Below are 144,179 nucleotides of genomic sequence, written 5' to 3' on the forward strand. Positions count from 1 at the left end.
AACCACACAGCCCATTTAGACAAGGCCAGGGATATAAGAATAGCACTGTCTTCTGACCAGGTTTTGTGCTGTGAGTCCCTGAGCTGTGTAACACTAGAGGAGAAGAGACGAGAGACAGACAGTTCTTTAATGAGCTGTCACATCACTGCTGTGTCCATGGTTCTCCTACAAATCACCTTTGAGTGTAAATGGCTTGTGAGAAGAGCTTGTAATCATCGTCATTGTAATGCCCTTCGACTCCGAGCCATGGCATTCTATTCTCAACTGTCTTTTTCTCTTTTATTTCCCCTTTGTTGTTGTCTCGGTATAATGGATCAATAAAGTTTTATTTGTTGTCTCTGTATAATGGAGCAATGAAGTTTTGTTGTTGTCTCTGTATAATGGATAAATAAAGTTTTGTTGTCTCTGTATAATGGAGCAATGAAGTTTTGTTGTTGTCTCTGTATAATGGATAAATAAAGTTTTGTTGTCTCTGTATAATGGATCAATAAAGTTTGTTGTGTTGTATCATTATAGGTGTGAGCATCTCAGCCAACCAGGATGTGGAGACAGACATGGAGACCTTCCAGATGGAGATTGATAAGGAGAGCAAGAAGTGCATGTTTAGGACCAACGGCGGTAACTACTGGACACTGGTCTCCCACGGAGGGATCCAGTCCACAGCCACGGAGGTGTAAGTAGATCTATTTTATACTCACTAGTTTGTCATGAGAATGCACACCACAGAGTTGGCAACAGACGGCTTCCCAATTCATTCTTTTGGACATTCTTGCTAACATGCTAACATTATCTGTTGGACATTCAGATGTTGTTTTGCCAGAACAAGCACACCTGATTGAACTTGTCAACGAATAAACCAAATGAATTTAATCTTATTGAGCTTGTTCTGGAATAGAACAAATATGTGCCACAGTTTAGGGTGCCTGAAGAACGGATAGGGAAACACCTCTACTAAAACAGATCTGCTACCAGAGGATATGAACAGTTTTATGTAATGTCGCATATGAGCGCATAAATCAAAACACTTTGGTTTAAACAATTATACTAGATTTAAACAACCTTCCATTAAATTATTTTCAACTTAACCCCCCCTCTTTTCATTCTTCTCTTTCATCCCCTTATCCGGACAACCACAGGGAGGCCAACACAATGTTTGACATTGAGTGGCTCGGCCGCAGTGTAGCACTGAAGGCAAGCAATGGGAAGTACGTGTGCACCAAAAAGAATGGGCAGCTTTCAGCCATCAGCGATTCCGTAGGTAAGTGCTTCGAGATCCAAATCTCTGATGTGATTCAGTTAGCATAGAGATCACGTTGAATGTGTCACATGGAATGTGCTCAACACGACTGAGGGACGAATGAGCACGTCATGTGTAAAGAGAATTGGCATGTGATCAGAGGACAAAAGAGAAGAAGAATAGAAGATCAATGGTGATCAAAGGACAGGGATGGACTGGGACCAGACATCAGCCCAGGAATTTCTCACATTGGCCCATTTTTTTCCCTTTAGGGCCCCATTACAAAAAAGGACTTAGGAAAATTGCAATTGGCTCAGAACAAGGCAGGACGGCTGGACCTTGGATGTACACAGAGCTAATTTTAATAATATGCATGTCAATCTCTCCTGGCTCAAAGTGGAGGAGAGATTGATGTCATCACTACTTTTATTTATGAGAGGTATTGACATGTTGAATGCACCGAGCTGTCTGTCTAAACTACTGGCACACAGCTCGGACACCCATGCATACCCCACAAGACATGGCACAAGAGGACTCTTCACAGTCCCCAAGTTCAGAACAGGCTATGGGAGGCAAACAGTACTACATAGAGCCATGACTGCATGGAACTCTATTCCACATCAAGTAACTGACGCAAGCAGTAAAATTAGATTTCAAAAACAGATTAAAAAACACCTTATGGAACAGCGGGGACTGTGAAGCAACACAAACATTGGCACAGACACACACACGCACACACACGATAACATACGCACTATACATACACATGGATTTAGTACTGTAGATATGTGGTAGTGGTGGAGTAGGGGCCTGAGGGCACACAATGTCTTGTGAAATCTGTGAATGTATTGTAATGTTTTAAAATTGTATAAACTGCCTTAGTTTTGCTGGACCCCAGGAAGAGGAGCTGCTGCTTTGGCAGCAGCTAATGGGGATCCATAATAAATACAAATAAAAAATACTAGCTCAAAAAATATAATTCTGACAGGTCCACTGGGCTAAAATCCAGAGTCCCATCTGGCATTTGGCCCTACTGCCCTATGGCCTTACTGCCCTATGTCCTTACCGCCCTATGTCCGCCCTATGTCTCTACCCCTTTGTCTCTACCGCCCTATGTCTGCTCTATAGCCCTATGTTTCTGCTGCCCTTCGTCCCACCCGCCCTACAGTGAGGGGAAAAAGTATTTGATCCCCTGCTGATTTTGTACTTTTGCCCACTGACAAAGAAATGATCAGTCTATAATTTTAATGGTAGGTTTATTTGAACAGTGAGAGACAGAATAACAACAAAAATCCAGAAAAACGCATGACAAAAATGTTATGAATTGATTTGAATTTTAATGAGGGAAATAAGTATTTGACCCCCTCTCAATCAGAAAGATTTCTGTCTCCCAGGTGTCTTTTATACAGGTAACGAGCTGAGATTAGGAGCACACTTAAAGGGAATGCTCCTAATCTCCGTTTGTTACCTGTATAAAAGACACCTGTCCACAGAAGCAATCAGTCAATCAGATTCCAAACTCTCCACCATGGCCAAGACCAAAGAGCTCTCCAAGGATGTCAGGGACAAGATTGTAGACCTACACAAGGCTGGAATGGGCTACAAGACCATCACCAAGCAGCTTGGTAAGAAGGTGACAACAGTTGGTGCGATTATTCGCAAATGGAAAAAACACAAAAGAACTGTCAATCTCCCTCGGCCTGGGGCTCCATGCAAGATCTCACCTCGTGGAGTTGCAATGATCATGAGAACGGTGAGGAATCAGCCCAGAACTACACTGGAGGATCTTGTCAATGATCTCAAGGCAGCTGGGACCATAGTCACCAAGAAAACAATTGGTAACACACTACGCCGTGAAGGACTGAAATCCTGCAGCGCCCGCAAGGTCCCCCTGCTCAAGAAAGCACATATACATGCCCGTCTGAAGTTTGCCAATGAACATCTGAATGATTCAGAGGACAACTGAGTGAAAGTGTTGTGGTCAGATGAGACCAAAATGGAGCTCTTTGGCATCAACTCAACTCGCCGTGTTTGAAGGAGGAGGAATGCTGCCTATGACCCCAAGAACACCATCCCCACCATCAGACATGGAGGTGGAAACATTATGCTTTGGGGGTGTGTTTCTGCTAAGGGGATAGGACAACTTCACCGCATCAATGGGACAATGGACAGGGCCATGTACCGTCAAATCTTGGGTGAGAACCTCCTTCCCTCAGCCAGGGCATTGAAAATGGGTCGTGGATGGGTATTCCAGCATGACAATGACCCAAAACACACCGCCAAGGCAACAAAGGAGTGGCTCAAGAAGAAGGACATTAAGGTCCTGGAGTGGCCTAGCCAGTCTCCAGACCTTAAACCCATAGAAAATCTGTGGAGGGAGCTGAAGGTTCGAGTTGCCAAACCTCAGCCTCGAAACCTTAATGACTTGGAGAAGATCTGCAAAGAAGAGTGGGACAAAATCCCTCCTGAGATGTGTGCAAACCTGGTGGCCAACTACAAGAAACGTCTGACCTCTGTGATTGCCAACAAGGGTTTTGCCACCAAGTACTAAGTCATGTTTTGCAGAGGGGTCAAATACTTATTTCCCTCATTAAAATGCAAATCAATTTATAACATTTTTGACATGTGTTTTTCTGGATTTTTTTGTTGTTATTCTGTCTCTCACTGTTCAAATAAACCTACCATTAAAATTATAGACTGATCATTTCTTTGTCAGTGCAAATGTACAAAATCAGCAGGGGATCAAATACTTTTTTTCCCTCACTGTATGTCTCTACCGCCCTATGTCTCTACCACCCCATGTCTCTACCCCTTTATGTCTCTACCGCCCTATGTCTCTACCCCTTTATATCTCTACCGCCCTATGTCCGCTCTATAGCCCTATGTCCCACCCGCCCTATGTCCCACCCGCCCTATGGCTCTACCGCCCTACCCCTTTTTCTCTACCCTCTATATCCGCCCTATAGCCCTATGTCCGCCCTATAGCCCTATGTTTCTACCACCCTATGTCTCTACCGCCCTATGGCCCTACCGCCCTATGTCCCTACCGTACTATGGCCATACCGTACTATGGCCAGTCCGTTTCTGTCAAAAGAATGTGTTATTAAAGCCTAACCTGGCCGTGACCCCACTGTCAGGGGGAGTTGGGGTATGCAAAAACCTAATTTCCCACTGGGCAAAAAACGGCTGAATCAACGTTGTTTGCATTTCATTTCAACAAACAAATTCATGGTGATGACGTTGAATCATCATGGAAAACTGATTGGATTTGCAAAAAGTCATCAACGTAAATGTATTTTGTCATTTTTTTCTCAACTTTTAAACTAAATTCAATGTCATGGTGACATTTTTTGTTGATTTCAAGTTGAATTCATGTTAGTCAACCAAATGTAAATCAAAAATAGATGTTGAACTGACGTCTGTGCCCAGTGGGTTCCAATTCACACATGCGTATTAACACACTTGTAGATGTGTGAAATAGGACAAATATAAGCACCCACCAAATTATTATTAATTTTGTCATTATTATTTCTTGTTATTATTATTATTATTTATTATTATTATTGTCCTTATGATAGTTATTATTATTGTCATTATTATGTATTATTATTGTTATTATTTTATTATTGTTATTTTATTGTCATTATTGTTATTGTCATTATTAATTTTATTGTCATTATTATTATTGTCATTATTGTTATTCTACCTTCCTGTCGTTGTGTTGCAGGTGATGATGAGCTCTTCCTGATGAAGCTTATTAATCGGCCCATGTTGATCCTGCGAGGGGAGAATGGTTTTGTGTGTCATCACAAGAGCTCCAACACGCTGGATGCCAACCGATCCGTCTATGACATCTTCTCACTGCTCTTCAGCGATGGCGCCTACCACATAAAAAGTCAGTGTGTGTGTGTGTGTGCTTGCATGGATGCATGTTTGCAATTGTGTGCATGTCTACATGTACCATGTATGTGTAAATGTTCTATCTGCATGTGTTCTACTGTCTTAGAGTAAAATGCGGCATAGTTCTATCAGTATTATTGTGTTCTACTGTCTTAGAGTAAAAGGTGGTATAGTGCTATCAGTATTACTACAAAGTACACCAAACCAAGTATGTCACTCTTTATCTCTAACTAACAATAACGTTGTCCACTCAGGCGTGGGTGGAAAGTTCTGGTATGTCTCCTGCAGCGGCCTGGTGTGCTCAGACGGAGACAAGCCTGAGGACTTCTTCCTGGAGTTCCTGGAGCACGGGCGGGTGGGCATCAAGGGCAAGAACGGCAAGTACCTGCGCGGGGACAGCGGCACGCTGAAAGGCGACGCTGCAACCGTGGACCCCTCCTGTCTCTGGGAGTACTAACCTGACGCGACCTCCGACGACCCCTGAAGCCCGTGGAGGGGTGGAGGGAGAAGGAGAGAGGGAGGACCTGGTTCCCACCTGGGTTCACAGCTTAACCAACAACGATACAGTACACAGACTGACTCGGGAACATTTTCACTACTCTCTTTTCTACTTTAGCTGCAAAGGAGAGGCCGCTCCCACTTCTTTGTTTTGGCAAAAAGTGAAAATGTATAGAAAGTTATTTCTTTGTGTTTATTTTATTATATTTTATTTGTTTTCCAAAAAAAGCATTGGTTACCTAAATGTAGTTTTTTTCCAAGTGACATTGCCAACATCAACAACAGCGAATACTTAATGAAATCTATTAATTTTGGTCACTCACACAGCCTATACAAAAAAACATCTGATATTGTATACCGGTACTTAAATTATTATCTGGATGCCTGAATAAAGGCAGCTTTTCACGTCAATATGTCTTTGTTGTGATGTTTACTGTTGTCTTTAACAACAGTGTATCAGTACAATGATTGCCCAACACTGCTCCCAAACATACTCACTGCTTCCAAAGAGGACATGAATCAGCTTCCAAAATGCCCAAATTAATGGTGTAGAATACCAGACCCAGAGTAGCCCAAATGGCCCTGTTTGAGTAGCCCAAATGGCCCTGTTTGAGTAGCCCAGAGTAGTCCAAATGGCCCTGTTTGAGTAGCCCAGAGTAGTCCAAATGGCCCTGTTCGAGTAGCCCAAATGGCCCTGTTCGAGTAGCCCAGAGTAGCCCAAATGGCCCTGTTGGAATCATCTTACAATGCAATACGATCCTTCTTCCCTTCCTTGAAGTAATCACTGATTTGACATGACTGATGTAAGCAACCATGCATGTCAGATCAGTGATTACTTGGAGGATGTATTTAAAGAGTAGTCTAGCAGGGCCAATGTCTGGTCCCGCTACAGATTATATAGCTAATTTGAATTAATTATAACAAAGACAGGAAAACATCAGTTGTCCACTATGTGGGAGCATTCAGTAGTATCACAGTACTAGAAAGTTGTAAGATATCAACATGAGGGAAAAGCAAGAGATCAACATTGTTTGCGAGGGGAGCGTACTATAAGGGCCATTTGAAATGTTCTAATCCCGTCAAATTCAACTCTGGACCTCGAAGCCAGTTCCACTGCATTTTTTTCATTGTTCGCCTCTAATCAGGGACTGATTTAGACCTGGGACACCAGGTTTGTGCAATGAATTATCAGGTAGAACAGAAAAGCAGCAGGCTCCGGACCTCGTAGGGTTAGAGTTGACTACACCTGTTCTAACCCTTTCTGACTCTATGTGTGGGTAACTGTATGGGCTGTACTCTATCATGTCAGTCTACAAGTCTGCAGTCACAAGACGATAAAACTAGCGGGAAAAACTGTGTTTCAGGGAATCCGTTTGACCAAGGCAAAGCACAAAATCATAATTATTTAGGATGCTATTTAGATCAGTGATTCTGGCAGACTGACTGCAATGTTGTTAAACTCAAACACGCACGACATTATCAAGTGCTGCTCTGATTTCCTGCCTTGGGACTTTAAAAAAATATTTCATGGTGCACCCATTGAGTTGCAAAGAGGGCCCACCCCCATTTGCCGTTTTACCATCTGTGACAGCATGGATAGCGCCACTGAGGGCTATCTCCATTTTAAAGTGGTCAATTTCTTCTTCTACAAGTGTATCGGTGGTGCGTAGACAAACTGAAAAGGTGCATACCACCTACTAAAGTGCAGTGTGTGTCACGCCCTGACCATAGAGAGCCCTTGGTTCTCTATGGTGTAATATGCCAGGGTGTGACTAGGGGGTGATCTAGTATGTCTATTTCTATGTTGGTGCTAATATGGTTCCCAATTAGAGGCAGCTGTTTATCATTGCCTCTGAGTGGGGAACATATTTATGTACCTGTGTTTTGTGGGATATTGATTGATTGTTTTGTGTTTGTGCATGTGCACCACGTAGTCATGTTTCGGTGTTCGTTTATTGATTTATTTGCTTTTGCTTAAAGTTTCACTTTGTAATAAATATGTGGAACTCAACATCCGCTGCGCCTTGGTCCGCTCATTTCCAAGACCGTGACCGAATATCCCACCAAACCAGGACCAAGCAGCGTGTTCACCAGGTAAAGGAGTTTTGGACATGGGAAGAAGTGATGGGTGGATGCGAAACCCTTCCTTGGCGGCAGATGGAAGGTAATAATGGAGGACAGCGACGACGCCAGGGTTCACGGCCACAGAAAGTCCAAGGACAACCCCAAGATTTTTTTCGGGGGGGGCACAAGGGGTGGCTGGTCGAGCCGAGGAGAGTGCCAGAGCCCGAATGGCAAACTCTGGAGGAGCGTGTTGTCAGACCACGGCCACAGAAACCACAAGATTTTTTGGGGGGGGGCACATGGAGCTGAGCCGCGGGAAGAGCTAGAGACTGTCAGGGAGGCAATGAAGAAGTTGGAAGAGAGAAAGAGATGAGAGAGATGTTGTGCAAGTGTGTTCTGCTCAACATTCGACCAGAAGATCCGGTTAGCAGTCTGGTGAAACCTGTGTCGGCTCCACGCATCTGGCCTCCAGGGCGCCTCCCCAGTCCGGTACGTCCTGTGCCTGCTCCTCACACTCGCCCTGAAGTGCGTGTCCCCAGTCCGGTACGTCCTGTGCCTGCTCCTCGCACTAGCCCTGAAGTGCGTGTGCCCAGTCCGGTACGTCCTGTGCCTGCTCCTCGCACTCGTCCTGAAGTGTGTGTCACCAGTCCGGTGCCCCCTGTACCGACTCCACGCACTAGGCCTCCAGTGCGCATTCACAGTCCAGAGCTTCCGGCGATGTTTCCCAGTCCGGAGCTTCCGGCGACGTTTCCCAGTCCGGAGCTTCCGGCGACGTTTCCCAGTCCGGAACCTCCCGCGACGGTCCACGGTCCGGAACCTCCCGCGACGGTCCACGGTCCGGAACCTCCCGCGACGGTCCACGGTCCGGAACCTCCCGCGACGGTCCACGGTCCGGAACCTCCCGCGACGGTCCACGGTCCGGAACCTCCTGCGACGGTCCATGGTCCGGAACCTCCAGCGACGGTCAACGTTGTCCAGTCCAGCTCCAAGGCCGTAGCCTTCCTCTGCGCCGATGCCCAGCCAGGCACGGCGTCCAGCCTTGCTCCATGGCCAGAGCCTTCTTCTGCGCCGGTGCTCAATCCAGGCGCGGCGTCCAGTCCAGCTCCAGGGCGGGAGCCTTCCTCTGCGCCGGTGCCCAGTCCAGGCACGGCGTCCAGTCCAGCTCCAAGGCCAGAGCCTTCCTCTGCGCTGGTGCCCAGTCCAGGCACGGCGTCCAACCCAGCTCCATGGCCGAAGTCTTCATTTGTGCCGATGCCCAGTCCAGGCACGGCGTTCAGCCCGGCGTGATGGCCGGATCCGTCTGGGCGGGGGCTATGACCTGCACCGGAGCCGGCACCGACACTAATCACCCCCCTACACTCCCCATTAGGTTTCAGGTTTTGCGGCCAGAGTCCGCACCTTTGGGGGGGGTACTGTCACGCCCTGACCATAGAGAGCCCTTGGTTCTCTATGGTGTAGTAGGTCAGGATGTGACTAGGGGGTGATCTAGTATGTCTATTTCTATGTTGGTGCTAATGTGGTTCCCAATTAGAGGCAGCTGTTTATCGTTGCCTCTGATTGGGGAACATTTTTACGTAGCTATTTCCCCACCTGTGTTTTGTGGGATATTGATTGATTGTTTTGTGTTTGTGCATGTGCACCACGTAGTCACGTTTTGTTGTTCGTTTATTGATTTATTTGATTTTGCTTAAAGTTTCACTTTGTAATAAATATGTGGAACTCAACATCCGCTGCACCTTGGTCCGCTCATTTCCAAGACCGTGACAGTGTGTATAGTCTAAACAGGAATAATGCCAAGGTTAGTGATGTTTGCTGAGGAGTATCATTCATTGGCTGATTCCTCCTGCTGCCCTGGATGGAATTCTGTTATCTCCCTTAACCCATTGGAAGTCCCACCCATTTGACTACTTAAAGATTGTTAAAACCTTCAGTGGTGCTACCCATGCTAAACTGGCTTTGTGGCAAGTGTGCCCTCTATCCGTCTCTATGGATGCCCTCAAGTGTGCCCTCTCTCCCATCCTATACCCTCTCCGTCAGCCTCTGTCCTGCAATCAACTCGCCCCAAAGTCTTCCAAATCTACCATTGAGGTACCACATCTGCAACAGTTTACAGTCTGAACCAATGAAGACCAACGGTTCTGTGACGTGTGAGTTGGTGATCAACTGTCTCCAAAGCATACAGCCCTATCAGCTGAAGAGGAGCCACGGATCTAGTTTTAAACACACAACAACAATGATGTAATGTCGGTCAAGAATATTTATTTTTGTCTGTAAAAGTGTTTACGATAATAAAAATCAACAAAGCCCATATACGTTGTTTGTTTAGCTGCTTTAACTGTACAACTCCACAGTCTAGTGACTGACAGACCAGCTGATGTTGTCAGAGTAACCACACCTTCTTAGTGTTGTCGGGCCATAGTGTCTATTGAACTATGACTCATGCTCTCTAATCCAGTCTATCAGTTAGTGTTGATCACCTGAAAAGTGATGCAGCACTTGTTATAAGCCAAAGACTGCAGGTAATTAGGGTAGGATTTACAACTAGGACTAACTGATCCACACTAGCAGCACAGTCCATCCAGTAGGTAGTAGTAGTAGTAGTGTATCACTCCAGCAGCACAGTCCATCCAGTAGGTAGTAGTAGTGTCACACTCTAGCAGCACAGTCCATCCAGTAGGTAGTAGTAGTGTGTCACACTCTAGCAGCACAGTCCATCCAGTAGGATGTAGTAGTGTGTCACACTCTAGCAGCACAGTCCATCCAGTAGGTAGTAGTAGTAGTGTCACACTCTAGCAGCACAGTCCATCCAGTAGGATGTAGTAGTGTGTCACACTCTAGCAGCACAGTCCATCCAGTAGGTAGTAGTAGTGTCACACTCTAGCAGCACAGTCCATCCAGTAGGTAGTAGTAGTAGTGTCACACTCTAGCAGCACAGTCCATCCAGTAGGTAGTAGTAGTAGTGTATCACTCTAGCAGCACAGTCCATCCAGTAGGTAGTAATAGTGTCACACTCTAGCAGCACAGTCCATCCAGTAGGTAGTAGTAGTAGTGTCACACTCTAGCAGCACAGTCCATCCAGTAGGTAGTAGTAGTAGTAGTGTCACACTCTAGCAGCACGGTCCATCCAGTAGGTAGTAGTAGTAGTGTCACACTCTAGCAGCACAGTCCATCCAGTAGGTAGTAGTAGTGTCACACTATAGCAGCACAGTCCATCCAGTAGGTAGTAGTAGTGTCACACTGTATCAGCACAGTCCATCAAGTAGGTAGTAGTAGTAGTGTCACACTCTAGCAGCACAGTCCATCCAGTAGGTAGTAGTAGTAGTGTGTCACTCTAGCAGCACAGTCCATCCAGTAGGTAGTAGTAGTGTAACACTATAGCAGCACAGTCCATCCAGTAGGTAGTAGTAGTAGTGTCACACTATAGCAGCACAGTCCATCCAGTAGGTAGTAGTAGAGTCACACTATAGCAGCACAGTCCATCCAGTAGGTAGTAGTAGTGTCACACTATAGCAGCACAGTCCATCCAGTAGGTAGTAGTAGTAGTGTCACACTATAGCAGCACAGTCCATCCAGTAGGTAGTAGTAGTGTCACACTATAGCAGCACAGTCCATCCAGTAGGTAGTAGTAGTGTCACACTCTAGCAGCACAGTCCATCCAGTAGGTAGTAGTAGTGTCACACTATAGCAGCACAGTCCATCCAGTAGGTAGTAGTAGTAGTGTCACACTCTAGCAGCACAGTCCATCCAGTAGGTAGTAGTAGTGTCACACTATAGCAGCACAGTCCATCCAGTAGGTAGTAGTAGTAGTGTTACACTATAACAGCACAGTCCATCCAGTAGGTAGTAGTAGTGTCACACTCTAGCAGCACAGTCCATGCAGTAGGAAGTAGTAGTGTGTCACACTCTAGCAGCACAGTCCCTCCAGAAGGTAGTAGTAGTGTCACACTCTAGCAGCACAGTCCATCCAGTAGGTAGTAGTAGTAGTGTATCACTCTAGCAGCACAGTCCATCCAGTAGGTAGTAGTAGTGTGTCACACTCTAGCAGCACAGTCCATCCAGTAGGATGTAGTAGTGTGTCACACTCTAGCAGCACAGTCCATCCAGTTGGTAGTAGTAGTGTGTCACACTCTAGCAGCACAGTCCATCCAGTAGGATGTAGTAGTGTGTCACACTCTAGCAGCACAGTCCATCCAGTAGGTAGTAGTAGTAGTGTCACACTCTAGCAGCACAGTCCATCCAGTAGGATGTAGTAGTGTGTCACACTCTAGCAGCACAGTCCATCCAGTAGGTAGTAGTAGTGTCACACTCTAGCAGCACAGTCCATCCAGTAGGTAGTAATAGTGTCACACTCTAGCAGCACAGTCCATCCAGTAGGTAGTAGTAGTGTCACACTCTAGCAGCACAGTCCATCCAGTAGGTAGTAGTAGTAGTGTCACACTCTAGCAGCACAGTCCATCCAGTAGGTAGTAGTAGTAGTGTATCACTCTAGCAGCACAGTCCATCCAGTAGGTAGTAATAGTGTCACACTCTAGCAGCACAGTCCATCCAGTAGGTAGTAGTAGTAGTGTCACACTCTAGCAGCACAGTCCATCCAGTAGGTAGTAGTAGTAGTGTATCACTCTAGCAGCACAGTCCATCCAGTAGGTAGTAATAGTGTCACACTCTAGCAGCACAGTCCATCCAGTAGGTAGTAGTAGTAGTGTCACACTCTAGCAGCACAGTCCATCCAGTAGGTAGTAGTAGTAGTAGTGTCACACTCTAGCAGCACGGTCCATCCAGTAGGTAGTAGTAGTGTCACACTATAGCAGCACAGTCCATCCAGTAGGTAGTAGTAGTAGTGTTACACTATAGCAGCATAGTCCATCCAGTAGGTAGTAGTAGTGTGTCACACTCTAGCAGCACAGTCCATCCAGAAGATAGTAGTAGTGTCACACTCTAGCAGCACAGTCCATCCAGTAGGTAGTAGTAGTGTCACACTCTAGCAGCACAGTCCATCCAGTAGGTAGTAGTAGTAGTGTATCACTCTAGCAGCACAGTCCATCCAGTAGGTACTAGTAGTGTATCACTCTAGCAGCACAGTCCATCCAGTAGGTAGTAGTAGTGTGTCACACTCTAGCAGAACAGTCCATCCAGTAGGATGTAGTAGTGTGTCACACTCTAGCAGCACAGTCCATCCAGTTGGTAGTAGTAATGTGTCACACTCTAGCAGCACAGTCCATCCAGTAGGATGTAGTAGTGTGTCACACTCTAGCAGCACAGTCCATCCAGTAGGTAGTAGTAGTAGTGTCACATTCTAGCAGCACAGTCCATCCAGTAGGATGTAGTAGTGTGTCACACTCTAGCAGCACAGTCCATCCAGTAGGTAGTAGTAGTGTCACACTCTAGCAGCACAGTCCATCCAGTAGGTAGTAGTAGTGTCACACTCTAGCAGCACAGTCCATCCAGTAGGTAGTAGTAGTGTCACACTCTAGCAGCACAGTCCATCCAGTAGGTAGTAGTAGTAGTGTCACACTCTAGCAGCACAGTCCATCCAGTAGGTAGTAGTAGTAGTGTATCACTCTAGCAGCACAGTCCATCCAGTAGGTAGTAGTAGTGTCACACTCTAGCAGCACAGTCCATCCAGTAGGTAGTAGTAGTAGTGTCACACTCTAGCAGCACAGTCCATAGTAGTGTCACACTCTAGCAGCACAGTCCATTCCGGTAGGTAGTAGTAGTGTATCACTCTAGCAGCACAGTCCATCCAGTAGGTACTAGTAGTAGTGTCACACTATAGCAGCACAGTCCATCCAGTAGGTAGTAGTAGTGTCACACTGTATCAGCACAGTCCATCCAGTAGGTAGTAGTAGTAGTAGTGTCACACTCTAGCAGCACCGTCCATCCAGTAGGTAGTAGTAGTGTCACACTATAGCAGCACAGTCCATCCAGTAGGTAGTAGTAGTAGTGTTACACTATAGCAGCATAGTCCATCCAGTAGGTAGTAGTAGAGTCACACTCTAGCAGCACAGTCCATCCAGTAGGTAGTAGTAGTGTGTCACACTCTAGCAGCACAGTCCATCCAGAAGATAGTAGTAGTGTCACACTCTAGCAGCACAGTCCATCCAGTAGGTAGTAGTAGTGTCACACTCTAGCAGCACAGTCCATCCAGTAGGTAGTAGTAGTAGTGTCATCACTCTAGCAGCACAGTCCATCCAGTAGGTACTAGTAGTGTCATCACTCTAGCAGCACAGTCCATCCAGTAGGTAGTAGTAGTGTGTCACACTCTAGCAGCACAGTCCATCCAGTAGGATGTAGTAGTGTGTCACACTCTAGCAGCACAGTCCATCCAGTTGGTAGTAGTAGTGTGTCACACTCTAGCAGCACAGTCCATCCAGTAGGATGTAGTAGTGTGTCACACTCTAGCAGCACAGTCCATCCAGTAGGTAGTAGTAGTAGTGTCACACTCTAGCAGCACAGTCCATCCAGTAGGATGTAGTAGTGTGTCACACTCTAGCAGCACAGTCCATCCAGTAGGTAGTAGTAGTGTCACACTCTAGCAGCACAGTCCATCCAGTAGGTAGTAATAGTGTCACACTCTAGCAGCACAGTCCATCCAGTAGGTAGTAGTAGTGTAACACTCTAGCAGCACAGTCCATCCAGTAGGTAGTAGTAGTAGTGTCACACTCTAGCAGCACAGTCCATCCAGTAGGTAGTAGTAGTAGTGTATCACTCTAGCAGCACAGTCCATCCAGTAGGTAGTAATAGTGTCACACTCTAGCAGCACAGTCCATCCAGTAGGTAGTAGTAGTAGTGTCACACTCTAGCAGCACAGTCCATTCCGGTAGGTAGTAGTAGTGTATCACTCTAGCAGCACAGTCCATCCAGTAGGTACTAGTAGTAGTGTCACACTATAGCAGCACAGTCCATCCAGTAGGTAGTAGTTGTGTCACACTGTATCAGCACAGTCCATCCAGTAGGTAGTAGTAGTAGTAGTGTCACACTCTAGCAGCACCGTCCATCCAGTAGGTAGTAGTAGTGTCACACTATAGCAGCACAGTCCATCCAGTAGGTAGTAGTAGTAGTGTTACACTATAGCAGCATAGTCCATCCAGTAGGTAGTAGTAGTGTGTCACACTCTAGCAGCACAGTCCATCCAGAAGATAGTAGTAGTGTCACACTCTAGCAGCACAGTCCATCCAGTAGGTAGTAGTAGTGTCACACTCTAGCAGCACAGTCCATCCAGTAGGTAGTAGTAGTAGTGTATCACTCTAGCAGCACAGTCCATCCAGTAGGTACTAGTAGTGTATCACTCTAGCAGCACAGTCCATCCAGTAGGTAGTAGTAGTGTGTCACACTCTAGCAGAACAGTCCATCCAGTAGGATGTAGTAGTGTGTCACACTCTAGCAGCACAGTCCATCCAGTTGGTAGTAGTAGTGTGTCACACTCTAGCAGCACAGTCCATCCAGTAGGATGTAGTAGTGTGTCACACTCTAGCAGCACAGTCCATCCAGTAGGTAGTAGTAGTAGTGTCACACTCTAGCAGCACAGTCCATCCAGTAGGATGTAGTAGTGTGTCACACTCTAGCAGCACAGTCCATCCAGTAGGTAGTAGTAGTGTCACACTCTAGCAGCACAGTCCATCCAGTAGGTAGTAATAGTGACACACTCTAGCAGCACAGTCCATCCAGTAGGTAGTAGTAGTGTCACACTCTAGCAGCACAGTCCATCCAGTAGGTAGTAGTAGTAGTGTCACACTCTAGCAGCACAGTCCATCCAGTAGGTAGTAGTAGTAGTGAATCACTCTAGCAGCACAGTCCATCCAGTAGGTAGTAATAGTGTCACACTCTAGCAGCACAGTCCATCCAGTAGGTAGTAGTAGTGTCACACTCTAGCAGCACAGTCCATCCAGTAGGTAGTATTAGTAGTGTCACACTCTAGCAGCACAGTCCATTCCGGTAGGTAGTAGTAGTGTATCACTCTAGCAGCACAGTCCATCCAGTAGGTACTAGTAGTAGTGTCACACTATAGCAGCACAGTCCATCCAGTAGGTAGTAGTAGTGTCACACTGTATCAGCACAGTCCATCCAGTAGGTAGTAGTAGTAGTAGTGTCACACTCTAGCAGCACCGTCCATCCAGTAGGTAGTAGTAGTGTCACACTATAGCAGCACAGTCCATCCAGTAGGTAGTAGTAGTAGTGTTACACTATAGCAGCATAGTCCATCCAGTAGGTAGTAGTAGAGTCACACTCTAGCAGCACAGTCCATCCAGTAGGTAGTAGTAGTGTGTCACACTCTAGCAGCACAGTCCATCCAGAAGATAGTAGTAGTGTCACACTCTAGCAGCACAGTCCATCCAGTAGGTAGTAGTAGTGTCACACTCTAGCAGCACAGTCCATCCAGTAGGTAGTAGTAGTAGTGTATCACTCTAGCAGCACAGTCCATCCAGTAGGTACTAGTAGTGTATCACTCTAGCAGCACAGTCCATCCAGTAGGTAGTAGTAGTGTGTCACACTCTAGCAGCACAGTCCATCCAGTAGGATGTAGTAGTGTGTCACACTCTAGCAGCACAGTCCATCCAGTTGGTAGTAGTAGTGTGTCACACTCTAGCAGCACAGTCCATCCAGTAGTATGTAGTAGTGTGTCACACTCTAGCAGCACAGTCCATCCAGTAGGTAGTAGTAGTAGTGTCACACTCTAGCAGCACAGTCCATCCAGTAGGATGTAGTAGTGTGTCACACTCTAGCAGCACAGTCCATGCAGTAGGTAGTAGTAGTGTCACACTCTAGCAGCACAGTCCATCCAGTAGGTAGTAATAGTGTCACACTCTAGCAGCGCAGTCCATCCAGTAGGTAGTAGTAGTGTCACACTCTAGCAGCACAGTCCATCCAGTAGGTAGTAGTAGTAGTGTCACACTCTAGCAGCACAAATCATCCAGTAGGTAGTAGTAGTAGTGTATCACTCTAGCAGCACAGTCCATCCAGTAGGTAGTAATAGTGTCACACTCTAGCAGCACAGTCCATCCAGTAGGTAGAAGTAGTGTCACACTCTAGCAGCACAGTCCATCCAGTAGGTAGTAGTAGTAGTGTCACACTCGAGCAGCACAGTCCATCCAGTAGGTAGTAGTAGTGTATCACTCTAGCAGCAAAGTCCATCCAGTAGGTACTAGTAGGAGTGTCACACTATAGCAGCACAGTCCATCCAGTAGGTAGTAGTAGTGTCACACTGTATCAGCACAGTCCATCCAGTAGGTAGTAGTAGTAGTAGTGTCACACTCTAGCAGCACAGTCCATCCAGTAGGTAGTAGTAGTAGTGTCACACTCTAGCAGCACAGTCCATCCAGTAGGTAGTAGTAGTGTCACACTATAGCAGCACAGTCCATCCAGTAGGTAGTAGTAGTGTCACACTGTATCAGCACAGTCCATCCAGTAGGTAGTAGTAGTAGTGTCACACTCTAGCAGCACAGTCCATCCAGTAGGTAGTAGTAGTGTCACACTCTAGCAGCACAGTCCATTCCGTTAGGTAGTAGTAGTGTCACACTCTAGCAGCACAGTCCATCCAGTAGGTACTAGTAGTAGTGTCACACTCTGGCAGCACAGTCCATCCAGTAGGTAGTAGTAATAGTGTGTCACACTCTAGCAGCACAGTCCATCCAGTAGGTAGTAGTAGTGTATCACTCTAGTAGCACAGTCCATCCAGTAGCTAGTAGTAGTGTATCACTCTAGCAGCACAGTCCATCCAGTAGGTAGTAGTAGTGTATCACTCTAGTAGCACAGTCCATCCAGTAGGTAGTAGTAGTGTATCACTCTAGCAGCACAGTCCATCCAGTAGGTGGTGGTAGTGTCAAACTCTAGCAGCACAGTCCATCCAGTAGGTAGTAGTAGTACTGTCATACTCTAGCAGCACAGTCCATCCAGTAGGTAGTAGTAGTAGTGTGTCACACTCTAGCAGCACAGTCCTTCCAGTAGGTAGTAGTAGTGTCACACTCTAGCAGCACAGTCCATCCAGTAGGTAGTAGTAGTGTCACACTATAGCAGCACAGTCCATCCAGGAGGTTGTTGTAGTAGTATGTCACACTCTAGCAGCACAGTCCATCCAGTAGGTAGTAATAGTGTCACACTCTAGCAGCACGGTCCATCCAGTAGGTAGTAGTAGTGTATCACTCTAGCAGCACAGTCCATCCAGTAGGAAGTAGTAGTGGTGTCACACTCCTGCAGCACAGTCCATCCAGTAGGTAGTAGTAGTGTGTCACACTATAGCAGCACAGTCCATCCAGTAGGTAGTAGTAGTGTGTCACACTCTAGCAGCACAGTCCATCCAGTAGGATGTAGTAGTACTGTATCACTCTAGCAGCACAGTCCATCCAGTAGGATGTAGTAGTAGTGTATCACTCTAGCAGCACAGTCCATCCAGTAGGTACTAGTAGTGTCACACTGTAGCAGCACAGTCCATCCAGTAGGTTGTAGTAGTAGTGTGTCACACTCTAGCACATTCCATCCAGTAGGTAGTAGTAGTAGTGTCACACTCTAGCAGCACAGTCCATCCTGTAGGTAGTAGTAGTGTCACACTCTAGCAGCACAGTCCATCCAGTAGGTTTTAGTAGTAGTAGTGTCACACTCTAGCAGCACAGTCCATCCAGTAGGTAGCAGTAGTGGTGTCACACTCTAGCAGCACAGTCCATCCAGTAGGATGTAGTAGTACTGTATCACTCTAGCAGCACAGTCCATCCAGTAGGATGTAGTAGTAGTGTATCACTCTAGCAGCACAGTCCATCCAGTAGGTACTAGTAGTGTCACATTGTAGCAGCACAGTCCATCCGGTAGGTTGTAGTAGTAGTGTGTCACACTCTAGCACATTCCATCCAGTAGGTAGTAGTAGTGTCACACTCTAGCAGCACAGTCCATCCTGTAGTAGTAGTAGTGTCACACATAGCAGCACAGTCCATCCGTAGGTAGTAATAGTGTCACACTATAGCAGCACAGTCCATCCAGTAGGTTTTAGTAGTAGTAGTGTCACACTCTAGCAGCACAGTCCATCCAGTAGGTAGCAGTAGTGGTGTCACACTCTAGCAGCACAGTCCATCCAGTAGGTAGCAGTAGTGGTGTCACACTCTAGCAGCACAGTCCATCCAGTAGGTACTAGTAGTAGTGTCACACTGTAGCAGCACAGTCCATCCAGTAGGTAGCAGTAGTGGTGTCACACTCTAGCAGCACAGTCCATTCAGTAGGTAGTAGTAGTGTCACACTCTAGCAACACAGTCCATCCAGTCGTTAGTAGTAGTAGTGTCACACACTAGCAGCACAGTCCAGGGGGGGTGTAGCACAAGAACCGTCGGTGACGGTGGCCACCCTCCCTTCCCTCCCTTTAGTTTGGGATAATTTTTTTGTTTTGGGGTTTATTTTTTGGTTTGAGATGCATCTGGGGTCTGCACCTTTGGGGGGGGGGGGGGTAAAGGGGTTATTTGTTATTGTAAGTTTGGTCAGGACGTGTCAGGACGTGTTTGTTTTATGTGTTTCGTTTTTTGTTGTTGTTAATGTTCTATGTTAGTCTATTTCTATGTCTGTGTCTAGTTATTCTATTTCTATGTTTAGTTTTTTGGGTTGACCTTCAATTGGAGGCAGCTGTTCCTCGTTGCCTCTAATTGAAGGTCCTATTTAGTAGGGGTGTTTTTCCATGGGTTTTTGTGGGTAGTTGTTCCATGTGTAGCTGTATGTCTCACAGGACTGTTTTTCCGTCGTTGTTTTGATTGAGTGTTTTGTTTCGTTTTCTTCTCAATAAACAAGAAGATGAACATATACATTCCCACTCCGCCTTGTTACCATCTTTACGACGTACGTGACAGTGAGTTGGACCATTTTCCTGTCCTGCTAAGCATTCAAAATGTAACGAGTACTTTTCGGTGTCAGAGAAAATGTAAAAAGTACATTATTTTATTTAGGAATGTAGTGAAGTAAAAGTTGTCAAAAATATAAATAGTAAAGTACAGATACCCCAAAAAACTACTTAAGTAGTACTTTAAAGTAGTTTTACTGAAATACTTTACACCACTGATCTGCAGGCTTGGTTTAAAGTGTCACCGGAGGCACATCTGTCCAGCACGTTCTAGAAGCTCACACTAATGAGTCCAGTTGATTGTGTTTTTAAGGAGAGTGGATTTCCAATATATTTCAACAGATTTAACAACTCAGAGGCTTTGTGGTTAGTGTCCGCCCTGAGATTGGAAGGTTGGTGGTTTGATTTGATACTCAGCATTAAGGAGATGAATTGCGGATAAGGCCTTGCGACAGACGAGCATCCTGGGGGTTGTACATCAAGCTGCATCAACCTACAGAAACAGGTAACAGGCTGCTGCACTAGGGCCATTCTGGCTCAGAGAAGGCTTACTTCTTTCTCCTTAGACAGATATGATTTACAGGGGGATATAGATGAGAATGGAAGGCACAGTAGAAAAAGGTAGACAGGGATTGAACCCTGGTTCATTTTGTGTCAAGAGTGTTATCATTTGACATGGCTCTGCACCAGTTGGTTGTTAATGTAGTTTGAATTGGCTATACACTCTTAGAGAAAGAGGTGGAACCTAAAAGGGTTCTTTGGCTGTCCCCATAGGACCCTCTAACTCAACTCTGGACCTCAAAGCCAGTTCCACAGCTTTTTTTTTATTGTTGCCCTCTAATCAGGGACTGATTTACACCTGGGACAACAGGTGGGTGCAATTAATTACCAGATAGAACAGAAAACCAGCAGGCTCCAGACCTCGTAGGTTAAGAGTTGAATACCCTTGCCATAGGAGAACCCTTTGAAGAACTATTTTTGGTTCCATGTAGAACCCTTTACACAGAGCGGTCTACATGGAACCCAAAATAGTTTTACCTGGAACCAAAGGGGGTTCTACCTGGAACCAAAAAGGGTTGTCCTATGGGGACAGCCGAATGAACCCTTTTGGAATCCTTTATTCTAAGAATGTACTAGTTCATCAAACAAGGCTGTACTGGTACATCTACACTGCTGCGACAGAACTGACCACTGTAGGAGCTATTGAAGTTTCTTCATCCATTATCTGTAGACCAATTGAAATCAACAGGGACTTGTAGTAACACTTGATGTTAAAGCCTAAAGGGTATAATGCATTGTAAGACTTGCCATGGGCACATATGATCCCCTTACAATCATCTCATAATAAATCCTGACTGAATACCTTCCATTTTGAGTCAGTTGACACAAAGGAAGACAAAACATTATTATAAGCCTTGTTATAATGCTCATTCATGTTAATACCATGTTATAAAGCACTATATCTGCAGGCTATATTTAAATTGTTACCAGACTTGCTACTCTTATTTAGTTATTTTTTAAACCTAACATGGCTGTTTGGTTGAGGTTTGTCTTTGAGAGTCACACACCATGTAATTCCTTTTTGATCATGGCCCTGAGCTCTACAATCTCCATTAAACAGAATGTTTCTGCAGATTAGGGTTTTGACCACGCTTCTGTGATCATCAAATGGAACACATTCTGACACTGAAAGTTAATTAAAAATTGTAAGTGAAACATCCTATTGACCTTCTTATTCTTTATGTAGTACTTTAGTATCTATAAATCCAATGCACAGTTGAAGTCAGAGGTTTACATACACCTTAGCCAAATACATTTAAACTCCGTTTTTCACAATTCCTGCCATTTAATCCTAGTAAAAATCCCTGTTTTAGGTCAGTTAGGATCACCACTTCATTTTAAGAATGTGAAATGTCAGAATAATAGTAGAGAGAATGATTTATTTCAGTTTTTATTTCATTCATCACATTCCCAGTGGGTCAGAAGTTTACATACACTTAATTAGTATTTGGTAGCATTGCCTTTAAATTGTTTAACGCGGGTCAAACGTTTCGGGTAGCCTTCCACAAGCTTCTCACAATAAGTTGGGTGAATTTTGGCCCATTCCTCCTGACTGATCTGGTGTAACTGAGTCAGGTTTGTAGGTCTCCTTGCTCACACACGCTTTTTCAGTTCTGCCCACAAATTTTCTATAGGATTGAGGTCAGGGCTTTGTGATGGCCACTCCAATACCTTGACATTGTTGTCCTTAAGCCATTTTGCCACAACTTCGGAAGTATGCATGGGGTCATTGTCCATTTGGAAGACCCAGTTGCGACCAAGCTTGAACTTCCTGACTGATGTCTTGAGATGTTGCTTCAATATATCCACATAATTTTCCTCCCTCATGATGCCATCTATTTTGTGAAGTGCACCAGTCCCTCCTGCAGCAAAGCACCCCCACAACATGATGCTGCCTCCCCCGTGCTTCACGGTTGGGATGGTGTTCTTCGGCTTGCAAGCGTCTCCATTTTTCCTCCAAACATAACGATGGTCATTATGGCCAAACAGTTCTATTTTTGTTTCATCAGACCAGAGGACATTTCTCCAAAAATAATGATCTTTGTCCCCATGTGCAGTTGCAAACCGTAGTCTGGCTTTTTTATGGTGGTTTTGGAGCAGTGGCTTCTTCCTTGCTGAATGGCTTTTCAGGTTATGTCGATATAGGACTCGTTTAACTGTGGATATAGATACTTTTGTACCTGTTTCCTCCAGCATCTTCACAAGGTCCTTTGCTGTTGTTCTGGGATTGAATTTGCACTTTTCGCACCAAAGTACGTTCATCTCTAGGAGACAGAACGCGTCACCTTCCTGAGCGGTATGACGTCTGCGTGGTCCCATGGTGTTTATACTTGCGTACTATTGTCTGTACAGATGAATGTGGTACCTTCAGGTGTTTGGAAATTGCTCCCAAGGAAGAACCAGACTTGTGGGGGTCTACAATTTTATTTCTGAGGTCTAGGCTGATTTCTTTTGATTTTCCCATGATGTCAAGCAAAGAGGCACTGAGTTTGAAGGTAGGCCTTGAAATACATCCACAGGTACACCCCCAATTGACTCAAATGATGTAAATTAGCCTATCAGAAGCTTCTAAAGCCATGGCATCATTTTCTGGAATTTTCCAAGCTGTTTAAAGGCACAGTAAACTTCTGACCCACTGGAATTGTGATACAGTGAATTATAAGGGAAATAATATGTCTGTAAACAATTGTTGGAAAGATTACTTGTGTCATGCACAAAGTAGATGTCCTAACCGACTTGCCAAAACTATAGTTTCTTAACAAGAAATTTGTGGAGTGGTTGAAAAACGAGTTTTAATAACTCCAACCTAAGTGTATGTAAACTTCCGACTTCAACTGTATGTATAAAGCCCTTTTTACATCAGCAGATGTCACAAAGTGCTTATACAGAAACCCAGCCTAAAACCCCCCATCTGGGTGGTAGCTTGACTAGGAAACGTGTTGTCATCTCCCCAATCTAGTGCATAGGCTTTTGCTCAGTGGGCTACAGCCTTGACATGCACAAGAGCCTCATGCAACCCAGGGATCACTCCATGTCAATTAGGGACATGAGGACATGAGAGGGTGCTGAATACAATTTAATCCAATACAATAATTGTGGACCCAGCTGGTTGTTGAAGTAGCCTACTACTAATACAACATTCCTCCATTCCAGGTAACCTGACTGATTTCTTGACTGGCCATTCTAAGAAATTGTCACAATATTATTAAAAGTTCCGAAATGGAGCTCTTCATTCATTAAGTGTTTAGTGTAATGGATCAGCTGTTCCAAAATAGGCTCACTACTGAAATACAACATATATTAGCATTGCCACTCCGCATCAAAAACGTTATAAGACAATTGAGTAGGACTGGGCTGCAGCGTCATAGCCAATGCTACAAGTACCCGGTTAGGTGTAACCCATTGCTTAAATTGAGTACATATTAAGCTAATAGTTTACTAGATTTCAGTTGAGCAAGTAGTTTATCAATACTGCACCTTCCTTTGTTCTATTGGGTTTCCCATTGACAGTCCCGCCCTCTGATTGACAGCTCTCAGATGAGAACCTTCTGTTTAACCTGCTCGAGATGGACAAAATAAGTGCGTTTTGAGTCATCATCAGCATCTGAACAGAAAGTTTCCATTTTGAGTTTGAAGCTAGAAAAGTTTCTCAAAGTAAAGTATTTCTCTATTGTGATTTATCTTCATATTGCTACTAAAGCCGGCTATTTTCTATAAAAATGATTTCCTGGTGTCCTGCTCATTTTACTTATAGGGCCTAATGTTTACTCTCACTACTCCTACGAACTAGCGTTGGTGTACTTACCCAGGAGTGAGGAGTGGGTTACATAAGCAGCGGACCCTCTCAATAGTGTCTAATAATACATCGGTCCGCTACTCTCTCTCCCGTTATTTACTATTTCAAAGCGCAGTTGTCTTTTATGATTCGTTCCATTATATTTGACAATATCACAACAGAACCCTCTTGACCAGATGTTGCCGAGGATAATTTGACAAGTCAGCACTAGATGGCGGGAGAAGAATGGAGAGCATGTTGGAGAGCTTTGCGTATTTATCCATCTCGGGTGCCCGGTCCAGAACGTTGTGTGATACGGATTTCTTTGTGACCATGACGTTCATTTGAATTGCTCACGGATTTGTTTTTAACCAAGTTTAAAAGACAATGAAGTACGGAATGGTTGTTATCACGGCTGGCTTTTCAGGTTTACTCAGCTTCAGCTTTCTTGCAGTGGCTATTGGCAGCGACTATTGGTACATCATCGATGTGAACAAGGCGAACCAGTCGGACTTGGAGGACCTGAGTTCGCATTCCGGTCTCTGGAGGATCCGTGAAGGTATGTCCACGTAATTATTATAATTTTTTAAGCACCCCAAATTAAATGCCATAGCCTAGCACACTTTGATATTGCGGTTCAATATTGCGCTGTGTTTTCTGGTAGCTTGTCATATAACTTCAAATACATATGCCTAATTTAAACAATGGAGGCCACCTGTTTCAACACCCGTGTCAGCCTGCTTCCACGACCCACTGGCCACAGACGTCCGTTCAACGTCTAATTTTAATGTATATTTGGTTGAGTTGTCAACTAACGTGAATTCAACGTGACCTCAACCAAAAATGTCCTTTAGGTTAAAAGTTGGATGAAAAAAATAAGAAATTCCCATAAATGAATTACTTTTTGCAAATCCAATCATTTTTCAATGTTGATTCAACCTCATCCGATTTTTGCTTTCTTTACTTTATATTAGATTACATTTAATTAAATTCAACTACAAAAACTGAATCGAGTTTCACCTTCAAAATGCTACCCCTTTCAGAATGGACCCAATACTGGTCCATAGCCATCTCTGTTGTATGCCAGCTAATCTCTTCCCCACCCGAGACTCATTTGCATGCACAGGACATTGCAATAAACAGGTGCACTTTAGAAGCATTTTTCCCACATCTGTTTTATTGCACTCCTGCTTATTTACATTTTGCATATACATTATTATTATTGTTATTATTATTAATAATATTATTATGATTGTTATTAATATTATCATTATTATTGTTATTATTATTAATCATGTTATTATTTATTATTATTATTATTATTAATAATAATAATAATAATAGTATTATTGTTATTGTTATTGTTATTATAAAAAATATTAATATTATTATTATTATTATTCACATAGCTCACCTGTATCTTTCTGGCTGTTTTTTTAACTGCATCTCTGTCAGCCTAGAGCATATTTCCTGTTGCAGACAGCGTGTGTTCCAAATCACACCCTATTCCCTATTCCCATAGAGCTCCGGTCAAAAGTAGTGCACTACATAGGAAATAAGATGCTATTTGGGATGCAGACATAGGGGAGCGACACATTAAGCAGGGAGCGCCTGCAGTGTCTGTTAGTGTATCAAGGCAAGTGCTACACCACACTACTGCAGTACAGTGTGTCAACAGTATCACTGCTATAGATTTGTTGATTTATGGACTGTAAAGATTTCTGTCTGAGAGCTCAGCGGTGAAGCAGCTGTTGATGTTAGGCACACACTTAGTAACCGGATATTAGCAACCATATAGGTCTTATACAGCCATAGGTGTGTTGTGTCATAGGCCTACCTTTTGACTGGTATTTTAACATTGTCATGTATGTCTACCAGTCTGAGCGGTCCAATATAATATGCAATATCTGCCATTTAGCAGAAGCTTTTATCCAAAGCGACGTACAGCCATGCATGCCATTTTACGTATCATCTACCAGTCTGAAAGGTCAGCACATATCTTCTGTTTGCTCTTTTTACAGGGAAAAATGCCACCTCTTGGCCAATCCAGTCCTTCTTTGTGGATACCTCCAACAAAACTGAGATAGAGAAGCACCTTATCAGTGAGTATATGGCCTCTGCTATGTGGCTTCCGACGCCTTCTACATGAAGACTATATTTGAGTCCCAAATGGCACCCTATTCCCTACATAGTGCATAACGTTTAACCAGAGTCCCATGAGCCCTGGTAAAAAGTAGCAGTATTGGAAAAATGAACCAATTGTCATACTTGAGTAAAAGTAAAGATACCTTAATGGAAAATAACTCAAGTTAAAGTATAAATGACAAAAAAAATCTTATTTTAAGCAAACCAGGCAGCACCATTTTCTTGTTATTTTGATATTTACAGATAGCCAGGGGTACACACCAACACTCAGACATCATTTACAGATAGCCAGGGGTACACACCAACACTCAGACATCATTTACAGATAGCCAGGGGTACACACCAACACTCAGACATCATTTACAGATAGCCAGGGGTACACACCAACACTCAGACATCATTTACAGATAGCCAGGGGTACACACCAACACTCAGACATCATTTACAAATGACGCATGTGTGTTTAGTGAGTCTGCCAGATCAGATGCTGTAGGGATGACTCATGATAAGTGTGTGAATTTGACCATTTTGCTGTTCTGCTAAGTATTGAAAATGTAACGGGTACTTTTGGTTGTCAGGGAAAATGTATGGAGTAAAAAGTAAATTATTTTCTTTTGGAATGTAGTGGAGTAAAAATAATCAAAAATATAAATAGTAAAGTACAGATGCCCCAAAAAACGATTTAAGTAGTAATTAAAGTATTTTTACTTAAGTACTTTAAACCATTGAAAAGTAGTGCACTATATGCCATTTAGGGCACAGGTGTAGTTAGTTCTAGCTCTGTCACACCCACATACAACAGCACAGGTTGTTGAGTCTGTACGATGGGATCAGTGTTTACCAAGTGAATCAACATCATTGCACTCCACTTTGACAATACAATATAGACCCCATAAAATGAAAAGGTTCATTACTAAACATGTACAGTTGAAGTTTGAAGTTTACATACACCTTAGCCAAATACATTTAAACTCAGTTTTTCACAATTCCTGACATTTAATCCTAGTAAAAATTCCCTGTCTTAGGTCAGTTAGGATCACCACTTTATTTTAAGAATGTGAAATGTCAGAATGATATTAGAGAGAATGCTTAATTTCAGCTTTTATTTCTTTCATCACATTCCCAGTGGGTCAGAAGTTTACATACACTCAATTAGTATTTGGTAGCATTGCCTTTAAATTGTTTAACTTGGGTCAAATGTTTTGGGTAGCCTTCCACAAGCTTCCCACAATATGTTGGGTGAATTTTGGCCCATTCCTCCTGACAGAGCTGATGTAACTGAATCAGGTTTGTAGGCCTCCTTGCTCGCACACGCTTTTTCAGTTCTGCCCACAAATGCTCTATATGATTGAGGTCAGGGCTTTGTGATGGCCACTCCAATACCTTGACTTTGTTGTCCTTAAGCCATTTTGCCACAACTTCGGAAGTATGCTTGGGGTCATTGTCCATCTGGAAGACCCATTTGCGACCAAGCTTGAACTTCCTGACTGATGTCTTGAGATGTTGCTTCAATATATCCACATCATTTTCCTCCCTCATGATGCCATCTATTTTGTGAAGTGCACCAGTCCCTCCTGCAGCAAAGCACCCCCACAAAATGATGCTGCCACCCCCGTACATCATGGTTGGGATGGTGTTCTTTGGCTCGCAGGCCTCCCCCTTTTTCCTCCAAACATAATGATGGTCATTATGGCCAAACAGTTTAATTTTTGTTTCATCAGACCAGAGGACATTTCTCCAAAAAGTACGATCTTTGTCCCCATGTGCATTTGAAAACCGTGGTCTGGCTTTTTTATGGTGGTTTTGGAGCAGTGTCTTCTTCCTTGCTGAGCGGCCGTTCAGGTTATGTCGATATAGAACTCGTTTTACTGTGGATTTAGATACTTTTGTACCTGTTTCCTCCAGCATCTTCACAAGGTCCTTAGCTGTTATTCTGGGATTGATATGCACTTTTTGCACCAAAGTAAGTTCATCTCTAGGAGACAGAACGCGTCTCCTTCCTGAGCGGTATGACGTCTGCGTGGTCCCATGGTGTTTATACTTGCGTAGTATTGTTTGTACAGATGTTTGGAAATTGCTCCCAAGGATGAACCAGACTTGTGGAGGTCTACAATTGTATTTCTGTTTAAAGGCACAGTCAACTTAGTGTATGTAAACTTCTGACCCACTGGAATTGTGATACAGTGAATTATAAGTGAAATAATCTGTCTGTTGTTGGAAAAATTACTTGCGTCATGCACAAAGTAGATGTCCTAACCGACCTGCCAAATTTCTTGTTAACAAGAAATTTGTGGAGTGGTTGAAAAACGAGTTTTAATGACCCCAACCTAAGTGTATGTAAACTTCCCACTTCAACTGTAGATGGGCTTTTGTTGGCCTGTAGTGGATACTTGACTTAATTAAGGACAAGTAGCATTTCAGGACGACGGTGGTAAAACAGACCCAGCTGACAAAGAAATGGTTTATTTTTTTATGGATCTTTTGGATTTACAGTGTATTCGGAAAATATTCAGATCCGTTAACTTTTTCCACATTTTGTTACATTACAGCCTTATTCTAAAATGTATTAAATCGTTTTTTCCCTTATCAATCTACACACAATACCCCATAATGACGAAGATTTTTTTTTTCTTCAAAAGTATAAAAATAAATCAAATGAAATATCACATTTACAAAAGCATTAAGACCCTTTACTCAGTGCTTTGTTGAAGCACCTTTGGCAGCGATTACAGTCTCAAGTCTTCTTGGGTATGACGCTATAAGCTTGGCATGGGGAGTTTCTCCCATTCTTCTCTGCAGATCCTCTGAAGTTCTGTCAGGTTGGATGGGGAGTGTTGCTGCACGGCTAGTTTCTGGTCTCTCCAGAGATGTTTGACCGGGTTCAAGTCCGGATTCTGGCTGGGCCACTCGATGACATTCAGAGAGTTTTCATTAAGGATCTCTCTGTACTTTGCTCTGTTCATCTTTCCCTCGATCCTGACTAGTCTCTCAGTCCCTGCCGCTGAAAGAAATCCCCACAGCATGATGCTACCACCACCATGCTTCACCGTAGGTATGGTGCCAGGTTTTCTCCAGACATGACGATTGGTATTCAGGCCAAAGGGTTCAATCATGGTTTCATCTGACCAGAGAATCTTGTTTCTCATGGTCTGAGAGTCCTTTAGGTGCCTTCTGGCAAACTCCAAGCAGGCTGTCATTTGCCTTTTACTGAGGAGTGGCTTCCGTGTGGCCACTCTACCATAAAGGCCTCATTGGTGGAGTGCTGCAGAGATGGTTGTCCTTCTGGAAGGTTCTCCCATCTCCACAGAGGAACTCTGGAGCTCTGTCAGAGCAACCATCGGGTTCTTGGTCACCTCCCTGACCAAGGCCCTTCTCCCCCGATTGCTCAGTTTGTCCGGGTGGCCAGCTCTAGGAAGAGTCTTGGTGGTTCAAAACTTCTTCCATTTAAGAATGATGGAGGCCACTGTGTTCTTGTGGACCTTCAATGCTGCAGAAATTTTTTGGTACCCTTCCCCAGATCTGTGCCTCGACACAATCCTGTCTCGGAGCTCTACAGACAATTCTTCGACCGCATTACTTGGTTTTTGCTCTGACCTGCACTGTCAACTGTGGGACCTTATATAGACTCGTGTGTGCCTTTCCAAATCTTGTCCAGTCAATTGAATTTAACACAGGTGGACTCCAATCAAGTTGTAGAAACATCTCAAGGATGATCAATGGAACAGAATGCAGCTGAGCTCAATTTGAGTCTCATAGCAAAGGGTCTGAATACTTATGTAAATAATACATTTGCAACCATTTCTGAAAACCTGTTTTCTTATTGTCATTATGGGGATTTGTGTGTAGATTTATGATGGGAAACAAATCATTTAATCCATTTTAGAATAAAACTGTAACTGTAACGTAATAAAATGTGGAAAAAGTCAAGAGGTCTGAATGCCCCCTCCCACACACACACCTAAGCACACAGTGATGTTTCTAGGCATAAGCGACATAAGTGGCCACTAGGGGGCCCACAACCCGATTTAGTAAGTCAGCCTGGGTCTCAACGTAATGTTGAGAGTTACAGTGGATTTAAAAAGTCTACACACCCCTGTTAAAATGCCAGGTTTTTGTGATGTAAAATAATGAGACAAAGATAAATCATGTCAGAACTGTTTTCACCTTTAATGTGACCTATAACGTGAACAATTCAATTGAAAAACAAACTGAAATCTTTGAGGGGGGGAAAATTAAAAACTCACAATAACCTGGTTGCATAAGTGTGCACACCCTTAAACTAATACTTTGTTGAAGCACCTTTTGATTTTATTACAGCACTCAGTCTTTTTGGGTAGGAGTCTATTAGCATGGCACTTCTTGATGTGGCAATATTTGCCCACTCTTTTTTGCAAAGCGCTCCAAATCTGTCAGATTGCGAGGACATCTCCTGTGCACAGCCCTCTTCAGATCACCCCAGAGATGTTCAATTGGATTAAGGTCTGGGCTCTGGCTGGGCCATTCCAAAACGTTCATCTTCTTCTGGTGAAGCCATGCTTTCGTGGATTTGGATGTGTGCTTTGGGTCGTTGTCGTGCTAAAAGGTGAACTTCCTCTTCATCTTCAGCTTTCAGAAGGTTTTGTGCCAAAATTGCCTGGTATTTGGACCTGTTCATAATTCCCTCCACCCTGACTAAGGCCCCGGTTCCAGCTGAAGAAAAAAAGCCTCAAAGCATGATGCTGCCACCACCATGCTTCACTGTGGGTATGGTGTTCTTTGGGTGATGTGCAGTGTTGTTTTTGCGCCAAACATACCTTTTGGAATTATGGCCAAAAAGTTCAACCTTGGTTTCATCAGACCATAACACATTTTCCCACGTGCTTTTGGGGGACTTGATGTTTATTTTTGCAAACTTCAGCCGGGCTTGGATGTTTTTCATTGTAAGAAAAGGCTTCCGTCTTGCCACCCTACCCCATAGCCCATTCATATGAAGAATACGGGAGATTGTTGTCACATGTACATTTTACATTTACGTCATTTAGCAGACGCTCTTATCCAGAGCGACTTACAAATTGGTGCATTCACCTTATGATATCCAGTGGAACAACCACTTTACAATAGTACATCTATATATATTTTTTTTTTTGGGGGGGGGGGGTTAGAAGGATTACTATATCCTATCCCAGGTATTCCTTAAAGAGGTGGGGTTTCAGGTGTCTCCGGAAGGTGGTGATTGACTCCGCTGTCCTGGCATCGTGAGGGAGCTTGTTCCACCATTGGGGTGCCAGAGCAGCGAACAGTTTTGACTGGGCTGAGCGGGAACTGTGCTTCCGCAGCGGTAGGGGGGCCAGCAGGCCAGAGGTGGATGAACGCAATGCCCTTGTTTGGGTGTAGGGCCTGATCAGAGCCTGAAGGTACGGAGGTGCCGTTCCCCTCACAGCTCCGTAGGCAAGCACCATGGTCTTGTAGCAGATGCGAGCTTCAACTGGAAGCCAGTGGAGTGTGCGGAGGAGCGGGGTGACGTGAGAGAACTTGGGAAGGTTGAACACCAGACGGGCTGCGGTAGCACACAGCCAGTACTTGTCAGAAATTCCTGCAGTTCCTTTAATGTTGCTGTAGGCCTCTTGGAAGCCTCCCTGACCAGTTTTCTTCTCGTCTTTTCATACATTTTAGAGGGACGTCCAGTTCTTGGTAATGTCTCTGTAGTGCCATATTTTCTCCACTTGATGATGACTGTCTTCACTGTGTTCCATGGTATATGTAATGCTTTGGAAATTATTTTGTACCCTTCTCCTGACTGATATCTTTCAACAATGAGATCCCTCTGATGCTTTGGAAGCTCTCTGTGGACCATGGCGTTTGCTCTGAGATGCAACTAAGAAAATGTCAGGAAAATCCTACTAGAACAGCTGAACTTTATTTGTGATTAATCAGAGTCACTTTAAATGATGGCAGGTGTGTAATGACTTCTATTTAACATGAGTTTGAATGTGATTGGTTAATTCTGAACACAGCCACATCCCCAGTTATAAGAGGGTGTGCACACTTATGCAACAAGGTTATTGGAAGTTTTTTATTTTTCATTTCCCCCCCCATTTCAGTTTGTTTTTCAATTGAATTGTTCACGTTATAGGTCACATTAACAGTAGAAAAAGTTCTGACATGATTTATCTTTGTCTCATTCTTTTACATCACAAAAACCTGGCATTTTAACAGGGGTGTGTAGACTTTTTATATCCATTGTAGAATAGTATAATACAATTTAGAAGTTTCTTAGTGCATCTGCACTTTTTCTCTTGTTATGTCAGTCACTGACAATCACTTAATTAGCCCATGTGAGCTAACATTTCTCTACGCAAAATGTGTAGAATTGCAGGACATTAACTTCAAAGCTGCAAATCATTCTCTCTGCCACCAAGAGGGGGGGCATTACTTACTGCTTATGGTCCCCGAAACGCTAGAAACGGACCAGCTCACACACACACACACACACACACACACCATGCGGAAATGTTTTTGTGAGAGGACAATGTACAGTGATATGTATTTCTCCAGCTCACAGTAACCCTGCATTGCATTCTGGGTCTCCCTGCAGACTCCCACAAGGTCATAGTCATCCTGCTGCCTCTCAGTCTGTTGCTGGTGGTGTTGGGAGGGATCTGTGGTCTGGTCAGCTCTCTGGCCAGGAATCCCAGCCTGCTGGCTGGCTCTGCCTCCTACTTCCTCTTCTGCAGTAAGTCATTTCTGGAGCATCCCCTGGTGTTCAGGCCTGGATTGTGTTCATTAGGCACTAATTGGACGAGAACGGACTGAAATGGCAACTACATGGACTTGTCCAATGAGAAACACTCTTTAAATGTTTTGATAGATTTCTTTTAATTCTGTTGTGTGCCCTAATGAACACGACCCTGGTTTTCAGACAAGGGTTAAAATAGTATTTCTGTTTGATTGAGCTTTCCCAGCACAATGGAAACAATAGAATAGTCCAAAAGTGCCAACTCTACCCACCTGCATTTAGTAAAACTAAATGCATGCTCTTCAACCGATTGCTGCCTGCACCTGCCCGCCCGTCCAGCATCACTACTCTGGACGGTTCTGACTTAGAATATGTGGACAACTACAAATACCTAGGTGTCTGGTTAGACTGTAAACTCTCCTTCCAGACTCACATCAAACATCTCCAATCCAAAGTTAAATCTAGAATTGGCTTCCTATTTCACAACAAAGCATCTTTCACTCATGCTGCCAAACATACCCTCGTAAAACTGACCGTCCTACCGATCCTCGACTTCGGCGACGTCATTTACAAAATAGCCTCCAATACCCTACTCAACAAATTGGATGCAGTCTATCATAGTGCCATCCGTTTTGTCACCAAAGCCCCATATACTACCCACCACTGCGACCTGTACACTCTCGTTGGCTGGCCATCGCTTCATACTCGTCGCCAAACCCACTGGCTCCAGGTCATCTACAAGACCCTGCTAGGTAAAGTTCCCCCTTATCTCAGCTCGCTGGTCACCATAGCAGCACCCACCCGTAGCACGCGCTCCAGCAGGTATGTCTCTCTGGTCACCTCCAAAGCCAATTCCTCCTTCGGCCGCCTCTCCTTCCAGTTCTCTGCTGCCAATGACTGGAACGAACTACAAAAATCTCTAAAACTGGAAGCACTTATCTCCCTCACTAGCTTTAAGCACCAGCTGTCAGAGCGGCTCACAGATTACTGCACCTGTACATAGCCCATCTATAATTTAGCCCAAACAACTACCTCTTGCCCTACTGTATTTATTTATTTTGCTCCTTTGCACCCCATTATTTCTATTTGTACTTTGCACTTTCTTCCACTGCAAATCTACCATTCCAGTGTTTTACTTGCTATATTGTATTTACTTCGCCACCATGGCATTTTTTGCCTTTACCTCCCTTATCTCACCTCGTTTGCTCACATTGTACATAGACTTATTTTTGTACTGTATTATTGACTTTTACTCCATGTGTAACTCTGTGTTGTTGTATGTGTCAAACTGCTTTGCTTTATCTTGGCCAGGTCGCAATTGTAAATGAGAACTTGTTCTTGTCACAAGATTCGTAGTGGAGAGAAGACCAAGGCGCAGCGGGAATGTGGATACTCATGTTTATTGATACAAAAAACAAGTAAAGTATCCACTGGAAAACCAAAAAAAACAATACTCACAAAGGCAACAGTGTGGCAGGCTAAAACAAACGCAGTGCACACAAACAACTACCCACAATCCCAAAGAAAAACACACCCTTCTATATAGGATTCCCAATCAAAGGCAACTCAACACACCTGCCTTCAATTGGGAGTCCCATCCCCAACACAAACCCTTAACATACTAACAACCAGTCACATCCTGACCACAACTGATACAATACCTCCCTCTGCTGGTCAGGACGTGACAGTTCTCAACTTGCCTACCTGGTAAAATAAAGGTGAAATAAAACATAAATAAATAAAAAGGTGAACCTTTCTAAAGAAAACAATATGAACCCATGTTTTCATGCTGTTCTGGAGCTTGTGGCAGTGAAATTGTTATTTTATATTGATTCTATGTTGTACTGATATGAATGTCTTGTTCAATTGCTTTAGGCTGAAATTGTACGGTGCATGATACTGAAAGGTTAAAGACCAGTGGGCCTTTTCTAGCTGTCAGTGTGTGTGGGTGTGTGGGAGGATTTGAGTACAAACATTCTCATACTGTTGTCTTTATTCAATTGAAGGTTACTTTCAGCTTTCAAATAAACTCAGTTTTCTCTCTGAAACAGGCTTAAATAACCACATTCAAGGATTTTTAGAGATGACAGCAAATATGTCTTGAAAGGTTGAGATATTGCACTGAATACTTTCAGTCAGGGTCGGTTTAATGCAGGGGCTTCCCGGGGCTGACGCCCCTGAGCCCAAGCCCGTAGATCCAGCCACAGGAGATTAAAATACACCAGAGAGCATCATTTAGCCACAGCAGATGAATAGTCCCCCCCCCCCCCCAAAAAAAAACAAACAACAACTGTGGATTAAGCGACTGCCTTTTAAAAGGCAACTAATCCTTTTGAGGCATCAATTTGAGTCAGAAACAGTTATTCTAGTGTCATAATGGACTGCAAAGTGTAAATAGAATAATTTTGGTCGTAAAGTCAGTTTTGTCTACAACAGAGTGTGTAACATCTGTGCATCACACTGGGTAAATGAAGGTTGGGTTTTGATTTGACTATGTCCTTTTGCCCACTAACATGTGGTGAACAGCTGTGATGATTGCTCTCTATCCAATAGCATTGACAGTGAGACAGGCCTGCCCAGAAGCTCTGACTTTTTACATAAGACAACACATTGTGCATTTTGTTACTTGAGAAATACTGCACCAAATACCTTAGTTAGATGTAAAATTGTGCAACTACAACATCCTTGGCCAAAAAGTCAACATCTATTACAGATTTCTTGAGTTATTTTAGATTCATTCTTGGGACTTTGAGGAAGGGAAATAGGCTTCCACATCTACAGTGTCTCATGGGGGACAAACATCAATAACCAAATGTAAAATCGGTCAGGGAACTGAAATCTTGTTTATCGAATGAGCAACAGAAAAAACATGTACCAATCTACGTGTTCAGTGGCTCTTTAAGTTTTATCACAAACACATACAGGTAACTGCTAAAATAAAGGAAACACCAACATAAAGTGTCTTAATAGGGTGTCGTGCCACCACATGCTCCCAAAAGAGCTTCAATGCGCCTTGGCACAGATTCTACAAGTGGACCTAAACCAGCACCCCAGGGGCACTACAGTAAGGAACTGAACCCCTAACCTGCCCCAGGGGCACTGCAGCAAGACACTGGACCACTAACCTGCCCCAGGGGCACTGCAGTAAGACACTGAACCCCTAACCTGCCCCAGGGGCACTACAGCAAGTCACTGAACCCCTAATGTGCCCCAGGGACACTGCAGCAAGACACTGAACCCCTAACCTGGCCCAGGGGCACTGCAGCAAGACACTGAACCCCTAACCTGCCCCAGGGGCACTGCAGCAAGACACTGAACCCCTAACCTGCCCCAGGGGCACTGCAGCAAGACACTGAACCCCTAACCTGCCACAGGGACACTGCAGCAAGACACTGAACCCCTAACCTGCCACAGGGACACTGCAGCAAAACACTGAACCCCTAACCTGCCCCAGGGGCACTACAGCAAGACACTGAACCCCTAACCTGCCCCAGGGACACTGCAGCAAGACACTGAACCCCTAACCTGTCCCAGGGGCACTGCAGCAAGACACTGAACCCCTAACCTGCCCCAGGGGCACTGCAGCAAGACACTGAACCCCTAACCTGCCCCAGGGGCACTGCAGCAAGACACTGAACCCCTAACCTGCCCCAGGGACACTGCAGCAAGACACTGAACCCCTAATCTGCCCCAGGGACACTGCAGCAAGACACTGAACCCCTAACCTGCCCCAGGGACACTGCAGCAAGACACTGAACGCCTAACCTGCCCCAGGGGCACTGCAGCAAGACACTGAATGCCTAACCTGCCCCAGGGACACTGAACCCCTAACCTGCCCCAGGGGCACTGCAGCAAGACACTGAACCCCTAACCTGCCCCAGGGACACTGCAGCAAGACACTGAACCCCTAACCTGCCCCAGGGACTCTGCAGCAAGACACTGAACCCCTAACCTGCCCCAGGGACACTGCAGCAAGACACTGAACGCCTAACCTGCCCCAGGGGCACTGCAGCAAGACACTGAATGCCTAACCTGCCCCAAGGGCACTGCAGCAAGACACTGAACCCCTAACCTGCCCCAGGGGCACTGCAGCAAGACACTGAATGCCTAACCTGCCCCAAGGGCACTGCAGCAAGACACTGAACCCCTAACCCGCCTGTCCCAGGGGGACAGGGCTGCTCAACTCCGGTCCCGGAGGTCCAAAACACTTCTGTTTCTTGTTTCTACCTGGTAGTTATTAATTGCACTCACCTGGTTTCCCAGGTCTGAACCAGTACCTGATTAACAGGAGGGGATGAAAAACAGGAGTATTTTGTCCCTCCAGGACCAACATTGAACAGCCCTGCTCTAGGGGAATAAAACAGCCTTGAACGGCCCTGCTCTAGGGGAATAAAACAGCCTTGAACAGCCCTGCTCTAGTTGTCAATAACACCTTTTCTGGAAATATAGATGCCTTTGCTGGGAAGGCATGAGTTCCTGTCTAGCCCCTGAAAAAGAGCGTAGTTTCGCAATCTCACACAAAGAAGACATCTTTCATTCATCAGTTTTTTTTCTTTCTTGCAGCAGCAGAATAAACATGGCATTATGAGAGTGTCAGGTCTCGTCATGTCTAACCCTTACATTTTTATCCCTCCAAAAAAACTGCTCTTGGTCTACCTAATGGAGATAGGAACACCTTACGTGTTGCTCACTTGACAAGAAAAAAGCTTTCCTTGTGAATAGCTTCTGATGACAGCACTCAGCACCTCCAGACAGAATAAAATATGAGATCTAATCCAGCTGAGAGTGAGTGAAGTGCTGTGATGAATAAGCAAAATATACACACATTTCAAATTGGCCCCACAGTGAAATAAAATAAAAGCATGAATATTTCTACAACACTTTCTGTGAGGCACACATACTGTATATAAAGCATTATAAGTAGGCTAGTATATTATTTAGTTTTTACTTCTTTACCTAAAAAATATTCCTTGTTTGTTGGGGAAAGAAGGAGCCATGTTATTTATGTTCTTTATCCCAATGCAGGTTTGATTAATCCTCAACCAAGAACGCACATAAAGATAGTATTATGGCATTTCTATATTATTATTGTAGTAGTTTTATTACCTTACATGTAACTTACCTATAGAGTACTTGACTTTGTATCTACTCCCCCAATACCAGTTCTACCTACTTGGGTGATGCCCCGTCAGCTGTTGGCCCAGAAAGCCCACCACTCAGCAGTAGTCCAGAGTAGGATGGTACAGTCCTACTCCAAGCCTCTACCATCACCGTGCACTTCTACCATCACCGCACACCTCTTCCATCACCGCACACCTCTGCCATCACCGCACACCTCTGCCATCACCGTACACCACTTCCATCACCGTACACCTCTTCCATCACCGCACACCTCTGCCATCACCGTACACCTCTGCCATCACCGCACACCTCTGCCATCACCGCACACCTCTGCCATCACCGCACACCTCTTCCATCACCGCACACTTCTGCCATCACCGCACACCTCTGCCATCACCGCACACCTCTTCCATCACCGCACACCTCTGCCATCACCGCACACCTCTGCCATCACCGCACACCTCTTCCATCACCGTACACCTCTGCCATCACCGTACACCTCTTCCATCACCGCACACCTCTTCCATCACCGCACACCTCTGCCATCACCGCACACCTCTGCCATCTCCACTGTCTCCGCTTTTTGACTTCTCAACCTCAACCACTGGCATTTCAAACTCAAAACAACCAACCAACTGACTGCCAGCTTTGCAGTCTTTAAACGCCATTGTGGGTTATGATAATTAAGATCAACGTTATACTAATTATTAAAACAATATGTTTATACTGTATATACACACAGAGAGAGAGAGAGAGAGAGAGAGAGAGAGTACAGCCTAGACTTCTAGATAAGAAGATGAGAGTTAATTTGCGATTGCCAACTTATGAGAAACGCTAACATAGAGCAGCCAACTGTGGCAGCTGTCAAGAACAGATGTATCTTACTGAAAAAAACACGCCTTTCCTCCCACTGACACTACAACAGATCATTCACTTTCTGAATCCACATTCTGATCAAATCTTATTGTGTTACACAGCTGATATCATTGCTGGTATACAGCTACATTGTCTTGGTTCTGATCAGGAGGAGTGCTAAACAGCAAAACAGCATTTAAATGGATCATTTCAATATTTGATGGAGCATTGATCAGAGGGTGGAGTGATTGCTGATCATGGTATTTGGGGGAAAATACCCTGTGGTAATGGCAAGGAATCAGCCACTTGGCTGTTTTGGCCTGATTGAACCAGGCTATCAGAGTCTTCTGGGATGTTTTGACCTGATTGAACCAGGATATCAGAGTCTTCTGGGCTGTTTTGACCTGATTGAGCCAGGATATTAGTCTTCTGGGCTGTTTTGACCTGATGGAACCAGGATATTATAGGCTACTTGGTGGTTTTGACCTGATTGAACCAGGATATTAGAGTCTACTTGGCTGTTTTGACCTGATTGAACCAGGATATTAGAGTCTTCTGGGCTGTTTTGACCTGATTGAACCAGGATATTAGAGTCTTCTGGGCTGTTTTGACCTGATTGAACCAGGATATCAGAGTCTTCTGGGCTGTTTTGACCTGATTGAACCAGGATATCAGAGTCTTCTGGGATGTTTTGACCTGATTGAACCAGGATATCAGAGTCTTCTGGGCTGTTTTGACCTGATTGAACCAGGATATCAGTCTTCTGGGCTGTTTTGACCTGATTGAACCAGGATATCAGAGTCTTCTGGGCTGTTTTGACCTGATTGAGCCAGGATATTAGTCTTCTGGGCTGTTTTGGCCTGATTGAACCAGGATATTATAGTCTACTTGGCTGTTTTGACCTGATTGAACCAGGATATAGAGTCTTCTGGGCTGTTTTGATCTGATTGAACCAGGATATTAGAGTCTTCTGGGCTGTTTTGACCTGATTGAACCAGGATATTAGAGTCTACTTGGTGGTTTTGACCTGATTGAACCAGGATATTATAGTCTACTTGGCTGTTTTGACCTGATTGAACCAGGATATCAGAGTCTTCTGGGCTGTTTTGATCTGATTGAACCAGGATATTAGAGTCTTCTGGGCTGTTTTGACCTGATTGAACCAGGATATCAGAGTCTACTTGGTGGTTTTGACCTGATTGAACCAGGATATTAGAGTCTACTTGGCTGTTTTGACCTGATTGAACCAGGATATTAGAGTCTTCTGGGCTGTTTTGACCTGATTGAACCAGGATATTAGAGTCTACTTGGTGGTTTTGACCTGATTGAACCAGGATATTAGAGTCTACTTGGCTGTTTTGACCTGATTGAACCAGGATATTAGAGTCTTCTGGGCTGTTTTGATCTGATTGAACCAGGATATTAGAGTCTACTTGGCTGTTTTGACCTGATTGAACCAGGATATTAGAGTCTTCTGGGCTGTTTTGACCTGATTGAACCAGGATATTAGAGTCTACTTGGTGGTTTTGACCTGATTGAACCAGGATATTAGAGTCTACTTGGCTGTTTTGACCTGATTGAACCAGGATATTAGAGTCTTCTGGGCTGTTTTGATCTGATTGAACCAGGATATTAGAGTCTTCTGGGCTGTTTTGACCTGATTGAACCAGGATATTAGAGTCTTCTGGGCTGTTTTGACCTGATTGAACCAGGATATCAGAGTCTACTTGGTGGTTTTGACCTGATTGAACCAGGATATTAGAGTCTACTTGGCTGTTTTGACCTGATTGAACCAGGATATTAGAGTCTTCTGGGCTGTTTTGACCTGATTGAACCAGGATATTAGAGTCTACTTGGTGGTTTTGACCTGATTGAACCAGGATATTAGAGTCTACTTGGCTGTTTTGACCTGATTGAACCAGGATATCAGAGTCTTCTGGGCTGTTTGACCTGATTGAACCAGGATATCAGAGTCTTCTGGGCTGTTTTGACCTGATTGAGCCAGGATATTAGTCTTCTGGGCTGTTTTGACCTGATGGAACCAGGATATTATAGGCTACTTGGTGGTTTTGACCTGATTGAACCAGGATATTAGAGTCTACTTGGCTGTTTTGACCTGATTGAACCAGGATATTAGAGTCTTCTGGGCTGTTTTGACCTGATTGAACCAGGATATTAGAGTCTTCTGGGCTGTTTTGACCTGATTGAACCAGGATATCAGAGTCTTCTGGGCTGTTTTGACCTGATTGAACCAGGATATCAGAGTCTTCTGGGATGTTTTGACCTGATTGAACCAGGATATCAGAGTCTTCTGGGCTGTTTTGACCTGATTGAACCAGGATATCAGTCTTCTGGGCTGTTTTGACCTGATTGAACCAGGATATCAGAGTCTTCTGGGCTGTTTTGATCTGATTGAACCAGGATATTAGTAGAGTCTTCTGGGCTGTTTTGATCTGATTGAACCAGGATATTAGAGTCTTCTGGGCTGTTTTGACCTGATTGAACCAGGATATTAGAGTCTACTTGGTGGTTTTGACCTGATTGAACCAGGATATTATAGTCTACTTGGCTGTTTTGACCTGATTGAACCAGGATATCAGAGTCTTCTGGGCTGTTTTGATCTGATTGAACCAGGATATTAGAGTCTTCTGGGCTGTTTTGACCTGATTGAACCAGGATATCAGAGTCTACTTGGTGGTTTTGACCTGATTGAACCAGGATATTAGAGTCTACTTGGCTGTTTTGACCTGATTGAACCAGGATATTAGAGTCTTCTGGGCTGTTTTGACCTGATTGAACCAGGATATTAGAGTCTACTTGGTGGTTTTGACCTGATTGAACCAGGATATTAGAGTCTACTTGGCTGTTTTGACCTGATTGAACCAGGATATTAGAGTCTTCTGGGCTGTTTTGATCTGATTGAACCAGGATATTAGAGTCTACTTGGCTGTTTTGACCTGATTGAACCAGGATATTAGAGTCTTCTGGGCTGTTTTGACCTGATTGAACCAGGATATTAGGGTCTACTTGGTGGTTTTGACCTGATTGAACCAGGATATTAGAGTCTACTTGGCTGTTTTGACCTGATTGAACCAGGATATTAGAGTCTTCTGGGCTGTTTTGATCTGATTGAACCAGGATATTAGAGTCTTCTGGGCTGTTTTGACCTGATTGAACCAGGATATTAGAGTCTTCTGGGCTGTTTTGACCTGATTGAACCAGGATATCAGAGTCTACTTGGTGGTTTTGACCTGATTGAACCAGGATATTAGAGTCTACTTGGCTGTTTTGACCTGATTGAACCAGGATATTAGAGTCTTCTGGGCTGTTTTGACCTGATTGAACCAGGATATTAGAGTCTACTTGGTGGTTTTGACCTGATTGAACCAGGATATTAGAGTCTACTTGGCTGTTTTGACCTGATTGAACCAGGATATCAGAGTCTTCTGGGCTGTTTGACCTGATTGAACCAGGATATCAGAGTCTTCTGGGCTGTTTTGACCTGATTGAGCCAGGATATTAGTCTTCTGGGCTGTTTTGACCTGATGGAACCAGGATATTATAGGCTACTTGGTGGTTTTGACCTGATTGAACCAGGATATTAGAGTCTACTTGGCTGTTTTGACCTGATTGAACCAGGATATTAGAGTCTTCTGGGCTGTTTTGACCTGATTGAACCAGGATATTAGAGTCTTGTGGGCTGTTTTGACCTGATTGAACCAGGATATCAGAGTCTTCTGGGCTGTTTTGACCTGATTGAACCAGGATATCAGAGTCTTCTGGGATGTTTTGACCTGATTGAACCAGGATATCAGAGTCTTCTGGGCTGTTTTGACCTGATTGAACCAGGATATCAGTCTTCTGGGCTGTTTTGACCTGATTGAACCAGGATATCAGAGTCTTCTGGGCTGTTTTGACCTGATTGAGCCAGGATATTAGTCTTCTGGGCTGTTTTGGCCTGATTGAACCAGGATATTAGAGACTACTTGGTGGTTTTGACCTGATTGAACCAGGATATTATAGTCTACTTGGCTGTTTTGACCTGATTGAACCAGGATATTAGAGTCTTCTGGGCTGTTTTGATCTGATTGAACCAGGATATTAGAGTCTTCTGGGCTGTTTTGACCTGATTGAACCAGGATATTAGAGTCTACTTGGTGGTTTTGACCTGATTGAACCAGGATATTAGAGTCTACTTGGCTGTTTTGACCTGATTGAACCAGGATATCAGAGTCTTCTGGGCTGTTTTGATCTGATTGAACCAGGATATTAGAGTATTCTGGGCTGTTTTGACCTGATTGAACCAGGATATTAGAGTCTACTTGGTGGTTTTGACCTGATTGAACCAGGATATTAGAGTCTACTTGGCTGTTTTGACCTGATTGAACCAGGATATTAGAGTCTACTTGGCTGTTTTGGCCTGATTGAACCAGGCTATCAGAGTCTTCTGGGATGTTTTGACCTGATTGAACCAGGATATCAGAGTCTTCTGGGCTGTTTTGACCTGATTGAGCCAGGATATTAGTCTTCTGGGCTGTTTTGACCTGATGGAACCAGGATATTATAGGCTACTTGGTGGTTTTGACCTGATTGAACCAGGATATTAGAGTCTACTTGGCTGTTTTGACCTGATTGAACCAGGATATTAGAGTCTTCTGGGCTGTTTTGACCTGATTGAACCAGGATATTAGAGTCTTCTGGGCTGTTTTGACCTGATTGAACCAGGATATCAGAGTCTTCTGGGCTGTTTTGACCTGATTGAACCAGGATATCAGAGTCTTCTGGGATGTTTTGACCTGATTGAACCAGGATATCAGAGTCTTCTGGGCTGTTTTGACCTGATTGAACCAGGATATCAGTCTTCTGGGCTGTTTTGACCTGATTGAACCAGGATATCAGAGTCTTCTGGGCTGTTTTGACCTGATTGAGCCAGGATATTAGTCTTCTGGGCTGTTTTGGCCTGATTGAACCAGGATATTATAGTCTACTTGGCTGTTTTGACCTGATTGAACCAGGATATTAGAGTCTTCTGGGCTGTTTTGATCTGATTGAACCAGGATATTAGAGTCTTCTGGGCTGTTTTGACCTGATTGAAGCAGGATATTAGAGTCTACTTGGTGGTTTTGACCTGATTGAACCAGGATATTAGAGTCTACTTGGCTGTTTTGACCTGATTGAACCAGGATATAAGAGTCTTCTGGGCTGTTTTGATCTGATTGAACCAGGATATTAGAGTCTTCTGGGCTGTTTTGACCTGATTGAACCAGGATATTAGAGTCTACTTGGTGGTTTTGACCTGATTGAACCAGGATATTAGAGTCTACTTGGCTGTTTTGACCTGATTGAACCAGGATATCAGAGTCTTCTGGGCTGTTTGACCTGATTGAACCAGGATATCAGAGTCTTCTGGGCTGTTTTGACCTGATTGAGCCAGGATATTAGTCTTCTGGGCTGTTTTGACCTGATGGAACCAGGATATTATAGGCTACTTGGTGGTTTTGACCTGATTGAAACAGGATATTAGAGTCTACTTGGCTGTTTTGACCTGATTGAACCAGGATATCAGAGTCTTCTGGGCTGTTTTGACCTGATTGAACCAGGATATCAGTCTTCTGGGCTTTTTTGACCTGATTGAACCAGGATATCAGAGTCTTCTGGGCTGTTTTGACCTGATTGAGCCAGGATATTAGTCTTCTGGGCTGTTTTGGCCTGATTGAACCAGGATATTATAGTCTACTTGGCTGTTTTGACCTGATTGAACCAGGATATTAGAGTCTTCTGGGCTGTTTTGATCTGATTGAACCAGGATATTAGAGTCTTCTGGGCTGTTTTGACCTGATTGAACCAGGATATTAGAGTATTCTGGGCTGTTTTGACCTGATTGAACCAGGATATTAGAGTCTACTTGGTGGTTTTGACCTGATTGAACCAGGATATTAGAGTCTACTTGGCTGTTTTGACCTGATTGAACCAGGATATTAGAGTCTACTTGGCTGTTTTGGCCTGATTGAACCAGGCTATCAGAGTCTTCTGGGATGTTTTGACCTGATTGAACCAGGATATCAGAGTCTTCTGGGCTGTTTTGACCTGATTGAGCCAGGATATTAGTCTTCTGGGCTGTTTTGACCTGATGGAACCAGGATATTATAGGCTACTTGGTGGTTTTGACCTGATTGAACCAGGATATTAGAGTCTACTTGGCTGTTTTGACCTGATTGAACCAGGATATTAGAGTCTTCTGGGCTGTTTTGACCTGATTGAACCAGGATATTAGAGTCTTCTGGGCTGTTTTGACCTGATTGAACCAGGATATCAGAGTCTTCTGGGCTGTTTTGACCTGATTGAACCAGGATATCAGAGTCTTCTGGGATGTTTTGACCTGATTGAACCAGGATATCAGAGTCTTCTGGGCTGTTTTGACCTGATTGAACCAGGATATCAGTCTTCTGGGCTGTTTTGACCTGATTGAACCAGGATATCAGAGTCTTCTGGGCTGTTTTGACCTGATTGAGCCAGGATATTAGTCTTCTGGGCTGTTTTGGCCTGATTGAACCAGGATATTAGAGTCTACTTGGCTGTTTTGACCTGATTGAACCAGGATATTAGAGTCTTCTGGGCTGTTTTGATCTGATTGAACCAGGATATTAGAGTCTTCTGGGCTGTTTTGACCTGATTGAAGCAGGATATTAGAGTCTACTTGGTGGTTTTGACCTGATTGAACCAGGATATTAGAGTCTACTTGGCTGTTTTGACCTGATTGAACCAGGATATAAGAGTCTTCTGGGCTGTTTTGATCTGATTGAACCAGGATATTAGAGTCTTCTGGGCTGTTTTGACCTGATTGAACCAGGATATTAGAGTCTACTTGGTGGTTTTGACCTGATTGAACCAGGATATTAGAGTCTACTTGGCTGTTTTGACCTGATTGAACCAGGATATCAGAGTCTTCTGGGCTGTTTGACCTGATTGAACCAGGATATCAGAGTCTTCTGGGCTGTTTTGACCTGATTGAGCCAGGATATTAGTCTTCTGGGCTGTTTTGACCTGATGGAACCAGGATATTATAGGCTACTTGGTGGTTTTGACCTGATTGAAACAGGATATTAGAGTCTACTTGGCTGTTTTGACCTGATTGAACCAGGATATCAGAGTCTTCTGGGCTGTTTTGACCTGATTGAACCAGGATATCAGTCTTCTGGGCTGTTTTGACCTGATTGAACCAGGATATCAGAGTCTTCTGGGCTGTTTTGACCTGATTGAGCCAGGATATTAGTCTTCTGGGCTGTTTTGGCCTGATTGAACCAGGATATTATAGTCTACTTGGCTGTTTTGACCTGATTGAACCAGGATATTAGAGTCTTCTGGGCTGTTTTGATCTGATTGAACCAGGATATTAGAGTCTTCTGGGCTGTTTTGACCTGATTGAACCAGGATATTAGAGTCTACTTGGTGGTTTTGACCTGATTGAACCAGGATATTATAGTCTACTTGGCTGTTTTGACCTGATTGAACCAGGATATCAGTCTTCTGGGCTGTTTTGATCTGATTGAACCAGGATATTAGAGTCTTCTGGGCTGTTTTGACCTGATTGAACCAGGATATCAGAGTCTACTTGGTGGTTTTGACCTGATTGAACCAGGATATTAGAGTCTACTTGGCTGTTTTGACCTGATTGAACCAGGATATTAGAGTCTTCTGGGCTGTTTTGACCTGATTGAACCAGGATATTAGAGTCTACTTGGTGGTTTTGACCTGATTGAACCAGGATATTAGAGTCTACTTGGCTGTTTTGACCTGATTGAACCAGGATATCAGAGTCTTCTGGGCTGTTTGACCTGATTGAACCAGGATATCAGAGTCTTCTGGGCTGTTTTGACCTGATTGAGCCAGGATATTAGTCTTCTGGGCTGTTTTGACCTGATGGAACCAGGATATTATAGGCTACTTGGTGGTTTTGACCTGATTGAAACAGGATATTAGAGTCTACTTGGCTGTTTTGACCTGATTGAACCAGGATATCAGAGTCTTCTGGGCTGTTTTGACCTGATTGAACCAGGATATCAGTCTTCTGGGCTTTTTTGACCTGATTGAACCAGGATATCAGAGTCTTCTGGGCTGTTTTGACCTGATTGAGCCAGGATATTAGTCTTCTGGGCTGTTTTGGCCTGATTGAACCAGGATATTATAGTCTACTTGGCTGTTTTGACCTGATTGAACCAGGATATTAGAGTCTTCTGGGCTGTTTTGATCTGATTGAACCAGGATATTAGAGTCTTCTGGGCTGTTTTGACCTGATTGAACCAGGATATTAGAGTATTCTGGGCTGTTTTGACCTGATTGAACCAGGATATTAGAGTCTACTTGGTGGTTTTGACCTGATTGAACCAGGATATTAGAGTCTACTTGGCTGTTTTGACCTGATTGAACCAGGATATTAGAGTCTACTTGGCTGTTTTGGCCTGATTGAACCAGGCTATCAGAGTCTTCTGGGATGTTTGACCTGATTGAACCAGGATATCAGAGTCTTCTGGGCTGTTTTGACCTGATTGAGCCAGGATATTAGTCTTCTGGGCTGTTTTGACCTGATGGAACCAGGATATTATAGGCTACTTGGTGGTTTTGACCTGATTGAACCAGGATATTAGAGTCTACTTGGCTGTTTTGACCTGATTGAACCAGGATATTAGAGTCTTCTGGGCTGTTTTGACCTGATTGAACCAGGATATTAGAGTCTTCTGGGCTGTTTTGACCTGATTGAACCAGGATATCAGAGTCTTCTGGGCTGTTTTGACCTGATTGAACCAGGATATCAGAGTCTTCTGGGATGTTTTGACCTGATTGAACCAGGATATCAGTCTTCTGGGCTGTTTTGACCTGATTGAACCAGGATATCAGAGTCTTCTGGGCTGTTTTGACCTGATTGAGCCAGGATATTAGTCTTCTGGGCTGTTTTGGCCTGATTGAACCAGGATATTAGAGTCTACTTGGCTGTTTTGACCTGATTGAACCAGGATATTAGAGTCTTCTGGGCTGTTTTGATCTGATTGAACCAGGATATTAGAGTCTTCTGGGCTGTTTTGACCTGATTGAACCAGGATATTAGAGTCTACTTGGTGGTTTTGACCTGATTGAACCAGGATATTAGAGTCTACTTGGCTGTTTTGACCTGATTGAACCAGGATATCAGAGTCTTCTGGGCTGTTTTGATCTGATTGAACCAGGATATTAGAGTATTCTGGGCTGTTTTGACCTGATTGAACCAGGATATTAGAGTCTACTTGGTGGTTTTGACCTGATTGAACCAGGATATTAGAGTCTACTTGGCTGTTTTGACCTGATTGAACCAGGATATCAGAGTCTTCTGGGATGTTTTGACCTGATTGAACCAGGATATCAGAGTCTTCTGGGCTGTTTTGACCTGATTGAGCCAGGATATTAGTCTTCTGGGCTGTTTTGACCTGATGGAACCAGGATATTATAGGCTACTTGGTGGTTTTGACCTGATTGAACCAGGATATTAGAGTCTACTTGGCTGTTTTGACCTGATTGAACCAGGATATTAGAGTCTTCTGGGCTGTTTTGACCTGATTGAACCAGGATATTAGAGTCTTCTGGGCTGTTTTGACCTGATTGAACCAGGATATCAGAGTCTTCTGGGCTGTTTTGACCTGATTGAACCAGGATATCAGAGTCTTCTGGGATGTTTTGACCTGATTGAACCAGGATATCAGAGTCTTCTGGGCTGTTTTGACCTGATTGAACCAGGATATCAGTCTTCTGGGCTGTTTTGACCTGATTGAACCAGGATATCAGAGTCTTCTGGGCTGTTTTGACCTGATTGAGCCAGGATATTAGTCTTCTGGGCTGTTTTGGCCTGATTGAACCAGGATATTATAGTCTACTTGGCTGTTTTGACCTGATTGAACCAGGATATTAGAGTCTTCTGGGCTGTTTTGATCTGATTGAACCAGGATATTAGAGTCTTCTGGGCTGTTTTGACCTGATTGAAGCAGGATATTAGAGTCTACTTGGTGGTTTTGACCTGATTGAACCAGGATATTAGAGTCTACTTGGCTGTTTTGACCTGATTGAACCAGGATATAAGAGTCTTCTGGGCTGTTTTGATCTGATTGAACCAGGATATTAGAGTCTTCTGGGCTGTTTTGACCTGATTGAACCAGGATATTAGAGTCTACTTGGTGGTTTTGACCTGATTGAACCAGGATATTAGAGTCTACTTGGCTGTTTTGACCTGATTGAACCAGGATATCAGAGTCTTCTGGGCTGTTTGACCTGATTGAACCAGGATATCAGAGTCTTCTGGGCTGTTTTGACCTGATTGAGCCAGGATATTAGTCTTCTGGGCTGTTTTGACCTGATGGAACCAGGATATTATAGGCTACTTGGTGGTTTTGACCTGATTGAAACAGGATATTAGAGTCTACTTGGCTGTTTTGACCTGATTGAACCAGGATATCAGAGTCTTCTGGGCTGTTTTGACCTGATTGAACCAGGATATCAGTCTTCTGGGCTTTTTTGACCTGATTGAACCAGGATATCAGAGTCTTCTGGGCTGTTTTGACCTGATTGAGCCAGGATATTAGTCTTCTGGGCTGTTTTGGCCTGATTGAACCAGGATATTATAGTCTACTTGGCTGTTTTGACCTGATTGAACCAGGATATTAGAGTCTTCTGGGCTGTTTTGATCTGATTGAACCAGGATATTAGAGTCTTCTGGGCTGTTTTGACCTGATTGAACCAGGATATTAGAGTATTCTGGGCTGTTTTGACCTGATTGAACCAGGATATTAGAGTCTACTTGGTGGTTTTGACCTGATTGAACCAGGATATTAGAGTCTACTTGGCTGTTTTGACCTGATTGAACCAGGATATTAGAGTCTACTTGGCTGTTTTGGCCTGATTGAACCAGGCTATCAGAGTCTTCTGGGATGTTTTGACCTGATTGAACCAGGATATCAGAGTCTTCTGGGCTGTTTTGACCTGATTGAGCCAGGATATTAGTCTTCTGGGCTGTTTTGACCTGATGGAACCAGGATATTATAGGCTACTTGGTGGTTTTGACCTGATTGAACCAGGATATTAGAGTCTACTTGGCTGTTTTGACCTGATTGAACCAGGATATTAGAGTCTTCTGGGCTGTTTTGACCTGATTGAACCAGGATATTAGAGTCTTCTGGGCTGTTTTGACCTGATTGAACCAGGATATCAGAGTCTTCTGGGCTGTTTTGACCTGATTGAACCAGGATATCAGAGTCTTCTGGGATGTTTTGACCTGATTGAACCAGGATATCAGAGTCTTCTGGGCTGTTTTGACCTGATTGAACCAGGATATCAGTCTTCTGGGCTGTTTTGACCTGATTGAACCAGGATATCAGAGTCTTCTGGGCTGTTTTGACCTGATTGAGCCAGGATATTAGTCTTCTGGGCTGTTTTGGCCTGATTGAACCAGGATATTAGAGTCTACTTGGCTGTTTTGACCTGATTGAACCAGGATATTAGAGTCTTCTGGGCTGTTTTGATCTGATTGAACCAGGATATTAGAGTCTTCTGGGCTGTTTTGACCTGATTGAAGCAGGATATTAGAGTCTACTTGGTGGTTTTGACCTGATTGAACCAGGATATTAGAGTCTACTTGGCTGTTTTGACCTGATTGAACCAGGATATAAGAGTCTTCTGGGCTGTTTTGATCTGATTGAACCAGGATATTAGAGTCTTCTGGGCTGTTTTGACCTGATTGAACCAGGATATTAGAGTCTACTTGGTGGTTTTGACCTGATTGAACCAGGATATTAGAGTCTACTTGGCTGTTTTGACCTGATTGAACCAGGATATCAGAGTCTTCTGGGCTGTTTGACCTGATTGAACCAGGATATCAGAGTCTTCTGGGCTGTTTTGACCTGATTGAGCCAGGATATTAGTCTTCTGGGCTGTTTTGACCTGATGGAACCAGGATATTATAGGCTACTTGGTGGTTTTGACCTGATTGAAACAGGATATTAGAGTCTACTTGGCTGTTTTGACCTGATTGAACCAGGATATCAGAGTCTTCTGGGCTGTTTTGACCTGATTGAACCAGGATATCAGTCTTCTGGGCTGTTTTGACCTGATTGAACCAGGATATCAGAGTCTTCTGGGCTGTTTTGACCTGATTGAGCCAGGATATTAGTCTTCTGGGCTGTTTTGGCCTGATTGAACCAGGATATTATAGTCTACTTGGCTGTTTTGACCTGATTGAACCAGGATATTAGAGTCTTCTGGGCTGTTTTGATCTGATTGAACCAGGATATTAGAGTCTTCTGGGCTGTTTTGACCTGATTGAACCAGGATATTAGAGTCTACTTGGTGGTTTTGACCTGATTGAACCAGGATATTATAGTCTACTTGGCTGTTTTGACCTGATTGAACCAGGATATCAGTCTTCTGGGCTGTTTTGATCTGATTGAACCAGGATATTAGAGTCTTCTGGGCTGTTTTGACCTGATTGAACCAGGATATCAGAGTCTACTTGGTGGTTTTGACCTGATTGAACCAGGATATTAGAGTCTACTTGGCTGTTTTGACCTGATTGAACCAGGATATTAGAGTCTTCTGGGCTGTTTTGACCTGATTGAACCAGGATATTAGAGTCTACTTGGTGGTTTTGACCTGATTGAACCAGGATATTAGAGTCTACTTGGCTGTTTTGACCTGATTGAACCAGGATATCAGAGTCTTCTGGGCTGTTTGACCTGATTGAACCAGGATATCAGAGTCTTCTGGGCTGTTTTGACCTGATTGAGCCAGGATATTAGTCTTCTGGGCTGTTTTGACCTGATGGAACCAGGATATTATAGGCTACTTGGTGGTTTTGACCTGATTGAACCAGGATATTAGAGTCTACTTGGCTGTTTTGACCTGATTGAACCAGGATATTAGAGTCTTCTGGGCTGTTTTGACCTGATTGAACCAGGATATTAGAGTCTTCTGGGCTGTTTTGACCTGATTGAACCAGGATATCAGAGTCTTCTGGGCTGTTTTGACCTGATTGAACCAGGATATCAGAGTCTTCTGGGATGTTTTGACCTGATTGAACCAGGATATCAGAGTCTTCTGGGCTGTTTTGACCTGATTGAACCAGGATATCAGTCTTCTGGGCTGTTTTGACCTGATTGAACCAGGATATCAGAGTCTTCTGGGCTGTTTTGACCTGATTGAGCCAGGATATTAGTCTTCTGGGCTGTTTTGGCCTGATTGAACCAGGATATTAGAGACTACTTGGTGGTTTTGACCTGATTGAACCAGGATATTATAGTCTACTTGGCTGTTTTGACCTGATTGAACCAGGATATTAGAGTCTTCTGGGCTGTTTTGACCTGATTGAACCAGGATATTAGAGTCTACTTGGTGGTTTTGACCTGATTGAACCAGGATATTAGAGTCTACTTGGCTGTTTTGACCTGATTGAACCAGGATATCAGAGTCTTCTGGGCTGTTTTGATCTGATTGAACCAGGATATTAGAGTATTCTGGGCTGTTTTGACCTGATTGAACCAGGATATTAGAGTCTACTTGGTGGTTTTGACCTGATTGAACCAGGATATTAGAGTCTACTTGGCCGATTTGACCTGATTGAACCAGGATATTAGAGTCTACTTGGCTGTTTTGACCTGATTGAACCAGGATATCAGAGTCTTCTGGGCTGTTTGACCTTATTGAACCAGGATATCAGAGTCTTCTGGGCTGTTTTGACCTGATTGAGCCAGGATATTAGTCTTCTGGGCTGTTTTGACCTGATGGAACCAGGATATTAGAGGCTACTTGGTGGTTTTGACCTGATTGAACCAGGATATTAGAGTCTACTTGGCTGTTTTGACCTGATTGAACCAGGATATTAGATTCTTCTGGGCTGTTTTGACCTGATTGAACCAGGATATTAGAGTCTTCTGGGCTGTTTTGACCTGATTGAACCAGGATATCAGAGTCTTCTGGGCTGTTTTGACCTGATTGAACCAGGATATCAGAGTCTTCTGGGATGTTTTGACCTGATTGAACCAGGATATCAGAGTCTTCTGGGCTGTTTTGACCTGATTGAACCAGGATATCAGTCTTCTGGGCTGTTTTGACCTGATTGAACCAGGATATCAGAGTCTTCTGGGCTGTTTTGACCTGATTGAGCCAGGATATTAGTCTTCTGGTCTGTTTTGGCCTGATTGAACCAGGATATTATAGTCTACTTGGCTGTTTTGACCTGATTGAACCAGGATATTAGAGTCTTCTGGGCTGTTTTGATCTGATTGAACCAGGATATTAGAGTCTTCTGGGCTGTTTTGACCTGATTGAACCAGGATATTAGAGTCTACTTGGTGGTTTTGACCTGATTGAACCAGGATATTATAGTCTACTTGGCTGTTTTGACCTGATTGAACCAGGATATCAGAGTCTTCTGGGCTGTTTTGATCTGATTGAACCAGGATATTAGAGTCTTCTGGGCTGTTTTGACCTGATTGAACCAGGATATTAGAGTCTACTTGGTGGTTTTGACCTGATTGAACCAGGATATTAGAGTCTACTTGGCTGTTTTGACCTGATTGAACCAGGATATCAGAGTCTTCTGGGCTGTTTGACCTGATTGAACCAGGATATCAGAGTCTTCTGGGCTGTTTTGACCTGATTGAGCCAGGATATTAGTCTTCTGGGCTGTTTTGACCTGATGGAACCAGGATATTATAGGCTACTTGGTGGTTTTGACCTGATTGAACCAGGATATTAGAGTCTACTTGGCTGTTTTGACCTGATTGAACCAGGATATTAGAGTCTTCTGGGCTGTTTTGACCTGATTGAACCAGGATATTAGAGTCTTCTGGGCTGTTTTGACCTGATTGAACCAGGATATCAGAGTCTTCTGGGCTGTTTTGACCTGATTGAACCAGGATATCAGAGTCTTCTGGGATGTTTTGACCTGATTGAACCAGGATATCAGAGTCTTCTGGGCTGTTTTGACCTGATTGAACCAGGATATCAGTCTTCTGGGCTGTTTTGACCTGATTGAACCAGGATATCAGAGTCTTCTGGGCTGTTTTGACCTGATTGAGCCAGGATATTAGTCTTCTGGGCTGTTTTGGCCTGATTGAACCAGGATATTAGAGACTACTTGGTGGTTTTGACCTGATTGAACCAGGATATTATAGTCTACTTGGCTGTTTTGACCTGATTGAACCATGATATTAGAGTCTTCTGGGCTGTTTTGATCTGATTGAACCAGGATATTAGAGTCTTCTGGGCTGTTTTGACCTGATTGAACCAGGATATTAGAGTCTACTTGGTGGTTTTGACCTGATTGAACCAGGATATTAGAGTCTACTTGGCTGTTTTGACCTGATTGAACCAGGATATCAGAGTCTTCTGGGCTGTTTTGATCTGATTGAACCAGGATATTAGAGTCTTCTGGGCTGTTTTGACCTGATTGAACCAGGATATTAGAGTCTACTTGGTGGTTTTGACCTGATTGAACCAGGATATTAGAGTCTACTTGGCTGTTTTGACCTGATTGAACCAGGATATTAGAGTCTACTTGGCTGTTTTGACCTGATTGAACCAGGATATCAGAGTCTTCTGGGCTGTTTGACCTGATTGAACCAGGATATCAGAGTCTTCTGGGCTGTTTTGACCTGATTGAGCCAGGATATTAGTCTTCTGGGCTGTTTTGACCTGATGGAACCAGGATATTAGAGGCTACTTGGTGGTTTTGACCTGATTGAACCAGGATATTAGAGTCTACTTGGCTGTTTTGACCTGATTGAACCAGGATATTAGAGTCTTCTGGGCTGTTTTGACCTGATTGAACCAGGATATTAGAGTCTTCTGGGCTGTTTTGACCTGATTGAACCAGGATATCAGAGTCTTCTGGGCTGTTTTGACCTGATTGAACCAGGATATCAGAGTCTTCTGGGATGTTTTGACCTGATTGAACCAGGATATCAGAGTCTTCTGGGCTGTTTTGACCTGATTGAACCAGGATATCAGTCTTCTGGGCTGTTTTGACCTGATTGAACCAGGATATCAGAGTCTTCTGGGCTGTTTTGACCTGATTGAGCCAGGATATTAGTCTTCTGGTCTGTTTTGGCCTGATTGAACCAGGATATTAGAGACTACTTGGTGGTTTTGACCTGATTGAACCAGGATATTATAGTCTACTTGGCTGTTTTGACCTGATTGAACCAGGATATTAGAGTCTTCTGGGCTGTTTTGATCTGATTGAACCAGGATATTAGAGTCTTCTGGGCTGTTTTGACCTGATTGAACCAGGATATTAGAGTCTACTTGGTGGTTTTGACCTGATTGAACCAGGATATTAGAGTCTACTTGGCTGTTTTGACCTGATTGAACCAGGATATTAGAGTCTTCTGGGCTGTTTTGACCTGATTGAACCAGGATATTAGAGTCTACTTGGTGGTTTTGACCTGATTGAACCAGGATATCAGTCTACTTGGTGGTTTTGGCCTGATTGAACCAGGATATTAGAGTCTACTTAGTGGTTTTGACCTGATTGAACCAGGATATTAGAGTCTACTTGGTGGTTTTGACCTGATTGAACCAGGATATTAGAGTCTACTTGGTGGTTTTGACCTGATTGAACCAGGATATCAGAGTCTACTTGGTGGTTTTGACCTGATTGAACCAGGATATCAAAGTCTACTTGGTGGTTTTGGCCTGATTGAACCAGGATATTAGAGTCTACTTGGTGGTTTTGACCTGATTGAACCAGGATATTAGAGTCTACTTGGTGGTTTTGACTTGATTGAACCAGGATATTACAGTCTGCTTGGTGGTTTTGGCATGATTGAACCAGGATATCAGAGGCTACTTGGCTGTTTTGGCATGATTGAAACAGGATATCAGAGTCTACTTGGCTATTTTGGCATGATTGAACCAGGCTATCAGAGGCTACTTGGCTGTTTTGGCCTGATTGCAGCAGGATATCAGATTCTTCTGGGCTGTTTTGACCTGATTGAACCAGGATATCTGAGTCTTCTGGGATGCTTTGACCTGATTGAACCAGGATATTAGAGTCTTCTGGGCTGTTTTGACCTGATTGAACCAGGATATTAGAGTCTACTTGGTGGTTTTGACCTGATTGAACCAGGATATTAGAGTCTACTTGGCTGTGTTGACCTGATTGAACCAGGATATCAGAGTCTACTTGTTTGTTTTGACCTGATTGAACCAGGATATTAGAGTCTACTTGGTGGTTTTCGCATGATTGAACCAGGATATCAGAGGCTACTTGGCTGTTTTGGCATGATTGAACCAGGATATCAGAGTCTTCTGGGCTGTTTTGACCTGATTGAACCAGGATATTATAGACTACTTGGTGGTTTTGACCTGATTGAACCAGGATATTAGAGTCTACTTGGCTGTTTTGACCTGATTGAACCAGGATATCAGAGTCTACTTGGATGTTTTGACCTGATTGAACCAGGATATTAGAGTCTACTTGGTGGTTTTGGCCTGATTGAACCAGGATATTAGAGGCTACTTGTCTGTTTTTGCCTGATTGAACCAGGATATTAGAGACTACTTGGTGGTTTTGACTTGATTGAACCAGGATATTACAGTCTGCTTGGTGGTTTTGGCATGATTGAACCAGGATATCAGAGGCTACTTGGCTGTTTTGGCATGATTGAAACAGGATATCAGAGTCTACTTGGCTATTTTGGCATGATTGAACCAGGCTATCAGAGGCTACTTGGCTGTTTTGGCCTGATTGCAGCAGGATATCAGATTCTTCTGGGCTGTTTTGACCTGATTGAACCAGGATATCTGAGTCTTCTGGGATGCTTTGACCTGATTGAACCAGGATATTAGAGTCTTCTGGGCTGTTTTGACCTGATTGAACCAGGATATTAGAGTCTACTTGGTGGTTTTGACCTGATTGAACCAGGATATTAGAGTCTACTTGGCTGTTTTGACCTGATTGAACCAGGATATCAAAGTCTACTTGGATGTTTTGACCTGATTGAACCAGGATATTAGAGTCTACTTGGTGGTTTTGGCCTGATTGAACCAGGATATTAGAGGCTACTTGTCTGTTTTTGCCTGATTGAACCAGGATATTAGAGTCTACTTGGTGCTTTTGACTTGATTGAACCAGGATATTACAGTCTGCTTGGTGGTTTTGGCATGATTGAACCAGGATATCAGTCTACTTGGTGGTTTTGGCCTGATTGAACCAGGATATTAGAGTCTACTTAGTGGTTTTGACCTGATTGAACCAGGATATTAGAGTCTACTTGGTGGTTTTGACCTGATTGAACCAGGATATTAGAGTCTACTTGGTGGTTTTGACCTGATTGAACCAGGATATCAGAGTCTACTTGGTGGTTTTGACCTGATTGAACCAGGATATCAAAGTCTACTTGGTGGTTTTGGCCTGATTGAACCAGGATATTAGAGTCTACTTGGTGGTTTTGACCTGATTGAACCAGGATATTAGAGTCTACTTGGTGGTTTTGACTTGATTGAACCAGGATATTACAGTCTGCTTGGTGGTTTTGGCATGATTGAACCAGGATATCAGAGGCTACTTGGCTGTTTTGGCATGATTGAAACAGGATATCAGAGTCTACTTGGCTATTTTGGCATGATTGAACCAGGCTATCAGAGGCTACTTGGCTGTTTTGGCCTGATTGCAGCAGGATATCAGATTCTTCTGGGCTGTTTTGACCTGATTGAACCAGGATATCTGAGTCTTCTGGGATGCTTTGACCTGATTGAACCAGGATATTAGAGTCTTCTGGGCTGTTTTGACCTGATTGAACCAGGATATTAGAGTCTACTTGGTGGTTTTGACCTGATTGAACCAGGATATTAGAGTCTACTTGGCTGTGTTGACCTGATTGAACCAGGATATCAGAGTCTACTTGTTTGTTTTGACCTGATTGAACCAGGATATTAGAGTCTACTTGGTGGTTTTCGCATGATTGAACCAGGATATCAGAGGCTACTTGGCTGTTTTGGCATGATTGAACCAGGATATCAGAGTCTTCTGGGCTGTTTTGACCTGATTGAACCAGGATATTATAGACTACTTGGTGGTTTTGACCTGATTGAACCAGGATATTAGAGTCTACTTGGCTGTTTTGACCTGATTGAACCAGGATATCAGAGTCTACTTGGATGTTTTGACCTGATTGAACCAGGATATTAGAGTCTACTTGGTGGTTTTGGCCTGATTGAACCAGGATATTAGAGGCTACTTGTCTGTTTTTGCCTGATTGAACCAGGATATTAGAGACTACTTGGTGGTTTTGACTTGATTGAACCAGGATATTACAGTCTGCTTGGTGGTTTTGGCATGATTGAACCAGGATATCAGAGGCTACTTGGCTGTTTTGGCATGATTGAAACAGGATATCAGAGTCTACTTGGCTATTTTGGCATGATTGAACCAGGCTATCAGAGGCTACTTGGCTGTTTTGGCCTGATTGCAGCAGGATATCAGATTCTTCTGGGCTGTTTTGACCTGATTGAACCAGGATATCTGAGTCTTCTGGGATGCTTTGACCTGATTGAACCAGGATATTAGAGTCTTCTGGGCTGTTTTGACCTGATTGAACCAGGATATTAGAGTCTACTTGGTGGTTTTGACCTGATTGAACCAGGATATTAGAGTCTACTTGGCTGTTTTGACCTGATTGAACCAGGATATCAGAGTCTACTTGTTTGTTTTGACCTGATTGAACCAGGATATTAGAGTCTACTTGGTGGTTTTCGCATGATTGAACCAGGATATCAGAGGCTACTTGGCTGTTTTGGCATGATTGAACCAGGATATTATAGACTACTTGGTGGTTTTGACCTGATTGAACCAGGATATTAGAGTCTACTTGGCTGTTTTGACCTGATTGAACCAGGATATCAGAGTCTACTTGGATGTTTTGACCTGATTGAACCAGGATATTAGAGTCTACTTGGTGGTTTTGGCCTGATTGAACCAGGATATTAGAGGCTACTTGTCTGTTTTTGCCTGATTGAACCAGGATATTAGAGTCTACTTGGTGCTTTTGACTTGATTGAACCAGGATATTACAGTCTGCTTGGTGGTTTTGGCATGATTGAACCAGGATATCAGAGGCTACTTGGCTGTTTTGGCATGATTGAAACAGGATATCAGAGTCTACTTGGCTATTTTGGCATGATTGAACCAGGCTATCAGAGCCTACTTGGCTGTTTTGACCTGATTGAACCAGGATATTAGAGTCTTCTGGGCTGTTTTGACCTGATTGAACCAGGATATTAGAGTCTACTTGGTGGTTTTGACCTGATTGAACCAGGATATCAAAGTCTACTTGGTGGTTTTGGCCTGATTGAACCAGGATATTAGAGTCTACTTAGTGGTTTTGACCTGATTGAACCAGGATATTAGAGTCTACTTGGTGGTTTTGACCTGATTGAACCAGGATATCAGTCTTCTGGGCTGTTTTGACCTGATTGAACCAGGATATCAGAGTCTTCTGGGCTGTTTTGACCTGATTGAGCCAGGATATTAGTCTTCTGGTCTGTTTTGGCCTGATTGAACCAGGATATTAGAGACTACTTTGTGGTTTTGACCTGATTGAACCAGGATATTATCGTCTACTTGGCTGTTTTGACCTGATTGAACCAGGATATTAGAGTCTTCTGGGCTGTTTTGACCTGATTGAACCAGGATATTAGAGTCTACTTGGTGGTTTTGACCTGATTGAACCAGGATATTAGAGTCTACTTGGCTGTTTTGACCTGATTGAACCAGGATATTAGAGTCTTCTGGGCTGTTTTGACCTGATTGAACCAGGATATTAGAGTCTACTTGGTGGTTTTGACCTGATTGAACCAGGATATCAAAGTCTACTTGGTGGTTTTGGCCTGATTGAACCAGGATATTAGAGTCTACTTAGTGGTTTTGACCTGATTGAACCAGGATATTAGAGTCTACTTGGTGGTTTTGACCTGATTGAACCAGGATATTAGAGTCTACTTGGTGGTTTTGACCTGATTGAACCAGGATATCAGAGTCTTCTGGGCTGTTTTGACCTGATTGAACCAGGATATCAGAGTCTTCTGGGCTGTTTTGACCTGATTGAACCAGGATATCAGTCTTCTGGGCTGTTTTGACCTGATTGAACCAGGATATCAGAGTCTTCTGGGCTGTTTTGACCTGATTGAGCCAGGATATTAGTCTTCTGGGCTGTTTTGGCCTGATTGAACCAGGATATTAGAGACTACTTGGTGGTTTTGACCTGATTGAACCAGGATATTATAGTCTACTTGGCTGTTTTGACCTGATTGAACCATGATATTAGAGTCTTCTGGGCTGTTTTGATCTGATTGAACCAGGATATTAGAGTCTTCTGGGCTGTTTTGACCTGATTGAACCAGGATATTAGAGTCTACTTGGTGGTTTTGACCTGATTGAACCAGGATATTAGGGTCTACTTGGCTGTTTTGACCTGATTGAACCAGGATATCAGAGTCTTCTGGGCTGTTTTGATCTGATTGAACCAGGATATTAGAGTCTTCTGGGCTGTTTTGACCTGATTGAACCAGGATATTAGAGTCTACTTGGTGGTTTTGACCTGATTGAACCAGGATATTAGAGTCTACTTGGCTGTTTTGACCTGATTGAACCAGGATATTAGAGTCTACTTGGCTGTTTTGACCTGATTGAACCAGGATATCAGAGTCTTCTGGGCTGTTTGACCTGATTGAACCAGGATATCAGAGTCTTCTGGGCTGTTTTGACCTGATTGAGCCAGGATATTAGTCTTCTGGGCTGTTTTGACCTGATGGAACCAGGATATTAGAGGCTACTTGGTGGTTTTGACCTGATTGAACCAGGATATTAGAGTCTACTTGGCTGTTTTGACCTGATTGAACCAGGATATTAGAGTCTTCTGGGCTGTTTTGACCTGATTGAACCAGGATATTAGAGTCTTCTGGGCTGTTTTGACCTGATTGAACCAGGATATCAGAGTCTTCTGGGCTGTTTTGACCTGATTGAACCAGGATATCAGAGTCTTCTGGGATGTTTTGACCTGATTGAACCAGGATATCAGAGTCTTCTGGGCTGTTTTGACCTGATTGAACCAGGATATCAGTCTTCTGGGCTGTTTTGACCTGATTGAACCAGGATATCAGAGTCTTCTGGGCTGTTTTGACCTGATTGAGCCAGGATATTAGTCTTCTGGTCTGTTTTGGCCTGATTGAACCAGGATATTAGAGACTACTTGGTGGTTTTGACCTGATTGAACCAGGATATTATAGTCTACTTGGCTGTTTTGACCTGATTGAACCAGGATATTAGAGTCTTCTGGGCTGTTTTGATCTGATTGAACCAGGATATTAGAGTCTTCTGGGCTGTTTTGACCTGATTGAACCAGGATATTAGAGTCTACTTGGTGGTTTTGACCTGATTGAACCAGGATATTAGAGTCTACTTGGCTGTTTTGACCTGATTGAACCAGGATATTAGAGTCTTCTGGGCTGTTTTGACCTGATTGAACCAGGATATTAGAGTCTACTTGGTGGTTTTGACCTGATTGAACCAGGATATCAGTCTACTTGGTGGTTTTGGCCTGATTGAACCAGGATATTAGAGTCTACTTAGTGGTTTTGACCTGATTGAACCAGGATATTAGAGTCTACTTGGTGGTTTTGACCTGATTGAACCAGGATATTAGAGTCTACTTGGTGGTTTTGACCTGATTGAACCAGGATATCAGAGTCTACTTGGTGGTTTTGACCTGATTGAACCAGGATATCAAAGTCTACTTGGTGGTTTTGGCCTGATTGAACCAGGATATTAGAGTCTACTTGGTGGTTTTGACCTGATTGAACCAGGATATTAGAGTCTACTTGGTGGTTTTGACTTGATTGAACCAGGATATTACAGTCTGCTTGGTGGTTTTGGCATGATTGAACCGGGATATCAGAGGCTACTTGGCTGTTTTGGCATGATTGAAACAGGATATCAGAGTCTACTTGGCTATTTTGGCATGATTGAACCAGGCTATCAGAGGCTACTTGGCTGTTTTGGCCTGATTGCAGCAGGATATCAGATTCTTCTGGGCTGTTTTGACCTGATTGAACCAGGATATCTGAGTCTTCTGGGATGCTTTGACCTGATTGAACCAGGATATTAGAGTCTTCTGGGCTGTTTTGACCTGATTGAACCAGGATATTAGAGTCTACTTGGTGGTTTTGACCTGATTGAACCAGGATATTAGAGTCTACTTGGCTGTGTTGACCTGATTGAACCAGGATATCAGAGTCTACTTGTTTGTTTTGACCTGATTGAACCAGGATATTAGAGTCTACTTGGTGGTTTTCGCATGATTGAACCAGGATATCAGAGGCTACTTGGCTGTTTTGGCATGATTGAACCAGGATATCAGAGTCTTCTGGGCTGTTTTGACCTGATTGAACCAGGATATTATAGACTACTTGGTGGTTTTGACCTGATTGAACCAGGATATTAGAGTCTACTTGGCTGTTTTGACCTGATTGAACCAGGATATCAGAGTCTACTTGGATGTTTTGACCTGATTGAACCAGGATATTAGAGTCTACTTGGTGGTTTTGGCCTGATTGAACCAGGATATTAGAGGCTACTTGTCTGTTTTTGCCTGATTGAACCAGGATATTAGAGACTACTTGGTGGTTTTGACTTGATTGAACCAGGATATTACAGTCTGCTTGGCTGGTTTTGGCATGATTGAACCAGGATATCAGAGGCTACTTGGCTGTTTTGGCATGATTGAAACAGGATATCAGAGTCTACTTGGCTATTTTGGCATGATTGAACCAGGCTATCAGAGGCTACTTGGCTGTTCTGGCCTGATTGCAGCAGGATATCAGATTCTTCTGGGCTGTTTTGACCTGATTGAACCAGGATATCTGAGTCTTCTGGGATGCTTTGACCTGATTGAACCAGGATATTAGAGTCTTCTGGGCTGTTTTGACCTGATTGAACCACGATATTAGAGTCTACTTGGTGGTTTTGACCTGATTGAACCAGGATATTAGAGTCTACTTGGCTGTTTTGACCTGATTGAACCAGGATATCAGAGTCTTCTGGGCTGTTTTGACCTGATTGAGCCAGGATATTAGTCTTCTGGGCTGTTTTGACCTGATGGAACCAGGATATTAGAGGCTACTTGGTGGTTTTGACCTGATTGAACCAGGATATTAGAGTCTACTTGGCTGTTTTGACCTGATTGAACCAGGATATTAGAGTCTTCTGGGCTGTTTTGACCTGATTGAACCAGGATATTAGAGTCTTCTGGGCTGTTTTGACCTGATTGAACCAGGATATCAGAGTCTTCTGGGCTGTTTTGACCTGATTGAACCAGGATATCAGAGTCTTCTGGGATGTTTTGACCTGATTGAACCAGGATATCAGAGTCTTCTGGGCTGTTTTGACCTGATTGAACCAGGATATCAGTCTTCTGGGCTGTTTTGACCTGATTGAACCAGGATATCAGAGTCTTCTGGGCTGTTTTGACCTGATTGAGCCAGGATATTAGTCTTCTGGTCTGTTTTGGCCTGATTGAACCAGGATATTAGAGACTACTTGGTGGTTTTGACCTGATTGAACCAGGATATTATTGTCTACTTGGCTGTTTTGACCTGATTGAACCAGGATATTAGAGTCTTCTGGGCTGTTTTGATCTGATTGAACCAGGATATTAGAGTCTTCTGGGCTGTTTTGACCTGATTGAACCAGGATATTAGAGTCTACTTGGTGGTTTTGACCTGATTGAACCAGGATATTAGAGTCTACTTGGCTGTTTTGACCTGATTGAACCAGGATATTAGAGTCTTCTGGGCTGTTTTGACCTGATTGAACCAGGATATTAGAATCTACTTGGTGGTTTTGACCTGATTGAACCAGGATATCAGTCTACTTGGTGGTTTTGGCCTGATTGAACCAGGATATTAGAGTCTACTTAGTGGTTTTGACCTGATTGAACCAGGATATTAGAGTCTACTTGGTGGTTTTGACCTGATTGAACCAGGATATTAGAGTCTACTTGGTGGTTTTGACCTGATTGAACCAGGATATCAGAGTCTACTTGGTGGTTTTGACCTGATTGAACCAGGATATCAAAGTCTACTTGGTGGTTTTGGCCTGATTGAACCAGGATATTAGAGTCTACTTGGTTCTTTTGACCTGATTGAACCAGGATATTAGAGTCTACTTGGTGGTTTTGACTTGATTGAACCAGGATATTACAGTCTGCTTGGTGGTTTTGGCATGATTGAACCAGGATATCAGAGGCTACTTGGCTGTTTTGGCATGATTGAAACAGGATATCAGAGTCTACTTGGCTATTTTGGCATGATTGAACCAGGCTATCAGAGGCTACTTGGCTGTTTTGGCCTGATTGCAGCAGGATATCAGATTCTTCTGGGCTGTTTTGACCTGATTGAACCAGGATATCTGAGTCTTCTGGGATGCTTTGACCTGATTGAACCAGGATATTAGAGTCTTCTGGGCTGTTTTGACCTGATTGAACCAGGATATTAGAGTCTACTTGGTGGTTTTGACCTGATTGAACCAGGATATTAGAGTCTACTTGGCTGTGTTGACCTGATTGAACCAGGATATCAGAGTCTACTTGTTTGTTTTGACCTGATTGAACCAGGATATTAGAGTCTACTTGGTGGTTTTCGCATGATTGAACCAGGATATCAGAGGCTACTTGGCTGTTTTGGCATGATTGAACCAGGATATCAGAGTCTTCTGGGCTGTTTTGACCTGATTGAACCAGGATATTATAGACTACTTGGTGGTTTTGACCTGATTGAACCAGGATATTAGAGTCTACTTGGCTGTTTTGACCTGATTGAACCAGGATATCAGAGTCTACTTGGATGTTTTGACCTGATTGAACCAGGATATTAGAGTCTACTTGGTGGTTTTGGCCTGATTGAACCAGGATATTAGAGGCTACTTGTCTGTTTTTGCCTGATTGAACCAGGATATTAGAGACTACTTGGTGGTTTTGACTTGATTGAACCAGGATATTACAGTCTGCTTGGTGGTTTTGGCATGATTGAACCAGGATATCAGAGGCTACTTGGCTGTTTTGGCATGATTGAAACAGGATATCAGAGTCTACTTGGCTATTTTGGCATGATTGAACCAGGCTATCAGAGGCTACTTGGCTGTTTTGGCCTGATTGCAGCAGGATATCAGATTCTTCTGGGCTGTTTTGACCTGATTGAACCAGGATATCTGAGTCTTCTGGGATGCTTTGACCTGATTGAACCAGGATATTAGAGTCTTCTGGGCTGTTTTGACCTGATTGAACCACGATATTAGAGTCTACTTGGTGGTTTTGACCTGATTGAACCAGGATATTAGAGTCTACTTGGCTGTTTTGACCTGATTGAACCAGGATATCAGAGTCTACTTGTTTGTTTTGACCTGATTGAACCAGGATATTAGAGTCTACTTGGTGGTTTTCGCATGATTGAACCAGGATATCAGAGGCTACTTGGCTGTTTTGGCATGATTGAACCAGGATATTATAGACTACTTGGTGGTTTTGACCTGATTGAACCAGGATATTAGAGACTACTTGGCTGTTTTGACCTGATTGAACCAGGATATCAGAGTCTACTTGGATGTTTTGACCTGATTGAACCAGGATATTAGAGTCTACTTGGTGGTTTTGGCCTGATTGAACCAGGATATTAGAGGCTACTTGTCTGTTTTTGCCTGATTGAACCAGGATATTAGAGTCTACTTGGTGCTTTTGACTTGATTGAACCAGGATATTACAGTCTGCTTGGTGGTTTTGGCATGATTGAACCAGGATATCAGAGGCTACTTGGCTGTTTTGGCATGATTGAAACAGGATATCAGAGTCTACTTGGCTATTTTGGCATGATTGAACCAGGCTATCAGAGCCTACTTGGCTGTTTTGACCTGATTGAACCAGGATATTAGAGTCTTCTGGGCTGTTTTGACCTGATTGAACCAGGATATTAGAGTCTACTTGGTGGTTTTGACCTGATTGAACCAGGATATCAAAGTCTACTTGGTGGTTTTGGCCTGATTGAACAAGGATATTAGAGTCTACTTAGTGGTTTTGACCTGATTGAACCAGGATATTAGAGTCTACTTGGTGGTTTTGACCTGATTGAACCAGGATATCAGTCTTCTGGGCTGTTTTGACCTGATTGAACCAGGATATCAGAGTCTTCTGGGCTGTTTTGACCTGATTGAGCCAGGATATTAGTCTTCTGGTCTGTTTTGGCCTGATTGAACCAGGATATTAGAGACTACTTTGTGGTTTTGACCTGATTGAACCAGGATATTATAGTCTACTTGGCTGTTTTGACCTGATTGAACCAGGATATTAGAGTCTTCTGGGCTGTTTTGATCTGATTGAACCAGGATATTAGAGTCTTCTGGGCTGTTTTGACCTGATTGAACCAGGATATTAGAGTCTACTTGGTGGTTTTGACCTGATTGAACCAGGATATTAGAGTCTACTTGGCTGTTTTGACCTGATTGAACCAGGATATTAGAGTCTTCTGGGCTGTTTTGACCTGATTGAACCAGGATATTAGAGTCTACTTGGTGGTTTTGACCTGATTGAACCAGGATATCAAAGTCTACTTGGTGGTTTTGGCCTGATTGAACCAGGATATTAGAGTCTACTTAGTGGTTTTGACCTGATTGAACCAGGATATTAGAGTCTACTTGGTGGTTTTGACCTGATTGAACCAGGATATTAGAGTCTACTTGGTGGTTTTGACCTGATTGAACCAGGATATCAGAGTCTACTTGGTGGTTTTGACCTGATTGAACCAGGATATCAAAGTCTACTTGGTGGTTTTGGCCTGATTGAACCAGGATATTAGAGTCTACTTGGTGGTTTTGACCTGATTGAACCAGGATATTAGAGTCTACTTGGTGGTTTTGACTTGATTGAACCAGGATATTACAGTCTGCTTGGTGGTTTTGGCATGATTGAACCAGGATATCAGAGGCTACTTGGCTGTTTTGGCATGATTGAAACAGGATATCAGAGTCTACTTGGCTATTTTGGCATGATTGAACCAGGCTATCAGAGGCTACTTGGCTGTTTTGGCCTGATTGCAGCAGGATATCAGATTCTTCTGGGCTGTTTTGACCTGATTGAACCAGGATATCTGAGTCTTCTGGGATGCTTTGACCTGATTGAACCCGGATATTAGAGTCTTCTGGGCTGTTTTGACCTGATTGAACCAGGATATTAGAGTCTACTTGGTGGTTTTGACCTGATTGAACCAGGATATTAGAGTCTACTTGGCTGTTTTGACCTGATTGAACCAGGATATCAGAGTCTACTTGTTTGTTTTGACCTGATTGAACCAGGATATTAGAGTCTACTTGGTGGTTTTCGCATGATTGAACCAGGATATCAGAGGCTACTTGGCTGTTTTGGCATGATTGAACCAGGATATCAGAGTCTTCTGGGCTGTTTTGACCTGATTGAACCAGGATATTATAGACTACTTGGTGGTTTTGACCTGATTGAACCAGGATATTAGACTCTACTTGGCTGTTTTGACCTGATTGAACCAGGATATCAGAGTCTACTTGGATGTTTTGACCTGATTGAACCAGGATATTAGAGTCTACTTGGTGGTTTTGGCCTGATTGAACCAGGATATTAGAGGCTACTTGTCTGTTTTTGCCTGATTGAACCAGGATATTAGAGACTACTTGGTGGTTTTGACTTGATTGAACCAGGATATTACAGTCTGCTTGGTGGTTTTGGCATGATTGAACCAGGATATCAGAGGCTACTTGGCTGTTTTGGCATGATTGAAACAGGATATCAGAGTCTACTTGGCTATTTTGACCTGATTGAACCAGGATATCTGAGTCTTCTGGGATGCTTTGACCTGATTGAACCAGGATATTAGAGTCTTCTGGGCTGTTTTGACCTGATTGAACCAGGATATTAGAGTCTACTTGGTGGTTTTGACCTGATTGAACCAGGATATTAGAGTCTACTTGGCTGTTTTGACCTGATTGAACCAGGATATCAGAGTCTACTTGTTTGTTTTGACCTGATTGAACCAGGATATTAGAGTCTACTTGGTGGTTTTCGCATGATTGAACCAGGATATCAGAGGCTACTTGGCTGTTTTGGCATGATTGAACCAGGATATCAGAGTCTTCTGGGCTGTTTTGACCTGATTGAACCAGGATATTATAGACTACTTGGTGGTTTTGACCTGATTGAACCAGGATATTAGAGTCTACTTGGCTGTTTTGACCTGATTGAACCAGGATATCAGAGTCTACTTGGATGTTTTGACCTGATTGAACCAGGATATTAGAGTCTACTTGGTGGTTTTGGCCTGAGTGAACCAGGATATTAGAGGCTACTTGTCTGTTTTTGCCTGATTGAACCAGGATATTAGAGTCTACTTGGTGGTTTTGACTTGATTGAACCAGGATATTACAGTCTGCTTGGTGGTTTTGGCATGATTGAACCAGGATATCAGAGGCTACTTGGCTGTTTTGGCATGATTGAAACAGGATATCAGAGTCTACTTGGCTATTTTGGCATGATTGAACCAGGCTATCAGAGTCTACTTGGCTGTTTTGACCTGATTGAACCAGGATATTAGAGTCTTCTGGGCTGTTTTGACCTGATTGAACCAGGATATTAGAGTCTACTTGGTGGTTTTGACCTGATTGAACCAGGATATCAAAGTCTACTTGGTGGTTTTGGCCTGATTGAACCAGGATATTAGAGTCTACTTAGTGGTTTTGACCTGATTGAACCAGGATATTATAATCTACTTGGTGGTTTTGACCTGATTGAACCAGGATATTATAGTCTACTTGGTGGTTTTGACCTGATTGAACCAGGATATCAGAGTCTACTTGGTGGTTTTGACCTGATTGAACCAGGATATCAAAGTCTACTTGGTGGTTTTGGCCTGATTGAACCAGGATATTAGAGTCTACTTGGTGGTTTTGACCTGATTGAACCAGGATATTAGAGTCTACTTGGTGGTTTTGACTTGATTGAACCAGGATATTACAGTCTGCTTGGTGGTTTTGGCATGATTGAACCAGGATATCAGAGGCTACTTGGCTGTTTTGGCATGATTGAAACAGGATATCAGAGTCTACTTGGCTATTTTGGCATGATTGAACCAGGCTATCAGAGGCTACTTGGCTGTTTTGGCCTGATTGCAGCAGGATATCAGAGTCTTCTGAGCTGTTTTGACCTGATTGAACCAGGATATTAGAGTCTACTTGGTGGTTTTGACCTGATTGAACCAGGATATTAGAGTCTACTTGGCTGTTTTGACCTGATTGAACCAGGATATCAGAGTCTACTTGTTTGTTTTGACCTGATTGAACCAGGATATTAGAGTCTACTTGGTGGTTTTGGCATGATTGAACCAGTATATCAGAGGCTACTTGGCTGTTTTGGCATGATTGAACCAGGATATCAGAGTCTTCTGGGCTGTTTTGACCTGATTGAACCAGGATATTAGAGTCTACTTGGTGGTTTTGACCTGATTGAACCAGGATATTAGAGTCTACTTGGCTGTTTTGACCTGATTGAACCAGGATATCAGAGTCTACTTGGATGTTTTGACCTGATTGAACCAGGATATTAGAGTGTACTTGGTGGTTTTGGCCTGATTGAACCAGGATATTAGAGGCTACTTGTCTGTTTTTGCCTGATTGAACCAGGATATTAGAGTCTACTTGGCTGTTTTGACCTGATTGAACCAGGATATTAGAGTGTACTTGGTGGTTTTGGCCTGATTGAACCAGGATACTAGAGTCTACTTGGTGGTTTTGGCCTGATTGAACCAGGATATTAGAGCCTACTTGGTGGCTTTCCACACAGTTGATAAGCAACCTTGTTTTTATGTCTGCTTTTCCGATATTTGTTTTCCTGTGCTATTACTTAGTCTGGGCCTGTTTGAACTAGGCCTTCAGAGTTCTACTGGGCTATGCTATTACTTAGTCTGGGCCTGTTTGAACTAGGCCTTCGGAGTTCTACTGGGCTATGGTATCACTTAGTCTGGGCCTGTTTGAACTAGGCCTTCGGAGTTCTACTGGGCTGTGCTATTACTTAGTCTGGGCCTGTTTGAACTAGGCCTTCGGAGTTCTACTGGGCTATGGTATTACTTGGTCTGGGCCTGTTTGAACTAGGCCTTCGGAGTTCTACTGGGCTATGGTATCACTTAGTCTGGGCCTGTTTGAACTAGGCCTTCAGAGTTCTACTGGGCTATGGTATTACTTAGTCTGGGCCTGTTTGAACTAGGCCTTCGGAGTTCTACTGGGCTATGGTATCACTTAGTCTGGGCCTGTTTGAACTAGGCCTTCAGAGTTCTACTGGGCTATGGTATCACTTAGTCTGGGCCTGTTTGAACTAGGCCTTCGGAGTTATACTGGGCTATGGTATCACTTAGTCTGGGCCTGTTTGAACTAGGCCTTTGGAGTTCTACTGGGCTATGCTATTACTTAGTCTGGGCCTGTTTGAACTAGGCCTTCCGAGTGCTACTTATTTTTCACTCTGGTCTTCAGGCAGCAGGCTGGTTTGAATGAATGTTGTGATGAAAACACAAAGCACTATATTTTCCAGTATTTTTCTCCTACCCGTCCAATATTACAGACAGTACAGAGATCCATCTGTTCTGTTTTTGTACTGGATGTGCACACCTTGTACTTGAGACAAAGATAGACTCACTCAAACAAAACACACGCACACACAAAAACTCACACAGACACACACCTCATACACACACAGACTCCTGTACTCACACACATGCGTACGCCCATACTCACAAACACACGCACATACACACACTCACAGACACACACACACACACACACACACACACACACACACACACACAGACAAGGCTGCTGTCCCATGTACTGCTACACTGTTTATTAATACACTGGATTCTCAACAGAGCTCACTGTAATATATCTGCTGCTGTACATATCATTATTCATATATATTTTTGTGTATATACTCATAGATTACGTTTGGATTAACGATAGTGTTATTTGGGTTGTTAACTAGATTAGTCCTAACATTCATGATTTATTACTTAGATTAGTCCTAACATTCAGAATTTAACTAGATTAGTCCTAACATTCATCATTAACTAGATTAGTCCTAACATTCATGATTTATTACTTAGATTAGTCCTAACATTCATAATTTAACTAGATTAGTCCTAACATTCATCATTAACTAGATTAATCCTAACATTCATAATTTAACTAGATTAGTCCTAACATTCATCATTAACTAGATTTGTCCTAACATTCATGATTTTTACTTAGATTAGTCCTAACATTCATAATTTAACTAGATTAGTCCTAACATTCATGATTTAACTAGATTAGTCCTAACATTCATCATTTAACTAGATTAGTCCTAACATTCATCATTAACTAGATTAGTCCTAACATTCATAATTTAACTAGATTAGTCCTAACATTCATCATTAACTAGATTAGTCCTAACATTCATAATTTAACTAGATTAGTCCTAACATTCATAATTTAACTAGATTAGTCCTAACATTCATCATTTAACTAGATTAGTCCTAATATTCATAATTTAACTAGATTAGTCCTAACATTCATGATTTAACTAGATTAGTCCTAACATTCATGATTTAACTAGATTAGTCCTAACATTCATAATTTAACTAGATTAGTCCTAACATTCATGATTTAACTAGATTAGTCCTAACATTCATGATTTAACTAGATTAGTCCTAACATTCATCATTTAACTAGATTAGTCCTAATATTCATAATTTAACTAGATTAGTCCTAACATTCATGATTTAACTAGATTAGTCCTAACATTCATGATTTAACTACATTAGTCCTAACATTCATCATTTAACTAGATTAGTCCTAACATTCATCATTTAACTAGATTAGTCCTAACATTCATCATTTCACTAGATTAGTCCTAACATTCATCATTAACTAGATTAGTCCTAACATTCATGATTTAACTAGATTAGTCCTAACATTCATGATTTCTTGTTCCCAGTGTTTTATTATTATTTGTGTACTTGTTTGACATTTTTGCTCCTCTGTTAGGAGCCAGTAAAACAAGGATTTCATTAGAACCACTATAACATCTGATAAACTGTGTACGACAACAATTGATTTGATCCTAGAATATAACATTCGATAGGTCTACATTGGTGTCACAGACATAACGATGCTGACTGTTGTCAATCCAAATTCCAATGCATGACACCATACCTTGCCAAGGCATGTTTTTTTTGTCCTGCTTAATTCAATGATATCAGCAAGCTAAATTAGAAGGGCTTATTCTATCTACAGGATCCATATTCGAACTACTGAGATAGTTTGAACTACTGACATAGTTTGGGCTAGCAGGTTCATAAAAATGCTGCAAGCTAAGACACATGATCATGGACAATGCCACCCACCCACTCTACAGCAGGGTATGAAGCACAGGAGCAGCTTCAGTAGCAGGTTCATCCTGCCCAGAAGCTCCACAGAGAGGTTTAGACGATCATTCTTACCCACAGCCATGAGGCTTTTCAATGATTAACTGATTTACGATGTCTTCTTATTATTCATGTTGTTGGTGCTTGTTTCCCCAGAGGAGGATAAACAACAACATTTCGTAACTCCTTGAATTGGATTGTATCTTTTATGGCTACTAAGGTGCAGGTGCCTTCATATCTGTCTTAATGTGTGTTTTTGATCATATGTTTGTCATTGTTATGTATTGATGATGTTGACTGGTAAAACAATTTCCCAAATAGGGAGCAATACAGTACTACTCTACTCTCACAACTGAGGGAGTTTGGTCAGACAACTGAGGGAGTTTGGTCTGACAACTGAGGGAGTTTGGTCTGACAACTGAGGGAGTTTGGTCTGTCAACTGAGGGAGTTTGGTCTGACAACTGAGGGAGTTTGGTCTGTCAACTGAGGGAGTTTGGTCTGACAACTGAGGGAGTTTGGTCTGTCAACTGAGGGAGTTTGGTCTGACAACTGAGGGAGTTTGGTCTGACAACTGAGGGAGTTTGGTCAGACAACTGAGGGAGTTTGGTCTAACAACTGAGGGAGTTTGGTCTGACAACTGAGGGAGTTTGGTCTGACAACTGAGGGAGTTTGGTCTAACAACTGAGGGAGTTTGGACAGACAACTGAGGGAGTTTGGACAGACAACTGACAATGTCCTAATATAGATGCCATGAATGGGATGGATGTTTATGTCTTCTACGTGGTAGGAGGTATAGCTCTATTCAATCAGATTCACTTTAGCATTAAGACAATCCCTGGAGCCTTGTTTACAAGTTCCAACACTGGAATGTGAGATGTAATCTACACCTCAGTTAGGATGAGAAAAATCCTCATTATTTCATTGATTTGACTTTAACATTATTTCTATATAGACTACCCTTTCTCCTTCTCAACTTTTAATTTGACAGCTCCAACGGAGTTCTATCTTCGACACCAGTCTATAAGGAACATAGACCATTGACAAATGTCCCCCACCTCACTCTGAGGAACAGTTTCCTTGAGAAGTCTGGCAGGTTCCGTAATTATTGCTGTAGGCTAGCTTGTCCATAGTTCAGCTGGAGAGCAGCCAGCAGTAGTAAACCAGTAAACACAAAATCCGTCACATAATTTATAAGATTAGCTGAATGCCACAAACCTAAAGGAATATAATTTAATCCTGGTTCAAGTGGAACATCATACTTGTGGATGAAGCATGCAAACTAAAAAGGAAGATGTTTACTCTGGGATAGTAATAACTGTTGAAATCCTCCTCCTTATATTGGGATGATAATTTCCTCTAAAGCACCCATTCCAATTACAGCTTTGTAAAATGGAATCTATATCTTTGTATCTAGGTAACTCTTGGGTCACACCTGGACATTATTATAGGTAGCTAAGAGTACGGCGGCTATAAGAACACCCCTGAAAAGCCCTACCAGCCTACCATTAAATGGAGGTAAGCAGCTGGTTAATGGGATGAAAGGAACACTGCATCACCACCACAGTAGCTAATGGCTCTGCCTAAGTAACAGAGTTTGAAATGTGGTGGTTGGAGCCATCCATTTGGTATCCCCGGGTGGCTCAAACCGTTGGAACGAATCAAGGGGAAGTGGTACTCGCTATGAAAGCAATGTGACATCCGTAACACCTGCACTGGGCCTATTTTAAGGCTGTCAATGTGGAGAAGGTGAATGAAGAGTATCCATGCAAAAGGAAATAGATTAAATAGGTTTAATTGAGCTTGAGGACCGAGCTTTCTGAAAATTCCTACATTTGGCTTTAGAGTGGGAAGTAATGACAAGCTAGAGAAAGGCAGGGTCATAATATAATATACTGCTCAAAAAAATAAAGGGAACACTTAAACAACACATCCTAGATCTGAATGAAAGAAATAATCTTATTAAATACTTTTTTCTTTACATAGTTGAATGTGCTGACAACAATATCACACAAAAATAATAAATGGAAATCCAATTTATCAACCCATGGAGGTCTGGATTTCGACTCACACTCAAAATTAAAGTGGAAAACCACACTACAGGCTGATCCAACTTTGATGTAATGTCCTTAAAACAAGTCAAAATGAGGCTCAGTAGTGTGTGTGGCCTCCACGTGCCTGTATGACCTCCCTACAATGCCTGGGCATGCTCCTGATGAGGTGGCGGATGGTCTCCTGAGGGATCTCCTCCCAGACCTGGACTAAAGCATCCGCCAACTCCTGGACAGTCTGTGGTGCAACGTGGCGTTGGTGGATGGAGCGAGACATGATGTCCCAGATGTGCTCAATTGGATTCAGGTCTGGGGAACGGGCAGGCCAGTCCATAGCATCAATGCCTTCCTCTTGCAGGAACTGCTGACACACTCCAGCCACATGAGGTCTAGCATTGTCTTGCATTATGAGGAACCCAGGGCCAACCGCACCAGCATATGGTCTCACAAGGGGTCTGAGGATCTCATCTCGGTACCTAATGGCAGTCAGGCTACCTCTGGCGAGCACATGGAGGGCTGTGCGGCCCCCCAAAGAAATGCCACCCCACACCATGACTGACCCACCACCAAACCGGTCATGCTGGAGGATGTTGCAGGCAGCAGAACGTTCTCCACGGCGTCTCCAGACTCTGTCACGTCTGTCACGTGCTCAGTGTGAACCTGCTTTCATCTGTGAAGAGCACAGGGCGCCAGTGGCGAATTTGCCAATCTTGGTGTTCTCTGGCAAATGCCAAACGTCCTGCACGGTGTTGGGCTGTAAGCACAACCTCCACCTGTGGACGTCGGGCCCTCATACCACCCTCATGGAGTCTGTTTCTGACCATTTGAGCAGACACATGTACATTTGTGGCCTGCTGGAGGTCATTTTGCAGGGCTCTGGCAGTGCTTCTCCTGCTCCTCCTTGCACAAAGGCGGAGGTAGCGGTCCTGCTGCTGGGTTGTTGCCCTCCTACGGCCTCCTCCACGTCTCCTGATGTACTGGCCTGTCTCCTGGCAGCGCCTCCATGCTCTGGACACTACGCTGACAGTCACAGCAAACCTTCTTGCCACAGCTCGCATTGATGTGCCATCCTGGATGAGCTGCACTACCTGAGCCACTTGTGTGGGTTGTAGACTCCGTCTCATGGTACCACTAGAGTGAAAGCACCGCCAGCATTCAAAAGTGACCAAAACATCAGCCAGGAAGCATAGGAACTGAGAAGTGGTCTGTGGTCCCCACCTGCAGAACCACTCCTTTATTGGGGGTGTCTTGCTAATTGCCTATAATTTCCAACTGTTGTCTATTCCATTTGCACAACAGCATGTGAAATTTATTGTCAATCAGTGTTGCTTCCTAAGTGGACAGTTTGATTTCACAGAAGTGTGATTGACTTGGAGTTACATTGTGTTGTTTAAGTGTTCCCTTTATTTTTTTGAGCAGTGTATATAATATATTAATATAATAATATGACAATATATGCCATTTAGCAGACACTTTTATCCAAAGCGACTTACAGTCATGCGTGGATACATTTTACGTACAGTATGGTAAATGTGTCCCAATTTGAAGCGGGTACTGTATTCCAAGACTATAAAACACAGAGGCTGTTCACTCATAGTGTACCTCTCTCCTTCTGTTTGTTCCTCTGAGATTCGGTAGCTGTTTTTATTTTTTATCACTAAAACAATTATAATCCCCTTTGAAACCAGTAACAACAATCCACAGCTGAAATAGAAGCTACAGAGGCACTTAATGTGACACATTAGTCTTCATTTGCAGGCCTAACGTGTTGTTATTGTCCATGCAGGAGTCTACCTGCAGGGGAAAACTGGTTGCCCATTGTGGATATACATGTGGATTTGTTTTTCAGTGTACATCAATCAACATTTGTTTTCCTGCTTGTGGCTACGGTGTCCACCACAACAACCTCCCGTCCTCCAGAGGGAGAGGCTGTTCAGTATGAGCACCACGTACTGTAGTTATCTCCGTCCTGTTTACCGTAGTAATAGCCCTACCATCTCCTGAGCCCACACCTGTGCTCACATCTGACTTTACTCAAATTCTCATTATGCCAGTCTCCCAACAGACCCTAAAACAGTCTGGCTCAGTGGGAAGCTAGGGTGCATATTAGAACAGAGGACACTGGACATTAGAAGTGATCTAGAGCCAGATCTGTTCGAGAGTTAGTTCTAGAGCTAGATCTGTTCTAGAGCCAGATATGTTTTAGAGTCCGTTCTAGAGCTGGATCTATTCTAGTCAGATCTGTTTTAGAGTCAGTTCTAGAGCTAGATCTGTTCTAGAGACAGATATGTTTTAGAGTCAGTTCTAGAGCTAGATCTGTTCTAGAGCCAGATATGTTTTAGAGTCAGTTCTAGAGCTGGATCTATTCTAGTCAGATCTGTTCTAGAGTCAGTTCTAGAGCTAGATCTGTTCTAGAGTCAGATATGTTTTAGAGTCAGTTCTAGAGCTAGATCTGTTCTAGAGCCAGATATGTTTTAGAGTCAGTTCTAGAGCTGGATCTATTCTAGTCAGATCTGTTCTAGAGTCAGTTCTAGAGCTAGATCTGTTCTAGAGACAGATATGTTTTAGAGTCAGTTCTAGAGCTAGATCTGTTCTAGAGCCAGATATGTTTTAGAGTCAGTTCTAGAGCTGGATCTATTCTAGTCAGATCTGTTCTAGAGTCAGTTCTAGAGCTAGATCTGTTCTAGAGACAGATACGTTTTAGAGTCAGTTCTAGAGCTAGATTTGTTCTAGAGCCAGATATGTCTCTGTTCTAATATCCACACTAGCTTCCCACTTAGTATTCATAGTTCATGAACTATGACGCAATGTATTGGGCATCCATTGTAAGTGTTGTGCTAGTATGGACGTGAGAACATCACCCTCAGGACATGGAGTTGTTGCTTTTCTCAGTCACAAATGATTATTACCATAGGTCCTGGTCATTGGCTAACATGCCCAAACACATACATTACAAGACATTGTTTCCAATCAATCAGATCTTTGGTCTTGTATGTTTTTGTGTCTGTCCAGTCTCTCATGGGAACGTTTGTGACAAACTTTTGAGGTGTGCTACAAATACTCTTACCCACAATGAAACAGTGTCTAAAACCCACAAACACTCTTACCCACAATGAAACGGTGTCTAAAACCCACAAACACTCTTACCCACAAGGAAATTATATTTAAAAAAATCTTCAAGATCTGTCAAATTGGTTGTTGATCATTGCTAGACAACCATTTTCATTTTATTTTTTCATTTTCATTTTCAAGCTTCAATGCCATACAACTCTCCTTCCGTGGCCTCCAAGTGCTCTTAAATGCAAGTAAAACTAAATGCATGCTCTTCAACCGATTGCTGCCCGCAACCTGCCCGCCCGTCCAGCATCACTACTCTGGACGGGTCTGACTTAGAATATGTGGACAACTACAAATACCTAGGTGTCTGGTTAGACTGTAAACTCTCCTTCCAGACTCGCATTAAACATCTCCAATCCAAAATTAAATCTAGAATCAGCTTCCTATTTCGCAACAAAGCATCCTTCACTCATGCTGCCAAACATACCCTCGTAAAACGGACCATCCTACCGATCCTCGACTTCGGCAATGTCATTTACAAAATAACCTCCAACACTCTACTCAACAAATTGGATGCAGTCTATCACAGTGCCATCCGTTTTGTCACCAAAGCCCCATATACTACCCACCACTGCGACCTGTATGCTCTTGTTGGCTGGCCCTCGCTTCATACTCATCGCCAAACCCATTGGCTCCAGGTCATCTACAAGTCTCTGCTAGGTAAAGCCCCACCTTATCTCAGGTCACTGGTCACCATAGCAGCACCCACCCCTAGCACGCGCTCCAGCAGGCATATCTCACTGGTCACCCCCAAAGCCAATTCTTCCTTTGGCCGCCTCTCCTTCCAGTTCTCTGCTGCCAATGACTGGAATCTCTGAAGCTGGAGACTCTTACCTCCCTCACTAGCTTTAAGCACCAGCTGTCAGAGCAACTCACAGATCACTGCACCTGTACATAGCTCATCTGTAAATAGCCCATCCAATCTACCTCATCCCCATACTGTATTTATTTATTTATCTTGCTCCTTTGCACCCTAGTATCTCTACTTGCACATTCATCTTCTGCACATCCTACCATTCCAGTGTTTAATAGCTATATTGTAATTACTTCGCCACCATGGCCTATTTATTGCCTTACCTCTCTTATCCTACCTCATTTGCACATGCTGTATATAGATTTTTCTACTATATTATTGATTGTATGTTTGTTTATTCCATGTGAAACTCTGTGTTGTTGTATGTGTCGAACTGCTTTGCTTTATCTTGGCCAGGTCGCAGTTGCAAATGAGAACTTGTTCTCAACTAGCCTACCTGGTTAAATAAAGGTGACTTTTTTTTTTTTAAGATATGAGTCAAAACTGTAACTCGGCCACATGAACATGAACATTCACTATCTTCTTGGTAAGCAACTCCAGTGTAGATTTCTCCTCACGTTTTAGGTTATTGTTCTGCTGAAAGGGGTATTCATCTCCCAGTGTGGTGGAAAGCAGACTTGACCAGGTTTTCCTCTAGGATTGTTCCTGCACTTAGCTCCATCCTGTTTCTTTTTATCCTGAAAAACTCCCCAGTCCTAAGCAATTACAAGCATACCCATAACATGATGCAACCACCACTATGCTTTAAAATATGGAGAGTGGTACTCAGTAATGTGTTGTATTGGATTTGTCCCAAACATAGCACTTTGCATTCAGGACAAAAAGTTAATTGCTTGGGCACATTTTTTGCAGCATTTACTTTAGTGCCTTGTATTTATTCTGTACATGCTTCCGTCTTTTCACTCTGTCAATTAGGTTAGTATTGTGAAGTAACTACAATGTTGTTGATCAATTCTCAGTTTTCTCCTATCACAGCCATTAAACTATGCAACTGTTTTAATGTCACCATTGGCCTCATGGTGAAATCCCAGAACGGTTTCCTTCCTCTCTGGCAACTGAGTTAGGAAGGAAGCCTGTATCTTTGTAATGACTGAGTGCATTGATACACCATCCAAAGTGTATTTTTTATCCATCTACCAATAGGTGTCCTAGTTTGCTAGGGATTGGAAAATCTCTGTGGTCTTTGTAGTTGAAGCTGTGTTTGAAATTCATGTTAAACACCCTTATTGCACACAGAGTGAGTCCATGGAACTTATTATGTGACTTCTAAAGAACATTTTTACTTCAGAACGTATTTAGGCTTGCCATAACAAAGGGGTTGAATACTTATTGACTGAATACATTTAAGCTTTTCATTTTTAATTAATTGGTAAACATGTAGAAAAACATATTTCCATTTTGAAATTATGGGGTATTGTGTGTAGGCCAGTGAGCAAAAATCTCAAATTAATCAATTTTAAATTCAGGCTGCAACATAACAAAATTTGGAAACAGTAAAAGGGTGTAAATACTTTCTGAAGGCACTGTAAATATACATTTAACATTACCCCCAGGACAGTGAGGACACTTCACATAATGACTTTCCCAGAATCAAAGAAAAAGAAGCACTCGGATCTCTGCAATGACCCTTGAGGTTTATTACGGATAAACAGACAGGCTTACATCTGTTAGGGACACACAGGCAAGCTCATGTTTCTGTGTGTCAGACTTCTCCCTCAGGGCCATGACATTCTCTTGTGACTGACAAGTATATCTATTTGACAAGTATATCTAAGTATATCTAATGTTTTTCGTAATCTGAAGAGTTTGAATCTTGAGAAGTGTCATGTCTAAATCTAAATCTAATTACGCTTCAATAAAATAGAAAGATTACTTTATCCTATCCCAGGTATTCCTTAAAGAGGTGGGGTTTCAGGGGTTTCAGGTGTCTCCGGAAGGTGGTGATTGACTCCGCTGTCCTGGTGTCATGAGGGAGCTTGTTCCACCATTGGAGTGCCAGAGCAGCGAACAGTTTTGACTGGGCTGAGCACGAACTGAGCTTCTGCAGAGGTAGGGGGGCCAGCAGGCCAGAGGTGGATGAACGCAGTGCCCTTGTTTGGGTGTAGGGACGGATCAGAGTCTGAAGGTACGGAGGTGCCGTTCCCCTCACAGCTCCGTAGGCAAGCACCATGGTCTTGTAGCAGATGCGAGCTTCAACTGGAAGCCAGTGGAGTGTGCGGAGGAGCGGGGTGAACCTGAGAGAACAAGGGAAGGTTGAACACCAGACGGGCTGCGGCGTTCTGGATGAGTTGTAGGGGTTTAATGGCACAGGCAGGGAGCCCAGCCAACAGCGAGTTGCAGTAATCCAGACGGGAGATGACAAGTGCCTGGATTAGGACCTGCGCCGCTTCCTGTGTAAGGCAGGGTCGTACTCTGCGAATGTTGTAGAGCATGAACCTACAGGATCGGGTCACCGCCTTGATGTTAGCGGAGAACGACAGGGTGTTGTCCAGGGTCACGCCAAGGCTCTTAGCGCTCTGGGAGGAGGACACAATGGAGTCAACCGTGATGGCGAGATCATGGAGGAAGAGCAGCTCCGTCTTGCCGAGGTTCAGCTTGAGGTGGTGATCCATCATCCACACTGATATGTCTGCCAGACATGCAGAGATGCGATTCGCCACCTGGTTATCAGAAGGGGGAAAGGAGAAGATTAATTGTGTGTCGTCTGCGTAGCAATGATAGGAGAGACCATGTGAGGATATGACAGAGCCAAGTGACTTGGTGTATAGCGAGAATATGAGAGGGCCTAGAACTGAGCCCTGGGAGACACCAGTGGTGAGAGCACGTGGTGCGGAGACAGATTCTCACCACGCCACCTGGTAGGAGCGACCTGTCAGGTAGGACGCAATCCAAGAGTGAGCCGCGCCGGAGATGCCCAACTCGGAAAGGGTGGAGAGGAGGATCAGATGGTTCACAGTATCAAAGGCAGCAGATAGGTCTAGAAGGATGAGAGCAGAGGAGAGAGAGTTAGCTTTAGCAGTGCGGAGAGCCTCCGTGACACAGAGAAGAGCAGTCTCAGTTGAATGACCAGTCTTGAAACCTGACTGATTTGGATCAAGAAGGTCATTCTGAGAGAGATAGCAAGAGAGCTGGCCAAGGACAGCACGCTCAAGAGGTTTGGAGAGAAAAGAAAGAAGGAATACTGGTCTGTAGTTGTTGACATCGGGGGGATCGAGTGTAGGTCAGAATCAGAATCACCTTAATTCGCCAGGCACATTTAGATTCACATGCTCAAAATTGTACTTGGTGATATGGTGCTGCTAGAGACAGACAGTTTACACAAAGTTGACATATATTATATTCAAGTAGGTTAAATAAAAATAAATAAAGAAAAGGTAGAGTGAACATAGACTATAAGAGAGCTATATGAGGTAAGTTCATCAATGTCTATACAGTCTATCATAAATACAAAAATCTTTTTGTTTCCATGTTGTATTTGTATGTATTTTGTATGTGTATTATAATTCAACTACTGTTTGCACTGTAACTGTGGAAAAAAACGATACAAATACTTTTGAAAAATAAAAAAGTCAAAATCATGGATGTACCAATCACGGATTGCCCCTTTAACACCTTGTGACATGTTCAGGTTATGATCTGTTGTAAAGTTAGACGTTTTCAGAAAACACCTCCCTCTACTTGATTATTCAGCTCATAGTCCAGGTAATTAGGGCTATGAGCTGAGCGTGAAATTAGATCAAGTCTGGAATTTAGATGGGCATTTAAAAAGCCAGGCTTTTCTAATAAGGGGCACAGATGTTTGTAAATGGACAATCATTCTAGCTTTTTGTACCCCTTGAATGTCTGTTCTTTGTTCGTGTGTAAATGCTATTTTGTCTGTGTGTTAAAGTCATTATGACATTGGACTAGTTGTTTCATGTATTGCATTTACAGCTGCACCATCGAGAGCATCCTGACCAGTTGCATCACTGCCTGGTATGGCAACTTCTCGGCATTTGACCATAAGGCGCTACAGAGGGTAGTGCGTACGGCCCAGTACATCACTGGGGCCAAGCTTCCAGCCATCCAGGACCTCTATAATAGGCGGTGTCAGAGGAAAGCCCAAAAAATTGGCAGAGACTCCAGTCACCCAAGTCATAGACTGTTCTCTCTGCTACTGTACGGCAAGCAGTACCGGAGCGCCAAGTCTAGGACTAAAAGGCTCCTTAACAGCTTCTACCCCCAGCCATAAGACTGCTGAACAATTAATCAAATGGCCACCAGACTATTTACGTTGACCCCCCCCCCATTTGTTTTGTACACTTCTGCTACTCACTGTTTATTATCTATGCATAGTCACTTCACCCCTACCTACATGTACAAATGACCTCTAACCTGTACCCCCGCACTATGACTCAGTACCGGTACCCCCTGTGTATAGCCACGTTATTGTTATTTTATTGTGTTACTTTTAATTATTTTTTACTTTAGTATATTTGGTAAATATTTTCTTAACTCTTCTTGAACTGCACTGTTGGTTAAGGGCTTGTAAGTAAGCATTTCATGGTGTTAGGTTCTTATTTTCCAGAGTAAATAACTCACGGACACTAGAGAAGCTTTAACCAAGTTTAATTCTTCCCAAAGGTTCTGTACAGCTGGATTCAGACAACCCAACACTTCTCCCATCCAGATATATATATCCCAGTTAAGACACTCCTCCTTCTCTCCAATCTTTATATCTTACGGTTTAACAGGAAAAGAGTAACAAGATCCCAAACCCTTATTACTCCCTTCAGGTGACCTGTCCTCACCTCCTGACCTCAACCCCTCCTTCATCTAATCCATAGATGTCCATCTGTCTTTCCTGTATCAACACGGTGCTCTGCTCCCGTCCCCAACACATTCCAACACATTCCACAGCTATCTGTCTTTCTACAGATATTCTATGCTTCTTCTCTATCATTTATTTTATATCTCAATGTTCAAAATGTCGAATCCAACAACGGTAAGGTCTACACTTGCTGTATTCGGCACATGTGACAAATAAAGTTTGATTTGATTTGAACTGAAGATAAAGAACATGATGAGGATGTATACAGACTGTGTACCAGAAGGCACCCTATTCCCTACATAGTACACTACTTTTGACCAGAGGTCTATTGGTCCTTGTCAAAAAGTAGTGCACTATATAGGGAATAGGATGCCATTTGGGACACTGACAGAGAGATTGAGAGGACGTTGAGATGTTTGCAAACATTTTCCTCATAACTAGATTATAATAATGTTGACACAGCGTGAAAAGCCCATCTAGCTGGGATTACATCATCTCCATCAGATCGTTATACTTTAACTAAATGCATCAATTATGTATTATACCTCACAGGGTATAGTTAAAAACGGATTGGGTAAATAGGTTGAATTCCATGGATAGTAGTAGTGGGTTTCTGTGGACAACAAGCTTGAACAAGATAGCTCTATGATGGTAATCCTGACCTCGGTGGTCTCCATTGGAAAATGGAGGAAACAACGAACAAAGCCTGCGGTTGTCATAGTGCCTGTTTGTCTTTTGTTTATGGGAAAACAACTAGACTGTGGGTATACTGTGGAATTGAGTGTTGAGATGTCTGAGATATTAGCTCAGCGGTCGAGAGATTGTCTCATGAATCATTTGCTTTTGCCCTCACAGCTATAACAGGTCTTATACTGTAGTAACAGATGGGGATTTGTAACCTCACTCCCCAGCTTGAAGTGCATCTAGCCATGCTGCTGAATTTATAGCTGTTCACTAGTGTAGTTGGCTAAGACGTTATCAAGGAAGGCGGTCAGGTGTGTTTGTGAGGCAGTGGTCCAGGGTTCTAGTCTTGAGCTGAGCTTGTTAGGGATGAAGTGGTTTAGCTAAGTAAGCACAGTGATATCCGTCACACTTACTATGACTGCGGTATGTGGTTTTCTTACCAACCTTAGTTGAATGCACTGACCAGAAGGTCAGAATACTGATAATTACAACTCTGAGGTCAAGACTAGATAACTGTTAGAATAATTTGATATCTTGATGATAATAATCAATAATCAATTTGCCTTGACTAATGCCCAAGGTTTGTAAGACAATGGGTTAAATAATTAGGCAAGGACTCAGCTTTCTGCAAAAGGTTTCTGTAGCTTTATTCAGAGAACGTTCTGAGGTCAGGATAACAAAACAGTCATTTTATAGTTCTTGCTTACTTACGCACATGCATTTACACACAAACTGTTGGTGACCTGCATCCCCCATTGACTTCCCACACTGTTTATCACTATCTAGCTCAGCCTGTTCCTTTCCCTCAAGGTTAGGAACCCCTTGAAGTTTTACTCCCTTTACCATCTGGCTCCTGCCCTCTTGGGCCCACTAAATACTCACACACATTTATTTCCCTCTACAGCCTCTACTAGATTTTCTGGGACTAATCGGACTAATCGATCACTACATTGATCATTACATTGATTATTCATTAACCATGCTGTATGACTAATAATTCATCATGGTTTATTGATTCATTTACCTTTATTAGATAATTCTCTTATCAATAACCTTGTACATTTTGTTGCATGACAGCTGTGTGCTAATACCTCTAGCAGATCTCAAATGTCTTTTCCCACAATCCTCTCACCTCACCTCCTCTTGAAACCTATTGGAAGAGATGGTCCGAGGGGAGGGACCTCAGATCTTCTCCAATGCTTTGTTATGCATCCAACATAATCATGATAAATGATAAATACATATCAAATCCGGAAACTCCCAAGAGTCAATCTATAATTAGAACAATGAAGGAAGTACTTGATCATTCACTGTATTTGAGTAACTTGGATTCAATCCAATGCACGTTCTAGAGCAGCGAACTAGGCAGCTTTTGGCGGAGATCGCATTCATGGTAAATACTGCAGATGATGGCAAAAACGTGAATTAACTTTAAAAAGTGCATTGTCAGCTGTCTAGTGTGCTGCTCTATAATGTGCCTTTGATTGAATCCCGGCCAAACTTTGACTATCTGTCTGTATCCATCCAGGTCTCTTCACCCTTTCCGGGTTGAGCGTTTACGTCAACTACTGCCAACGGGCTCGGGAGCTGTTGGAACCTGAGATTCTGGCCAGCGTCCATGTGTCCTATGGCTGGTCGTTGGGTTTGGCCTGTCTCTCCTTCAGCCTGGAGGTGACCGCAGGCCTGCTGCTGATGCTGGCTGCACGTATGGCCCATCTCATGGGACATGACCATGGAGTCACCATTATCGCCATGGCCTGAAGAGGGAAAGAGAAAGGACTGAAACTGGAAGGGACTTCTGGAAGGGTCCATTCAGAATCAGTCATTTTCATTCTCTGTTGCCAAACATTTTAAAATGTTTTCTGTTGCGTGCCCTAATGAACACAACCCCTGACTGTGACCACTGATCAAACTCCCCAGTGCATTGCAACTCCAAAGGACTGACTTGGATGTTGCATGTTCTAGCTTTCTCCTCTGAGCTACTGGTCCATATTAGGACAGTCTCAGAGGCAAAAGAACTTGGCTCCACAATTCATCCCTCTCTGGACACATGGTCTCATTATTGGTGGCAGCAGCTCTATTTTGCTAATTGAAAGATATTTGCAAGGCTCCAATCATACACACGGACACACAACAATACACTCTTTCTGGCAATATTACATAGCAAATCACTAGATTCGAATGCTGAAAAAGAGAAATGCTTTCGCATCCTCAATGGCTGGAGGGCAACAGCAGTTAATAATGCTTCAATTACTTAGCACCTCTATTTCCTCTTTGGTTTCCTCAGGGTGCACAGCCCAGAAGCTACTTTCAGCACATTCCATACATTGTCACAATCTACTAATTTATTAATGTTGTGGCTCTTTGCTAATCAATGAGTTGTTGTGAGATGAAAAAAGACACAACGTTAATCACTAGGACATTATTGCAGTAGGGAAGTTTGGTTTTGGTTTCTCAATCCACTTGTCTCTATAATTGTGTATCGTAATGATAATAGGCATTGTAGAATTTAATTTTGAAAAAAGGAAATTATCCAAGTTTCAAAATGCTTTAAGCTAATTATTGTCTAGTAGGCAGATGCCTGCCTTGTACTTGCATCATGGCAGTCTTATGTGTGTTTGTGTTATGTTCCAACTCCTTTCAAACCTTGCTACAGTAACATTAAATCATACTGACTATGAGGGCTAACAAAGGAAATTGGTTTGTTGTGTATGCCGCACCACATTCTAAATGACCCTAACATATACGCAACTCCTCACCCTCACAATGTAGAACAATGATCATTAGTCTGAAATACTGGCTCAGTGGGCTATTTTAGTCCCACACACAGTAGCTGCCCTCACTCACAAGTTCCCCTGGGTTTTCCACCTGCCAATAGTGCCAAAGGTCAATTGCATACCAGTAGTAATAAAGGACTAAAAACAGGTTCATAAAACCAACCAATCTGCAGAGAGAGATCAGCTACTGTATGTACCAGAAACAAAAACCTTCCTAAAGAGAGAGATCAGCTACTGTATGTACCAGAAACAAAAACCTTCCTAAAGAGAGTGATCAGCTACTGTAAGTACCAGAAACAAAAACCTTCCTAAAGAGAGAGATCAGCTACTGTATGTACCAGAAACAAAAACCTTCCTAAAGAGAGAGATCAGCTACTGTAAGTACCAGAAACAAAAACCTTCCTAAAGAGAGAGATCAGCTACTGTAAGTACCAGAAACAAAAACCTTCCTAAAGAGAGAGATCAGCTACTGTATGTACCAGAAACAAAAACCTTCCTAAAGAGAGAGATCAGCTACTGTATGTACCAGAAACAAAAACCTTCCTAAAGAGAGAGATCAGCTACTGTATGTACCAGAAACAAAAACCTTCCTAAAGAGAGAGATCAGCTACTGTATGTACCAGAAACAAAAACCTTCCTAAAGAGAGAGATCAGCTACTGTATGTACCAGAAACAAAAACCTTCCTAAAGAGAGAGATCAGCTACTGTAAGTACCAGAAACAAAAACCTTCCTAAAGAGAGAGATCAGCTACTGTAAGTACCAGAAACAAAAACCTTCCTAAAGAGAGAGATCAGCTACTGTAAGTACCAGAAACAAAAACCTTCCTAAAGAGAGAGATCAGCTACTGTATGTACCAGAAACAAAAACCTTCCTAAAGAGAGAGATCAGCTACTGTATGTACCAGAAACAAAAACCTTCCTAAAGAGAGAGATCAGCTACTGTATGTACCAGAAACAAAAACCTTCCTAAAGAGAGAGATCAGCTACTGTATGTACCAGAAACAAAAACCTTCCTAAAGAGAGAGATCAGCTACTGTATGTACCAGAAACAAAAACCTTCCTAAAGAGAGAGATCAGCAACTGTAAGTACCAGAAACAAAAACCTTCCTAAAGAGAGAGATCAGCTACTGTAAGTACCAGAAACAAAAACCTTCCTAAAGAGAGAGATCAGCTACTGTATGTACCAGAAACAAAAACCTTCCTAAAGAGAGAGATCAGCTACTGTATGTACCAGAAACAAAAACCTTCCTAAAGAGATAGATCAGCTACTGTAAGTACCAGAAACAAAAACCTTCCTAAAGAGAGAGATCAGCTACTGTATGTACCAGAAACAAAAACCTTCCTAAAGAGAGAGATCAGCTACTGTATGTACCAGAAACAAAAACCTTCCTAAAGAGAGAGATCAGATACTGTATGTACCAGAAACAAAAGCCTTCCTAAAGAGAGAGATCAGCTACTGTATGTACCAGAAACAAAAACCTTCCTAAAGAGAGAGATCAGCTACTGTATGTACCAGAAACAAAAGCCTTCCTAAAGAGAGAGATCAGCTACTGTATGTACCAGAAACAAAAGCCTTCCTAAAGAGAGAGATCAGCTACTGTATGTACCAGAAACAAAAACCTTCCTAAAGAGAGAGATCAGCTACTGTATGTACCAGAAACAAAAGCCTTCCTAAAGAGAGAGATCAGCTACTGTATGTACCAGAAACAAAAACCTTCCTAAAGAGAGAGATCAGCTACTGTATGTACCAGAAACAAAAGCCTTCCTAAAGAGAGAGAGCAGATGCAGGTTGAGAGAGATGACCAGACAAGCTCTCTGTGCTAGGTGAGTTATAAACCCTGAGAAATTAGTTAAATGTCATAAAAGTTGTGTCCATGTGGGTGTTTTCTCATCAACAGATCAACCTTCTCAACAGGGACGGAGTAATTTGGAATCCAGTTTGTACTTCATCTCTATTGAGGTGAAATCCTGGGATGAGAGCAGACAGGACTATCTGAGGAGAGATGCAGACCTGGTGATCATAAACAGCTGAGAGGAACAGGTGAGAGAGACAGAGAGAGACAGAGAGGAGAGGGGAGATGAGAGGAAAGGAGAGAGAGAGAGAGCTGAAGTATCATATGTGAGTGGGCAGAGTAGAAAGTCAGTGAATTATGTTCCTGATTTTTCTCTGCTATTATCAGGTATTTATCCATGCATTACACAGGCATGAATTCTAACTTTACAAAAATTACCCGGTTATCCAGAAATCCTGGTTAGAACATTGCCGGAATCATGGGGTAATTAGGGAATTTCCGGATTTTTGCAACGCTATAACGATGTCTGCTGATTTCTTCCAGTGTGTCCAGGTCCAGGAGTGAAGAACAGTGTTATCGCCTAAATAAAGCGTTAATCATTAAAAGCTACTGGACATTGGAGGTTCTCTGTATTGTTACAAGGGGAGCGGACAGTCTAATAACTATCATGGCAGGGAGGACTGTGCTGAACGATGGTCATATTCTTCTAGCCCAGAGGAAAGCTTTAGTGATACACTGTGCAGTGAATCGCACTTCTGGATCTGTGAGAAAGTATCCATCACTCAAACACCAATCCCACACAGTTCAACTGAAGTTCAACCGAAGTGAACTACATCTTACCTGGGTTTTTATTATGCTCAAACTCCTTTCAAACACTCATGTTGCAAACATTAAATTGTGTTGACTCTTGGGGCTGAAAATGGTTTCTCATACTAATTAATCACACCTTACTCACGTATCACCATGTGGAATGGCAATATGTGTGAGACTATACACTCAAAGTGACATGATAAGTGAAAACACGTTGTGGAGTATGGCTGAATCAAATGTTTATCACATGGTATACCTATAGCTATGTAGTCAGTGTGACTCATAAACCAACATAGCTATAGGCCTACAATATACTGTATGTAGTCAGTGTGACTCAGGGGCGGAAATCGCGGGGGGGACGGGGGGGACACGACCCCCCCATCCTGGGAAAAATATGATTTGTCCCCCCCAATATATCACTGAAACATAACTATGTAATTTAAATAATATTAATAATACGCAATGAAAGCAATTGTGCTGATTATAGACACTTAACAGCGCGTTTTTAAGTTTCAAAAGATTGCGACCCCCCCACCCTTTTCCTCACAATGGTTTGATCCACTGGCAAGGTAACAGAGGGGTCGTAGCCACTGTCTGAAAGGCGCTCAATGAACGTAACTGACGTGAGGTTAATCCAGTCAATCGCGCACACACACTAGCTGAATATGCACAGCTAGCGCGCAAATATTAACTATTAAGCTAGCTAGTACCTATTCCATTTATGTGGCCTCGTCAAAGATGGAATCTTTGCTATGGTCAATTTATTCCGAGATCAGCATGCAGATGACGTAAATTAGTGCTTCAAAGTCCCTGTGATAAGGTTAGCGATAAACTGATTTAACCCAGGTAGCAAAGATTATAGCAAACACCACTGAAACTGAATTGGTGTTCGCAAGCTTTGCAAATTCAGCTATTGTTGGAAGCCAGCCAATATGAAACAAACTATTAAAATTACAAAAGGTTGCAGCATATGTTGTGTAAATGGTGAACTCATACAGCTGTCAACTCTTGTCATTTTAATCCGTTTCACATTTGCTAGCTACCTTTTAGATCGAAGCCCAAATAGAATGATAAAAGATAAGATGATAGAAGCCCATCTCCTACTGTAAATAACCAACACACTGTGTGTGTGTGTGTAGCCAGCCAGCCAGGTAGAAAAATGGCAGAAAAATAAAAGACGGACATCAGAGTATTTTTCAGTACACCAAAACGCAAAGTAAGAACCCTAGTAGCCTAATATCTCAAAGACTAGTTGATAAAATGTTCATAAGAAAGAAATGAAATTCTAATGGAAATGTTTCACAATGATGTCATTAGGCAGAGCAGGCAACAGATTGCACACAGACAGCAGAGTTGGGGACAGATATGCAGGGACAGACTGGCAGAGACAGGGAGTCTCAGGTAAGTTTCTTGAGTCTTTGTTTGGCAACATTATGAAAGGTTCTCCATTTTTTTTACTTGTAAAATAGGAACATAATTGGAAAATGCCATGGATACCCCCACTCTGAACTTAAACTGGTGACTGAACTAAGATTTGTTAAAGGCAATGGTATTGCTGTTGTGAATAGTTGTGTAGTTTTGGGTACCGGTAGTTAGGAGTACGGCAAACACCTTATTTCTTTGGTTCCTCAATATACATTTACCATATTACAATGTAGGCTATGTGTTACAGCACTACTTTTGGTGTCCCCCTCAGGAATTGCTCTTGAGAAAATGTAATGTAATTGTCCCCCCCAAAGTTGATATCAGATTTTCGCCCTGGTGTGACTCATAAACCAACATAGCTATAGGCCTACCATACACTGTATGTAGTCAGTGTGACTCATAAACCTACCATATATGTAGTCAGTGTGACTCATAGACCTTCTGTACCATATATGTAGTCAGTGTGACTCATAGACGTACTATACCAAAAAATGGCATCAGTGTGACTCATAGACCTACTGTACCATATACAGTATCTGGTTAATAAATATGCTACAGCTGCAGCATTTGGCCCTGAAATTCTGTGTAAAGACCTTAATCGAATAATATGAATAAAAGTGTTTACATCCCACCAGGCAAAAATACATTGAAGCAACATTCTGTGAATGTCATCTGTCAACTCACTGACATTGAACATCAATTTGGTTAAAAACGCACAAAGTGGTCAACATACACTAATTCTCACCCGATTTTCAACAGGATTTTAAGGGTTAGTTTATTTCAAGTATTATTCATGTTTCTTGCCAACACAATTAAATATCAACCAAATGTTGAGGTTGATTCTTATGATTCTCTTTGTGTATGATAGTTTGTGGTGAATCAATTAATTAATATAAGATGTTGGTGTCTCTCAGCTTCTGTTGTTGTTTGCTGCAATGTCATGTCAGTGTAAATGCTGTCAATAGTCATGTATGTATCAATATTGTTCAGTGTCCATGTGTTAACCTAATTGTAGCATCAATGTATTCTTCTTTGAGCAGACAATCTGCCAATTGAGCAATTTTCTAATAGGGTTTTTGTCTTTGTAAATAGCAGGTGCAAACTTGGCAGAGGGAAATGTTACTCAAATCAGCAAAGCTATAAGAAAACAAAGAATCCCTCTAAGGCCGGGATTCAAACAAACATCAGAGAGCTGGTAGAACACCTCAGTTGACAATTCATAAAGGCAGTTTTCTGTGGAGATATTGGCTCCATTCAATTGTAAATTATGCCGAGTTCACGTGCTAGTCGGAACTAGGAAACTAGAAAATGTCTGCCTTGCTAACTGGTTATAGTTATACATGTGCAGCATTCAACCAGTAAGCAAGTCAGACATTTCTGAGTTTCCTAGTTCTGTCTAACACGTGAACGTGGCATATTCTGAAGTGCAGTGTGATGTCTGCACATTGTGGTTTGTTTGAATCCCGGCCTTAGTTTTTAGCCGGCATTTTACATCTGTAAAATACACTGACATTATACCCACAGTATGGCATTGGAAAAATCTTGTAAACTCTCCTTTAAAATGTTGTGAGAAGTCAGTGCAGGTTAGCATAGCGCATAAAATGCAAATATCAGCATACTATTAAGTACAAACTGGTTCTAAAGTTTGATAAATCTGACCATATAATTATGTTCAAAATGATGTACAATTACCACAGTATAAAAAGCCTAAGCTCTTGACCTTACGAGGTGGCTGGCACAAAGACAGACAGACTAATGACGCTGTAAGTTTCAACTGAATTGTAGCCAACTGTTTTAAGCCTTCTTTGGTTCTGCTCACTGGGCAAATGAAGCTTTATGCAAATAAACAATGCCTTACAACATCACAACCACAGCTTTTAAAACCCCAATTTGTTCCAAGCTCACTTAAATTAGAGAATTAAGCTTTTTTCAATATACAATGCCTTACAACAACACAACAGTATGTGTGCATTGTGCTGGTGAAACCAGATGAGGCTTATGTATAGCAATGTTTCTCCAGCCATTCCTATGGAGACACTCCTATGGTGGGCACATTTTTGGTTTAATTGAGCACCAACACATCAGATTTTACTAATCAAGGGCTAGTGCTGAGTGCTGTTAGTGCTTGGCTGTTAGTGCTGGGCTGTTAATGCTGGGATAGATCAAGAATATGCACCATCTAAGTCCCCCGGGAATGGATTAAGAAACAGGGAACCTAAGTCTTTTCACACTAGTGAGCCAAACCAAGCTGAGACAAACCAAGCTGAGACAAACCAAGCTGGTCTATGCTAAGCGGTCTGGTTACACATCCACCACAGTTGCTGGAACTGTGCTTAAAAGGACCAATGTGAAAAGAAAATAACCGACCCAGCACGGTTTGGTTTGGATCGGCACGCGTGGTAGTATGAAAAGGGTACAAGTGAGTCATCAGGCAGTGGGGTCTGCAGGACTGTCAGGGGAGTCACCAGGCAGTGGGCTCTGCAGGACTGTCAGGGGAGTCACCAGGCAGCGGGGTCTGCAGGACTGTCAGGGGAGTCACCAGGCAGTGGGCTCTGCAGGACTGTCAGGTGAGTCACCAGGCAGCGGGGTCTGCAGGACTGTCAGGGGAGTCACCAGGCAGCGGGGTCTGCAGGACTGTCAGGGGAGTCACCAGGCAGCGGGGTCTGCAGGACTGTCAGGGGAGTCACCAGGCAGCGGGGTCTGCAGGACTGTCAGGGGAGTCACCAGGCAGCGGGGTCTGCAGGACTGTCAGGGGAGTCACCAGGCAGCGGGGTCTGCAGGACTGTCAGGGGAGTCACCAGGCAGCGGGGTCTGCAGGACTGTCAGGGGAGTCACCAGGCAGCGGGGTCTGCAGGACTGTCAGGGGAGTCACCAGGCAGCGGGGTCTGCAGGACTGTCAGGGGAGTCACCAGGCAGCGGGGTCTGCAGGACTGTCAGGTGAGTCACCAGGCAGCGGGGTCTGCAGGACTGTCAGGGGAGTCACCAGGCAGCGGGGTCTGCAGGACTGTCAGGTGAGTCACCAGGCAGCGGGGTCTGCAGGACTGTCAGGTGAGTCACCAGGCAGCGGGGTCTGCAGGACTGTCAGGCGAGTCACCAGGCAGCGGGGTCTGCAGGACTGTCAGGGGAGTCACCAGGCAGCGGGGTCTGCAGGACTGTCAGGTGAGAACAGTTAAGTTGTGTTTGGTCATATCTCTGAATGTCATTGTTTGGACAGATCAGTGTTTGACAGATTATTTCCCATCTAATTGTTTGATCATCATCAGCTCTACCTGTGTATGATTGGCCGGGCTTCAGGGAGGCCCTGCATCGCCGCAGTAGCCACCACCTCAAACCATCACATGGAATTCCAACAGGAACTAAGCCCTTATGATCCCCCTGGAAGTGGGAGGACACTGTTTGTTTGTTTGCAGCAATGGTATTGGTACAAGATCCCGAGGACTTGAACTCGAAGGTTTGGCCTACACACTAGTGTGATTCCAAGCCATTCAATATGCAGAGGACGGGGTAAGTCTAGCTATCGCTGTGAAAAAACTATGGGTAGTCATTGATATAATAGGGCTCCATGGGACATAAAAAATTCATAAGAGATTCTGCAATGATGGCCTGCACCACTGGTGTGAACATTTACAGTTCCTTGCAAAATACTGCACATGTACAGTGAGTCTGAATCCCCCCATTTATGAAGCACTCCAATTCAATGTCCAGTCAGCTCTTTGGCTGCAGGCACCCGCAGTCTTCTTAGTGTTAAAGGGCCAATCAGCAGCTGCTACATCCATTTTTGGACTTATAAATGAGTTATATGTACCCATTGATTCCTGAAGAATATAACTTATAAATGAGTTATATGTACCCATTGATTCCTGAATAATATAACTTATAAATGAGTTATATGTACCCATTGATTCCTGAAGAATATAACTTATAAATGAGTTATATGTACCCATTGATTCCTGAAGAATATAACTTATAAATGCCTCATGAGCTTAATTCAACTGCCGTACCCCATCAGAACCCAAAACATAAGCTTGTTTTATTCCAATGTTTGTAAAAAAATGTATATGTATAAAAATGTTGTATGGACACATACTATATCAAGGATGGTCAGTCCTTGCATCTATACTTCTGTCTATGAATTTGAATGGTTACATTTCTCCAGCCCCATCCCTCGGCTTTTTACTGAACCAGGGCCACTTTGTTATTGTTTCTACTGCTGGTTGCCGCTTTAATTAAGGTGTCAGGTGTTGACTAGAGTGGTTGCTGTGAATGAATGACCAGAGCATGGCAATGGGGCTCTGGCAGCCATGCAACTATAGATTAGGGCAGTCCAAATCACATTCAACTATAATGGAGCCTGTGTAATATTTCAGCCCTCTCTCTCGCCGCATAATAATACCAAGGCTGACAGGGAGACATCGCTCTCTTTCGGCAGCGGCACTCACAGAGTTTTGGCAGTGCTGCTATTTTAACTTCGATATCTGCCATTCTACTATCAGTGGGGAAACAAAATTGCCTTACAAACTTGTGTTGCGGATACACACACCTGTGTTGCGGATAGCCACTGACCCCTCTCCACAGGCCTGTTGCCGGGTAGGAACACATGACCTCCAGGGCTGTATCTAACCACGCTCCACAGGCCTGTTGCCGGGTACGAACACATTACCTCCAGGGCTGTATCTAACCACGCTCCACAGGCCTGTTGCCGGGTAGGAACACATTACCTCCAGGGCTGTATCTAACCACGCTCCACAGGCCTGTTGCTGGGTAGGAACACATTACCTCCAGGGCTGTATCTAACCACCTTCCACAGGCCTGTTGCTGGGTAGGAACACATTACCTCCAGGGCTCCATCTAACCACCTTCCACAGGCCTGTTGCTGGGTAGGAACACATTACCTCCAGAGCTCCATCTTCCTATTGCATGTACTTTCCAGCGCCATTACTGAGCCACTGACCTGATTACCTGTTCCGTTACAATACAGAATTGTCTTGAAATTGACTACTGCAATATTTAGTCTACCTAACACATCACATTCAACAGACAGGCATGCAGGGAGACACTGCATGTCTTATACATTGTTTGTGTTTCACCTCAGAAGACCTCTGCTATTCTCTGCTGGTTTAATAGCTGTGGAGGTGTCCTGTAGTTGACAGGTATGAAAGGGTACAGTACATGTAGAATTGGAATTCAGTGAAACCCTTACTGCACAAATATGAATTGAAAAGCAAAATTCTTCCTGCTTAATTATAATATGAATTATTCAAATTAGTTTTGATTTGCCTCCTTTTGTTCCCCAGGCCTTGTCATATCAATCACAATTTTAAAATAAGCATTTCTAGGTTTAGTACAGAGCAGCTTTGATTTAGTACAAAACAACCTTTTTAAGCTCTGCCTCCCTGTCACAGGATTGGTGTCACGTTGCAGAAGGATGGGAACCAGGCACAGCAATAAGTAATAGGGGTTTGAATTCACTACCCAAAACAAAAGAGCGAGGTGTAAAACTCAAAATAATTCACGGGACGAGACCCGTAATAACAAGTGCACAAAAATACACGTAGCACCAAAAACCGAATAAAACAGAGCACAGGTACTCACAAGACCAGCGGACATAGGACAATGATCGACAAGGACAATGAGGAACAGAGGGCACATATATAACAACACTAATCAGGGGGAATGGGAACCAGGTGTGTGTAATGAGACAGTACAGTCAGTTGACATAGACCTCCGGAGCTTGTGAACAGAATGAGCAGCAGAACCGGGGGGGGGGGTCCCTGAAAATTGGAGGCAGTTCCATTGGAGGCTAATTTGCACTCCGCCATATTTGTCACACACTGTAATAATTGTGATAAAGGCTCAATGACTCACACTGACTTACTGTAAGTCTTCTGATACACCGCATTAAACACACCACTCTCTCAAACCATTCACAGAAATTGTCTCGTGGTTCATCAGCTAAATGAAATCTGCTTCAGATGTGCAATGAGACGGGCTTGAAGTAATGTGGCCCTTTAAAATAAACAGACTACATTACCGGAGTATCTGTAAAATCAGTGGAATTACTGGTTTTCTCATCCAGTTTTCAAATGTAATATTTGCATCGTAGAGGAAGTAGTTTGTTGGCATTATAAGTGATTGGTTGGATTTTCTTGTTTAATCAAAATTAGCTTCCATCTGTGCAGCAGTGGAATTCTGCTCTATACCCAAAGAGCTTCCATCTGTGGAGCTGTGGAATTCTGATGTAGGTGTTTAGTGGATCTATTCAACCATCACTGCTCATCTGAGGTAAAGATCATATAGGGCAGGCAATGAATACATTCTCCACACCTCTTCTTATACATCCCTTCTTCCTGACACGACATCTTCTTCCTTATCCCCTATCTTTATGCATTTCATACCACTTCCAGATCCATGCTGGCTGGCTGGGCGCTTCAGTGAGTCACATGGGCTCACTGTCTCCCGTGCTGATTCAGAGTGGGGTCTAACTCACGTCTCAAGATGGATTGGTCTCATAAAGCGCAGAGGGACATGATCCCTGGAGGGGCATGAATAAGCTGTGTTTTGTTTTATAACCACTCCACTTGAAGAGTTAATTAGCAAAGAAGGCCCTGGAACGCTCAGTTAGACCCAACACTATGCAAGTGTTATATAATCGAAAATCGTAGTCTCAGATTGCTTTTCCCCCTCTAATAGCTTTCCTTGAATCACACGGGAGGGGGAAGAAAATGGCTACGGGCTAAACTTGTATAGAATAGCTCATCCACAAACCAAAGTGAACTTTACCCATTCAGCAAAATGATTATGGCCCAAATCCGGCCCATATCTACAATAGCCTAGTTTGGACCAGGTGAGGCCGGGCTACTTTTAATGTGTCCTGATAGGCTTGTAACTGTGCCTGATTCAGGTGTTTCAACTGGTCAGGGCTTGAGGACAACATCACTTCATACTCCACCCAACCCCAGGATCTACCCCGCTGCACCCATCCACTTTCACCCATGTTGTTCATTTAGAAATTGCATGTGCAAATCTCTCTCTGCTGATCTTGGCTTCACACTTTTCTCGGCTTGGCCTGATGAAGGACTGTAGGAGTTGGCCGGGCTATTAGGCAGATGTTTAAACATAGATTCATGCGTGCACCAATTACCAATAATTACCATACCAAAGACTGTATAAATGGTACCCGATGCTCATCTGCTTGGCGCTCAGCATTAAGGAGATAGACTATAGTGTTCTGTCCAGGGGGTGTCCAAGGCTAATTACGTACCTTTTCAGGTACTGAGAAAACAGTGAAAAGGGAAAACCACTAGCGCTCACTGGCTCACCTGGAGATACATGTAACTTGCAGTGGTGGAAAAAGTATCCAATTGTTATACTTGAGTAAAAGTAAAGATGCCTTAATAGAAAATGACTCAAGTAAAAGTGAAAGTCACCCAGTAAAATACTACTAAAAGTATTTGGTTTTAAATATACAGCTATCAAAAGTAAATTGAATTGCTAAAATATACTTAAGTATCAAAAGTAAAAGTATAAATCATTTCAAATTCCTTATATTAAGCAAACCAGATGGCACCATTTTCTTGTTTTTTTATCTACAGAAAGCCAGGGGCACGCTCCAACACTCAGACATCATTTACAAACGAATCATATGTTTAGTGAGTCCGCCAGATCAGAGGCAGTAGGGATGACCAGGGATGTTCTCTTGATAAGTGTGTGAATTAGACAATTTTCCTGTCCTGCTCAGCATTAAAAATGTAATGAGTACTTTTCGGTGTCAGGGAAAACGCATGGAGTATAAAGTACATCATTGTCTTTAGGAATGTAGTGAAGTAAAAGTAAAACTTGTCAAAAATATAAACAGTAAAGTACAGATACCCCAAAAAACGACTTAAGTAGTACTTTAAAGTATTTTTACTTAAGTACTTTACACCACTTGTGTTGTGGTGTTGGAAACCAGGCTATTTACCACTTACCACCTGGCCCAGTTTCCACTTACAAGTGATTTGATTCCAGAAAACTCCTGAACTTAATCTATTTGTTATCCTGTTACTATTACATTTTCTGTGGGGGTCATTTTTATTGCCAAGGTTATGTTGAAAGTGTTTCTTGAATCTCCATGATAAAAAAAAGCATTGTGAACAGAATCACCACTACTTATGTTCTTATTTATACATCCTCCCTGTAGTCCTCATGTCCCCTGACCTCTATGACCCTCCCTGTAGTCCTCATGTCCCCTGACCTCTATGACCCTCCCTGTAGTCCTCATGTCCCCTGACCTCTATGACCCTCCCTGTAGTCCTCATGTCCCCTGACCCCTATGACCCTCCCTGTAGTCCTCATGTCCCCTGACCCCTATGACCCTCCCTGTAGTCCTCATGTCCCCTGACCCCTATGACCCTCCCTGTAGTCCTCATGTCCCCTGACCCCTATGACCCTCCCCTAACCCCATTACCCTCCCCTAACCCCTATGACCCTCCCTTAACCCCTATAACCCTCCCCTAACCCCTATAACCCTCCCCTAACCCCTATAACCCTCCCTTAACCGCATTACCCTCCCCTAACCCCTATAACCCTCCCTTAACCCCTATAACACTCCTACTCTTTCACCCTCAGGCCGCATGTAGTCCTCATGTCCCCTAACCCCTACAACCCTCCCCTAACCCCTATAACCCTCCCCTAACCCCTATAACACTCCCCTAACCCCTATAACCCTCCTGCTCTTTCACCCTCAGGCCCCATGTAGTCCTCATGTCCCCTAACCCCTATAACCCTCCCCTAACCCCTATAGCCCTCCTGCTCTCTCACCCTCAGCCCTCCATACAGAACTGGAGCAGAGGAACAATTCAATGGTCTGGCAACCGCCTCTTCCTGTATGTTATAGTAATAACAATAATAACATGGCATCATTGTGAAAGCACTGTAGAACAGGACTTGATGCCGCAACATATTTCATTTCAATCCACCGTGTGTGTGTGCCGAGCCCGTGGTCTGCTCTAACAATCCTCCACTGCAGACCAGGGTTCAATTCCTGTATCTTCCCTTCTGACCGTCTCTCATCTAACAGCTTACAATTGTCTCATTCCTCCCCCCTCCTCTCCGCTGTAACTATTCCACAGGTTGTTGCTGTTAATTGGAGAATGTTCTCAGTCAACTTACCTGGTAAAATAAGGGTTAAATAAATAAAAAATGCTCCTCCACTGCCGACCAGGGTTCAAGCCATGTCTTCCCTTCTGACTGTCTCTCCTCTAACAATATGCTCCTCCACTGCCGACCAGGGTTCAATTCCTGTATCTTCCTTCTGACTGTCTCTCCCACTTAACTACAGTATCTCTCCTCTGTTTCATTACTGTCTGATGAAATAACCAAAAGGTGTTCCTTTGTGACAGGTTTTCTAGGCCCACCTATAGAGCCTAGACTACTGTATATGTTTGGCCTGAGGGGCATAAGGCTAGAGTAATAGAGGTCAAGGGTTAATTATGCCAGTGTTAGGAATTAATATGTTTCCCTGTCGCCACAGCCTGCAAAGTGTATATACATTTATTTTTTATTTTATGGGTTTTTGCTAGATGATGGCTAATGAACTTGGTGCCAACAAGAGAGTTTGTTACACCAACGATGTACAGTTGCTGGCTGCAGCGCAGTCATTTAGAAAAGTAAGTGTTGAACACATGCATCTGTAGTGTAGGATTGTTACTATTTATTCTCAGAGAAGTAAAGTATCTTTTTAAATATAATGGTTTAAACAATTACATTTCTGAAATCCTAGTCAATCAAATTCAATGTCAATTTCACAAATGCTGAAATACTGCCTCTGCCCTAGACAATGTTATTGCCACTAGGTGTCATGGTAACACTGTTTATTCAATCCTATGTTCATGCTTCTTTGGCCTCAACCAGCTGTCTGCATTCACCAAGATGTATCAGCGATCATCTGGGTCATTCAGACAGACTATGTACAATGGTAGACTTATTCACAGTTCTATTTTAAATGAGAATGGGGTCAGAAATGAAGATCAGGGACAGAAATTATTGCATGCCATATTTTTTACATAGGAGACATTTTTGTATTAGAAGACATTTTTGTGTTAGAAGGCCTTATTATTTGATCCATGTATAAGGCCCGAGGAAGTGGGGTGTATGGCCAATATACCATGGCTATGGGCTGCTCTTACTCACGACACAACGCAGAGTGCCTGGATACAGCCCTTAGCCGTGGTTTATGACTAGAACAAATTTTAAAAATCACTGAAGCTGGAGTCTTATATCTCCCTCTCTAACTTTAAGCATCAGCTGTCAGAGCAGTTTATTGATCACTGTACCTGTACACAGCCAATCTGTAAATAGCACACCCAACTACCTCATCCCCAAATTATTACTTACCCACTTGCACTTTTGCACCCCAGTATCTCTACTTGCACGTCATCATCTGCACATCTATCACTCCAGTGTTAATGCTAAATTGTAATCATTTCACCTCTATGGCCTATTTATTGCCTTACCTCCCTACTCTTCTACATTTGCACACACTGTATATAGATTTATCTATTGTGTTATTGACTGTACGTCTGTTTATGTGTAACTCTGTGTTGTTGTTTTTGTCGCACTGCTTTGCTTTATCTTGGCCAGGTCGCAGTTGTAAATGAGAACTTGTTCTCAACTGGCCTACCTGGTTAAATAAAGGTGAAATAAAAAATAAATAAATGATTGGCCATATATCACAAACCCCAGAGGTGCCCTATTGCTATTATAAAATGGTTACCAACGTAATTATAGCAGTAAAAATAAATACTTTGTCATACCCGTAGTATACGGTCTGTTATAAACTGGGTGTTTCGAGACCTGAATGCTGATTGGCTGACAGCTGTGGTATATCAGACCGTATACCACGGGTATGACAAAACATGTATTTTCACTGCTCTAATTATGTTGGTGGTCTGATATACCACGGCTGTCAGCCAGTCAGCATTCAGGGCTTGAACCACCCAGTTTATAAATATAGATAGTCCCTGTTTTATACTTAGGTTATTACAGTGGTATTCATAGTTAATCAACCTTTTAAAATCTGTAGAAGCAGAGCATTTCTTCTCTTAAACTACTCCTATAGTGTAATCTCTACAGCATTACTGTGAATGCCTGTGAACTCCTAATTTGAGTAAGATTGTGATTTATTAATGTATGTTTCTTATGTGTTTCCAAACTCCAAAAGGATACCATCTGAGCTTTTGGTTACACTTCCTTTAAAAACCCTGTTCATATTTTATCATATAATTAAGCAAAAAGGCCCGAGGAGGTGTGGTATATGGCCAATGTACCACGGCTAAAGGCTGTTCTTAAGACCGACGCATATTGGCTACATATCACAAACCCCTGAGGTGTCTTATTGCTATTATAAACTGGTTACCAACATAAATAGAGCAGTAAAAATGTATGTTTTGTCATCCCCATGGTATACGCTCTGATATACCACGGCTGTCAGCCAATCAGCATTCAGGGCTCAAACCTCCCAGTTTATAAATGTGCTAATAATGCATTATGAAGAAGTTATTCATGTTATGTTTTCTCTTTTTTGTCTCCGTTATTGTTCTCTATCCCAGAGTGACCGCTGTGTTTGAGATGAGTGACCACATCTTTTGTCTTCCTGATGGCCTATAAAGGGGCGGTTCTATCCACATGTTCCTGACCATCCTTACTGTACGAGCGTCGTCCCAGATCTTACCAACTCCTAGCCTGGTCGCAAATCTGTTTGCGCTGTCTTGCCAACTCGTATGGTCATTGTCTTTGCCTGACATTATCAAGACAGCACCAACATATCAGGGACCAGGCATCCTCTGAATGTGTCAGGGAAGGGAAGCCAGAGGGCACAGCTGGCTTGGTGCTCCCAGTAAAGGCTGGCAGCAGGGTGTGCCCACATTGTAGTCAGTCACCCCCTCCCTGCCCCTGGCTCTGACCCCTCTCCTGGCTAGCCTCCCCCTGAGTTGTTGCAGGCAGGCAGGCCAGGCACTACTGCTGCTGCTATCCTGTTACTGTTTGGTGTGGGCACGTCTCAAGGAATATTTTCGATACATTTCAATTCCAACTGCTGCTGCTATCTTTGGCTAAGAATGCGTTAATTGTCACGTCACCCCTACGTAGCAGATGCCACACGGTCGGGCATGTCCTTCAGAACCCACTATGTGATCACACTTGAGTGTAATGCTCTGATGTCCTGATGCCAAGTTAGGATCATCAGAGAGGGTTTTGTGGTAGTGTGGTGTGTCCTCTCAAGTTCAGGGCCTGTATTAATAAAGCGTCTCAGAGTAGCTGGCCTGATCCAGGATAGGGTCCCCTCTTGTCTATATAATCTTATTCATCATGCTCTAAAAGGCAAAACTGATCACACTCGGAGACGTTTTATGAATGCCCAGATTCCAGAAGAATCCCTGATAACCTCCAAAGCGGTATTATATTTCCCAGTGTTTACCGTTACTTGACTTTGTAGACTCAATGACCCTTCTGAACTTTCCCTGCACTCTGGAGTTGCTCTGAAATGGCTTTTTGTTTTGCTCCATTTGTCGTTTTGTTCATAGAGGTTGGAAGGGACAGGGGGAAGTCAGCTGGCTACATGTCTCTTTCCAAGTCTCTCTCTTCTCCTTCTCATTCTTTCTTTCTTTCTCTAAGGGCAGAGGAGAGGGAGCATCTCTGTCACTCTTTGGCCCTGTTGGAATACTCTTAAAATGTTTCCTTCCTTCCTCTCTTTCTTGAAGTTATTGCTGATCTGACATGGTCAATCTGGTGGAGCAAGATTTCCATTGCATTTCATTCAACAACTATGTCATGTCAGACCAGTGTCGTGACGTGACTTTCATTAATGTGATGAATGTTATTTATCGAATAATTACCTACTATGTTTAATTGTTACCAGATTAAATTCATCATGTAACAATAAACTCATTAGGAATTTTGGGCACCACGGAAAAAGTTGTTTAACGAGTTACCATCTCCCGAATCAAGAATATATGTATAATTGATGTATCGATAACAGTCACTTATTAATCATTACCTCATTTCAGTCTCATTCTAAATGTCTTACTGATCATGCCGTACCACACAAATTGATTTTATTATTTATTTACTAACAAACTAAATGATAACACATGGTTACACATACACACATACGGTATAGGTTATTGATTAGAAACTTAATACAATGAAAACAGTTCCCTAGCGGACTTACACAATATGACACTTGTTACAAAAGATGGAGAGTTAAAGAGAGAGAGAGAGAAAACGAGACAACACTTGAATACATTTGGGAACTATGCTCACAGTAATCCTAATACCTTGCCCTGAACTGCAGCCCGTTTGTGTAAGAAGTAATGCATGTATTTACGTGTTGAAGGTCTGTGTTGTGTATCTCTGTTGGACCCAGGCCTTCGTGAAAAGGGTTCTGCTTTGTGAAAAGGGTATGATTGGGCCTTCTTTTTAGTTCGTAAGTGTAAGGCACTGATTGTCCACAAGAGGTCACAATGTCCTTCTCCTTAGTTGTCTGTGTTAACTTTCACTCATTCTGGAAGAGAGGTCTTCTGGGGACAGCTAATCAGCCGTGTCGATGATCCCCAGAGTTGTGATGAGGGCAGTGTAGTCGATAATGATTTGAAGAGAATAACCAGATGGTCCTACTTAAATTCACTTTCTTAGATACAATACTTAGAACAGCTACTCAACTTTAACATCGATTGTTAGAGGCTACTTCGTCGTCTTCAACTCGTGTTGATTTTCGTTGAGCTCCCTCGGGCGTGTCTAGTTACGGGGTAAAACATCATCAAAAACTATGATCTCGTTAAAAAAATAAAATCACATTCCTATCTTAACAAAACTACTCTCTTCATCCTTGATATTTCGGACACAACGTAAAGAATGTAAACCTGATATACACAGTGTAAAGCTATTCAAAGTGACAATATTTTCATTATATCACTTCGATAAAAAAAAATTATATCAGAAAATAGACATTAATTTCCCATATTCCATCTCTCATCATTCCCAACATTCGGATGTTTAAATATATTGTCCCAATGTTCACTGTTTGGGCGGCAAAATGTCTCTGTAACAATGGGATTCCATTCACCAATACTAGAGACCAAAAGGAGTCGTCTGCTGCCTACAATTTACAATTGGGGTTGAGGTGTCATAAAACACCCACACAAATCCTTCTTCCCCTCTGTGGGTGAGAGGCCTCTGTAGAAGCTGATCCATTGTAACCTGATCTTTGGATTCTCACAGGAGAGTCATGACACCAGTGATTACTTCAAGGAAGCGAGGAAGGGAAGGCGCTTGAAATGAAATGCATCCTGGGAGGGATATCACTACTCCACCCATTCATCACACTTCAGCCCAGTGTAAGCTCTCGGTCGAATTTATTAGACGCCAAACGGAACAGACTGAAACGGGCATGCACTACCTGGATTTTTCCAATAAGACATGCTAATATTTCAGTTTCCATTGCTAAACATTTTGCTATGGTGTAACCTAATGAACAGGAACCTGATCTGTGCCCCCAGAGAGATGGGAACTAAAGTTAAGCCATGAAGGGTGGGAAGAGCCAAACAGCCATGAGCTCATTGTTGCTGTTCCTGCCAGCGCTGAGCTGAAGGGGTGGGGCGGGCAGACTTTACACTGAGGCTCCATACCCGGAGCCAGGCCAAGTGTTACGGTAAACAGAGGCTCTGCACTGTAATGTTATTAAACACAGAGTTGGTCCAACCTCTGGATTTTCACACCCTAGGCCTCGCTCTCTTTCTGTTTCTCTTTCTGTTTCTCTATTTTCACTTTCATTTTCACCGCCTGCCTGCCTCTATCTCTCTCTCTCTCTGTCTCTCTCTCGCTCTCTCTCTCAATTCAATTTCAATTTAAGGGTTTTATTGGCATGGGAAACATATGTTAACGTTGCCAAAGCAAGTGAAATAGATAATAAACAAAAGGGAAATAAACAATAAAAATGAACATTAAACATTACACTCACAAAAGTTCCAAAATAATAAAGACATTTCAAATGTCATATTATCTCTCTCTCTCTCTCTCTCTCTCTCTCTCTCTCTCTCTCTCTCTCTCTCTCCTCTCTCTCTCTCTCTCTCTCTCTCTCTCTCTCTCTCTCTCTCTCTCTCTCTCTCTCTCTCTCTCTCTCTGCAGGACCATTCTGTGGTGTAACGGTGAGAACTGAAGGGAGTTGCTGGGTTGGAGTAGAGGGTAGTTTCCACAGACTGGGAAGCTGATGGATAGAGGAGAGGTGAGACAGCTGACAGTTTGGTCAGATGTGGAGGAGGAGAAAGTGTAATGGAGATGAATTAAAGGAGAGTGATGGAGAAGAGGGGACAGAGGAATGGAACAGACATAACATTGATATGATTTCCATTACTGACAGGAGAGCTGTGAGGTTATTAGCAGTGTGAGATCAGTCACTGATATAGTATATGACAGAAGGTGTGTGAGGGGGGCATAAAGTTGTAGTTCCCTGAAGATCCCCTTTATGGAACAAAAAAGTTATTATATTTTATAACGGAAAAATAAAAGTATGCTTTCAAAGCCCAGAGGTTGTCAACAAGGCAGAACTATAGTATGGTTGTGTCCCAGATGGCATCATATTACCTATGTAGTGCACTGCTGTCCCTATGGGCCCTGGTCAAAGGTAGTGCACTATAAAGAGAATAGGGTGTTTTTTTCGAACGCAGCATATATCTCTAGTGCTGATCACACAGTGAGTCACCACATCCCATTCAAGCTCCTGCTCCATTCACAAACCATCTGTACGGTGTCCATATTAGGACAGCCTCAATCTCAGCTATTTCAGCTTGAAAAAAAAAGTCCAGATAAAATTGAGGCTATCCTAATATGGGCACCTTAATACAATGTTGTCACAGTACAACACAGCCGTCATTCTATATGCTCTGTTGAAGGTTGATGATTGACTATGGTCCTGTCTTATCTGTTATACAGTGACAGCATAGCAGTTATTGGGTAACATGAATCATGACCTCTGTTCCTGGCAGAAGTGTGTCAGGTGAGTTAACAAGGAAAATGTCATTACAGTCACTGTTCAAACAAAGACATTACATTTTATTTTCCCACTGTTATAACAATCTGAATTTCCTGGTTGCCTTTCCTGATCAACTAGGTGATTCCAGGCAGTCCAGTCAGGTTCTTCTCTACACAAAGAGAAGTCTGGTGTGAGATTAAAGTAGTGTGTGTGTGTGTGTGTGTGTGTGTGTGTGTGTGTGTGTGTGTGTGTGTGTGTGTGTGTGTGTGTGTGTGTGTGTGTGTGTGTGTGTGTGTGTGTGTGTGTGTGTGTGTGTGTGTGTGTGTTCTAAGTTCGGTCTTCTCTGTTGGGAGTCATCTACACAGTTTTCTTGGGAAACACCACATCAGATATGAATGAATGACTCACAAAGAGCTGTGTATTCCAGTAAGACATGACAGGCAGGTCTGGTACATTTAAAATAGGTGTGTGTGTGGGCGCAGGTGTGTGTGTGTGTACAGTACCCTACTCTGTGTATAGCCTACTTGTTAGATTGTTTTGAGTCACTTTATTTTTTAAATTAGTTTTAAACATAAATGTTTATCAAAGAGCACATAAAGAACATGTACCATACACAACATATCTTTGTTGTCTTTACTAAGGAAGAATTACATTCACATGTTAAGGTTACATTTTGGCTGTATAGAGCAAATATTTCAAGAGTCTGAATAAGTATACAATTTGGACTAATCCACACAAAAACAACAGAAACAAACAAAAAGCCCATAAATGACAGAATAAGATCCGTACGATATGTCAGGAACTCTGACCAGACACCTTCATACCCATGCTGTCTATGTTGCAAGATTGAACATTTGCCTATTGCTGCATTTAGGCAAGTAAAGGTTTTAGCAGGGATTTTAACAGGAAGCATTGAGAACAGATAGAGCAGTCTTGGTAAGACATTCCTTTTCACTGAAGCAACCCGACCTGCTAGAGATATAGGGAGGGGCATCCAACGGTCGAGATCTTCAGTGATTTTACTAATCACAGGGGGGGAGTTTAAAGCTGATAGTTTCTCATAGTCTGACAAAATATTAACACCCAAGTAACGCATGCTTGTATCAGTCCACTTAAATGCGTAGTTGTCTTTGATACTTGAGGGTGCATCACCAAATGTCACCATAACAGTAGTTTTACCAATGTTCATTTTATAGCCTGATGTAGCACCATATTCACCTAAACTCAGCAAAAAAAGAAATGTCCTCTCATTGTCAACTGCATTTATTTTCAGGAAACTTAACATGTGTAAATATTTATATGAACATAACAAGGTTCAAAACTGAGACATAAACTGAACAAGTTCCACAGACATGTGACTAACAGAAATTGAATAATGTGTCCCTGAACAAAGGGGGGGGGGGGGGGGGGTCAAAATCAAAAGTAACAGTCAGTATCTGGTGTGGCTATCAGCTGCATTATGTACTGCAGTGAATCTCCTTCTCATGGAGGGTTATGTCAGGATGTGCCTGCAGGAAGGGTACCACATGAGGGAGGAGGATGTCTTCCCTGTAACGCACAGCGTTGAGATTGCCTGCAATTTTTTATTTTACCTTAATTTAACTAGGCAAGTCCGTTAAGAACAAATTCTTATTTTCAATGACGGCCTAGGAACAGTGGGTTAACTGCCTTGTTCAGGGGCAGAACGACAGATTTTTACCTTGTCAGCTCGGGGATTCGATCTTGCAACCTTCGGTTACTAGTCCAATGCTCTAACCACTAGGCTACCTGCCGCCCAAGAAGAGCACTTTTTGCCAGTCCTGTCTGGTCCATTGACGGTGGGTTTGTGCCCATAGGCGATGTTGTTTCCAGTAATGTCTGGTGAGGACCTGCCTTATAACAGGCCTACAAGCCCTCAGTCCAGCTTCTCTCAGCCTATTGCGGACAGTCTGAGCACTGATTGAGGGATTGTGCATTCCTGGTGTAACTCGGGCAGTTGTTGTTGCCATCCTGTACATGTGCCGCAGGTGTGATGTTCGGATGTACCGATCCTGTGCAGGTGTTGCTACACGTGGTCTGCCACTGCGAGGATAATCAGCTGTCCGTCCTGTCTCAATGTAGCGCTGTCTTAGGCATCTCACAGTACGGACATTGCAATTTATTGCCCTGGCACGTTCACGCAGATGAGCAGGGACCCTGGGCATCTTTCTTTTTGTGTTTTTCAGAGTCAGTAGAAAGGCCTCTTTAGTGTCCTAAGTTTTCATAACTGTGACCTTAATTGCCTACCGTCTGTAAGCTGTAAGTGTCTTAACGACCGTTCCACAGGTGCATGTTCATTAATTGCTTATGGTTCATTGAACAAGCATGGGAAACAGTGTATAACCTCTTGACGGTCGCCTAGGATAGGGGGCGCCACAGCGCATTTTGAAAAAAATTCGCGCCCATTTTAAACGGCCTACTACTCAAACTCAGAAGCTAGGATATGCATATAATTAATATTTGTGGATAGAAAACACCCTAATGTTTCTAAAACTGTTTGAATGGTGTCTGTGAGTATAACAGAACTCATATGGCAGTCAAAACCCCGAGACAGATCGAAACAGGAAGTGGAATTCTGAATTGCGGACTCAACTTCATCACGTTGCCTATTAAACCCTTTACAATGAAGATCTGCGAAGTTATTTGGATTTTTACGAATTATCTTTGATAGACAGAGTCCTGAAAAAGGGATGTTTCTTTTTTTGCTGAGTTTAATCATTTGAATATATTTGGAATCGTTGTCTCAGCCTCTGTTATGTACAGGATGACATCGTCTGATTATAGAGTTATCTTGTGTTTGTTTGGCCCCACCTGCAGACCATGAAAGTTTATGGCACTTCGAATAGCTTCCACCAGAGGTTCTATACTAAGGGCAAATAACAGGGCCGGGAGACAATCTCCTTGACGATTTCCTAGTTGTAGCATGTGAATGTGACATATTCCCATTAGTTCTAACAGATGATTTGGGACTTGAAGATATCAGCTCTATCCATTTCAAAAAGCGCTCCCCAAAATCAAACTTCTTTAATGTTGCTAAAAGAAAGACCCAGTCGACGCAGTCAAATGCCTTTTCAGCTGTTTGTTTGAGTTGGGTCTTAGAGTAATTGATAATATTCAGAAGTCATCTTATATTCAACGTTGAGTGACGTCCTTTAATGAACCCAGTTTGATATGGGTTGATTCATTTTTTTACTACCTCTGCAAATATTAGTAAGGATTTTATTGTCACAATTTAATCATCTTACTGGTCTATGGGAACCACAGTCTAGCAGGTCTTTACTTGGCTTCTTTAACACGGGATGATTGCTTCACACCAAGTATCTGGATATTTATTGAGCTCTATAACCTCATGAAGAACCCCTCTAATCAGCGGTATTAGTTCTTTACTGAAGTTTTATAGAACTTATAGGGGAACCCATCGGAACCTGGACACTTCTCATTTTGCATGCTTCTGATGGCTGCTTCTATCTCTGCGTCAGTAATGGGGGCGTCTATCACTTCCTTATCTTCATGGGATAGCTCTGGCAGCTTCAAATGTGTGAAAGTCCTCCGGAGAGGAAACATCTTTAGGTTTCTTATATAGGGTCTCATAGTACTCAGCAAATGTGTTATTCATTTCTTTGGGGCAAGAAGTAACTTTTCCCTGCACAGTTCTGATATTGGGAATGCATCCTTTTCAAGTTGCAGTGCAAGAAGTTTTCCTGGTTTGTCTCCCTGAGTATAGTATTTATTTCAGGCAAATCATATAGAACCCTCCGCTTTATAAGTAAGAAGCATATTAAGCTCCCCTTTCGCTGCTGTCAGCTGAATTACAGTATCCCCATCCCCTTGTTTCTCATGTCTTTCTTCTAATTGGGAGATTTCTCTCTCAGTCTTCTCTTGTTTTTGAATACATATTTTTTCCCCCAGAGATTAATAGGCTATGATTTGACCCTACTCTCCCATAAAAGGGTTGGGCTGATACCTTCTGTTGAGTTAAATTCCAAAAATGTATGTTCAGCTTGAATGACCTTTTGAAAATAAGTTTCTCCAAGAAGAGAAGCGTTTAGTCTCCACCTGTATGTATCAGGTTGTCGATCTTTTAACTTTAGTTTTAAGGATACCGGACTATGATCTGAGATGGTGATGTTATTAATAATAATACAGTTTTCTACCTGATGAGCTAAGGTCTGAGTGATAAGAAAAAAGTATATTCTAGAGTAAGTGTCATGAGGATTTTAAAAGAAAGTATAATATTTTGTTGTTGGGTTTAACGTTCTCCTAATATCAATAAGCCCTTGTTCTTCACAGTGAAATTGAACTGCTCTAGACATTTTTAATGTGGGACCATCTGGTCGTGACTTGTCCAGATGTGGAGATAATGTGCAATTAAAGTCACCTCCAACTACACAATGTGTATTTGAATGCTTAGCAATCTCTAAGAAACATCTATTAATAAATTGTGGGAAATCGTAACTTGGTGCATACAAATTAGCAAAAGTTAAATTTATGCCAAATAATAGGCCCTGAACAATAACAAACCGACCCTCTGAATCAGTTACCTGATTTTTGAATAGAAAAGACAGCCTCTTATTAACCAGTATACAAACACCATTTATTTTTGTGAAGGAGGAGAGGAGAAAAAGGTCTGACCTACCCATTCCCGTTTAAGCTTTTTGTGCTCCTCGTCTGATAAGTGGGTCTCCTGGAGGAGGGCAGAGTCACTTTCTATTTATCCTCGTTTACAGAAAGGGTCAGGGAATGACATTCACAGTCACAGACAGTGTAACACCTGTAGACTTTCTATAGTACCCACACGTATCATTCCTCACTCCAGACCTGAGTTCAAATACTTTATCTGAGCTTGATTGAGATTATCTGGAGCAATGGAACCAATAGAATAGTTGCAAAAGTTAAATGTCTGCCCATATGGCACTCCAGGCTTGCCTAAGCAAACGCTGAAAGGATTTGAAAGATTTAAAATACTATTTGAAGCCAGCTCTGCCTCACTCATACCTGGCGGCAGCGTGAGTGTGTGCTGAGCAATGGAGGAACACCTGATCACAGGTTCTATGTTAATGGCACTTACAGTGTAGCTGGAGGTGCAGTAGGTTTACTGTGAGGGTGTTTGTCTAGCCTTGTTCTTCTGCTCAGAAAGAGTGTGTTCTTATGTATGTGTGTGTTTAAGTGCGAGCGCCTGTGTGTCTGTTTGTGCATGCCAACAAGCTGCATGCGTGTATGTTTGTATGTACAGTATTACAGCATGTGTGTATGTATCTATGTGTGTCTGTAGGAGCAAGACAGAGAGGATGTGTGTCACAGCAGAGAGGTTATTAAAGATGAAGTAGTTCAGGGCATAGTTTCCTTGTCTGTTATCTGATCTGCACTACACAGAGGTCTGGAGAGAACTGTTATCTGATCTGCACTACACAGAGGTCTGGAGATAACTGTTATCTGATCTACACTACACAGAGGTCTGGAGAGATAACTGTTATCTGATCTACACTACACAGAGGTCTGGAGAGAGAACTGTTATCTGATCTGCACTACACAGAGGTCTGGAGAGATAACTGTTATCTGATCTACACTACACAGAGGTCTGGAGAGAGAACTGTTATCTGATCTGCACTACACAGAGGTCTGGAGAGATAACTGTTATCTGATCTACTCTACACAGAGGTCTGGAGAGATAACTGCTATCTGATCTACACTACACAGAGGTCTGGAGAGATAACTGTTATCTGACCTACACTACACAGAGGTCTGGAGAGAAACTGTTATCTGATCTACACTACACAGTGGTCTGGAGAGAACTGTTATCTGATCTACACTACACAGAGGTCTGGAGAAAACTGTTATCTGATCTACACTACACAGAGGTCTGGATAAATAACTGTTAACTGATCTACACTACACAGTGGTCTGGAGAAAACTGTTATCTGATCTACACTACACAGAGGTCTGGATAAATAACTGTTAACTGATCTACACTACACAGAGGTCTGGAGAAAACTGTTATCTGATCTACACTACACAGAGGTCTGGAGAAATAACTGTTAACTGATCTACACTACACAGAGTTCTGGAGAGAACTGTTATCTGATCTACACTACACAGTGGTCTGGAGAGAATTGTTATCTGATCGACACTACACAGTGGTCTTGAGAGAACTGTTATCTGATATACACTACACAGAGGTGTGGAGAGAACTGTTATCTGATCTACACTACACAGAGGTCTGGAGAGATAACTGTTATCTGATCTACACTACACAGAGGTCTGGAGAGAACTGTTATCTGATCTGCACTACACAGAGGTCTGGGGAGAACGATTATCTGATCGACTCTACGCAGAGGTCTGGAGAGATAACTGTTGTCTGATCTACTCTACACAGAGGTCTGGAGAGATAACTGTTATCTGATCTACTCTACACGGAGGTCTGGAGAGATAACTGTTATCTGATCTACTCTACACAGAGGTCTGGAGAGATAACTGTTATCTGATCTACTCTACACAGAGGTCTGGAGAGATAACTGTTGTCTGATCTACTCTACACAGAGGTCTGGAGAGCTGCTTCTATTACCACAGACTGGAGGAGCTAGAGTTTCTCACAGTCAGTGGGAAATGTATATATATATTTTTTTTTATAACAGATCAGATGAAGTTAAAGTTTGGGAGATAACCATAGAGAGGGTCAGAAAGGATGTAGACACACTCTGGGGGCATGTGTGGTCTAGAGTCAGGAGCTTGGACCGCTTCACCAGACTCTGGCACTGCCATGTATCTCTAATATAGTGTGGATATAATGGAACAGAGCAGTTATCTGAATTTATGCATTTCCTTTTATTAGCACAAGACTAAAAAACAGCATATAGCATATACTATATCATAAGGCAGGTCAAGAAATACATAAATACGTGATAAAAGTTGCCTCAACAGCAACCAAAACATAAACTGATAAAGCAAAATAAAAACATAAAACAACAAACTACTAAATAAAGTGTCACAGTGTGTACAGTCCTTGGTCAGCTCAGTTTAAGTAATGATGACTTCACTGTTCAGGATGTGGTGGAAGGGAGACAGCAGGTTTGATACAGAGAGTGACATGATCGTTGTGAATGAGCTCATAGAGACGACTGTCATTCACAGACTGGCCTAAAACCATGGTGAAGTTGCTGAGTAGAGCGGTTCAACTAGATCACCAGTTTCACGGGAAGTTGAAAACGCCAGCGGGACGCCTATCCAAGAGAGTATGGGAGAAGGAACAATTTATTGCCCGTATCACTTAACTTCCTGCCTAGCAATAAAGATTTAATGTTTAGAGAGAAGGAGGACGTCAGCCAAATTGGGGTATATATACTACCATTGATGGAGCCATGTCTTTGTCTTATGCAGCTGTATGACCCAATGGGTGAATAAACTTGGTTAAAGTTTTACTAATCGTCCGTGAGTTTTACTAGGTTCTTTTAGAACCTAACAATATGCATATTTCTCACATATCCAGGGTAGCCCTGCAGCGCACGAGGAATCATTCCAGGCATCATACTGCATCCAAAACATTCCACAGTTCTCCTCTCTTCCACCATTAGGTTCACCAGGATGCCAGTACCTACAAAGGCAAGACAAGACACAAAACAAGTTTGCTCACTCTACAGAAGTGTTTAAAAATCTGAAAATCCATTGTCTGCCATGATTGAATTCAGGACCATATGGACACAACTCTCACTCTGCTGTAGTCAGCTGTGTGTTGTCCACCCATGTCCAGTTCCCCTCACTATCTTCATCTTAGACCTATCCAGGACATCTCCTTAAACGTTTTTATGTCGCCCTGTTTTAATGGTAAAAGAGCATTTCCTTAATGAATGGTTCAGATTCAGTTTAATATAACATTGTGTATATATATGAAAACCAATAAATAAAATGGATTATAAAACCCCATAAATAATGTGGTATCATACATCACTTAAACTGGCTAAACCATCAAAATAAACCATAGATTTGCACTCTAGTGGTGTAGCTTCAACTGAATATTGCCTAGAACTGCACAGGTCATATAGATTTTAAAGAAAATGTTTTGAAACCCCAAAACTGGTTGCAATTGAGTCAAAACTCCTTTTTGTAACACTTTACAGTAGGTGTCCTTATTCACGCATTCATTAAGCCTTCATACATTTTAAAAAGTGTCATAAGCTGTCGTAAGTAATTTTAAATAGTTTAAAGTGTGTTATAGATGACCAGTTATAAAGGGTATTATAGATGACTGTTCATCCTGTTGGCAAATGCTATTACACCGTCTGCATGACAACTAATGTCATTATTACATGCTACATAATATGTTATAACAGGGCGTTATATAATTAACCAACCTCTCTGTCACATTACTAAATTAAATGGTATGATGGGCGTCATAACCATGTCATATGCCTTTATAGAGTGTGTACAGACACCTTTAGTAACATTACATTAATCTGAGGTGTTATAAAATTCTTCTACAAACCTGTTGGATGCGTTTGCTGTTTGTTTTGCTTTGGTTGTGTTTCAGATTATTTTGTGCCCAATGGAAATGAATGGTAAATAATGTATTGTGTCATTTTATTGCAAATAAGAATATAATATGTTTCTAAACACTTCTCCAGTAATGTGGATGCTACCATGATTATGGATAGTCCTGAATTATATTTATGCCTTTGTAACTTGCTCATTCATCAATATTCACGATTCACTCAGGACTATCCGTAATCCTGGTAGCATCCACATTAATGGAGAAGTGTTTAGAAACATATTATATTCTTATTTACAATAAAAGTGACACAATACATTTTTTCCCATTCATTTCGATGGCACAAAATAATCTGAAACACAACCAAAACAAACAGCAAACGCATCCAACAAGTTTGTAGAGTCACAAGCTTGATGTAATCATTGATGGCTAAGAATATGGGACCAAAAATGTTCGTTTCTAGTACTTTAATACACATAAGTGAATTTGTCCCAATACTTTTGGTTGCCTAAAATGTCTATGTACAAAAAGTGCTGTAATTTCTAAACGGTCTCATGTCAAATCCAAAGTGCTGGAGTACAAAGCCAAAACAACAACAAATGTGTCACTGTCGCAGTACTTTTGGAGCTCACTGTATGTGTGGTCTCAATGAAATAGAGTAGGCTGCCTATGCATGGGAGGAGAATCACGTGGCAGTTATCTTTCCAAGTAAATTAACTTAAATATGGTTAGGCTATAGTTTACTACAGTGTCTGTCAAATAATTATGGAAAGAAATGGAGGGAGCTCAACCAACGTAAGACGAGGTGCAATTAAAAATGTGAGTATCATTGAAAAGCAAAAGGCGCAATGCGTGCATAGGCTACCATGGTGAGCAAGCGTTCAGCCTTTTCATTTCAACACACATTTCACGACCTCACATAATGGTAGCCTAGCTTTTGGTCTTAATTTTGGATTTGCAATTTCTTCATGGTTCTAGGTCGATTTTTAAGCATTTGGAACAAAGAGCCTTTTGGGAGCCAAATGAACCGGCTCACTGAAAAGACTCGGAATGCCCATCACTAATGTGCTTTGTCAGTGGCTGTGATGTAGGGTTCAGCCAGGAGTTGAAGGACAGACGGAAGAGCGAATGAAATGGTAGGAGGGACATCCAAGCTTTAAGTGATGTTAGATTTAACATCCTACGTCGCACATTCAAGAAATATGTAGTGCTGTGTTCGTGAAAACCAGGGCTATCGCTCAATGCAAGCCATTTCGACGGTGTCCACAGATCGATTTGTATGTGAACATGAGTGTCGGAACCGGTACCAGAACCCTAAGCAGGGGACTTTACATCTTACCTTGCAGCACATCACACAACACATTGTCTTTCATTTACACTTTAAACGTAATTCCATTTTCATCTTAATACACGTTGCACAACACATTCTAACTAGCTAATGTTATTACCCATGTACAGTGCATTCGGAAAGTATTCAGACCCCTTCTCTGTTTCCACATTTTGTAACATTACAGCCGTATTCTAAAATTGATTAAATTACTTTTTTTCCTCATCAATCGGCACACAATACCACATAATGAAAAAGCAAAAAGAGGTTTTTAGACATTTTTGCAAATGTATTAAAAATAAAAAACATACCTTATTTACATAACTATTCAGACCCTTTGTATGAGACTCGAAATTGAGCTCAGGTGCATCCTGTTTCTGTTGATCATCCTTGAGATATTTTTACAACTTGATTGGAGTCTGTGGTAAATTCAATTGATTGGACATTTATTTATTTATTTTTATTTCACCTTTATTTAACCAGGTAGGCAAGTTGAGAACAAGTTCTCATTTACAATTGCGACCTGGCAAAGATAAAGCAAAGCAGTTCGACAACATACAACAACACAGAGTTACACATGGAGTAAAACAAACATACAGTCAATAATACAGTAGAAAAAATAAGTCTATGTACAATGTGAGCAAATGAGGTGAGATAAGGGAGGTAAAGGCAAAAAAAGGCCATGGTGGCAAAGTAAATACAATATAGCAAGTAAAACACTGGAATGGTAGATTTGTAGTAGAAGAAAGTGCAAAGTAGAAATAGAAATAATGGGGTGCAAAGGAGCAAAATAAATTAAATAAATAAATACAGTAGGGGAAGAGGTAGTTGTTTGGGCTAAATTATAGATGGGCTATGTACAGGTGCAGTGATCTGTGAGCTGCTCTGACAGCTGGTGCTTAAAGCTAGTGAGGGAGATAAGTGTTTCCAGTTTCAGAGATTTTTGTAGTTTGTTCCAATCATTGGCAGCAGAGAACTGGAAGGAGAGACGGCCAAAGGAGGAATTGGCTTTGGGGGTGACCAGAGAGATATACCTGCTGGAGCGCGTGCTACAGGTGGGTGCTGCTATGGTGACCAGTGAGCGGAGATAAGGGGGGACTTTACCTAGCAGGGTCTTGTAGATGACCTGGAGCCAGTGGGTTTGGCGACGATTATGAAGCGAAGGCCAGCCAACGAGAGCGTACAGGTCGCAGCGGTGGGTAGTATATGGGGCTTTGGTGACAAAACGGATGGCACTGTGATAGACTGCATCCAGTTTGTTGAGTAGGGTATTGGAGGCTATTTTGTAAATGACATCGCCGAAGTCGAGGATCGGTAGGATGGTCAGTTTTACGAGGGTATGTTTAGCAGCATGAGTGAAGGATGCTTTGTTGCGAAATAGGAAGCCAATTCTAGATTTAACTTTGGATTAGAGATGTTTGATGTGAGTCTGGAAGGAGAGTTTACAGTCTAACCAGACACCTAGGTATTTGTAGTTGTCCACATATTCTAAGTCAGAACCTTCCAGAGTAGTGATGCTGGACAGGCGGGCAGGTGCAGGCAGCGATCGGTTGAAGAGCATGCATTTAGTTTTACTTGTATTTAGGAGCAGTTGGAGGCCACGGAAGGAAGGGCATGATTTGTAAAGGGAAACACATGTCTATATCAGTTCCAACAGTTGACAGTGAATGTCAGAGCAAAACCCAAGCTATGCGGTCAAAGGAATTGTCCATAGAGCTCCGAGACAGGATTGTGTCGAGGCACAGATCTGGGGAAGGGTACCAAATAATGTCTGCAGCATTGAAGGTCCCCAAGAACACAGTGGCCTTCATCATTCTTAAATGGAAGAAGTTTGGAACCACCAAGACTCTTTTTAAAGCTGGCAGCCGGCCAAACTCAGCAATCGGGGAAGAAGGGCCTTGGTCAGGGAGGTGACCAAGAACTCGATGGTCACTCTGACAGAGCTTCATAGTTCCTCTGTGGAAATGAGAGTACCTTCCAGAAGGCAAACCCTCTATGCAGCACTCGACCAATTAGGCCTTCATGGTAGAGTGGCCAGACGGTAGCCACTCCTCAGTAAAAGGCACATGACAGCATGCTTGGAGTTTGCCAAAGGCACATAAAGGACTCTCAGACCATGAGAAACAAGATTCCTTGGTCTGATGAAACCAAGATTGAACTCTTTGGCTTGAATGCCAAGCGCCACGTCTGGAGGAAACCTGGCACCATCCCTACGGTGAAGCATGGTGGTGGCAGCATCATGCTGTGGGGATTTTTTTCAGTGGCAGGGAATGGGAGACTAGTCAGGATCGCCGGAAAGATGAACAGAGCAAAGTACAGTGATCCTTGATGAAAACCTGCTCCAGAGTGCTCAGGACCTCAGACTGGGGCTTAGGTTCACCTTCCAATAGGACAATGACCCTAAGCACACAGCCAAGACAATGCAGGAGTGTCTTGTCGGGACAAGTTCTGAATGTCCTTGAGTGGCCCAGCCAGAGCCCGGACTTGAACCCAATCAAACATCTCTGGTGAAGCCTGAAAAAAGCTGTCCAGCGACACTCCCCATCCAACCTGACAGAGCTTGAGAAGATCTGCAGAGAAGAATGAGAGAAACTTCCCAAATACAGGTGTGCCGAGCTTGTAGTGTCATATCCAAGAAGACTTAAGGCTACCAAAGGTGCTTCAACAAAGTACTAAGTAAAGGGTCTGAATACTTATGTAAATATGATATTTCAGTTTTGTCTTTTATACATTTGCACAAAAAAAAGAAATGTATCTAAATTTATGAGGGAAATTAAAAAAGTATATATCTTAGAATGAAGCTGTACCAACAAAATGTTGGAAAAGTCAAGGGGTCTGAATATTTCTGAATGAACTGTACTTCTATTTTTGTTTGCCATGAGCTAACCTAAGTTAGCAGGCCAAAGAGGAGTTCCCACATCCAGATATCAGTAATTTCTGGGAACATAGGCTAACCATGAGAAGATCACAGTTCTCCCTTCTAATGTGTTGTTGTGTTAGTATGTCCAACCCTACTTCAGATTTCATTGAATCTCAGTACATTTTCATTGGAGCTCCAAAATGTCTATGAAATTATAGCTATATGATTCGCTGACACAAGTGGACAGATCCAATGAAAAGGTATTGAGAGCTCTTGTGTCAGCGAATCATAAATAGGAAGAAGGGGGTAACTTACTAAAACAACAACACATTAGAACCGAGATGATATGTTCATGGCAAACCAACAACATGTATAGCTAATAACGTTAGCTAGTTAGAATGAGTTAAACAATGTGTTTTAAGATGAAAACATATTTGCTAATAAAGTGTATTTGAAAGATAATGTATTGTGTGATGTGCTGGAAGGAAAACTTAATCATTTGAATTCCTCCTGTAGCTAGCTAACTAGCTAACAATACCTAGATCTAGATATGATCTAATATAGATCTGGTATTATAACTTTCTTGCTGGTGTTTGGAAACATATTTTTTTTGTGTTTTGACCTGAATGATTTGAGGTGGAGCCTACTGAAGCACCCATTTTACCAACAACCATATCAACAACAGGTACAATACATCCAACCACTAACATAATGAATTATATTAGAAAATGTGATTTTCATGAATCTTTCTGGAGTATAATCAATGTACTAACAACATTCAGACACTGAAACAAACAGCAATCTAGAAATGGACCTGCAACAGAGCATCTCACCTGTTCCTCTCTGCTTTGGATGATCACCAGGTTTCCTCTTCTATTCAGACAGTCCTGTCTGCTCTCCTCCCAGGTTTTAGACTCAATGGAGAGGAAGTAACAGCTGCAGTCAAACTTCCTCCATCCATCAGGACAACTGCTTCTCTCTGTTTCACAACACAACACAATAATAATAAATAATAATAACAATAACATCAATAATAATAAAAATAACATAAATAATAATAATAATTATTATTATAAGACTAATACTACTACTACTACTATCACTAATAATAATACTAAGAAAAGCACTAATAATAATAGCAATAATAAAATGAACATCAATAATAATAATAATAGCTAAACATGTCACATGTTACACACGACGATTCACTGGACTAGATTTGAATGAGCAATTTAATTATTTGGCAGAAATAAAATTAATACCGGTTCACTGACCACAAGTCAAATAAGGAACCAACTGGTCTCTCCCCCTCTGCAACTGGTCTCTCTCCCTCTGTAACTGGTTTCTCTCTGCAGTCAGATTGTTGAAACTGGACTGTATCTGGTTTCTCTCTGCAGTCAGGTTGTTGAAACTGGACAGTAACAGGTCTCTCTCCCCATGTATCTGGTTTCTCTCTGCAGTCAGATTGTTGAACCTGGACTGTAACTGGTCTCTCTCTGCAGTCAGATTGTTGAAACTGGACTATAACTGATCTCTCTCTGCAGTCAAATTATTGTAACTTGTCTGTAACTGGTCTCTCTCTACAGTCAGATTGTTGTAACTGCTCTGTAACTGGTATCTTTCTGCAGTTAGATTTTTTTAAACTGGTCTGTAGCGTGTTTCTCGCTTCAGTCAAATTATTGTAACTTGTCTGTAACTGGTCTCTCTCTACAGTCAGATTGTTGTAACTGCTCTGTAACTGGTATCTTTCTGCAGTTAGATTTTTTTAAACTGGTCTGTAGCGTGTTTCTCGCTTCAGTCAGATTGTTGAAACTAGTCTGTAACTGGTCTCTCTCTGCAGTCAAATTATTGTAACTGGTCTGTAACTGGTCTCTCTACAGTCAGATTAATGTAACTGCTCTGTAACTGGTATCTCTCTGCAGTTAGATTTTGTAAACTGGTCTGTAGCGTGTTTCTCGCTTCAGTCAGATTGTTGAAACTGGTCTGTAACTGGTCTCTCTCTGCAGTCAAATTATTGTAACTGGTCTGTAACTGGTCTCTCTCTACAGTCAGATTGTTGTAACTGCTCTGTAACTGGTATCTCTCTGCAGTTAGATTTTATAAACTGGTCTGTAGCGTGTTTCTCGCTTCAGTCAGATTGTTGTATCTGGTCTGTAACTGGTCTCTCTCAGCAGTCAGATTTTTGTAACTTGTCTGTAACTGGTATCTCTCTATCGTCAGATTATTGTAACTGGTCTGTAACTGGTTTCTCGCTTCCATCAGATTGTTGTAACTGGTCTGTAACTGGTATCTCTCTGCAGTCAGAATGTTGTAACTGGTCTGTAGCTAGTCTCTCTCCTCAGTCAGATTGTTGTATCTGGTCTGTAACTGGTCTCTGCAGTCAGATTGTTGTAACTGGTCTGTAAATTGTTTCTCACTTTAGTCATATTGTTGTAACTGGTCTGTAACTTGTCTCTCTCAGCAGTCAGATTTTTGTAACTTGTCTTTAACTGGTCTTTCTCTGCAGTCAGATTTTTGTAACTGGACTGTAAATTGTTTCTCGCTTTAGTCATGTTGTTGTAACTGGTCTGTAACTGCTCTCTCTCAGCAGTCAGATTGTTGTAACTGGTCTGTAACTGGTCTCTCTACTCAGTCAGATTTTTGAAACTGGACTGTAACTTATCTCTCTCTGCAGTCAAATTATTGTAACTGGTCTGTAACTGGTCTCTCTCTACAGTCAGATTGTTGTAACTGCTCTGTAACTGGTATCTCTCTGCAGTTCGATTTTTTTTAACTGGTCTGTAGCGTGTTTCTCGCTTCAGTCAGATTGTTGAAACTGGTCTGTAACTGGTCTCTCACTGCAGTCAAATTATTGTAACTGGTCTGTAACTGGTCTCTCGCTTCAGTCAGATTGTTGTAACTGCTCTGTAACTGGTATCTCTCTGCAGTTAGATTTTTTAAACTGGTCTGTAGCGTGTTTCTCGCTTCAGTCAGATTGTTGAAACTGGTCTGTAACTGGTCTCTCTCTGCAGTCAAATTATTGTAACTGGTCTGTAACTGGTCTCTCTCTACAGTCATATTGTTGTAACTGCTCTGTAACTGGTATCTCTCTGCAGTTAGATATTTTAAACTGGTCTGTAGCGTCTTTCTCGCTTCAATCAGATTGTTGAAACTGGTCTGTAACTGGTCTCTCTCTGCAGTCAAATTATTGTAACTGGTCTGTAACTGGTCTCTCTCTACAGTCAGATTGTTGTAACTGCTCTGTAACTGGTATCTCTCTGCAGTTAGATTTTTTAAACTGGTCTGTAGCGTGTTTCTCGCTTCAGTCAGATTGTTGTATCTGGTCTGTAGCTGGTCTCTCTCAGCAGTCAGATTTTTGTAATTTGTCTGTAACTGGTATCTCTCTACAGTCATATTGTTGTAACTGGTCTGTAACTGGTTTCTCGCTTCAATCAGATTGTTGTAACTGGTCTGTAACTGGTATCTCTCTGCAGTCAGAATGTTGTAACTGGTCTGTAGCTGGTCTCTCTCCTCAGTCAGATTGTTGTATCTGGTCTGTAACTGGTCTCTGCAGTCAGATTGTTGTAACTGGTCTGTAAATTGTTTCTCGCTTTAGTCATGTTGTTGTAACTGGTCTATAACTGGTCTCTCGCTGCAGTCAGATTTTTGTAACTGGTCTGTAAATTGTTTCTCACTTTAGTCATACTGTTGTAACTGGTCTGTAACTGGTCTCTCTCAGCAGTCAGATTTTTGTAACTTGTCTTTAACTGGTCTTTCTCTGCAGTCAGATTTTTGTAACTGGACTGTAAATTGTTTCTCGCTTTAGTCATGTTGTTGTAACTGGTCTGTAACTGCTCTCTCTCAGCAGTCAGATTGTTGTAACTGGTCTGTAACTGGTCTCTCTCTACAGTCAGATTGTTGTAACTGCTCTGTAACTGGTATCTCTCTGCAGTTAAATTTTTTTAACTGGTCTGTAGCGTGTTTCTCGCTTCAGTCAGATTGTTGAAACTGGTCTGTAACTGGTCTCTCTCTGCAGTCAAATTATTGTAACTGGTCTGTAACTGGTCTCTCTCTACAGTCAGATTGTTGTAACTGCTCTGTAACTGGTATCTCTCTGCAGTTAGATTTTATAAGCTGGTCTGTAGCGTGTTTCTCGCTTCAGTCAGATTGTTGTATCTGGTCTGTAACTGGTCTCTCTCAGCAGTCAGATTTTTGTAACTTGTCTGTAACTGGTATCTCTCTACAGTCAGATTGTTGTAACTGGTTTCTCGCTTCAATCAGATTGTTGTAACTGGTCTGTAACTGGTATCTCTCTGCAGTCAGAATGTTGTAACTGGTCTGTAGCTGGTCTCTCTCCTCAGTCAGATTGTTGCATCTGGTCTGTAACTGGTCTCTGCAGTCAGATTGTTGTAACTGGTCTGTAAATTGTTTCTCACTTTAGTCATATTGTTGTAACTGGTCTGTAACTGGTCTCTCTCTGCAGTCAGATTGTTGTAACTGGTCTGTAAATTGTTTCTCACTTTAGTCATATTGTTGTAACTGGTCTGTAACTGGTCTCTCTCAGCAGTCAGATTTTTGTAACTTGTCTTTAACTTGTCTTTCTCTGCAGTCAGATTGTTGTAACTGGTCTGTAAATTGTTTCTCGCTTTAGTCATGTTGTTGTAACTGGTCTGTAACTGCTCTCTCTCAGCAGTCAGATTGTTGTAACTGGTCTGTAACTGGTCTCTCTACTCAGTCAGATTTTTGTATCAGGTCTGTAATTGGTCTCTCTCTGCAGTCAGATTGTTGTACCTGTTCTGTAACTGGTCTCTCTCTGCAGTCATATTGTTGTAACTGATCTGTAAATTGTTTCTCACTTTAGTCATGTTGCTGTAGCTGGTCTGTAACTGGTCTCGCTCAGCAGTCAGATTTTGTAACTTGCCTGTAACTGGTCTTTCTCTGCAGTCATATTGTTGTAACTGATCTGTAAATTGTTTCTCGCTTTAGTCATGCTGTTGTAACTGGTCTGTAACTGGTCTCTCTCAGCAGTCAGATTGTTGTAACGGGTCTGTAAATTGTTTCTCGCTTCAATCAGATTGTTGTAACTGGTCTGTAATTGGTCTTTCTCTGCAGTCAGATTGTTGTAACTGGTATGTAAATTGTTTCGCGCTTTAGTCATATTGTTGTAACTGGTCTGTAACTGGTCTCTCTCTGCAGTCAGATTGTTGTAACTGGTCTCTAACTGGTATCTCTCTGCAGTCAGATTGTTATAACTGGTCTGTAACTGGTCTTTTCTGCAGTCAGATTGTTGTAACTGGTCTGTAACTGGTCTCTCTCTTCAGTCAGATTGTTGTAACTGGTCTGTAAATGGTCTCTCTCTGCAGTCATATTGTTGTAACTGGTCTGTAACTTGTCTCTCTCAGCAGTCAGATTTTTGTAACTTGTCTTTAACTGGTCTTTCTCTGCAGTCAGATTTTTGTAACTGGACTGTAAATTGTTTCTCGCTTTAGTCATGTTGTTGTAACTGGTCTGTAACTGGTCTCTCTCAGCAGTCAGATTGTTGTAACTGGTCTGTAACTGGTTTCTCACTTCAATCAGATTGTTGTAACCTGTCTGTAATTGGTCTTTCTCTGCAGTCAGATTGTTGTAACTGGTATGTAAATTGTTTCGCGCTTTAGTCATATTGTTGTAACTGGTCTGTAACTGGTCTCTCTCTGCAGTCATATTGTTGTAACTGGTCTGTAACTGGTCTCTCTCAGCAGTCAGGTTGTTGTAACTTGTCTTTAACTGGTCTTTCTCTGCAGTCAGATTTTTGTAACTGGACTGTAAATTGTTTCTCGCTTTAGTCATGTTGTTGTAAATTGTCTGTAACTGGTCTCTCTCAGCAGTCAGATTTTTGTAACTTGTCTGTAACTGGTATCTCTCTGCAGTCAGATTGTTGTAACTGGTCTGTAACTGGTCTCTCTCCTCAGTCAGATTGTTATAACTGGTCTGTAACTGGTCTTTCTCTGCAGTCAGATTGTTGTAACTGGTCTGTAATTGGTCTCTCTCAGCAGTCAGATTGTTGTACCTGTTCTGTAACTGGTCTCTCTCTGCAGTCATATTGTTGTAACTGATCTGTAAATTGTTTCTCACTTTAGTCATATTGCTGTAGCTGGTCTGTAACTGGTCTCTCTCTGCAGTCATATTGTTGTAACTGATCTGTAAATTGTTTCTCACTTTAGTCATATTGCTGTAGGAGGTCTCTAACTGGTCTCTCTCCGCAGTCAGATTGTTGTAACGGGTCTGTAACTGGTTTCTCGCTTCAATCAGATTGTTGTAACTGGTCTGTAATTGGTCTTTCTCTGCAGTCAGATTGTTGTAACTGGTATGTAAATTGTTTTGCGCTTTAGTCATATTGTTGTAACTGGTCTGTAACTGGTCTCTCTCTGCAGTCAGATGATGTAACTGGTCTCTAACTGCTATCTCTCTGCAGTCAGATTGTTATAACTGGTCTGTAACTGGTCTCTTTCTGCAGTCAGATTGTTGTAACTGGTCTGTAACTGGTCTCTCTCTTCAGTCAGATTGGTGTAACTGGTCTGTAACTGGTCTCTCTCTGCAGTCATATTGTTGTAAATGGTCTGTAACTGGTCTCTCTCTGCAGTCAGATTGTTGTAACTGGTCTGTAACTGGTCTCTCTCCTAAGTCAGATTGTTATAACTGGTCTGTAACTGGTCTTTCTCTGCAGTCAGATTGTTGTAACTGGTCTGTAATTGGTCTCTCTCTGCAGTCAGACTGTTGTACCTGTTCTGTAACTGGTCTCTCTCTGCAGTCATATTGTTGTAACTGATCTGTAAATTGTTTCTCACTTTAGTCATATTGCTGTAGCTGGTCTGTAACTGGTCTCTCTCTGCAGTCATATTGTTGTAACTGATCTGTCAATTGTTTCTCACTTTAGTCATATTGCTGTAGCTGGTCTCTAACTGGTCTCTCTCAGCAGTCAGATTTTGTAACTTGTCTGTAACTGGTCTTTCTCTGCAGTCAGATTGTTGTAACTGGACTGTAAATTGTTTCTCGCTTTAGTCATGTTGTTGTAACTGGTCTGTAACTGGTCTCTCTCAGCAGTCAGATTGTTGTAATGGGTCTGTAACTGGTTTCTCGCTTCAATCAGATTGTTGTAACTGGTCTGTAATTGGTCTTTCTCTGCAGTCAGGTTGTTGTAACTGGTATGTAAATTGTTTCGCGCTTTAGTCATATTGTTGTAACTGGTCTGTAACTGCTCTCTCTCTGCAGTCACATGATGTAATCGATCTCTAACTGGTATCTCTCTGCAGTCAGCTTGTTATAACTGGTCTGTAACTGGTCTCTTTCTGCAGTCAGATTGTTGTAACTGGTCTGTAACTGGTCTCTCTCTTCAGTCAGATGGTTATAACTGGTCTGTAACTGGTCTTTCTCTGCAGTCAGATTGTTGTAACTTTTCTGTAATTGGTCTCTCTCAGCAGTCAGATTGTTGTACCTGTTCTGTAACTGGTCTCTCTCTGCAGTCATATTGTTGTAACTGATCTGTAAATTGTTTCTCACTTTAGTCATATTGCTGTAGCTGGTCTGTAACTGGTCTCTCTCTGCAGTCATATTGTTGTAACTGATCTGTAAATTGTTTCTCACTTTAGTCATATTGCTGTAGCAGGTCTCTAACTGGTCTCTCTCCGCAGTCAGATTGTTGTAACGGGTCTGTAACTGGTTTCTCGCTTCAATCAGATTGTTGTAACTGGTCTGTAATTGGTCTTTCTCTGCAGTAAGATTTTTGAAATTGGTCTGTAACTGGTTTCTCGCTTCAGTCAGATTGTTGTAACTGGTCTGTAAGTGGTCTCTCTCTGCAGTTAGATTGTTGTAACTGGTCTGTAACTGGTCTCTCTCTGCAGTCAGATTGTTGTAACTGGTCTGTAGCTGGTCTCTCTCTGCAGTAAGATTTTTGAAACTGGTCTGTAACTGGTTTCTCGCTTCAGTCAGATTGTTGTAACTGGTCTGTAGCTGGTCTCTCTCTGCAGTAAGATTTTTGAAACTGGTCTGTAACTGGTTTCTCGCTTCAGTCAGATTGTTGTAACTGGCCTGTAGCTGTTCCCTCTCCTCAGTCAGGTTGTAAAATGCTCTGTCATCTGTAAAGGATCAAAACATCTGAAAGTTACTGAGTAAAACACCAGGTCTTTAGTAGCCAACACTTATAACAAGATGATAAGCAATTAACATATGAACTCACAGCAGAGGTACAGTCCTATGATTCAAGCCAGTAACATATGAACTCACAGTAGAGGTACAGTCCTATGATCCCAGCCAGTAGGAGAACACTCAGCAGCCCCAGACACACTGCAGCAGCTCTTAAAGGTCTCTTCTCTGGTTGCGAAGACTCTGTGGACACATAAAGGAGGTGTGTGTGTGTCTGTGTGTGTGTGTGTGTGTGTGTGTGTGTGTGTGTGTGTGTGTGTGTGTGTGTGTGTGTGTGTGGTGTGTGTGTGTGTGTGTGTGTGTGTGTGTGTGTGTGTGTGTGTGTGTGTGTTTGGACATTACCTGAGTGTTCAGCTCCTGGTCTTCTTGGGGTAACATCCTCAGTCATGTTTCTCAAGTCAGGAAACTCAATGGTGTCTGGAGTTTCATAGATGTTTTCTTCATGGATGTCATCTCTTCCGTTAAAAAACTGGTCACCTGAAACACTTTGTTTTCCCCTAACGTCTGCATTGGCATAAACAATGTCCCCAGACATCTCCATGGTCTACCACCGTTTCAACTTGAGAGCCGTCCAGTCAGTCTGGGGCTTACTATATGTGATACCCACTGGGCACAAACTGGTTGTATCAACGTTGTTTCCAAGTCAGTTCAATGAACCAGGAGGCTGTCATACCAGTAAGAGAAGGAAGAAAACAAGGTTATCTGGAAAAGCCACAAACAAATTCATCCTCCCTTTCCTATCATATTTCCATTTTGGACCATTCATTTACTTTTCTGATGCCTCGAAGGTGTTGCCAATGGCTCTCCTCCTCGCTCCAGTGATGTCCAGCACTGTAGCTGTTCAGTCATCTGCAAAGGATCAAAACTTCCAAAAGTTACTGATTACAAGACCAGGAAATGACTAGTCAACATTTCTAACATGATGATAAGAAATTAAATATGAACTCACAGTAGTGGTACAGTCCTATGATCCCAGCCAGTAACATATGAACTCACAGTAGAGGTACAGTCCTATGATCCCAGCCAGTAACATGAACTCACAGTAGAGGTACAGTCCTATGATCCCAGCCAGTAACATATGAACTCACAGTAGAGGTACAGTCCTATGATCCCAGCCAGTAACATATGAACTCACAGTAGAGGTACAGCCCTATGATCCCAGCCAGTAACATATGAACTCACAGTAGAGGTACAGTCCTATGATCCCAGCCAGTAACATATGAACTCACAGTAGTGGTACAGTCCTATGATCTCAGCCAGTAACATATGAACTCACAGTAGAGGTACAGTCCTATGATCCCAGCCAGTAACATATGAACTCACAGTAGAGGTACAGTCCTATGATCCCAGCCAGTAACATATGAACTCACAGTTGAGGTACAGCCCTATGATCCCAGCCAGTAACATATGAACTCACAGTAGAGGTACAGTCCTATGATCCCAGCCAGTAACATATGAACTCACAGTAGAGGTACAGTACTATGATCCCAGCCAGTAACATATGAACTCACAGTAGAGGTACAGTCCTATGATCCCAGCCAGTAACATATGAACTCACAGTAGAGGTACAGTCCTATGATCCCAGCCAGTAACATATGAACTCACAGTAGAGGTACAGTACTAGGATCCCAGCCAGTAGGAGAACACTCAGCAGCCCCAGACACACTGCAGCAGCTCTTAAAAGTCTCTTCTCTGGTTGCTCAGACTATGGATACATACAAGAGGTGTGTGTGTGTGTATGTGTGTGTGTATGTGTCTCCGTGTGTCTCCGTGTGTGTCTCCGTATGTGTCTCCGTGTGTGTCTCCGTGTGTCTCCATGTGTGTCTCCATGTGTGTCTCCGTGTGTGTCTCCGTGTGTCTCCATGTGTGTCTCCGTGTGTGTCTCCGTGTGTCTCCATGTGTGTCTCCGTGTGTGTCTCCGTGTGTCTCCATGTGTGTCTCCGTGTGTGTCTCCGTATGTGTCTCCGTGTGTGTCTCCGTGTGTCTCCATGTGTGTCTCCATGTGTGTCTCCGTGTGTGTCTCCGTGTGTCTCCGTGTGTGTCTCCGTATGTGTCTCCGTGTGTGTCTCCGTGTGTCTCCATGTGTGTCTCCATGTGTGTCTCCGTGTGTGTCTCCGTGTGTCTCCATGTGTGTCTCTGTGTGTGTCTCCGTGTGTCTCCATGTGTGTCTCCGTGTGTGTCTCCGTATGTGTCTCCGTGTGTGTCTCCATGTGTGTCTCCGTGTGTGTCTCCGTGTGTGTCTCCATGTGTGTCTCCGTGTGTGTCTCCGTGTGTCTCCATGTGTCTCCGTGTGTGTCTCCGTGTGTCTCCATGCGTGTCTCCGTATGTGTCTCCGTGTGTGTCTCCGTGTGTCTCCATGTTTGTCTCCGTTTGTGTCTCCATGTGTGTCTCCGTGTGTGTCTCCGTGTGTGTCTCCGTGTGTGTCTCCGTGTGTGTCTCCGTGTGTGTCTCCGTGTGTCTCCATGTGTCTCCATGTGTGTCTCCGTGTGTCTCCATGTGTGTCTCCATGTGTGTCTCCGTGTGTGTCTCCGTGTGTCTCCATGTGTGTCTCCGTGTGTGTCTCCGTGTGTCTCCGTGTGTGTCTCCGTGTGTGTCTCCGTATGTGTCTCCGTGTGTGTCTCCATGTAAGTCTCCGTGTGTGTCTCCGTGTGTGTCTACATGTGTGTCTACGTGTGTGTCTCCGTGTGTCTCCATGTGTGTCTCCGTGTGTGTCTCCGTATGTGTCTCCGTGTGTGTCTCCATGTGTGTCTCCGTGTGTCTCCATGTGTGTCTCCATGTGTGTCTCCGTGTGTGTCTCCGTGTGTGTCTCCGTGTGTGTCTCCGTGTGTCTCCATGTGTGTCTCCGTGTGTCTCCATGTGTGTCTCCGTGTGTCTCCATGTGTGTCTCCGTGTGTCTCCATGTGTATCTCCATGTGTCTCCATGTGTGTCTCCATGTGTGTCTCCATGTGTGTCTCCGTGTGTCTCCATGTGTGTCTCCGTGTGTGTCTCCGTGTGTGTCTCCGTGTGTCTCCATGTTTGTCTCCGTTTGTGTCTCCATGTGTGTCTCCGTGTGTGTCTCCGTGTGTGTCTCCGTGTGTGTCTCCGTGTGTCTCCATGTGTGTCTCCGTGTGTCTCCGTGTGTGTCTCCGTGTGTGTCTCCATGTGTGTCTCCGTGTGTCTCCATGTGTGTCTCCGTATGTGTCTCCATGTGTGTCTCCATGTGTGTCTCCGTGTGTGTCTCCATGTGTGTCTCCGTGTGTCTCCATGTGTGTCTCCGTGTGTGTCTCCATGTGTGTCTCCGTGTGTCTCCATGTGTGTCTCCGTGTGTCTCCATGTGTGTCTCCGTGTGTGTCTCCATGTGTGTCTCCGTGTGTGTCTCCATGTGTGTCTCCGGGTGTGTCTCCATGTGTGTCTCCGTGTGTGTCTCCGTGTGTCTCCATGTGTGTCTCCGTGTATGTCTCCGTATGTGTCTCCGTGTGTGTCTCCATGTGTGTCTCCGTGTGTGTCTCCGTGTGTCTCCATGTGTGTCTCCATGTGTGTCTCCGTGTGTGTCTCCGTGTGTGTCTCCGTGTGTGTCTCCGTGTGTCTCCATGTGTGTCTCCATGTGTGTCTCCGTGTGTCTCCGTGTGTGTCTCCGTGTGTGTCTCCATGTGTGTCTCCGTGTGTCTCCATGTGTCTCCGTGTGTGTCTCCGTGTGTCTCCATGCGTGTCTCCGTATGTGTCTCCGTGTGTGTCTCCGTGTGTCTCCATGTTTGTCTCCGTTTGTGTCTCCATGTGTGTCTCCGTGTGTGTCTCCGTGTGTGTCTCCGTGTGTGTCTCCGTGTGTCTCCATGTGTGTCTCCGTGTGTCTCCGTGTGTGTCTCCGTGTGTGTCTCCATGTGTGTCTCCGTGTGTCTCCATGTGTGTCTCCGTATGTGTCTCCATGTGTGTCTCCATGTGTGTCTCCGTGTGTGTCTCCGTGTGTGTCTCCGTGTGTCTCCATGTGTGTCTCCGTGTGTCTCCATGTGTGTCTCCGTGTGTGTCTCCGTGTGTGTCTCCGTGTGTGTCTCCCTGTGTCTCCATGTGTGTCTCCATGTGTGTGTCCGTGTGTCTCCGTGTGTGTCTCCGTGTGTGTCTCCATGTGTGTCTCCGTGTGTCTCCATGTGTGTCTCCGTGTGTGTCTCCGTGTGTGTCTCCGTGTGTGTCTCCGTGTGTGTCTCCGTGTGTCTCCATGTGTGTCTCCGTGTGTCTCCATGTGTGTCTCCGTGTGTCTCCATGTGTGTCTCCGTGTGTCTCCATGTGTGTCTCCGTGTGTGTCTCCGTGTGTCTCCATGTGTGTCTCCGTGTGTCTCCATGTGTGTCTCCGTGTGTCTCCATGTGTGTCTCCGTATGTGTCTCCGTGTGTGTCTCCGTGTGTCTCCATGTTTGTCTCCGTTTGTGTCTCCATGTGTGTCTCCGTGTGTGTCTCCGTGTGTGTCTCCGTGTGTGTCTCCGTGTGTGTCTCCATGTGTGTCTCCGTGTGTCTCCATGTGTGTCTCCGTATGTGTCTCCATGTGTGTCTCCATGTGTGTCTCCGTGTGTGTCTCCGTGTGTGTCTCCGTGTGTCTCCATGTGTGTCTCCGTGTGTCTCCGTGTGTGTCTCCGTGTGTGTCTCCATGTGTGTCTCCGTGTGTCTCCATGTGTGTCTCCGTGTGTCTCCATGTGTGTCTCCGTGTGTGTCTCCATGTGTGTCTCCGTGTGTGTCTCCATGTGTGTCTCCGGGTGTGTCTCCATGTGTGTCTCCGTGTGTGTCTCCGTGTGTCTCCATGTGTGTCTCCGTGTGTGTCTCCGTATGTGTCTCCGTGTGTGTCTCCATGTGTGTCTCCGTGTGTGTCTCCGTGTGTCTCCATGTGTGTCTCCATGTGTGTCTCCGTGTGTGTCTCCGTGTGTGTCTCCATGTGTGTCTCCGTGTGTCTCCATGTGTGTCTCCGTATGTGTCTCCTTGTGTGTCTCCATGTGTGTCTCCGTGTGTCTCCATGTGTGTCTCCGTGTGTCTCCATGTGTGTCTCCGTGTGTCTCCATGTGTGTCTCCGTGTGTCTCCATGTGTATCTCCGTATGTGTCTCCGTGTGTGTCTCCGTGTGTGTCTCCGTGTGTCTCCATGTTTGTCTCCGTTTGTGTCTCCATGTGTGTCTCCGTGTGTGTCTCCGTGTGTGTCTCCATGTGTGTCTCCGTGTGTCTCCATGTGTGTCTCCGTGTGTCTCCGTGTGTGTCTCCGTGTGTGTCTCCATGTGTGTCTCCGTGTGTCTCCATGTGTGTCTCCATGTGCGTCTCCGTGTGTCTCCATGTGTGTCTCCGTGTGTCTCCATGTGTGTCTCCGTGTGTCTCCATGTGTGTCTCCGTATGTGTCTCCGTGTGTGTCTCCGTGTGTCTCCATGTGTGTCTCCGTATGTTTCTCCGTGTGTGTCTCCGTGTGTCTCCATGTGTGTCTCCGTGTGTCTCCATGTGTATCTCCGTGTGTCTCCATGTGTGTCTCCATGTGTGTCTCCATGTGTGTCTCCGTGTGTCTCCATGTGTGTCTCCGTGTGTGTCTCCGTGTGTGTCTCCGTGTGTCTCCATGTTTGTCTCCGTTTGTGTCTCCATGTGTGTCTCCGTGTGTGTCTCCGTGTGTGTCTCCGTGTGTGTCTCCGTGTGTCTCCATGTGTGTCTCCGTGTGTCTCCGTGTGTGTCTCCGTGTGTGTCTCCATGTGTGTCTCCGTGTGTCTCCATGTGTGTCTCCGTATGTGTCTCCATGTGTGTCTCCATGTGTGTCTCCGTGTGTGTCTCCGTGTGTGTCTCCGTGTGTCTCCATGTGTGTCTCCGTGTGTGTCTCCATGTGTGTCTCCGTGTGTCTCCATGTGTGTCTCCGTGTGTCTCCATGTGTGTCTCCGTGTGTGTCTCCATGTGTGTCTCCGTGTGTGTCTCCATGTGTGTCTCCGGGTGTGTCTCCATGTGTGTCTCCGTGTGTGTCTCCGTGTGTCTCCATGTGTGTCTCCGTTTGTGTCTCCGTATGTGTCTCCGTGTGTGTCTCCATGTGTGTCTCCGTGTGTGTCTCCGTGTGTCTCCATGTGTGTCTCCATGTGTGTCTCCGTGTGTGTCTCCGTGTGTGTCTCCGTGTGTGTCTCCGTGTGTCTCCATGTGTGTCTCCATGTGTGTCTCCGTGTGTCTCCGTGTGTGTCTCTGTGTGTGTCTCCATGTGTGTCTCCGTGTGTCTCCATGTGTCTCCGTGTGTGTCTCCGTGTGTCTCCATGCGTGTCTCCGTATGTGTCTCCGTGTGTGTCTCCGTGTGTCTCCATGTTTGTCTCCGTTTGTGTCTCCATGTGTGTCTCCGTGTGTGTCTCCGTGTGTGTCTCCGTGTGTGTCTCCGTGTGTGTCTCCGTGTGTGTCTCCGTGTGTCTCCATGTGTCTCCATGTGTGTCTCCGTGTGTCTCCATGTGTGTCTCCATGTGTGTCTCCGTGTGTGTCTCCGTGTGTCTCCATGTGTGTCTCCGTGTGTGTCTCCGTGTGTCTCCATGTGTGTCTCCGTGTGTGTCTCCGTATGTGTCTCCGTGTGTGTCTCCATGTAAGTCTCCGTGTGTGTCTCCGTGTGTGTCTACATGTGTGTCTACGTGTGTGTCTCCGTGTGTCTCCATGTGTGTCTCCGTGTGTGTCTCCGTATGTGTCTCCGTGTGTGTCTCCATGTGTGTCTCCGTGTGTCTCCATGTGTGTCTCCATGTGTGTCTCCGTGTGTGTCTCCGTGTGTGTCTCCGTGTGTGTCTCCGTGTGTCTCCATGTGTGTCTCCGTGTGTCTCCATGTGTGTCTCCGTGTGTCTCCATGTGTGTCTCCGTGTGTCTCCATGTGTATCTCCGTGTGTCTCCATGTGTGTCTCCATGTGTGTCTCCATGTGTGTCTCCGTGTGTCTCCATGTGTGTCTCCTTGTGTGTCTCCGTGTGTGTCTCCGTGTGTCTCCATGTTTGTCTCCGTTTGTGTCTCCATGTGTGTCTCCGTGTGTGTCTCCGTGTGTGTCTCCGTGTGTGTCTCCGTGTGTCTCCATGTGTGTCTCCGTGTGTCTCCGTGTGTGTCTCCGTGTGTGTCTCCATGTGTGTCTCCGTGTGTCTCCATGTGTGTCTCCGTATGTGTCTCCATGTGTGTCTCCATGTGTGTCTCCGTGTGTGTCTCCATGTGTGTCTCCGTGTGTCTCCATGTGTGTCTCCGTGTGTGTCTCCATGTGTGTCTCCGTGTGTCTCCATGTGTGTCTCCGTGTGTCTCCATGTGTTTCTCCGTGTGTGTCTCCATGTGTGTCTCCGTGTGTGTCTCCATGTGTGTCTCCGGGTGTGTCTCCATGTGTGTCTCCGTGTGTGTCTCCGTGTGTCTCCATGTGTGTCTCCGTGTGTGTCTCCGTATGTGTCTCCGTGTGTGTCTCCATGTGTGTCTCCGTGTGTGTCTCCGTGTGTCTCCATGTGTGTCTCCATGTGTGTCTCCGTGTGTGTCTCCGTGTGTGTCTCCGTGTGTGTCTCCGTGTGTCTCCATGTGTGTCTCCATGTGTGTCTCCGTGTGTCTCCGTGTGTGTCTCCGTGTGTGTCTCCATGTGTGTCTCCGTGTGTCTCCATGTGTCTCCGTGTGTGTCTCCGTGTGTCTCCATGCGTGTCTCCGTATGTGTCTCCGTGTGTGTCTCCGTGTGTCTCCAGGCTCCGTGTGCTCCGGGCTCCGGTGTGTCTCCGTGTGTGTCTCCGTGTGTGCTCGTGGCTCCAGGGCCCGGGCCCGGGGCCCGTGTGTGTCTCCGGGCTCCGGTGTCTCCATGTGTGTCTCCGTATGTGTCTCCATGTGTGTCTCCATGTGTGTCTCCGTGTGTGTCTCCGTGTGTGTCTCCGTGTGTCTCCATGTGTGTCTCCGTGTGTCTCCATGTGTGTCTCCGTGTGTGTCTCCGTGTGTGTCTCCGTGTGTGTCTCCCTGTGTCTCCATGTGTGTCTCCATGTGTGTGTCCGTGTGTCTCCGTGTGTGTCTCCGTGTGTGTCTCCATGTGTGTCTCCGTGTGTCTCCATGTGTGTCTCCGTGTGTGTCTCCGTGTGTGTCTCCGTGTGTGTCTCCGTGTGTGTCTCCGTGTGTCTCCATGTGTGTCTCCGTGTGTCTCCATGTGTGTCTCCGTGTGTCTCCATGTGTGTCTCCGTGTGTCTCCATGTGTGTCTCCGTGTGTGTCTCCGTGTGTCTCCATGTGTGTCTCCGTGTGTCTCCATGTGTGTCTCCGTGTGTCTCCATGTGTTTCTCCGTATGTGTCTCCGTGTGTGTCTCCGTGTGTCTCCATGTTTGTCTCCGTTTGTGTCTCCATGTGTGTCTCCGTGTGTGTCTCCGTGTGTGTCTCCGTGTGTGTCTCCGTGTGTGTCTCCGTGTGTGTCTCCATGTGTGTCTCCGTGTGTCTCCATGTGTGTCTCCGTATGTGTCTCCATGTGTGTCTCCATGTGTGTCTCCGTGTGTGTCTCCGTGTGTGTCTCCGTGTGTCTCCATGTGTGTCTCCGTGTGTCTCCGTGTGTGTCTCCGTGTGTGTCTCCATGTGTGTCTCCGTGTGTCTCCATGTGTGTCTCCGTGTGTCTCCATGTGTGTCTCCGTGTGTGTCTCCATGTGTGTCTCCGTGTGTGTCTCCATGTGTGTCTCCGGGTGTGTCTCCATGTGTGTCTCCGTGTGTGTCTCCGTGTGTCTCCATGTGTGTCTCCGTGTGTGTCTCCGTATGTGTCTCCGTGTGTGTCTCCATGTGTGTCTCCGTGTGTGTCTCCGTGTGTCTCCATGTGTGTCTCCATGTGTGTCTCCGTGTGTGTCTCCGTGTGTGTCTCCATGTGTGTCTCCGTGTGTCTCCATGTGTGTCTCCGTATGTGTCTCCTTGTGTGTCTCCATGTGTGTCTCCGTGTGTCTCCATGTGTGTCTCCGTGTGTCTCCATGTGTGTCTCCGTGTGTCTCCATGTGTGTCTCCGTGTGTCTCCATGTGTATCTCCGTATGTGTCTCCGTGTGTGTCTCCGTGTGTGTCTCCGTGTGTCTCCATGTTTGTCTCCGTTTGTGTCTCCATGTGTGTCTCCATGTGTGTCTCCGTGTGTCTCCATGTGTGTCTCCGTATGTGTCTCCGTGTGTGTCTCCGTGTGTCTCCATGTGTGTCTCCGTATGTTTCTCCGTGTGTGTCTCCGTGTGTCTCCATGTTTGTCTCCGTGTGCGTCTCCATGTGTGTCTCTGTTTGTGCTGTGCATGCATGCACACGTGAATGCATAGATTATATGATTGCATATGCATATTTCTCACAGATCCAGGGTAGCCCTGCAGCACACAAGTTTTCATTCCAGGTCTCATAACTGCGTCCTAAGCATGCCACAGTTCTCCCTTCTGCCACCATTAGGCTCACCAGGACCAGTACCTACAAAATACCAGACAGGAAATCAGTTTGCTCACACTTCAGAAGTCTTTACAAATCCATTGTCTGATAACTGCCCCTTTCCTCCCCCCCAGATTCTGCATAAACAATATAAGTAGCTGCTGCTTACCCTCCCCCTCCCTTCAGGTTTCTCTCTTTACTTCTGAACTCTCAACCAATGAGAACCACATGATGATGTAGGCTGTGTGTTCGCCTCATATGTCTGATTAGCTGAAATAAAAACTTGCAGCAATTTCAATGAACATTCCAGACATATATATCTATTGTAGGCTATCTATTAGAATGTAAGCTGCAACCTTCTGTGTCTGTTGTGATTAAGGAGAGTGCAGTAGCACAAGCAGGATGCTTTGGGGCCAAACTAGGGGTGGGCACCGATATCAATAATTTAATATGATATAGTTTGATCTCGTTATGAGTGAGATATCATTAAAAAAAAAAATTAAAAAAAAAATATATATATATATATATATATATAGTTAAAGTCGGAAGTTTACATACACTTAGGTTGGAGTCATTAAAACTAGTTTTTCAACCACTCCACAAATTTCTTGTTAACAATCTATAGTTTTGCAAGTCGGTTAGGACATCTACTTTGTGTATGACACAAGTAATTGTTCCAACAATCGTTTACAGTGTCACGTCCTGACCAGTAAAAGGGGTTGTTTGTTATTGTAGTTTGGTCAGGGCGTGGCAGGGGGTGTTTGTTTAGTGTGTTTCGGGGTTTTTGGTTTATGTTCTATGTTTTCTATTTCTATGTGTTTTTCTAGTTTTTCTATTTCTATGTTGGGGTTTTGGAACGACCTCCAATTAGAGTCAGCTGGTTGTCGTTACCTCTAATTGGAGGCCATATTTAAGTGGGTTAGTTTTCTCTTGTGTTTGTGGGTGGTTGTTTCTGTGTATAGTCTGAGCACCTTACAGGACTGTTTTCGTTGTTTGTTTTGTATGAGTATTTTTTCCTTTCTTTAATGAATAAGAAGATGAGCAATTTAACTGCTGCATATTGGTCCGATGATTTCTCCTCCTCAGACGACGAACTTTATGACATACAGACAGATTATTTCACTTGTAATTCACTGTATCACAAGTCCAGTGGGTCAGAAGTTTACATACACTAAGTTGACTGTGCCTTTAAACAGCTTGGAAAACTCCAGAAAATGATGTCATGGCTTTAGAAGCTTCATATAGGCTAATTGACATCATTTGAGTCAATTGGAGGTGTACCTGTGGATGTATTTCAAGGCCTACCTTCAAACTCAATGCCTCTTTGCTTGACATCATGGGAAAATCAAAAGAAATCAGCCAAGACCTCAGAAAAGAATTGTAGACCTCCACAAGTCTGGTTCATCCTTGGGAGCAATTTCCAAATGCCTGAAGGTACCACGTTCATCTGTACAAACAATAGTATGCAAGTATAAACACCATGGGACCATGCAGCCGTCAAAACATGTCTCCTTCCTGAGTTTAAACGTATTTCAACTATACAGTTGAAGTCGGAAGTTTACATACACCTTAGCCAAATACATTTAAACTCAGTTTTTCACAATTCCTGACATTTAATGCTAGGTCAGTTAGGATCACCACTTTATTTTAAGAATGTGAAATATCAGAATAATAGTAGAGAGAATGATTTAAAACATGCTTTAAAAGGCCATTCCAGTAAGTATACATGTTTTAAAATGCCATTCCAGTAAGCATACATGTTTTAGACGGCCATTCCAGAGAAGTACACATGTTTTAGACGGCCATTCCAGTAAGTACACATGTTTTAGACGGCCATTCCAGGGAAGTACACATGTTTTAGACGGCCATTCCAGGGAAGTATACATGTTTTAGACGGCCATTCCAGAGAAGTACACATGTTTTAGACGGCCATTCCAGGGAAGTATACCTGTTTTAGACGGCCATTCCAGGGAAGTATACCTGTTTTAGACGGCCATTCCAGGGAAGTATACCTGTTTTAGACGGCCATTCCAGGGAAGTATACATGTTTTAGACGGCCATTCCAGTAAGTATACATGTTTTAGACGGCCATTCCAGGGAAGTATACCTGTTTTAGACGGCCATTCCAGTAAGTATACATGTTTTAGACGGCCATTCCAGTAAGTATACATGTTTTAGACGGCCATTCCAGTAAGTATACATGTTTTAGACGGCCATTCCAGGGAAGTATACATGTTTTAGACGGCCATTCCAGTAAGTATACATGTTTTAGACGGCCATTCCAGGGAAGTACACATGTTTTAGACGGCCATTCCAGGGAAGTACACATGTTTTAGACGGCCATTCCAGGGAAGTACACATGTTTTAGACGGCCATTCCAGGGAAGTATACATGTTTTAGACGGCCATTCCAGAGAAGTATACCTGTTTTAGACGGCCATTCCAGGGAAGTACACATGTTTTAGACGGCCATTCCAGGGAAGTACACATGTTTTAGACGGCCATTCCAGGGAAGTATACATGTTTTAGACGGCCATTCCAGAGAAGTATACCTGTTTTAGACGGCCATTCCAGGTAAGTATACATGTTTTAAAATGCCATTCCAGTAAGTATACATGTTTTAGACGGCCATTCCAGGTAAGCATACATGTTTTAGACAACATGCATTAACAATGTTTTTTATCAAGGGTTAAAAGGGTTATGTCCATTTCCATAGAAAATGTGCTAAAAGAGGTCTCATGCATAGTGCTCCTCCTCAGGTGGGTTAAAATTATTTTAAAGAAATATGAATTGTTACAATGTCAACCTAGAATCTGAATCTATATTCTTTGGAATGTGTCCTTCCAGTCAAGGAAGCAGTCTTTGTCATGTGACAAATACCTCTCTGAACAGGTAACCTATTCAGTCAAACACCATCACACCCACATACACATATGCACACATCAGCCCGAGTACCAGACCTGTTTGTGCTAACACACATGATTGGCATGACAAGTTGTAGCACGGAGTGGAATGTTAGCACGAACAGATATGGTCCAGAAGAACAGACAGACGGGTGGACGACAGACGCACACATCCGCACACACAGGTAACACATCATATTAATGGGGTATACATAACAGTTCATGACTGTTGCAGTGTCATTCATTACAACAGTCATAACACCTTCATGAGTGTTGCAGTGTCATTCATTTCAACAGTCATAACACCTTCATGAGTGTTGCAGTATCATTCATAACAGCAGTCATAACACCTTCATGAGTGTTGCAGTATCATTCATTACAACAGGCATAACCCCTTCATGCATTTGTCAGTATCATTCATAACAACAGTCATAACACTTTCATGAATTTGTCAGTATAATTCATAACAACAGTCATAACACCTTCACAAGCGTTGCAGTATCATTCATTACAACAGTCATAAGACATTTATTCAAATCATTCATAAGCAATTTTCTAAATAAAAGTCCCTTGTTATAGCTCTTTATTTATCAGTATAACAGTATAACATATTTATTTATCAGTATAAAGAATGTAGATTCAGCATCAGATTCATGTTCATTGATACCTGTTACCTGTTATGGACTGTGGGGCATTGCAATGGAAGCCACTGTAATGGGAATTTGAATGTTTGTGCTTTCTTATAACTAATTTCTGTGTTCTATTCATGTGCTGTTCTATAAACCAATTTCTGTGTTCACGCAAGTGGTTGACTGAACAAATCCTCTTAGCGGTAGCTGCAATTTGGTAGTACGCTCAGACCGTGTTTTGAGAACAAACTAATTTTATCTCACTTTTAAGGTCTCAGCTTAGATAGAAGCCTCGTGAGGTGTTTGTCGGTCACATGTTATGTACCAGTACTGGTGGTTCACCAAACTACCAAACCACCTCTGTTACACTTCACCCCCCTTTTTACTACCCATCTTAGCAGATACCCATCCGGCCACAGACTGGATTCCAACCCGGGTCTCCTACGTATCACAAGGTCTCAAACAAGGTTACTCATCTTGATACACAGCCTGTTGTGTGTCAGGGTAGGGTACTGTGACATCAAAAATAGATATTCCAGTTGTACAATGGCTAAGTAAATATGTGTTCTATTCTGACTTTTATTTTGAAAATCTCTTTCCACTGATGTCATGAGTGGTTTTATGAATGTGTTATGAATGCCTATCTATAATCAAGTAAAGTGTTACCTGAGTGTGTGTATATGTGTGTTTGTGGGCATCACAGAACGTAGTACTACTTGAACACAAGTCTGGTCTTGATCAACCATGACTGGGTCACCGGGGCGAGGGTGTCTGATGTTGAAAGACCCGAAACACTCCATGACCCCAGGTTACATCACTGATGATGTGTCCAAGTGCATCGCAAAATGTTTTTTTTTTCAAACCCCTTCAGTATACTGTATCATGCACAACAAGTATAAAAACAGCGTCACACTTTAGTATTTTTGTTCAAGTCTGTGTGTGTAATCATTTTGTGTGTGTGGATAGAACAGCAGCCAAGGGGTGGCGGTCTATGTATATTTCTAAACAGCTGGTGCACGATATCTAAGGAAGTCTTGAGGTTTTTCTCACCTGAGGAAGAGTATCCCACGATAAGCTGTAGACCACGCTATCTACCTAAAAAGTTTTCATTTTTATTTTTCGTAGCTGTCTACATACCACCACAGACCGATGCTGGCACTAAGACCACACTCAATGAGCTGTATACCGCCTTAAACAAACAGGAAAGCGCTCATCCAGAGGCGGCGCTCCTAGTGCTCGGGGACTTTAATGCAGGGAAACTTAAATTTACCCAATTTCAATCAGCATGTTAAATGTGCAAACATAGGGGGGAAAAAAAACTCGAGACCATCTTTACTCTTTACACAGAGACGAGTACAAAGCTCTCCTTCACCCTCCATTTGGCAAATCTGACCATAATTCTATCCTCCTGATTCCTGCTTACAAGCAAAAATTAAAGCAGGAAGCACCAGTGACTCTGTCAATAAAAAAGTGGTCAGATGAAGCTGATGCTAAACTACTGAACCTCCGCGCGGAGCTAAAGGGTAGAGCTGCCGCTTTCAAGGAGTGGGACTCTAACCCGGAACCTTATAAGAAATCCCGCAATGCCCTCTGACGAACCATCAATAGAGGACTAAGATCGAATCGTACTACACCGGCTCCGACGCTCGTCCGATGTGGCAGAGCTTGCAAACTATTACAGACTACCAAGGGAAGCGCAGCCAAAAGCTGCCCAGTGACACGAGCCTACCAGACAAACTAAAAAACTTCTATGCTCGCTTTGAGGCAAGTAACACTGAAACATGCATGAGAGTATCAGCTGTTCCAGACAACTGTGTGATCACGCTCTCCGCAGCTGATGTGAGTAAGACCTTTAAACAGGTCAACATTTACAAGGCCACAGGACCAGACGGATTAACAGGACGTGTACTCCGAGCATGTGCTGACCAACTGGCAAGTGTCTTCACTGACATTTTCAACCTCTCCCTGTCTGAGTCTGTAATACCAACATGTTTCAAGCAGACCACCATAGTCCCTGTGCCCAAGAACACTAAGGTAACCTGCCTAAATGTCTACCGACCTGTAGCACTCTGGTCATGGCTCACATCAACATCATTATCCCAGAAACCCTAGACCCACTCCAATTTGCATACCGCCCCAACAGATCCACAGATGATGCCATCTCTAATCTCCTTTCAGACCTGGACAAAAGGAACACCTATGTGAGAATGATTTTTATTGACTACAGCTCAGTGTTCAACATCATAGTGCCCTCAAAGCTCATCACTAAGCTAAGGACCCTGGGACTAAACACCTCCCTCTGCAACTGGATCCTGGACTTCCTGTAACAACACATCCGCCACGCTGATCCTCAACATGGGGGGGGGGGGGGGGGGGGGTGCGTGCTCTGTCCCCTCCTGTACTCCCTGTTCACTCATGACTGCATGGCCAAGCACAACTCCAACACCATCATTCATTTTGCCCATGACACAACAATGATAGCCCTGACCACCGACAACGATGAGACAGCCTATAGTGAGGAGGTCAGAGACCTGACCGTGTGGTGCAAGGACAACAACTTCTCCTTCAATGTGATCAAGACACAGGAGTTGATTGTGGACTACAGGAAATGGAGGACTGAGCATGCCCCCATTTGAATCGATTGGGCTGTAGTGGAGCAGGTTGAGAGCTTCAAGTTCCTTGGCATCCACATCACCAACAAACTGACATGGTCCAAGTACACCAAGACAGTCGTGAAGAGGGCACGACAAAACCTATTCCCCCTCATGAGACTGAAAAGATTTGGCATGGGTCCTCAGATCCTCAAAAGGTTCTACAGCTGCACCATCGAGAGCTTTCTGACAGGTTGCATCACTGCCTGGTATGGCAACTGCTCAGCCTCCAACCGCAAGACACTATAGAGGGTAATGCGTACGGCCCAGTACATCACTGGGGCCAAGCTTCCTGCCATCCAGGACCTCTATACCAGGCAGTGTCAGAGGAAGGCCCTAGAAATTGTCAAAGACTCCAGCTACCGTAGTCATAGACTGTAGACTCTCTGCTATCGCACGGCAAGTGGTACTGGAGCGCCAAGTCTAGGTCCAAGAGGCTTCTAAACAGCTTCTAGCCATAAGACTCCTGAACATCAAATCAAATGTCTACCCAGACTATTTGCATTGCTTTATTGTTATTTTACTGCTGCTCTTTTATTATTTGTTACTTCTATTTGTTACATTTTTTTTAGGTATTTCCTTAAAACTGCATTGTTGGTTAAGGGCTTGTAAGTAAGAATTTCACTGTAAGGTCTACACCTGTTGTAATCAGCGCTGTAAGGCCCAACGCAGCAGATGAGGTATAGGGAGTGAACCATTTAATATAGACGGACATGCAATGAAACAGGAACAGCGTCTGGACATAAACAATACACGACAAACAATGCTACTACAGGGAACAACACAGAGGAGCAGACATATATGCTGGGGCAATCAACAAAGTGAGGGAGTCCAGGTGAGTCCAATGAGCGCAGCTGCGTGTAATGATGTGAACAGGTGCATATGATGACGGGTAGCCTGGCGCCCTTGAGCACTAGGGAGGGGGAGCGGGAGCAGGCGTGACAGGCGCATGTGACAAATACAATTTGATTTGGGTGTGTCAGGTGTGTTCGTGATACAGTACGAGAGAGTGAGATTTCTACTGTTCCTACAATACAGATACAGTAGATGTTTTTCCACCCTCGCAGGATTCGACAACACCTTTGTCTCACCTATGATATGTTATTGAATATTAATTCATATGTGGCAGTATAAAAGTCTCAGAGAGAGTTTGAGCAGAGAAGCTGCACACACTGAACACTGAGATGGTCATTAGTCACCTGGGTCAGACAGAGACTTTGTGAAAAGCTTCTGTTTAGAATTATCAACGTGGCTTTATATAATTTATCTTACCTTCATAATGCAGTTTATTTTTGTTGAGTTTAGTCACATAATTTCTCAATTTGCAGTAAGTCAGCAAGTCAGATGT

At 43.3% G+C, this 144,179-nt stretch overlaps 2 protein-coding genes across 2 annotated transcripts in view; both read left to right on the forward strand.

Moving 5' to 3' along the window:
- Positions 1-7,874, forward strand: part of LOC106606202 (fascin-2) — a 19,818-nt gene extending 11,944 nt beyond the window's left edge. Inside the window, exons 2-5 of the mRNA XM_045719825.2 lie at positions 517-673; positions 1,137-1,258; positions 4,965-5,132; positions 5,392-7,874. Coding sequence (XP_045575781.2) covers positions 517-673; positions 1,137-1,258; positions 4,965-5,132; positions 5,392-5,594 — 650 coding nt within the window. The 3' untranslated portion in view covers positions 5,595-7,874. The remainder of the gene's footprint in view (positions 1-516; positions 674-1,136; positions 1,259-4,964; positions 5,133-5,391) is intronic.
- Positions 7,875-24,077: 16,203 nt separating this feature from the next.
- LOC106591327 (transmembrane protein 235) lies at positions 24,078-85,591 on the forward strand. The gene is made up of 4 exons (XM_045719826.2): positions 24,078-24,400; positions 25,863-25,943; positions 32,561-32,698; positions 85,214-85,591. Exons 1-4 carry the CDS (start codon positions 24,229-24,231, stop codon positions 85,444-85,446), a joined length of 624 nt encoding a protein of 207 aa, XP_045575782.1. The 5' UTR covers positions 24,078-24,228; the 3' UTR covers positions 85,447-85,591.
- Positions 85,592-144,179: the final 58,588 nt, after the last annotated feature.

Source organism: Salmo salar, chromosome 06, assembly GCF_965601325.2.
Source record: "Salmo salar chromosome 06, fSalSal1, whole genome shotgun sequence".
In the NCBI taxonomy this organism is placed as follows: Eukaryota; Metazoa; Chordata; class Actinopteri; order Salmoniformes; family Salmonidae; genus Salmo; species Salmo salar.

Bases quoted from the DNA above. Each gene is read 5' to 3' on its own strand.
- LOC106591327 (XM_045719826.2), top strand. From the start codon at position 24,229: ATGAAGTACGGAATGGTTGTTATCACGGCTGGCTTTTCAGGTTTACTC. The intron at 24,401-25,862 runs GTATGTCCACGT...CTCTTTTTACAG, and splicing joins TCTCTGGAGGATCCGTGAAG to GGAAAAATGCCACCTCTTGG. The intron at 25,944-32,560 runs GTGAGTATATGG...GTCTCCCTGCAG, and splicing joins GATAGAGAAGCACCTTATCA to ACTCCCACAAGGTCATAGTC.